The 144,179-nt window shown below is 37.1% G+C and overlaps 2 protein-coding genes and 1 non-coding gene across 7 annotated transcripts; 1 reads left to right on the plus strand and 2 right to left on the minus strand.

Moving 5' to 3' along the window:
- Window positions 1-16,740: 16,740 nt before the first annotated feature.
- On the minus strand, window positions 16,741-96,502 carry STAM (signal transducing adaptor molecule). Of its 4 annotated transcripts, none has more exons than XM_038529991.1 (14): window positions 96,245-96,502; window positions 73,243-73,327; window positions 53,326-53,401; window positions 53,149-53,244; window positions 51,363-51,509; window positions 43,742-43,832; window positions 41,353-41,545; window positions 39,579-39,673; window positions 35,459-35,547; window positions 33,620-33,707; window positions 33,349-33,403; window positions 32,637-32,790; window positions 30,241-30,416; window positions 16,741-18,629 (listed from the first exon to the last, which is right to left on the minus strand). In XM_038529991.1, exons 1-14 carry the CDS (start codon window positions 96,282-96,284, stop codon window positions 18,398-18,400), a joined length of 1,617 nt encoding a protein of 538 aa, XP_038385919.1. In that variant the 5' UTR covers window positions 96,285-96,502; the 3' UTR covers window positions 16,741-18,397. The 4 variants fall into 4 exon arrangements, with proteins under 4 accessions (XP_038385919.1, XP_038385918.1, XP_038385920.1 ...); XM_038529990.1 differs by having other exon boundaries at window positions 51,360-51,509; XM_038529992.1 differs by lacking the exon at window positions 96,245-96,502 and adding an exon at window positions 64,245-64,383 and having other exon boundaries at window positions 51,360-51,509; window positions 73,243-73,323.
- LOC119870538 lies at window positions 39,315-39,418 on the minus strand. The gene has a single exon (XR_005356214.1). It is a non-coding gene; the product is annotated as a U6 spliceosomal RNA (small nuclear RNA).
- An 18,293-nt stretch (window positions 96,503-114,795) lies between the features above and the next one.
- Window positions 114,796-135,398, plus strand: HACD1 (3-hydroxyacyl-CoA dehydratase 1). 2 transcript variants are annotated; one of them, NM_001025269.1, is given in 7 exon segments: window positions 114,796-114,976; window positions 124,234-124,351; window positions 124,535-124,553; window positions 124,630-124,718; window positions 127,864-127,985; window positions 131,951-132,129; window positions 135,223-135,398. In NM_001025269.1, coding segments are annotated over 7 exon segments (750 nt in total). In that variant the 5' UTR covers window positions 114,796-114,836; the 3' UTR covers window positions 135,306-135,398.
- Window positions 135,399-144,179: the final 8,781 nt, after the last annotated feature.

Below are 144,179 nucleotides of genomic sequence, written 5' to 3' on the forward strand. Positions count from 1 at the left end.
TTCAATGGGGATGAAGTTACAGTTCTATAAGGTTAAGTTCCAGAGATCTGCTATACAACATTATGCCAATAATTTGCAATAAAGTATTTTGCACTTACAAATTTCTTAAGAGGACAGATCTCACGTGAAGTGTTCTTGCTACAGAAACAACAAAACGATACCAGGACACTCTGGGCAGTGATGGATATGTTCATTACCTTGATTGTGGTGATGGTAATATAGATGTATATACTTGTATCCAAACTCACAAAATTGTATATATTTTGTGTAATTATTTATATGTCTGTTAGTAGCTCAATAAAACTGGGGAAAATGTTTTGTTCCAAAGCATTAAAATGTTTAGTGCCTATATCTGATTTCCCAGTTGCAATATTAGCACCATCTCTTCTTATAGTACTTAACACATTACTGAAGTTTACTTTGTGCTGTACTTTTAAATGTACATGCTTTATTTCTTTACACATTTATGACCTCCTTAAAGGCAGGTACAAGTACTTTGCTGCATTGCAAGGGCTCCCAGCACCACCCCCAGTTTTGATGGTTCACTAGGAGGACTCACAGGGTTTAGCATGTTGTACACAGGGCTATAATTTATTACACCAAAAGGACTCCAAACAGTATCAGCAAAAGGAAAAGGTGCTTGGGGTGGTGAAGTGTAGAGGAAACCAGGTACAAGCTTCCAAGAGCCTCCTCTCAGTAGAGTAACACAGTGAGTTTCATTCCCCTAGCAACAAGTTGTGGCATGTGTGAAATGTTGCCAACTAGGGAAACTCATCAGACTTAGTGCCTGGAGCTTTTACTGGGGGCTGATCATGCCATGCCCTCTGCCTGGCATATGCCCAAATTCCAGACTTCCAAAGGAAGGCAGGTATTCAGCATAAACCACATCATTTGTGCAAGTAGTTGGGTACAGTGAGACCCTCTTATCAATTCTGGGAATGGTGGGAACCCTGCCCAAATCCAAGTTCCCAAATGTAAGCCAAAGGCCAACCTTGGAAATGGAACTTTGAAAAGACAGCAGTCAGGCCTGCTATGCTATTTTTCTGTCCACTTGCCACTAACGAATTCCATTTCCAACCTTATGCAATTGATTAAATGAGGCAATGGGAATCAAAGAAATAAGAATTTCATACATATGAAGAACTATGTTTATATCTTAAAACTGTCTGCATGTGTTTTTGTTTTTAAAGATTTAATTTTTTCATTCATGAGAGACACAGAGAGAGAGAGGCAGAGACAGAGGCAGAGGGAGAAGCAGGCTCCCTATGGGAAGCTGGATGTGGGACTCGATCACGACCTGAGCCCAAGGCAGATGTCAACCACTGAGCCACCCAGGTGCCCCTGCATGTTTTTAAAAACTGTCTTGCCCCATAATGAGTTTTTTTCCAATACTCTGTAAACTTGGATAAACCAATTTCATATAAACATCTGGCTAATTGTAATAAATATAGAAGTAAACAATATGTAATGGTTAAATCACCACCACAGAGACAATGGCCCAGATAGAATTTCTGGTTTTTTTAAAGATTTTATTTATTTACTTGAGACAGAAAGTGAGCACATGCAAGTTAGGAAGAAGGGGAGAGGTAGAAGGAGAAGACTCCTATCAGGGAGCCCGATGTGGGGCTTGATCCACTTGCTTCACCACCGTGGTACCAGAATGACTTCTGCTGTGGTATGACCTGGCCAACTCCAAATTATGCTCTAAACAAGACGGCTATCTCTAGAATAGAATAAATTAATATATATACCTTGACAGATCAATATAGTCGGAAAAAGCCAACTGCAAACTGTAAAACCTACCTGGAGCATTTCCTTAATAGGTCATATTCTGTGTATTTAAAGAGATTTTATTTATTTACTTGAGAGAGAGAGAGAGAGAGAAGAGAAAGCAAGCAAGCACAGGCAGGGGGAGGACACAGCGAGGAGGGACAAGCAGACTCCATGCTCAGTGTGGAGCCTGATGCAGGGCTTGATTCCACGACCCTGAGATCACGACCTGAGCCAAAGCCAAGAGTTGGGTGCTTAACAGACTGTGCCACACAGGTGCCCAGATTATATTCTGTATTTTGATGAACTCAAATAGGCTTTAAGAAAAGCATACTGGTTCCTTTGATTTTAATTTTTCCATGTGTTCAGGAATATAACCTGAAAATTTTGCTCATCTTTACAGGTCCTGAGTATGATGGGTATAATAAGGCAAAAGGCTCAATCAGTTAGGGTAGACCTGGATTACAGAAAACCTTGAAATCTAGCCTTGGGAGTTTTAAAACGATTCTATAAGATGAGGGTTTGTTGGGTAAGTGATGTAAAATGGACTCTAAGCATCTCTGAAGCACCTGGAATTATATGTAAAGCTCCAGGTAGGAATATTTTTCTGGGAGAAAGTCCCAGGTAACTGTGACCCTAAAATGTTTGTGAAGCCTCAGGCCCAGTATGTAAGGACATTTAAGTCGAAAGGAAGCTACATATATTAGTGTTTCCAAAGTAGTGTGACCATAAGGATCACTCAGGATACTTGCTAAATTATAGATTTCCAGGATACCTCAAAATCAACTAAATCAGAATCTCCAGGCAAATGGCCTGAAAATGTGTATTTTACCAAGCACCTAGTTTGAGTGGTAGACTTCAATCTTTAAAATTCATGTCAGGTTAGACATTTTACAACTCTATGGGTTTTATGGGCCTACTCCTATTGGTTAAGGCCCGTACTACTGTTTTCTGAAGCATGACAGGAAAATGGTATCTTGGTAGGTCAACAAATCATTGCTCCTATTTGTCTCATGAGATGATGCTGCCAGAAATAAAGTGAAGTTCCTTGTGTCTAATTCTTCTCCAGAGAACTCAAATGGAACTGTTTAAAAAATCTTGGTACACATTATGATTCATTGCTTAGATCTCTAAAAGTAAATTAGAACAAGGCAATAGTTACCTTTCCCAACCCCCAGCACAGCAGGTCAGAACATTATCAGAGTTCTATAACATGCCCATCCTAGAGATTCTGTGGAGATACCTTGGTTGCTGTTCCTGATTGTTGGGCAAATCCAATATAGCCCATATGGTAACTAAATCAAAATTCTAAAAATCAATGCTTTGCAGAATGCCATGAAAAACAAGGAATCAGAAACTGACTGGATTGTAACATTATTTCCCAAATAACCTGAATTCTAGATAAAACTGCAGCTAAATGTCTAGTTTCGATTTTTCAGGATTCAATCTCAGCAGCACCACCTACTGATGATTTAAATTCAGTACTTCACATAAATTCCTAGCAATATGAATATTAAACAGTTAACTGGAAAATAACTGGAACACACTTTGGCTTTTCATAAAATAGGCATGATAACTGATAGAGGAAATATTTAGTAATTTTTGCAAATGGGAATCAAATTGCATTAAATGACAAGGCATGCTCTGATCCTGCTATAGAATGAACGTGAATCCCCCTAAAATTCATCTTAAAATCCTAACCCATAACTTGATGGCATTAGGCAGTGAGGCCTTTGAGATGTGATCAGGTTATATGAGCAGAGCCCTTCTGAATGGGATTGGTACCCTTATAAGAGAGACCCTGAAGAAGCGTAAATCCCCCTCCTCTTGCCATGTGAGCTTACAGGAAGAAGACTTAGCCCTCTATGAATCAGGAAGTGAGTCCTTACTGGACATTGGATCTTGCCAGAACCTTATTCTTGGACTTCCCAGTCTCCAAAACTGTAAGAAATAAACTTCTGCTGTTTATAATCACCCGGTCTATGGTGTTCTATTATAGCAGCCTGAATGGACGGAGACAAATCCAGATGTGTTTCTAACATGCTGGCTATTTCCCTTTTGTCCCTCTCCCTATCATTTAGTATTCCAGCTGGGTTCAGCCAACAGGAGGATTATTGGCCAGTGAGCAGAGGACATCTATCCCTCTTGTCTGCCTTTCCTGCCTGCTGTGCCAGCCACCGCTGTCAGTCTGTCCCTCCTCTGTAAGTCCTACAGCTCTGCTCTCACTGGGCTCTGCATTTACTGTATAATAGTCAGCCTTTTGATCCAAGAGTCACAACAGCAGAGTGTGCCTCAACAATACCCCTTGTCTGTTCCCTTGGTCATCAGTAAGCAGTTCTTTCATGCGAGTTGGCTCAGTTGGACCTCCTGAGTGTCACTTTGCTTCCTGCCAGGGCCCTGACAGATATGGAGAATCACCTTGTATACTTTAAAACTGAACTGATCATTCACATAACACTTAAGTGAATACCGTGAAAAAATATTGTCTTAGGTGCAACATGGATACAGATACAAAGATGAAAAACATTCCATTATTATCCTCAAGGAGCTCACATTAACATATATAAGTGAGATGTGAGTTGACTAAGAACTTTCAAAGAAAATAATGCAGGGTAACTTTTAATTTTTATAATTTTATTAATCTTATCTTCGGTATCAAATAGGAAAGCCTTTTGGCCAATTATATCTGCATAGTTCCCTAAAAGTCTCACCTCATTTATTACTACCAGATCAGAACCCTAAGGTTTGTTTCAACAACCTTAACCTAAAATGTACACTTTTACAGTCAAAGTAAACATGTTGTATTTACATACAAATGTTTGCATTGGAGTCCTTCTGTGGGTCACCTCCCCCCCCCCCCCACACACATATACACAGCACAAAATTCTCACTTTGTGTGAAGATTCTGGAGAGCAGAGACCTGCCTCATTCACTCCTGCAGCTTCCAGAATTCTCACAGGGCAGAGAGTGAATCACTTTTTCAATGAAGAGCTGGGAGCAGCACAGCATGGTGGAAAGGAGTACAAATTTCACCTAGGTTTGAAACCCAGCTATGTCACCTTCTAGTTGGATGACCTTGCGAAAATTATTAGACCGTCTGCCTCAGTTTCCTTACCTACAGTATCATTTAAGAGTGGTGCCTGTCCCACACTAAGAACAATGTAAATGCTCATCAAATAAAAATTAAAGTGATGCTATTTTTATATATTATGTATATATTTTTTATATTGCCTGGAAGTACGTAGTTGGAAAGAACCTTAAGAGATGTGATTCTCAGGCACCTGGGTGGCTCAGTGGTTGAGCGTCTGTCTTTTGCTCAGGTTGTGATCCCGGGGTCCTAGGATCAAGTCCCTCATCAGGATCCCCGCAGGGAACCTGCTTCTCTCTCTGCCTATGTCTCTGCCTCTGTGTCTCTCATGAATAAATAAATAAAATCTTAAAAAAAAAAGGAGATATGATTCTCTCATTTGTAGGTGATATAACTGAAGCCCAGGAAAAGTTAATACAATCAGCTAGTGTAGAAGATGTGACTGTCTAAGGTAACTTTACTCCTAGGAAGATCTACTCACTGATACACCATGCCGAAGACATGAATAGTGCCATTGTATCCAACAAAACAAATAAAAATCTTTTTTTCAGGGAATAGAAAGTCACATGGGTACCCAATCCATTTTGGAAAAGGTTTAGTCATAAGTAAATTAATTTCTGTTCCATAAGAAATAAAGTCTTGACTTTATTATTATTATCCAATACAAGTTTCAAGGTCTCTGAAGGCTCTGAGATTTTATCTTACTTGCAAGCTAACAAGTTAGTGCCGTCTTGTGAATGCTGAAATAAGAAGACACAAGACCCATGGGTCTAAGACAGAGGACTGTATCGTTTACAGCACCAGCAGCAGGCAGAGTGGCAGCATTTTCTTGTGCCAGTTCCCTGAACACAGGGAGAGAAGTGGGTCAGGTAATACCACATGCAGGGAGTTGCAGAACAAAAGGGGAACCCCAATCTTTGATCCTGGTAAGTCTGCCCACCCCTTGTTCCAAAGGGAGGAATCACTTCTACCTTTAGCAAGGATATTCACTACACAAACATCTTTTAAAAAGACAGTCTAGAAAAAGGACAGTTAGTGCCTCTGCTTGTAAGATGTACAAAAACACAGAACTATGGACAAGTATCTCTGAACAATTTCTACCCTTCCTGTGTACACCATCTTAGTCCTAGGGAAATTTTCATGAATGCACCATTCCATTGATCACTGATAATCTGACAGGCTGGGATCAACTGTTTGTCTCATGTAGTATTCAACTAAAACTACAGCCAACAGGACTCATAACAGCAGGCAGAGGAGGTTAATTTCAAACATACCCGAGTGGCCTGGACCAGCCAATTAAACAAATCTCACAAACCCTCAGAATTCATCTTCGCAAGTCAGACGGACCTGGATTTCCTCTCCATGAAGTGACCTACACAGGGAGCACATAATAATTAACACGCTTTTTTTTCTGTGAGCATAAAATCAAAACAAGAGAAGTTAAGCTCCCCTGAACCAAAGCATTATGTATTTCCACCTGGAGAACAGCTTACTTAAAAAGCTAGGATACTCAAAGTACACGGGCTAAGATTTACTCTCCCCAGTATATCCCCTTTTGCTAGACTTCCATAGTTCTACACTGCCCACCACCCTTTTCCTAGGCTATGTGTTCTGTTGCTGAACAACAAATTACTACAAAGTTAGTGGCTTAAGATACGTTTATGATCTCACGGTTTCTGTGGGTCAGGATCCTGGGCGTGGCTTATCTGGGTCTTCATCAAGGCTGCACACAAGATGTTGGCCAGAGGTGTGTTGTCATCTGGAGACTTGACAGGAAGGCTCTGCCTCCAAGCTTAGTCTGCTAGCATGACACAGTCTCATATACCATAACATAATCACAAGAGCAACATCCCCTCACCTTTCCAAAGTCTGCTGGTTATTAGAAAGTTCAAGGGAAAGGATTAAACAAAGGAAGGGATCATGGGGGCATCCACCCTAGAGTCTATTTGTCTCATCACATCAGACATATTCTTGAGAATTACATACTCAGGTCCTAGAAGCCTTGGATCAGCACTGTCCAATAGGAATAGAATGTGAGACACATTTTAATGTTAAGCTTTCTAGTGGGTACATTAAAAAAATTTAAAGTACACAAACACTATAGCAATATCATTATGTGTTCCAACGGTTACAGTGAAATACAGTTCTACTGAAATGATAAAGTTATATTTAAGAGGAAAAGTATTTTTACGTTGCTTCAGCTTTTAAATTAAAATTAAAATTAATCAAGATTTAAAATTTAGCTCCCCAGTTGCACTCGCCCATTATAAGTGCTCAAGAGTCCAACTGGACAGTACAGCCTTAGATCTACTATCTTTTAAAGGAAGAATCAAAGCCTCATTTCAAGGGGTCAGGTAAAAACAAATGAAGTGGTAACAAGACGTTCTTTGACCAAACTTTGGTCAGTCTCCTTTAAGGTTGTGGTCCCTGTCCTTGCCTAGCCTAAACAGCGCCATTTTAGCAAAAATTCTGCTAGGTCAGTTTAGAGAGAATCCATCTCTCCTCTCCTTGAGATCAGATTACCTTGGCCTGTCCTCAGCAAGGATCCTCCCTATCTTTGATGGCTCTTCAAAATTTTTCCATCTATGGATCTCCCACACCCCTACTACCTCTGCTTCCTAGCTATAAATCCATAGTGTTTTTACTTTATTCCGGTTTGAGTCCAGTTTTATATTGAGGTCATTTCCTCACCTGCAAGTTTCTGGATTAAAATCTATATAGTATTAACTAGTATCTGTCACTAGTTCTCATTGACAACTGGAAGGGTGAAATTTTAATAAATAGAGGGCTCAGGGGCAACCCAGAGATAGAACAGCCAGCTGCGGGAATAATACAGGCCTTGTGTTGTTAGATGATTTTTTTTTTTTTTTTTTGGTAAGGAGCCAAAAGCCTGTATTTTTCATGTGAAATCACCTAGTCTTAATAGAACATTCATTCTTTAAAAAAACTCTAATTCTATGCACGCCAAATAAAACATGTTGGCTCTATTTGGCTGAGCCACCAATTTTTAATGTCTGCTTTAAGTTGCCGATCTGTCTACTGTGGTTCATTTTGTGTTAATTTTTCTGTTTGAATCATAAGGGGTAATCTTATTTCCTTAGGGAGCTACATCACTGTAGTTCCTAAGAACTGACCACATCCAGGGAAAAACACGCTTCTCTTGGGTTCTAAGGATCTCTCTGCTCAGCCTTTCCTTTGTAATCCCACTCCATGCCTACCTTTGGTCTCACTTAAAGACAGTCTGAGAAGGAAGTGGAGAAGATTGCCTCTTTTTTACTCTTCCTGAAACTCTTAAATGTCAAGAAAAGGGGTATGTTCTTCTGATTAATTTTACTTCATTCTTTGGTACATTTGCCATTTTCCCAAAGTATAAATGAAAAGCAACAGGCAAAATGGGAACTATGTTTCCTTGGTGCTTCCCATTGCTGAATTAAGATATAACATTCCCTCAAATAGCTGGAGTCATCAAGGAAATGAAAATACCATATTTCCTTTGAAACCCCACAGGGAGGGTATTATAGGGAAAGATTGGTGCTTGGGAGTGAGGAGAAAGACCACCTCTTTTCCACTCCTCTCCTCTTGCACCAAGGGCCATGTGCCAGGAATTGAAGATAAACTCCAGTTCTAAAGATGGAGGCAGGGCTTTGGATTCCCTAGGTGAGTATACAAAGTTGTAGCCTTTTGTGAAATAAAGGTAAACAAACTTAAGGCTTATCATATAGAATAGATATCACATTAGCCTGCCTGGGGCCTCTGTTTTTACTTCAACCTAGGGCTTGCAACTGTAGTTAGAAAAACACAAGTCACCCCAGGGATAGAAAGGAATGGTGAGACTGTCTTCAGTCCTCCAATGGATTGGGTAGAGTGAAAACGTGATCTGAAGGGGCAAGTTGTGAAAATGGTGAAGATAAGTACATTTATCACTGGATCTCAAAAAGGAGAGTACACACTGGCCTATACTGGGTACTCAGAGGTACAAAATGAGTTAAGTGTCTCTGTTTATGGGTAGATGGAGGGTCTGAACCCACCAGTCACAGGTAGGAGATAGGCTTCTGGCAATCCGTATTTGGACTCTTGAGTGTGTCTCCCTACGGAAGCATCTGTGGCACATAACTTCAACACACCATTAACACATCACACTTTGGTTACCTCATGGCTTTAACAGAGTTGAGATCCTAATCACCAGGTTCAACACTGTTTCTTAAACGTGTCCCATAACCTGGTTAGAAATAAGCTTTTGGGGAACCAATTAAGGATGATGTAAACAAAAGACCTCATAACATACTGTATGACGATTAAATTTTGACAATAGAGTAAAACCACTAGTACGATTGTTTTTTTTGATAAGTTCATCTGTTGATATGAAAATGAATTTGTAAATAAACTGCATCCATATATTCAGATTTGCAAAGATATTATTTAAATATTTTAGGTAATGTCTTAAGGTAAAATGTTAAGGTAATGTTTAGGTATATATTTAAACATTTACTTTAAATATTTAAATGTTTAAATAAATACCCATCCGTATTGAATGCTGACACGTAAAAATTTAGAAAGCAGTTAGTAAACCTTGAAAACCCGGTATACACTCAAATGTCAACCAAATGAAAAATCAAGTTAATAAAAACCAATGAAAATAGACATAATGGCTATGCCTCTGTAAGTCAGAAAATGATGTTATCCTTTTCTTTCCCCTTTTTTGAGGTGGGGAGAGGGAGGGATTTTTTAAAAAAGATTTTATTTATTGGGATGCCTGGGTGGCTTAGTGGTAGAGCATCTGCCTTTGGCTCAGGTTATGATCCTAGGTTCTGGGATCGAGTCCCTCATTGGGCTCCCTGCATGGAGCTTGCTTCTCCCTCTGCCTATGTCTCTGCCTCTCTCTGTATTTCATGAATAAATAAGTAAAATCTTTAAAAAAAAAAAAAAGATTTTATTTGAGAGAGAAAATAACTATGAGGAAAGGGGAAGCAGCAGAGAGGGAGGGAGAAGCAGGCTCCCCGCTGAGCAGGGAGTCCTATGTGGGGCTTGATCCCAGACCCCAGCTGAGGACAGACACTTACCAATTGAGCCACGCAAGTGCCCCGATGGCAGGACTGTAGGGCATACAATTACTCACAGACTGTCTTTAAGCAAAATATATAATTCTTTGAATCCATATGTGCTCACAAGTTCAACTGGGATACTTTCTGATCTGCTAAGGAGGGAGAAAGCTGTCCTACATGTCCATAATTCTTATCAATCACTTCAAAGTTTAAAAGGAATTTTTTTCAAGTTAGAAACATATGGTGACTAGACAGTCTCTAAATCGCTTTCAGAGACAGTTCTGATATAAGGATTATTTGGAAACCACATATTTGTTGCAGGAGACTGATATACTAGGAAACAATGTGAGTATCTTCGAAAGTACAAGAAAGGGCAGCCCAGGTGGCTCAGTGGTTTAGCTCCTGTCTTCAGTCCAGGGCGTGATCCTGGAGACTTGGGATCGAGTCCCACATCGGGCTCCCTGGATGGAGCCTGCTTCTCCCTCTGCCTCTCCCTATGTCTTTCATGAATAAATGAAATCTTAAAAAAAAAAAAAAAAAGTACAAGAAAACTAAAATATATTTTATTCTTAGAATTGTTTTTATATAACTATATATATAAAATAAAGGATCCATGTAACTGACACATAAGAAAAAAGGTTGATTAGAAAAAAAAAAAAAACCCTTTAACAGTTAGCTAATGTTTGTTTTGAGTAAAATAACTTGTAACCAAACAATGTAAAATTGGCATTTTTCTAGGCCAATATTTGGGGGTTTTTTTTGGGGGGGGGCAAATATTTGTGATGTGAAAAAGTGCAACTGCTGATCCTACATCTTACTTGGAATATTAGAAATAGACTCTCAGCCAGCACTTTAATGTCTCAAGTAATCTGCTTACCAAGTAAACAAAACAGCTGAAGGATGGTCAGTGTAAGCACAACATGGCCTCCAGCATTATTTTCACTAAGACTAACTGTACTACTTTGTCTATGAGAACATTAACAACATACATAGTCTGATGCTACTTATCTCTTGCTTGAAGCAATATACAAAACAGTATATTATTACAAGAACAGTATATATTGGGCACCTGGGTGGCTCAAACAGTTGAGTGTCTGCCTACAGCTCAGGTCATGATCCCAGGGTCCTGATATTTAGCCCCGTGTCCAGCCTGCTTCTCCCCTCCTATGCCACTCCTCTTTGCGCTCTCTCAAATAAACAAACAAAAACAGCATATGCTTCAGAGCTGTAATTAATAATTCCTCCCCCCACAGCACCTCAAATCAGCACCAGTGAAAATGAAAGTACTGTTAAATCAAAGCCCATCTACTTGGAATGAAGATGTTCCTGGTGAGATTGCTCAAACATAAAAGGCTCAAGTGTTTGCAAATAAAGTATCCCAATTACTTTCAGGAAGCATATTATGAATGCCAGAAATCATATGCCAAAGTTTTAGTACCACAGTACTCCACCCCATTCCATCCTGCTTCCTCCTCTAACCTACGAGATGGTAACTACAGTGCCAGAAGTGAGTTATTCAGGCCACAAGGCAGGGATATTTCAGGTGGACAGAGGTAGAAGATCTAAAGCACAGACATTCTGCAAGCTTCAAAGAATTCTGTGGTTATACTAACATTACAATTGATAAATCAGAAGGGCAGCCCAGAGAGATTCATGGAACTGCCTAGATCACTATCCAGCCGATACTCTTGACAAAATATATACATCTGGCTTAAAATACAGTCCTCTGATTTCCTTAGGGCAATTAAGTGAAATTTCCACTTAACAGCAGAAAAAAACGGCAGCAAACGATCTAATTTAGTTCTTACTCTTCTTAACCAAAAACTACCACCACTTCCTTTACAAGAAACCCATGTGGTCACAAACTGATAGATTTTACAATGCAAATTTTACAATGAAACCATTTTATCATGTGCCATCCATCATTTATAGAAACTGACTTGCTACTGTGAAGCTTCTATGAGTTTTTTTTACTTTTTTTTTTTTTTTAAGAGAAAGAAGCAGAGAGAGTCCTAAGTAGACTCTGCACTGAGCAGAGGGCCTGATGTGGGGCTTGATCTCACATGCTTGATTACAATTTCTTTAGTCATTTTAAGCAACTCCTTTAGTGTGTTATCACTGAATTTTTAAATTACAGAATATCAAAAATACTCATATTGAAACCTTCCTTTCTCTGAGGGAGGAACAAATTCCAAAGTAGTGTAGGGATATTCTCGTGTGTTTTTGGTTCTGAGAAAAATAACCATATCACATGGATGTTTCATAATATTTGGCATCGAAACTGTCTAACATTATATCACACATATTTAAGTGAAAATATTCTCAACTGTTTATATGCCATATGTCGTTTTAAAGTAACAAGTTATTATATATTCTGGACTTAAAAAACTTCCTTAAAAAAAAAAACAAAAAAACAAACCAACCAAATAAACAAACCCACCAGAACAACAAAACTTCCTACATCCTCCCACAGAAACAATGGATTATAAACATTTATTCCATTTTTAAGGCCATTAACCAACCAAAATATTCTAAGGTCCTAACCCAGCTATTTAGTAACGTGATAGCATACATTATTGTAACTTGCACATTTCTAACTTGAAATGTGGTTATAAGTGTTACTTGATCTGATTCCAATTTGGTAACCAACTTGAGGAAAACTTTTAGGAAAGGGTTTCTTTCCGTATCAGTGATTACAGTATCTTAAGAAGATATGACTATACGGTAATGAGAAGTCTTTTAAAATAAACATGTCAAAAATGCACGCATCCATAAAACAAAGTCCTTTGGCACCTGGTGGCTCCGTTGGTTAAGTGTCCAACCCTTGATTTCAGCTCAGGTCTTGATCTCAGGATCATGAGTTGAAGCCCCGTGTTGGGCTCCATGACGTCATGGGGCCTACTTAAAACAAATAGAGAAAAAAAAAACCACAAAGTCCTGTAATTGTTGATCACATTTCTAAAATCTACTTTAAAAGCCATCCACAGTGAATTGGGTGGATGAACTTGAGAAAATCTGATTTGGGTTTGAATGGGGGAAAAAGGAGGTTTTGTTTGTTTATTTTTTATATATAATATATATTATATATATTTGATTTGTGAATGTTGACATTTTATAGACATTTTAAGAATATTTTTCCAAATATATATATATTCTATTATCTATCTCTATCTAGATTTTTTTATAAATTTATTTTTTATTGGCGTTCAATTTGCCAACATATAGAATAACACCCAGTGCTCATCCCGTCAAGTGCCCACCTCAGTGCCTGTCACCCAGTCACCCCCACCCCCCGCCCACTTCCCCTTCCACCACCCCTAGTTCGTTTCCCAGAGTTAGGAGTCTTTCATGTTTGTTTGTTTTTAAAGCACATATTTTCTTCAGATTCTAAATGCAATTTGAAATGAAGAACACAGGGGGTGCCTAGGTGGCTCAATTGGTTAGGTTAAGTGCCTGCCTTCAGCTCAGGTTGTGATCCTGGGGTCCTGGAATCAAATCCTGTGTTGGGCTCCCTGCTTAGCAGGGAGTTCAGTCTTGCTTCTCCTCCCTCTGCCCCTCCACCCAGCTCATGCTTTCTCTCAAATGAATTAAGACCTTTAAAAAAAAAATACAAAACTGTACTAAGCTATGGTTGTATCAATGATCTAAGTATACAGTCTGTTATACTTTAAGGTAATACACTTTAAGATTAATGATGTTCATTTCTTTTTTTTTTTCAAACAAACTACTAATGGTTTGTTTTCCTTAATATTTTATGTATTTATTCATGAGAGACACAGAGAGAGAGGCAGAGACACAGGCAGAAGGAGAAGCAGGCGCCATGCAAGGAGCCCGACGTGGGACTTAATCCTGGGTCTCCAGAATCACGCCCTGGGCTGAAGGCGGCGCCAAACCGCCGAGCCACCCGGGCTGCCCTGATGTTCATTTCTATGTATGGTTTTCTGATAGGAGCCTGAACATTTTAATCATTTTTAACCATAAATCATACAGTTCTAACTGTAATTCTTTTAGGATTAAGTAATAAGGTACTATAATGAAAATAGAGCATTAAGTTTAATATCATAAAAAGATAAATCCAGAATGTGGGATTCTATGAGACAACTGGTATAGATCTTTAAAAATTCAGTAGCAGGGAGTTAAAAAAGACAAGGAGATTAATCCAGATTAATAGAGAATAAAGGGACATGGGAAATATGTGGTATATGTTCCTGGATTTTTAAAAAATTTGTAAGTAACAGTTTGGGGGACATATGATAATAATATCATAGAATTATGATTAATGTTCTTAGATGTGATAAAAGTTTAAGTCATGTAGAGGAATGTACTTATCCTTACCAGATACATGACAAAATACTTAGGGGTATGGCTGACAATATTTGGAACTTCTCTATTCACACAAAAAAGTATGCGTGTACACATAAAGACATGTTTATACACATATACATATGACATATGTATATATAAACATATATAAAGAAACAAAGCAAATATGACAAAATGTTAAAGATTAGTGAATCAAGACACAGTATTTGGGTGTTCAATGTATTATTCTTTCAATCTTTCTGTAGGTCTGAAAATTCTCAACATAAAAATTGTTGGGAAAAGCACTGCTTGTAGTATCAGATACTTCAACATGCCAATTTACTAATCATCTCCCATTCCCTCTATCTAAAGCAGTGCTCTCCAAATCACAGACATATCCTAGGACACAGACAAAATGAACCAGAGATACAGAAGGAAAATATTAGAATTTCTATTAACATTTTTTCTCTCACCCTTCTAAGATGTCTATTTTTCAGTGTCGCGTAATGTACAATATGTAATTGCCACAGTAGAACCTGTAGAATTTGTAAGTACATATGCATATGTACTTTGAAGCTGTATACTTACAAATATTTGTTACTGTGAGGGTATCTGATAAAAAAAAATTAGGATACAATTCTTTAAAATAGACATAACTATTTTTAAGTTTCTGATCACCAAAAGATCATTAAAACCAGTTCTTTTTGCTTTTATCTGAGGGAGGGCTAACTCAATAATTTAATATATAATCCTTATCAGAAATTCTATGAAATTTTAAGAAGCAACAAATAATCAATGGTGGTAGTGGGAAGTATTAACATAAGCTAAAGAGTCAGAAAATCAGCAAAGTACAGAATGACCACAAGTTATCACAGATAAAATGCGAAATTTTGTTCAGCAAGGAAACCTATGATTTTAAATACTAAGATTTAAAATGCTCTAGAACATAAGAAAAAAAATGTTGTTAAATCTAGGAAAACTTCAGTTGTATAATTTCAAAGAAAGATTATACTAAAAAATAATATAGGAAACAGCTTTGATTAAAAACTGGGGAGAGGAATGTTATCAAAAATAGTATAGAAAATAATCTAGATACTTTACAAGAATACTTAATAAAAGATAACTGAACAGAAGGCCTTCAGAAAATATTTAGCTAAGTTTCTTCTATGTATTTTATTTTGAGGGGTAGAGGAAGTTAACTGATAAAAAATAAAAGAAAGGAAAATGATGTAAGAATGAAAGCTTGAAACTACAGTTTTGTTCTTAAATATTTAAAAAGTGATATAAGTGATATAACAGAAAGCTCTGTTAGTATTATTGCTAATAAAATAATAAACCAGGGAAACAGATGAGAAAAAGAAAACAGTGATTTTAAAGTATTAACCAGATGAGGGTCTGACTAGTAATACCAAAGGACTTCATTTTAGAAAATAACAGTTTTTATAGCTGCATAGTTTGTCATACAGGAAATTAATATGTCTTATATAAACCTGAAGCTCTGGACTAAAGGTATTTCTGAGTTGACTTATACATGTCATATATACATGAAAATTGTACCAAAAAAATGTTAGTGGTCTTAATTATTAAGCATTTTAAATTCAAAAATTAAAAGGTATAGAAACAAAGTTCCAGAAGTTTTTAACATAGACGGGAATCTCTAAGCCCCTAAAATGGATCCTCATTGAGTAGGAGAGGGAAGTAAAGAGAGGGATGATCTGAGAGCTGGAAAGAACTATAAAATCAAAGTACACACTACACATTAGTCCTAGCAGGTTTATGGCACTGACATATTGTCACATCCAAATGGCCGTGGTTTGTCAGTTACTTATGCTAGATAGGAATTGGGTGAATTTTATATACATGGAAAAATTCATGTTTATGTATACACATTCAAATTCTATAAAGGACATAAATTGAGAAGTCAAATTTGCTTCACAGAAATACACATTCTAGTTAATTCATTTATAAATAATTCTATTCCTTAAAAAAAGGGAGGGGGCAGCTATATTTTAAAAAGACTTCTTGAAAGTATGACACATACACTGGTTTCAGAATATTCATTTGTACACGAATCATTTGTGCTCCTAACTGATCCTTTCCCATTTCTATCCTTGCCATGTCATCTGAATGAAGGAAAATCCAGGGGTTCCTTTCAACTAGAGTTTTTCTAACTGGTATTTTTAAACCAAATAAATGCAAAGCATAAACTATTATCAATTTTAAGTGCTCATTATTTAAACCTTCATAAGGCTAATAAAAGATAACAAAAATATATACGTTGTAATAAGGGCAGCTTTTTTTCATTTCAGCATTTGTTGATTTTTACAGCTCAAAAGGATACTAGAGACTATGTAATTGATGATACAGCATGAAGGATATCAAGATAAATAATACATTTGCCATTGGTAAACAGAAATCTATCAAAAAACAAAGAGAAAAATACAATATGACTTAGGGAAACGTCTACCAGTTAAACTAGATAGTTAGTTTAACTGGTAGTTTCCATTTCAAATTGGAATGAAAAAGATTATAGTCTGATTCACAATATATTAAAATTTTTTTAATGTAAAGTATGAATTCCAGTTTTAAAATTATTTTTTGAGAGCAACATACTTTAAACTCAGGATAACACAACACTAGGTTGACAAACTGAAGTTGAAGATGACGCTCTAAGTTTGAACCTCTGACTTTAGTCACCATTAAGATTACTTGCCACAGATGGAATCATCTGTCAGAAAGGAAAGGAACAAGCTACCTGATTACAAGGGTCTTAGAAAATACACATTAAATTTTCATTTTTAGTGTGAAACACGTTAAGTCAATTCATTTAATATAATGCTGACCTCAATTTTTTCTGTTGTTTAGTATTAATTAACAGTATAGCACAAGTAGGGAAATTATAAATAAGATTAAAATGTCAGTGGAAAACATATTTCATGTAGGTCAAAAAGAAAGACTGCATTCAAAAATACTCCTGAATAGGAAGCCAAAATAATTCCACCAGAACTTTGAGAGGAGCCCCAAAAAGTCCAGTTTCAAAGATAAGAATAAATAAATATACAAACTATTAAGCAAAACCAGGAATATAGAATACTTTGAAACATCTGCTTACATCCATTTTAATGAACAATTAAAGGATACAATGTGTTAAAGACATATTGAAAAGACTAAGAGTGGGAAAAGACAGATGAATCAAATTTTGTTTATATCCTAAATAATTACAAGAGACTTTGAAAATGTAGTGTAATTCATCTTTTCTTTCCAGTTTAAAAATTTCTATCCATTGCCTCTATCTTTGGTGTCACTGCCACCAATAAACACAGTATACAGCTTAGAAATCTAATTACTATCTTCAACTAGGAAAAAGTAAATCAACATTACTCCTTTAAAAATGAGATATAAAGAATGTGATCCTACTTAATTTTGTCTCATGGTCCCACAATATTCTGAAATATCATGCCAAAATGTAAAAGTTTAAAAGGGAACGTCATCATTTGCTATAATTAAACCAAAAATTTAGCTACTGTACGCTGGTGTGATGACAGCTAGTAGTATGCAGAGGCTACAGAAAGACATAAAATACATATGTTTAGCTCACAATTAGTCAAAGGAAGGTTCACTTTAATGTGAAACTGAAGCATGGACAACATAATGCCTTCATGTAAATATGCTACAGCTTTGTTCTCTTGCAGTTTAAAGGGATGGTGTAATTATCTTAAATTTACACAAAACATTATGAAACATGGTAGTTGTTCATGATTAAAATAAAATAGCAATGTAAATTAATTTAACAGTGTTAAATATATTCACATGATCACCATTGTGATTCAAAATGGCCACTAATGGAGTTACACAGCAATATATGTACATAACATTTGCCACAACAGTTTTTGTTAAGTTTGACTTTTTGCAGACCAGGTAATTTCATGAGACAAATAATCTTGTATCATTCTTTCATATTATGAAAGGAATTAAATGTTGTAAGTAGTTTCATTCCTCTAGGGGAGGGGGAAGGAAGAACCTCTAAAAAGTCAGTGCAAATTGAAGAGAGTTCTACCTTCTTGAATATTTGAACTTGTAGACCAAGATAAGATTCCTATAAGCTGAGGATAAACAAACCTTAAGATATTAAAGAATCTCGTAACATTGTCAGCGGCATTTAGCGGGTATTTGCCACACAGAGGAATCCCAAGTCCTATAGCAGAGCCTTCTGAGAATATTGTTGCTGTGGCTGAGGTGGCTGTTGACTGCCTCCTGGCTGAGGCAGTGTTGATGATGTTAAATTATAGTTTGGCACCTGGGACATATTAGTTCCTGCATTCTGGTATATAGTGACATCCGCAGTAGCAGCAGCAGCAGCAGGAGGAGGACTATATACTGAAGCCTGGGTGGGATATGTATTTCCTTGAACGGAACTGACCATTGTGCTGTGGAGGGGGGGAAAAACACTCGATTAGATCAATACTGACTTATATAGCCATTTAGAGATAAATAGGAAAGCCATTCATTAAACATTCATTCATTCATTCATTCATTCAGTCCAGACCATAAATATTTATTAAATACCTATAAGAGCCAAACCCAAACATCACTAATTTAGGCACTGGGAGATCATAAAGAAAGAAGTGAAAAGAGTCCTTATTGTCAGGGAGCTTAAATTCCAGTAGGAGAAAAAAGATAAATTTATAATAGGTTAAGTTGTCATAAGTGATACGAAGAAAATGAAATCACAGTAGGAAGACCAGGAGCACATGGGACAAGAGATTCTAGTTCATGAGCAGTGGTAAGGGAAGGCCTCTCAGATAAGACAACATTTAAAAGACAGCTGAAAATCATGAAAGGAGTCATATTGATTATCAGGGGAAAGGGGTCAGTGTATCAGGCAAAGAGAACAGTAAATACAGAAGCCTTTGAGGGGAGAAAATGCCAGGCATGTTCAAGGAACAGAAGAGAGGCCATGATGGAAGCAAGAGCAAGCAAAGGGGAGGAGACCATAATATCAAGTGGCAGAAGGAGGAGGAGAGCCTTAGACTATGTAGTGCCTTGTAGACCATAACAAGGATTTGGGCTTATATCTGAGTGAGATGAAGATACTGAATAGCTGGTTTTGGACAGAAGACGGATATAATTTGACTTTGGTTTTAACAGACTCACTTTGGGCCAATGAGAGATACAAGGATACCTGAAAGGAGGCTACTGAAATTGTCCAGATAAGAGATGACAGGTAATTAGAGCCATGGTGGACATGGTAAAGAGGGGAGGAAAGGGTCAGATTCTGAAGGCAGTGCCATCAAAATTTGCTCATGGGAAGTAGTTAAGTGCCTGAAGTTTTAGAACTGAGTACCTTGGAGAGAAGCCATTCACTAAAAAGGAAGACTGCACATAAGGACTACAGTAGATCTGGGGAGGGAAAATCAAAGTGCAGTCATAGACGCATTAAGTGAGAGACCTAGGAGAGTCACAAAAGATAACAGGCCTAGAGTCCAACTGAGAGGTCAAGACTAGAAATACGCATTAAGGAGTCAGCACACACCCAGTATTCAGAGTCATGGACCTAAATGAGATCCTCTGGGAAGTGACTACAATCAGAGAAATAAGTAGTTCTTATTTAAACCCTAGACTAGAAATAAGATAAAGAGGCACCAGGCAAAAACTCACAATTTACCCAATACTCTCTTACATATCGCTGCTCTGCCCTAGTTCTCCAGCTTGTCACCCATATGCAGTCATTAGTTAATCTCCTTTAGGATTTAGGATTAACTTTTTCCCCATCTCTTATCATTTTGTCCTGCAATTAGACAATCATTTGTTGTCTAATATACACAATCTGCCAGCTGCTTCTTAAAAAAAAAAAAAGAAAAAAAAAAAAAGAAAAAAAAAGATTTATTTATTCATGAGAGACACACAGAAACAGAAAGAGAGAGAGGCAGAGACATAGGCAGAGGGAGAAGCAGGCTCTTCGAAGGAGCCCGGGATCACAACCTGAGCCGAAGGCAGACACCTAACCGCTGAACCACCCAGATGTCCCACTCTGCCAGCTTCTTACCTAGCCTCTAAAAATTCATCTATACTACTGCCATTTATAGCCCTTTAATAACAAGCTTTCCCAGACAAGACCCAACCTCTTTAGCATATCTATATATAGAATCATTCATTATCCTTGCCAGTAACTCCGAGGGTATCTCTCCTCTGTTCCACCACAAGACTTTAATCCTCTAGTAAGAGTGCACTGTTTGGTAATGTCCAAAAACATGCCATGTGTTTTCACAATTCCTCAGTTTATTCATTCCATGAGTACCAAGCCATTTCATACTACCAACTCTTTACTAATGATAGAAAAATCTTTCTTTATTCCTCCAGGCTAAGAATAACATAGCTTGAACATATTTTCTTGTAAATCTTCCCTGAACCACAAGGTTCACCTACAAGTATCATGCTGCAAGTACCTCTATTTGTAATTTGTTCTAATTACATATTTGTGTCTGCCTCTACCAACCATAACCAGTAAGCACACTTTGAGGCTAAGAAATTCAATGGTCAGCTAGTATTTGACCACGGGGCCAAGACTACCCAATGAAAAAAGGATAGCCTCTTCCATAAATGATGCTGAGAGAACTGGATAACCATGTGCAGAAAAATTAAATTGGACATCGGTCTTATACCATTCACAAAAATGACCTTGAAATGGATTAAAGACTTATATTGAAGACCTGAAACTCCTAGAAGAAAACAGAGAAAAAGCTGTTTGACATTGGTCTTGGCAGCAATTTCCTGGATATAACAGCAAAAGCACAAGAAACAAAAATGATGTTAGCTTGATGTAGTCAAACTAAAATGCAGTGCAAAAGACACAATCAACAAAATGAAAAGGCAACCTACAGAATGGGAGAAAATGGTTTTAAATCATATACCTAATAAGAAGTTAATACCCACTATATAAAGAACTCATATAACTCAACACCAAAAAAACTAACAACTTGATTAAAAAATGAGCAGAGGAAATGAATATATAGTTTCCCAAAGAAGACAGAAAATGAGCAGTAGGTACATGAACAGTGTTCAGTATTACTCATCATCAGGGAAATGGAAATGAAAACCATAATGAGATATCACTTCACACCTGTTAAAGTAGCTATGGGAAAAGAGAATCCTTGAGCAGTGTTGCTGGGAATGTAAACTGGTGTAGCCGCTATAGAGAACAGTATGAAGGTTCCCCCCAGAATTAAAAATAGAACTACCATATGATACAATAGTCCCATGTCTGGATATATATCCAAAGGAATGGAAATCAGGACCTCATAGAGATATCTGCCCTTCCATTTTCACTGCAGCAATGGCTCACAATAGCCAAGATATGAAAACAACCTAAATGTTTACCATTGCATGAATAAAGATGTGGGGTACGCGCGCGCGCGCACACACACACACACACACACACACACACACACACACAAAATGAAACATTATCAGCCAGGACAAAGAAAGTAATCCTGTCACTTGTTACAACTTGGATGAGACAGGAGAACATTATGCTAAGTGAAATAAGATACAGAAAGACAAATACCATATGATCTCACTTAAATGGTTACCAGGGCATGGGGGTTGCAGAAAATGGGGAAATACTGAACAAAGGGTACACATCTTCATTTATAAGATGACCAAGTTTGGGGACCTAATATAAAGCATGGTAGTTCTAGCTAATAATACTGTATCATATACATGAATGAATGCTGCTAAGGGTTAATCTTAAATGTTCTCATCACACACACACACAAACACACACACACACTACACACACACATAAATTGTAACTAATGGAGGGGATGAAGGTGGTAGCAAATACTATGGTGGAGTGGTAATCATTTTATAATATATAAATATACCAAATCAATAAACTGTATACCTCAAACTTACACAATTTTTTTTTAATGTCAGTTGTATCTTAATAAAACTGGAAAACACTCTTAAGTCATAATGGCACAGATGAAATGTTCAGTAAACATCTGTTTAACAGAAATAAATTGAAATAAGAAACCAGTACATAGCTCTGCTCATCTTAATACTATCACTGTCATCACTGCTACAGGCAGGTTTAGGAAACTGCATCTAGTACCACTTTACTAAATTATAAGATTGTCCCAGGGTGACAGAACTCTGGACAAATGATAACCCTAAAACCAAAATTATATGTAAATGATTAAGAAATGGCCATCTAGGTATGAACTGAGGGACACTTAAAAGCCTGCCTACCAAAAATAGAAATAAAAATTATTCCTCATTGACTGTCATCTGTAATTAAAAAGCTTAAGTCAAATATGTAGTACTTCTCTATCAAGCATACTTCCAAACTCAATTCTTGCTCCTCTCAATTTTGTTATCCTACATTTACTTTGTTATCAATTTTCTCATTTAAACACGTAACTCTAATTTTTATGTATTTATAAATATATGTTATATATGTATTTGTGTATGCATATATCTTTTTAAAACTATATAATATAAATAGTAAAATATAAATATGAATAATACATATGTATATTTAAAAACTTCCTTAAAGCCTTTGTGAAGCCTTTGCAAGGAATTTAAAAAATATATCTCGTTGGCTTAATAGAGCACTTGAAATTCCCATCAATATTTGAACATTTATTTATCAAATACCCACTGAGTTTCCAGCAGGTATAAAACTGTGCTATACAGCATGCACACAAAGGTTAAAGAGATCGAGCACTAGCTCTCAATATATAATAGATCAGGGGGGATATAAACAAGTAAAAAAGTGAAAGGCAGGAGGTATGCTGGGGTCCTGTGACAGCAACAAAAGAGGAACAGTGTTGGGAGAGACAGGAAAGGGGAAACAGGTGCTCTAGTAAAGATGAAGGTCAACTAAGAATAAGAATAGGAATCTGCCAGGTAAAGAGGGCTAAATATTTCAAGGAAATACTCTACAAAAGGCACCTATTGAAATATAGATGTGTTTCTTAAGAGATGATATTGATAGCTACAGTGTATCAGTGGAATCAGGGCCCGGAATACAGAGCAGGACCCTACACCAGGATTTCACATCTTCACTGCAGAAGCAGATAGAGCAACCCACATCAAAAAAGCAAGAAGAGGATGCTTCAGCGCTATAGCATAACACAGTTTAAGCACCTGCCGATAAATTATCTCTATGGGCCTGACCTCAGAATGGTTTCCAAGCAAGCTCTAGGAACAAGGATGCTACAGCAGTATATAACACAGTAACAACAGACTAGCTGGGAAAGAGGTAGCATTTCTAGCTAATAATAAAGTATCTATGCACATTCTCAACAATGCCTACCTGCTTTGTATCTAGTTTTTAAAAAGCATGTTATTTCCCACCAATCTGCTTATTTTCCATATAAGTGTATTCGTTTTCATCAAATTTCAACTTAAAATTTTAAAAAGTCCTAGAAGAGAAAAAGCTATTATACCTAACTTTTTATCCCTATGCTATACAACCCAGTAGAAAATGACCTGTTTTTTGGTGCCTATAATAGGCTTCATTACCCTTCTTCTTAATGTCACTTAGGAATATTAGATGTGACCACAAAATGATGTGTGAAAATCCCCAAGAATCCCCAGTGTGACTTTTCTGAAAATGAATAATACAACAATGATGGCAATATGTTGGCATTTCTGGACAACTTCAACACTGATGGATAGGTTTATACAAATTGTGCCTATGTACACAGGCATAGGCCTGTGAACATACAAAATACTTCTGTTGTGAGTCAGAATATCATGACGTCTAGAATGACACACTGCTGACTTCCTAATGTCTATCTTTTCTTCACTTCAAAAGAAAGACTTTGGTTTAGGGCCCTACTGAAGCAGAAGAAACACTTCTATAATTAGACATTTTATCATATATAATCATTTAACTATGTGCTAGGAGGCATTATAAGTAAAGAGCCAAAATATGGGTCTGTCATGTCATACTCAGCTACCTGATGCATGAACTATACAGGCATACGGCTTCTTGTACCTCCTTTCAAAGGTTTATCTTGTTATAATATACTAAATTCTGACACAGGGCAAAAAGAAGGAAATGTCTGTCTTACAAGCCATCCCAGAACTATAAATTCTAAAACAATAATGATAAAAACATTTAGATTTTATATGAAGTTTGTGGAGGATAAATTATAGTTATCAAATTTAAGTTTCATTTAAGTCCTTGAAGTAGCATCATATACTCAAACAAAAAAAGATTAAGGGCTGGGCTCAAGATGGCCCTAAAGTCACTCCATTTCATGAATGTAACAAATACACAACTACATATGAAACAATTTACTCTGAAAAAGATCAGAAAACTGGAAAAACAGAACCTGTGCAACAAAGGACAAAAACCATTGAGACAGGCAGGAGAGGCAGACCATGTGGACAAAAAAAAAAACCCATCCCAGGCACTTTGATCTACAATTGAGAGAGATCTCAAATATATATACATTTTCCCTGAGGAGAAATTAACCTTTAGATCCTGCATGAGGGGAGTCCCCAAAATGTTGGGCTTTGAAAACCTACGGCACTTCTATCCAGGAAAAACACAGACTATAGGGCACAAAGAACTTGTTCTTAAAGGGCTAGTCATGCAGACTCACTCAAAATCCAGCACTACAATACCAATTTGAAAAGTGCCTAGACCATATGTAAACAAGAACCACTTACTAATCTTGAAGTGCCTGCCAGAGAAGCAGGAAACTGCTGGGATTTTCTTCAGGAACACAGATACTGGTATGAGCCATATTAGTGACCTCACTGTACCTTGCCAATGTCTGTGTTAGCAAGTACCATGTTGGAACTATCCTTTTAACCTGCTAGAGCCAGTAGTCATGTCCAGTGGAGAACTCTGCCCACAACCACAGCACAACCATGAGGAACCATCATGCCAGGACAACAGCCCCACCTACCACCCTGACACAGCACATCTGTGATGCACAGCCCAATCAGGCACCAGCCCCACCCACCTCCACACCCCAGACTGGGCCCTGACACAGCAGAGAAGCATGTATAATCTACATAGGGGACATCCTATGAGCATCTAGCTCTGCTCAGACGGGATTATGCTTCTGTCTTCTATATGCTATTTACTACACAAGGTCACTCCTTCAAGATCAACACAGGTAGTTAATTTACCTAATACAAAGAAATGAACAGTTAGGCCAAAAGAAGAAACAGAGGAATATGTTCCAATGAAATAACATGGAAAAATACCAGAAAAAGACATTAATGAAAGAGCAATAAGCAATCTGACAGAATTAAAGTAATGGTCATAAAGAAGTTCATCACACCCAGAAGAATGGGTGAACAGTGATATATTCAACAGAGAGATAGAAAATATAAGAAAGTACCCAACAAAAGTTACAGAAATGAAAAATACAATAACTGAACTGAAAAATATACTGGAGAGGTACAACAGCAGGCTGGGTGAATCCAAAATTGGAATACAAAACAATGAGAATTCATCCAGAAGGAATAGAAAAAAAGAATGAAAAGAAAACCTTTAGTAAAATACCAAGAATAGCATTCTCATTATGGGGTCCCATAAAGAGGAGACAGAAAGAAAATACCAAAAAACTTATTTGAAAAAAGAATAGCTGAAAATTTCCCTAATCTGGAGAATGAAATGAACACACAGGTCCAAGAAGCTTAAGAGAGTTCCCAAGAATATGAACCCAAAAGATCTACACCAGGACACGTTATAATTAAAATGGTGAAAGTGAAAGATAAAGAGAAAATCCTAAAAGCAACAAGAGAAAAAAAAGTTATTTCATACAAGAGAACCCCCCATAAGGCTATCAGCAGATTTTTCAGCAGAAACAGCGGAACAGAAGACAGTATTCATAGTGCTAAGAGAAAAAACACTACAATCAAGAATTCTCTACCCAGCAAGATTATCATTCAGAATTGGAGAGATGAAAAGTTTTCTAGATAAGCAAAAGCTAAAGAAATTCATCACCACTAAACTTGGTTTCACAAGAAATGTTAAGGAGATGACTTTAACCTGAAAAGAAATGGCACTAATAAGAAGAAAACATACAAAAGTAAAAATCTCATTGGAAAAAGTAAATATAGAGTAAAGGTAGAAAAAATCACTTATACAAGTAGGAAGATTAAAATACAAAAATAGGGGATGCCGGAGTGGCTCAGCAGTTGAGCGCCTGCCTTTTTTGACTCAGGGAGTGATCCTGGAATCCTGGGATCAAGTCCCACATCGGGCTCTTTGCATGCAGCCTGCTCCTCCTCTGCCTCTGTCTCTGCCTCTCTCTGTTTCTCATGAATAAATAAAATCTTTAAAAAAAATACAAAAATAGTAAAATTAACTATAACCGCAATAATTAGATAAACTCAAACCTTAGCTAGATGAACCAAGAGAAAGAGAAGGATCTAATAAACAAAATCAGAAATGAAAAGAGTTTTGACTGACACCACAAAAATACAAAGGATAAGCAGCAACTACTACTTGAAATGTAGAAAAAAATGGAAGTTACTTGAAACAATCTTCTACAAGTGAATCACAGAAAAACAGAAAATCGGAGTAGACCGATTAATAGTAGTAAAGATGGAATCAGCAATAAAAAACCTCTCAACAAACAGAAGTCTAAGACCAAACAGCTTCACTGATGAATTCTAGCAAACATAAAGAAAATTTAATACCTATACTTCTTCTCCAACTCTTCCAAAAAACTGAAAAGGAGAGAATACTTCCAAAAATCAATTTATGATGCCAGCCTTACCCCCCCCCCCATACCAAAACCAGATAAGGAAACCAACCACACACACACACACACACACACACACACACACCCACACACACACTAATTACAAGCCTATCACTGATGAACACTGATGCAAAAATCCTCAGCAAAATATTAGCAAACCAAATTCATCAATATATTAAAAGGATCATATACTATGATACCAAGTGGTATTCATTCCAGAAATGCAAGTATGTCTCAATAACCACAAATCAAACAACATGATATACTACTTTAACAAAACTAAGGATAAAAATCACGATCATTTCAGGGGCACCCGGGTGGCTCTATGGGTTAAGGCCCAACTCCTGATTTCGGCTAAGGTCATGATCTCAGGGTCTTGGATCCAGCCCCAGCATGAAGCCTGCTTAAGATTCTATCACTCCCTTTATGCCTCCCATCAACACCCCCTCCCCCACTCAAAAAAAAATTTTTTTTTAATTGTATCATTTTCATAGATGCAGAAAAGCATTTGATGAAACACAGTATCCATACAGAGGGACCATTACTCGACATAAGAAAAGACATAATGACACAGCCACAGTAACACTATACCCAAAGGAAAAGGCTGGAGAAAGCTTTTCTTCTAAGGTCAGGAACAAGACAACGATGCCCACTCTAGCCACTTTTATTCAGCATACTATTGGAAGTCCTAGCCACAGCAATTAAGCCGAAAAATAAAAAGAAGGAAGGGAAAGAAAAGAAAAGAAAAAAGAAAGGGAAAGGGAAAAGGAAAAGGAAAGGAAATGCATCCAAATGGGAAAGTAAGAAGTAAAACTATCATTAGCAGATGATGATAGGATACTATATGTAGATAAACCAAAAGACACCACCAAAAAATTGTTAGAATACATGAATCCAGTGGTCAAAGATGCTTGAAGATTTTGTAAACACACAAAATCAATATACAGAATTGTGGCATTTCTTATATACACTAATGACTTATTAGAAAGAGAAACTAAGAAAATAATCCTACTTATAGCTACATCAAAAAGAATAAGATACCTAGAAAAAAATTTAACCAAGAAGGTGAAAGACCTGTACAGAAAACTATAAGGCATGATGAAAGAAATTAAAGATGACACAAATAAATGGAAAAATATTCTGTGCTCACATGTTAGGAGAATTAATATTGTTAAATCTCCATACTATCCAAAGCCATCTACAGATTCATTACAACCTCTATTGAAATTCCAAGGGCATTTTTCACAGATCTAGAACAAACAGTTCTAAAATTTGTATGGAACCAAAAAAGATCCTGTATAGCCAAAGCAATCTTGAGAAACAACAACAAAGCTGGAGATATCGTGCTGCCTGATTTCAAACTATACTACAAAACTACAAAAACCAAAACAGTGCAGTATCAGTATAAAAAGAGACACAGAAATCAGTGGGACAGAACTGAAAGCTCAGAATTACGCCTATACACATGGACAATTAACTTACAACAAAAAAGCCAAGAACGTACACTGTAAAAAAGGATGCATCTTCAGTAAATGGTGCCAGCGATACTAGACAGCCAAATGCAAAAGAATGAAACTAGGCTACCAGCTTATACCATACACAAAAATTAATTCAAAACTGGGACGCTGGTGGCTCAGTGGTTGAGCATCTGCCTTTGGCTTGGGGCATGATCCTGGAGTCCAGGGATCCAATCCCGCATCAGGCTTCCTGGGTGGAGCCTGCTTCTCCCTCTGCCTATATCTCTGCCTCTTTCTCTCTGTCTCTCATCAATCAATAAATAAAATCTTAAAAAAAATGGATTAAAGACTTGAATATAAAACTTGATCACCATAAATTTCCTAGAAGTAAACACAGGAGTAATAAGCTCTTTGACATCAGTCTTAGCAATATCTCTGGGGATCTGGCTCTAAAGGCAAGTGAAATAAAAGAAAAAAATAAATGAATGGGATTATAACAAAATAAACAGCTTCTGCACAGAGGTAACCATCATTAAAATGAAAAGGTAAAAAAAAAAAAAAGAAAAGGTAACCTACTGAATGGGAGAAAGTTTTTGCAAATCATATATCTGACGGGATTAATATCCAAGATATATAAAGAATTCACATAACTCAACAAAGGAAGAGAAAACCCAATTTAAAAAGTGGGCAGATGATCTGAATAAACATTTTTCCAAAGAAGACATAAAAATGGCCAACAGACACAGGAAAAATATTCATTCCACATCAGTAATTATGGAAATGCAAATATAAATCACAATGAGATATCCTCTCACACCAATTAAAATGGGTATTATCGAAAAGACAAGAAAGAAGTATTGATAAGGCAGTACAAAAAAGGGAACCATCATACACTGTGGTGGGGATGTAAAGTGGTGTAGCCAACAGTATGGAGATTCCCTAAAAAATTAAAAATAGAATGATTATATGATTCAGCTGTTCCCCTTCTGGGTATTATCTGAGGAATACAAAAATATTGATTCGGAAAAATATATCCAACCTTGTGTTCACTGTAAGTTTATTTACAAGAACCAAGAAATGGAAATAATCAAAATGTCCACTGACAAATTAATCGATAAAGATGTGTGGCATATGCCTTTGTGTGTGTATACAGTACTGTATGTAGTATACATATACTACTCAGGAGTAAAGAAGTCTTGCCATTTGAGACATTAAAAGTATTATGTTATGCTAAGTGAAATAAGTCATATAGAGAAAGACAAATAGTGTATGATTTCACTCAAATGTGGAATCTAAAAAACAAAACAAAACAAAACAAAAAAAAACCACAACAGCCAAGCCAAGCCAAGCCAAACCAAACCCACAAAGAAAACTGGATGTTACCAGAGAAAAAGAGGGCAAGGGAACAGGTGGAATGGGTGAAGGAGGTAAAATGAATGGTGATGGATGTAACTAGACTTTTAGAAGCAATCACTTTATAGCACATACAGATAGAGAATTAAAATGTACATCTGAAACTTATGTAAGTTTATATGCCAATTTCACCTAGATAAAAAGAAAAATTATAAGAAATTTTAAAAATACAGAACCAAGACCTGAATATAGCAGTTCAGTGAGTAGTAAGACAGAAGACTAGCTTGCTGGTCAGTAATGCAATACTGCAGAGGTTCATATAAAACCCACTCATCACCACAAACAGGGCTGACCATCTGGTATTAAGTGATGGCATCTATCCTAGGTTTTACTCATGCAGCTCTTATGGTTACAGGTGATTTGGGACATTTAAGAGTTATAATAGTAACTCCAAACAAAAGTAAGAAAATAGTAAAAAATCAAATTACTTAGGGTAAGAAGCCTGAGTCTGCTGACTGGAAAGAGCTGGGTTTACAGATGGTGGAACTGCTCCTTGGCTGAGAGAAGACAGTTGCTCTGGGGGAAGACTGTAGCTCTGGAGATGGCTCATCTGTGCACTCCCTGCAACCAGGTAAGTACCACTTTGAGGAGGTCCTGGATATACCTAGAACAGTTCATGAAAAAAAAAAAAATTTTTTTTTTACATTTTCTAAGATTTTAATAGGTATGCCAAAATTTCTTTGTATAGGCATTCAGTTACAAAGTGAACACAGTGAAATCTCTGAAATCTTTCTAAAAGTTACTTCTTTTGATAGGCATTTTAAAAAATACTTTTCAGTGATGTGGGCTTTTGATTTTTGTTCTTAGGTAAACATGAGCTAAGTTCATGTTTATCTCATATAGAAGCACTGAAGGAACTTACTTTGAAACTTTATACTAATATCATTTCTCTTTCCATATTGATATTTTAAGTACTTCCCTAAAAGAAATCCCCCAAAAATGCTTAAGAAGTGTCTTTGAATTCACTGTTTCAAGTCAACAGACTTCGGGATCCCTGGGTGGCGCAGTGGTTTAGCGCCTGCCTTTGGCCCAGGGCGCGATCCTGGAGACCCGGGATCGAATCCCACGTCAGGCTCCCGGTGCATGGAGCCTGCTTCTCCCTCTGCCTGTGTCTCTGCCTCTCTCTCTCTCTCTCTGTGACTATCATAAAATAAATAAAAATTAAAAAAAAAAAAAATAAATAAAAAATAAAAAAAAAAAATCAAGTCAACAGACTTCATTTGCTTATAGGTATATGTATTTCCATTACAGTTTAGTAAACACAAAGCACCTAACTTTCAAAAGGAGGGGTCAACAAACATTTTTGCAAAAGTCCAGATAGTAAATACGTTAGGCTTTGTGGGCCTCTCTGAACTCTGACCATATAGAAAGCAGTCAGAAACAATGTATAAATGAATGAGAATGGCTACGTTACAGTAAAGGTTTATAAAAAAAAAAAAAATGGCTGGGAGGCTGCATTTAGTCTTTGGGCTATTGTTTGACCATTCATGCATCTATAAACTATACTTACTTTAATCAAAAGAGACTGACCTCTTAAATGCCCAAAATCTTAAACTTAATATTCTAATTCTCTGTTGTATTAATTAGATCCCTCCATTTCACGTTTACAAGGAGAACTCCCATTGTTTATGTAGTGAGATTCTTACCAGCTGTTAAGATAGTAGTAACATAGTCACCAGGAGATAAAATGATCTTAGCAGTTCTTTTAAGCCATAAGAGACTCGCCTCACCATACATCAGAATACAGAAGGTCTTAATTATAAATGGAGCTATTCCAGCCTTCTCAAATGCATTATTTTTTTGTACTTTCCAATCGAAACATGCAAGAATTTTGTGTTGTTCTTTCCCTCAAACTGGAATCAAGAGCCATGAGTAGGTATCACCTATCCCCGTGTTGCTCAAGTCTGGCTGTTCAATTCCAGAATCTGACCCTTCATTTCAGGGGAAGTGGGCCATTTTAAGAAAAAATATGCATAAAGTTTATTTCCTCAGTTACTCATACTCTGTATGAGTAAATGGAGCACTTGGCTAATTATTCCCTATATAGTAAACTCTCTGAGTTTGTGGAAAAGGGGCTCTTGAAATAGTTGATTACAATGAATAAAGGGGAAAAGGGCTCTATTTTATATTCTATGCCTTCTCATGTAATGGAAGAGGAAAACTCAGATTAAAGCATTTTACTATAAAACCTAAAATGTAAATACTCAGAAAAATTTAGTAATAGATATTTTACTCAGACCAAAAAATGTGGTTCTTAACCAGATAATTACATATGAAGTTTTAAAAATATATAGATACTTGAACCTTATTCTTGAATATTCTGATTCAGTAGGTTTGGGGTAGGGCCAAGGAACCTGAAATTTTTTTTGGAAGTTTGATTAATGATTCTGATGTATCTCCTTGAAGAAAAGCAATTTTTTAAAAGGAATATTTGGAATAGTGTATTATACACATGTATTTGTCAAGTAAAAAATTCTTTTAAACTTTATTCTAAGATTAGTTTTAGAAAGTTTCACATCTTACAAAAACACAGCTATTCCAAATAATCTCAAATATATTGAGAACTTAAAATGATATCTTAATAAACACCTGGGAGGCTCAATCAAGAAGTGTCCAACTCTTGATTTTTGGTTCAGGTCATGATCTCAAGGTCTAAGATCAAACCCTGCATCCGGCTCCACACTCAGCAAGTATGATACTGCTTGAGATTCTCTCCTTCCCTCTCTCTCTGCCCTGTCCCCCTGGTTCACATGCTCTAAAACAAAATCTTAAAATAAGATTATAAAATAAAATAAAATGACATACTTAATTTTTAAAAGCTTACCTGAGAACCAGAAACACCAGATGACTGCATATAATACTGCTGATTCTGTAATTTTGCATACATCGAATACATTGGATCTTCATTCATTAACTTGGTATACAATGAAAGTGCTTCCATCACTTTAACATTAAGTTCTGAGAGTTCTGAATGTTTTCTGAAATATTACATAGCAATTTCAAACACACAGTAATTTCAAACACAATTGTATTATTTAAATAATACACTGTTCTAAATAAGAAGACATAAAAATAGCAAAAATATTAAGTAGACATTACTAAAAATTTAACCTTATGGCAGAAAATACCCTGTATTTTAGCTCCAAGGCAACCAAAATTGTTTATGGTATTGTGCTGGGAGAACTTTAGCTTATTATACTTGACTTTACCTTGAAATAACTAGGTGTCCCTAGTAAATAACAGATGGGTAGGTCATTTGTGGGCTCTGGTAATGCCATTTATAGCATTATAATGATTACAGTAAATTACCATTTTTTTTAAAAGACTAATATAATTAAGGTGAAATAAATGTTCACCTTAAAAAATAGATACGTCTAATTCTAATCCCCATATCTATAGTGGAAAACAACGGAAGGAGAACTGATTCTTTTGGCATATCTTTAAAATAATAATAAAAAAGTACACCTATCCCCATATGCACTTAAAAAGAACTTCAGGAAAGATAAAAAGTATAGATATAGCATGTGTTCTTTTACCTATCAATATCTTCCAGCTTTTCATCAATGAGCGGTCCCATCTGGTGACACATTGCTAAGATAACAAGATTTAAAGAAATATAAGAAAACATAGCAAAAAGAAGCATCTCTCTCATGGATATTCATATAAGTGAGACTAGGTTATAGAGGAGTGAAAAATGTTAACTTTTTCTTATAATTCTCAATTTTATTTAAATATAAAGCCATTCTATAACAGAACACTATATAGCCTCTAATTATTCTTTATGTGTAAGGCTAATGGCAAGTTTACCTTCAAGATGAAGTAACTCTGGAAGATCTGGTTGGTCATCACTGGGATCTGTACTTTGCAACATCTGTAGCAATTGGTCCATTTTGTCCTACAAGAGTATTTTTAAATAGTTAATAGGAGAAGCAATAAATCCTTAGGCAACACTAGGGTCTCACCTCATTAATTAATGATAGAGAATGTTTGTGATTCATATGGGATTCCAATTTTGCTTTTATGTATTTAGTATCTGTGCATTCTCTTTCATACCATGTGTGTCAGAGCCTTGAAAGTTCTTCCTACTTACTTTCAAAACTGCAGAGACTCTCTTAAATCAGAATAAAGAGCCATATTTAAACTTACAATGTGTGAGTTCTTCAATCTGTTATGTCATGCTTATGGATTTGTGTCATTTTGTTTTGGAGCAGCTGTAGTCTTGCCATGTTGACAGGTGTAACTTCTCTCTCAAAATGGCATTGCTTGTGACTAACAACTCGTTATTATTTTTCTACCATGGTGAATGCAGCAGCTGTTTTGGCGAGGCATAGCTCAGCTATGGAAGGAGGAAGATTTGTAGTTTCTCTGTTTTCCCATGTGAGAAGGCTGGAAAAGCATCTCAAAGCAAGTACTCAGATCTATTTCAGAATCTTTCCTTGTAAAAACCAAAGGAACTAATGAAGCCATCATTACATAAATATATCTATCTATTACACAAGTATATATATACTCATATGTAAGTTTTTAAAAATCAAAATAATGATCTCATGTACCAAAAAATAATACTGTAATAATTACTAAGTTTTATCCATGCATGGTTTTTACATGGCTATGTTACTAAACATAGGTATATTAGGTAAGTAATGTAAGACTACCAATTCTAAGCAGTCATTTAAATCAAAACAAAACCTATGTTTCTGCAAAGAACAGCTTGAGAGATAAATGGTCACTGGACAGTGAAAGCAACATAAGTATATAAAAAACTCTTCTAAAGTCAAAAGAATTTTGTATCTTGAAATGGATACTATTTTTCAATGTAAAAGATTCACAATTTTCATTTTAAATGGCCTTAAAGAGGATGGTGTCAGAAGTTTGCCTACAGAAAAAAAAAGGGGGGAAGTGGGAGTAACATGAGAATCAATTAACGTGGATAATTTTTGTTTTATTTGTTCACAGAATATTACACCCTATTTGAAATGATCTAATATCCGAGAAATGAGATTTCTATTCAGACAACTAGGCTGACTACTGTACACATATCCTCTTATGTAATACAACTGGCCAAACATAATACTCCCCATCAGTCAGATTCCCTGGCTCTCAGCACAGTCTTCTACAGCTTCTCTAAAACAACACAAATCAGACTTTCTGTTTATGGCTCCTCCCAAAGAAGCCTGAAAATCTATAAAATCCTTTCAAATATCTTAAAGAGGACATGTCATTTTTCATCATAAGTTTAAAATGTTAAAAAGGATGTACTTTCCAGAACATTAAATACTGATCTTCACAAATAAAAGCCACATATTCTATTAAATATATTCTATCCAAAAAAAATTTCACAACAGTTGTGTTAGCAATAAAAAAAATTTAAAAAACAAAAAACTGCAAACAACCTAAGTTCCAATAGTAAAAGAATTAATCATATAAACCCATTCTATGAATACTAAGCAGGAATTTTAAATATTGAGGTACAGAATGGGACTAGAGAAGACAGTTTCATGGATAATCTTTGCTTTGTCTATATTGCTTGAGTTTCAGAACATAAAATACAAGCATTAATCAAGTAATCAAATTTTTGAAGAAGACTAACAGGTACTTCAACTTCAATACCAAGTATGAACCACTCTCATGGAGGAAATCACTTACTTCATCAATAAAGGCTTGCTCCGGTTCTGGCTCTATTGTTTCTACTTGAACATCATCACTAAATTGTACCGTCTTCTTCTCTGTTTTGACTGCAAAACATGTAATATTTATCTTTTCCTTATAATAAACTTAAAATTCTATCCTAAGTACTTTAAATTGCATGAGAGAATTTGGATTTTTCTTATACTCCCTTCAATTTGGGAGACTCAATTTAAGGAATCATTAAACTACAGATTTAGGCAATAATAAGAGAACATTATTTTATGGAATTCTATGAAGATTTCTTAATTTTCTCTTCTAAAGATTTTACATTTTCCATAATAGATACTTCATTAAAAATAAGAGATGTGTTTCTGAAACAAAGATTAATCACCTACTACATATGAGAGTTTAGTAAATCGGTGGACCAAAAGTAAAGTTTTACAAGTCATAAATGAACTCTGCAAATTAAAATAAGTCCTCTTTTAAATTTCCAGTCCTTTCAAAGAAAAAAATCTCATTGGAAAGATCATGCTATTTCCATGTAGTGAACTAAAGTCAGCTATACATTCTATGGCAAGCCACTCAGACTTTTTAGTAAGAGAACGACATCCAGGTCAGTGAAGAACTTTATAAGTGACATTGGTAGTGATCTGAATTTTCCACTGAATTGGCCTGCATTTTTTAGTTACATTATTCTTTGAAATAAAAATGGGATTATGAAGGGATCTGCAAACCACTGGCCAGAAGCACATATTTCTCTTGCTTAACAAAGCAATCTTTTAAAACTATTTAATATATCATTAACTAGTAAATATAAAGCTATGATTAATAGAGCAATTAACTTTCTCCCCCAAAATATTGAGAGGCCCATACAGCTTTAAAGGAAAGAAATTCTTTTCTGCACTTTTCATCCTTGTACCAATGTGGTGAATCAGTATTAATAAAAATATTAAAAATCAAGATGAGAAGGGGTTTGGGAACAGAGCAGAATTAAGAAAGAAAAGGAAATATATTAAATTTTTACATGTGCATAATAGAATATTACATTTCCCCCCAAATGAATCTCTTATACCATTTTTTTTTAAAGATTTTATTTATTTATTCATGAGAGACACACAGAGAGAGGCAGAGACATAGGCAGAGGGAAAAGCAGGCTCTCTGGGGGGAACCTGATGTGGGACTCGATCCCATAAAACTACGGGATCATGCCCTTAGCTGAAGGGAGATGCTCTACCACTGAGCCACCTGGGCGTCCCAATCTCTGATGCCATCTTATGAGATATGCCCATTTTAAAAATGCGGTTAACAGCAGCACTAGTAATATTAAAAACACTTGCAAAGGGAAAGCTAATGTATGACACAGCCTGGATTTAAATGCCAATCTATCTGGTGCTACCATCCCACATACTGGAATCTGGCTAATGATTTTTTTACTCTAAGAACAAGAACCCATACCACTTATGTATTCTGTGTTGTATGCTTCTGTATAAAATGCAGATAATTTAATTTCCATTCAAGTCACCATACAGTAAAATTCTATATACACACAAAAACTTTCTGCTGATTTTATTTTCCCATGGGGGTAAAAGAGACATGTGCTAGAGATATTTCTGCATATGCATGTGTGTATGTATTATATAGGTACACAAAATAAACTCTTTTCACAGTATCTTCCTACACTTTCACAAGGAAAACAAGCTAAGCAGGGTAGGTACTTCTACTGAACATTAAGTAAAGTGGGCTTGTTTCCTCATAAAGAATAATGCTATGAAGATCATGCTAATACTCATTTCCCAAGCCTAAGAACTACAATTCCATTACATAAGCTCTGCTGCTCCTGCTCTTCTTTTCAGTAGTCTAAAGTAAAACACAAGAAGAGCCAGAACACTCATTTTAAAGCTGCACTGATATATGTTGGGGGGGAAAAGATGAGCTGGCTATGATCCATAGGAGATCTTGGATCTCATCTTGAACAGAAGTCCAAGACAATTCTATCTTTCCCAATAGCTTATTGAGGACAAAATAAAAACAAAAAACCCAAACCTCAAAAAACAAAAAAATCACTACCATGAGCCCAGGTTAAAAAGTTGGCACACAATACATTGCCATTTAAAATGGGTTCTACAACATATTTTCTGAGCTCTAACAAAAAAGAGCTCCATTACTAGAATGGGGATCAGGAATCTGTCACTCTCATAAATCTGTCATAAAATGACATGAGACAACTTGGCAATAATTATGAGACAACATCATTTCATCAAAGATGAAAGTAATGTCTGATTTATTGTTAAAGCCTTCTCTTCAAAGTGAAGTGTTCCTAAATTTTTTCAAGAAAAGTATCTCTTTTATATATACATATATACACACATACACATGTATGTAAATATACACACACACATCTATGTATCACTTTTGTACAAATATTTATATAGTCTGTATCCTGGGTAAGACTGAGTACTATGGGGACACCTGAGTGGCTCATCAGTTGAACATCTGCCTTTAGTTCAGGGTGTGATCCTGGAATCCCAGGATTGAGTGCCCTTGGGGAGCCCGCTTCTTCCTCTGCCTGTATCTCTGCCTCTCTGTGTTTCTCATAAATAAATGAATAAAATCTTTTTTTAAAAAAAGAGTACGACATGCTGTTGGATATGAAAATATGACTAAGACAAAGATCCTTTCTTAAAATTCTTGTAAACTAAAAAAGACCTAAACATCCTGCAGCTTGTAACTGTCTCTAATCCCTTCTCCTGGCACTAGAAAACTAGATGAGGTGAGATATTTTGCCAGGTAACTACAGCTTACCAACTTATACATAAAAACTCTTAAAATTCTAAATCTTTCAGTCACTAAAATCTTTCTACACTAGAACATATTTCTGTTTCCTTAAAATAGAGAGAGGTTATGACTTAATCTTGATGACCCTCACTCATCATTATGATGATCAGTGAAGTATAGTATTATGTAAAAATATAGTGAACTGTCTACCAACATTTTGGTAGATTATCATTAGTTACATCTCCTGCAACTATTGTGCCTGCCAATAACATCACTTTTCCTCCTATGCACCACTTCCAAGTTTATTTCCCCTAGTAGCCCAGGTTTGGAAACCAAACAAAAAAGTACTTACATGATTAGTTATGGCTCCTTCTGACTATCTGACATGGAGGCTTAGGAAAGCCATTATATTGCTTACAGGCTACTGCTTCTGTTTGGAGCTAGACACTAAAGAAACGGCCTTAATCTTAGAACAGCAAGAATTCTCTAGAAGATTACACTGTACTAGTCATACTTTATCAACTGAAAATGAAAATACATAATGCAAAAATTTCATAACACTTCTTAATCTGCAGTTTTATAATGGCACATATCTAGTTTTTCAAAAGAAAAGTCCACAGTCAAAAAAAAACAAAACAAAACAAAACAAAACACACACACACACAAAAAAAAGTCCACAGTCTGCCCAATTATCTGATTAAGGACAATCTTAGTAGACAATTTCAATTTGTAGATAATTAGATGATTTCTGGTAAATAACCTACTGACTAGTAAGCTGCAGTTTTTGTTTTTTTTTTTTAATTTTTATTTAGAGACGTCTGACTGGCCTAGAGGTTAAGCGCCTGCCTTTGGCTCCGGGCGTGATCCCAGGGTACTGGGATTAAGTCCCACACCGGGCTTCCTTCAGGGAGCCTGAGCTTCTCCCTCTCTCTATGTCTCTGCCTCTCTCATGAATAAATAAAATCTTTACCAAAAAAATTTTTTTAAATTCCTGTTAGTAAAAAAAATAAATAAAAATAAATAAATTCCTGTTAGTTAATATACAGTGCAATACTGGTTTCAGGAGTAGAATTTAATGATTTATCACTACATACAATACGAAAATATGGAATGCTTCATAAATCTGTGTGTCATCCTTGCACAAGGGCCATTGTAATTTCCGTATCGCTCCAATTTTAGTATATGTATTGCAGAAGCAAGCACACAAGATGCAATCTTTGTAAACACTTTGCAGGCACTATCACCTGAGAGTCCTAGCTCAGCTTGTAACTTTCCATAACTTTCCATAAAGTTGAATTTACTCAACTTTCATTTAGAAGACAACTGTGGATTATCATCCACTTACAGACTAGAAAATACTTACTCATTTCTGGTTCAGCAGTAAGATCAGCAGTCACAAAATTAGAAGGAAATAACCCCATACCTTGATGGGTTTCACCTTTCCACCAGTTGGGATCACTAATGAGGAACAAAAAAGAATACCTGATTATAATAAAGATTTTTATCTCTATAAATGTCTACCTTTTACAGTGTTTAACTTGCATTATTACTGGATTTGAATCCCCCAAAAATCTAATGAGGGAAGAAATGAATGTACCATTATTACAAATAGAAGATGAAGCCTCAAAGATGTTAAAGAAGTGTTTAAACACACAGCTCTTATCTTTTGGAAGGCTGGTAAATGCTTTGAGGATTTAATACAAGATTGTGAACTTTCTCCCCAAAAGAGAGATCTCTATATTTGTCTTCAGGTAGTTCATGAGTTCCACTGTAAGATTCTTTTGTAATAAGATAATGATAGGCTCTTAATTCAGATTCATTCCTAAATGAGCGCTCTCTGTTGTATATACTCGCACATTCCCATCCCCACAAGAAACAACATGACAGATGACATTGTTTATAATAAAACGTTCACAATGAACACTCTCAGATACATCCCATGGTTCACCATTGTACCCTTGGAGCCTAGTATAAGGAAAGCTAGCAAGCTCTCAATGAACATTTTTGAATGAATCAATCAAGGTTTTGTGCAATTTCCAGCTAAGCAGCTCAAACTTCATTTTCTTTTACTCAAGAAACAACAGAAGTGTGATACTATAGGAATAAACTAAATTTTTTACAATTTATTTTTTAAAACCACTTGCAAATGTTAGTACTTCATTATCAGTAAAAATCATCAGTAACAATTTTTGAGTGAACATAAATAAAACTAGAGTCAAAAGCCAGATGTTCTCATCAGAAACACAAAGTTGCTGAAGGGGAGAGGCATAGAGGGATAACTGGGTGATGGACATTAAAGAGGGCATGTGATGTAATGAGTACTGGGTATTATATAAGGCTGGTGAATCAATCCTAGACCTCTACCTCTGAAACAAATAATACGCTCTACATTAACTGAATTTAAATTAAAAAACAGGGATGCCTGGGTGACTCAGCAATTAAGCATCTGCCTTTGGCTCGGGGAGTAATCCTGGGGTCTCGGGATCGAGTCCTGCATCAGACTCCCTGCATGGAGCCTGCTTCTCCCTCTGCCTGTGTCTCTGCCTCTCTCTATGCAGAGAGAATAAATGTCTCTCATGAATAAATAAATAAAATCTTAAAACAAAATAAAATAAGAAAACCGATGTATTGAATCACCTCCCATAATAATGTAAACGTATATAATGCCATGTAAAATGAATTTGTCCCACACAGATATACTATTATGCTATTTTTTGTGAATAAATAAGTTCAATATATTATGTATTTATCACATATTACATAAATACAAATACATATGTGGTATATTATCTAAAATCTTAACCTTAAAAAAAAAATAAAATAAAATCTTAACCTTACTAATTTAAATAATCCATATTATTAGATGGAACAAAAAAAAAATGAATAAACTAGATCTCCAAAAAAATAAAAACTATTTAAAGAAAAGATGAGAAAAAAAATTAAACTACAAAGTAAGAATCTAGGCAATATGACACAAGCAGAGCAACCAACTATCACACACAGGAAATATTTACATCAATATTTTTTCTTATTACCTTTGATAATGGCAATCAACAGGAATAATATGAAACACAGAAGTAATGTTATATATTTTCATATGAACGTCAACTTAATATCAATTTGATATTATCCATCACCTGTCATCAAGAACTGTAATAATTTCTCCAGCTTTAAAAGTAAGTTCATTATCTTCAGCAGCTTCAAAGTCATATATAGCACGAACTTTTCGACCTTCGTGTTGGTGGTTAGTTAAAAGATTAGATGTGCTTGGGTACAAAGTAGAAAGGGTGGTTGACTGTTGCCTTTGCTCCTTCAAGGATAACTCAATAGCTGGAAAATAATGAGTTAAAAAGACCCAAAATGTTAATATATCCAACGATCCAAAGAAGTACAAAAAGGTATCTGAAGGTAAAATATATTCTTTTAAATGTGGAGCTGGGAAGTAGGACATATCTTGACACACTGAACGAAAATAATTTCATCAATTTTATTCATTCACAACTGAAAGTTTAAAGAATAAACTATAAAAAAGTTGAACAGCATAATGACTAGTTTTTTAAGAGTTTATTTTTTTATGTAATCTCTGCACCCAACATGGAGCTTGAACTCATAATTCCAAGATCAAGAGTTGCATGCTCTACCAACTGAGCCAGCCAGGTGCCCCACATAATGACTACTTTTACTGAATGGATAAAAATTTAAATTATTCTGGGTAATAAAAAGATATAATCTCTTAAATCCACTTTTTTTATTTAGTTACAGATATTTTTATTTTCTTTCATCTTTTCAATATATTTTTATAGCTTCTGTTTCCAAAATGCTAAAGTCAATTGAGAAGTCAAGAGTCCCAAATCTCAAGGAAGACTTACTAAATCAGGGTATCAAAGGTATTATCCAAGAACCTGCACTTGGCTCCAAAGTTAAATCTTATGTAATTAGTCTAATAAGTGGATTTGGAAATAACTCTAATGAAGTTTCACGTGACAAATTCCCCCAGAGAAATTTCAAATGTGTGTTTTTCTTATGGTGGGGGGAAGGGGACAGACGGAGAGGGGGAGAGAATCTTAAGCAGGGTCCACGCCTAGCGGGGAGCCCCAGGTGGGTCTAGATCTCACAAGTCTGAGATCATGACCTGAGTCAAAATCAAGAACCAGACACTTGACTGACTGGCTGAGGCACCCAGGCACCCCTCAAATGTGTCTATCCCTTCCACTCTTCCCCTAGTAAAGGCTATCATCATATGTCACTCAGGCTCTGCAATGTAATCTGCACTGATTACCCAACTTTCAACTCAAACCATGACCCCTTCATCCCTTCCATCTCTGTTCTACATTGATAAAAGACCTATAAGACAAAGAAAACTTTAAAACTATCATAAGGAAATACAGGAAAGTACCTTTTAAGATTTGGGGTTAAGGAAAAATAAGATACAAAAAAAAGCAAAAATCATAATAAGCAAATATTTGACTAGATTAAAATTTTAAAATTTCATTTGATAAAATATACCATTATCAAAGTCAAAATAAAAGCCAAAAATCAAGAGCAGGTATCTATAATAGAAATAACAGGCAAAAGTTTAACATCCAAAATTAAGACTTTCTACATATCATTATCTTAAAAAGCCACACACACACAAAAAACCTCAGTAAGAGACATCATCAGTATAGCTAATGAACATACAAAAGAGGACCAGCCTCACTAGTAAGCAAGGGGATAAAAGTCAAGATAAATGGACATTATTTCCAACCTATCAGAATCACAAATATTAAATTCTGACAATATCAAATGTTTTCAGGAGATAAAAAATACAATAACTACTTTCATATACTGCTAATGGCAAAAGAAAGAATAAAACTATTTTGCAAAGTTGAAGATGTACTTCCCCCATAAGCCAAAAATATCAGTTGCAGTCACACAAAACACACACACACAAAAGAAAATATGTACAAGAATACTCAATGCAGCCCACTTACTATAGTAATAAAAAAACAAACCAACCAAAAAACCCAAACATCACAAGAAAATATGTACAAGAATACTCAACGCAGCCCACTTACTATAGTAATAAAAAAAACAAACAAACCAAAAAACCCAAACATCCATCAGTAGCCGGACAGATAAACTATAATATATATTTATCAGTACAATGGAATATTATATAATGGCTGAAATAAATGAATTCGATTTATATGTTTTATTATGATCGTAGACATACTGTTGCATAAAAATAAACTACAGATGGTATAACTACTGACAGAAAAAATGTGGTGGATGCATAAAAGTATTTAGTATTGTTTATAGAGACAGAGTGTAATAAAAACAGTATTGCCCATAGACTTAAAGGACATATGAATACTAGTTGTCTTAGAAGAGTATCAACTGACACCAAAGAGGGGCACAAAGCAGATTTCAAGGTTAGCTTATAAAGTCCTATGTCTTTTATTTTTAAATATCTCAGTAAACAAATATTAAGTAAGGGACCCATTTCCTTCCCACCTTTCCAACATCGGGGACTTAAAAACATACCTTTTGCTAAGTCTTCTTCTTCTTTTTTGTTAGCCACAGTACCAGGATCTTTGGCAACCAATGCTGGGCTTGCTTTTGCTTGATCTGCAGCCTAACACAAAGAAAGGAACACAATATTTGAAGACTGTTCTCAAATTTTCCTACTTCCTTAATCTAAGAACTTTCAAGAGCTTTCTTAATCAATCTACTAGATTTTTAAAGCAGAAGATAATCCAAACGGAGCAGTCTCCACTCTGAAAGGAGAAGAGTTCGAACTGGAGAGAAAAGACCTGGACACTGAGGATGAAGAGCCTAATCGCACTCTCTTAAATTTGTGTAAAGATAGGAAGCTGAAAGAAGACAAACAAAAGAAGACAGACTAGGGGAGATTTAAAAATTGTTAGAAAAATCCTAAAACCAGAAAAAGGGAGAGAGACTCTTTCCCAGAGATCTTGGGAAAGGGAAGGCAATACTATTTTAAAAACAAAGTTTTTAAATTTAAACCATCTATTCAACAGTTATATTTTATTGCTTTCTTGCAGATTAAGAGGCAGGATGGTATCTTTAGGAGTAGAGACTTATATACAATGATATAATATTCATAAAATTACACTATTTTATAAACTAAAATACAAATAGTTAATTCTGACAATATAGTTCAGTTACCAGTAACTGCTAGCGAGCGCACACACACTCACTTTTCATATCTCTGACGCTTAATAATGTCCTCCCCTTTGGCTCCTGTAACTCTGTCCACATTTTTCCCTATTGAGTTTTAACTCAACAGCTAAATAGTTTTAGTCAACAGCTAAAATAATCACTTTCTCAATGAAGCATTCCTAAACCCCTAAATGAAGTACTCCCTCCTCTGTGTTCCTCTGATAGTATTTTTAACAAGGTAAAAGGTATGCTCTGGGTAGTTAAGAATGTAAATGGTGGAGTCAGGCAAACATGGGTTCAAAACCTAAATCTACCTGGTTCAAATATATATATAGGCTGTGAACAGTTACAAATGTTTATCAGAATACCCAAATCAACCAAGAACGACAACAAAATTGGAATTCCAAAGTATTCAAATTAACACATGCACAGCACATAGAACAATGCCTGGCACAAAGTAAGAGTCAATACATCTCAACTTCTATTAAAATTATCTGCTTATATCTATCTCCCTAACCGTGCTCTATGTTTCCTGAGAATATATGTGCCTAAATATGGATTGTGAGCAATCAAGAAATAATTATTGAGTAAATAAAAGATAAAATAGTCAAAATTATAGTAAAATACAGTATATCTACATTATAATATTGTAATACATTATAATGTATATCTACATTACTATATTTTATATTGTCAAATGAATACACAAAGCACTTATCACTGTCATTCAGAACTGAAGAAATGATAAAGAATTCCCAAATAAGCAAAAGCTACAGGAGTTCATCACTACTAAAAGGGTTTCACAAGAAATGTTAGGGGGGGGATTCCTGGGTGGCTCAGTGGTTTAGCGCCTGCCTTTGGTCCAGGGCGCGATCCTGGAGTCCCGGGATCAAGTCCCACATCAGGCTCCCAGCATGGAGCCTGCTTCTCTCTCTGCCTGTGTCTCTGCCTCTCTATGTCTATCATAAATAAATAAATAAATCTTAAAAAAAAAAAAAAGGAGTAAAAACCTTTAAAAAAATAAATAAAAGAAAAGAAATGTTAGAGGGACTACTTCATGGGGAGAAAAGCCCCTCAAGGGCATGCTGGGCTGCACTGAGGACCAGGTTGTTTCCTGCCATTTTAACAGTGACACCTATTCTTCCAATTCAACGTTGGGGCCAGCATTGCCACCAATGACCACTTTGTCAAGCTCATTTCCTGTTACGAAAACGAATTTGGCCAAAGCAACTGGGCGGTCCACCTTATGGTCCACATGACCTTCAAGGAATATCAGCTCCTGCTAGAGCACAAGAGGAGAGAGAAGCCCTCAACTGCTATGGAGTCCTTGCTCCAGCTCATCTCCCAACATGTGGAGAATCTCCCATCCTCAACAAAGTTTTCATCCTAGACACCATGAAGAAGAAAAGAGGCTTAGAGAGCCTACCTTGTACCATCAGTAAAGCACACTGTACTAAGCCAAAAAAGAAAGAAAAGGACAACCAAATCGTAATGGAAGTAAACTGTCACTATGTGCAGATGACATGGTACTATATATAGAAAATCCTAAAGACTCCTCTGAAAAACTATCAGAACTAATACATTAATCCAGGAAAACTGAAGAACACAAAATTAATACACAGAAATCTGCTGCACTTCTATACACTAATGACAATCAGAAAGAGAAATTAAGAAAACAATCCCATTTACAATCCCCATCAAAATGAATAAAATGCCTAGTAATAAATTTAGCCGGGAAAGTGAAAGACCTGTACCCTGAAAACTGTAAGACAATAATGAAAACAAATGAAGATGACCCAAATAAATGAAATATGTCAAACTTATGAATTGGAAGAATATTACTAAGATGTCCATACTACCCAAAACATCTACAGATTCAATGTAATCCACATCAAAATATTAATTATATTTTTCACAGAACTAAAACAAAGAATTCTAAAATTTGTATGGAACTACAAAAGATGCCAGAGAGTCAAAAAAATCTTGAGCAAGAAAAACAAAGCTGGGAATATCACACTCCTAGATTTCAAAATATACTATGAAGTTATAATATAACCAAAACAGTATGGTACCAGCACAAAAACAGAAACACAGGTCAATGGAACATAAAAGACAATCCAGAAATAAAATAATACTTGTGGTCAATTAATCTATGACAAAGAAAGTAGAGATATACAATAGGAAAATGAGTTTCTTCAACAAATAATGTTGACAAAACTGGACAGCTACATGCAAAAGAATGAAACTGGGCCACTTTATTGTACCACATACAAAAATAAACTCAAAATGGATTCAAGTCTTAAATGTAAGACTGAAACCATACTACTCCTAGAAGAAAACAGGTAGTTAAGCTCTCTGACATCGGTTTGTTTATTTATCTATCTATCTATCTATCTATCTATCTATCTATTTATTATAGTCACACAGAGAGAGAGAGAGAGGCAGAGACATAGGCAGAGGGAGAGCAGGCTCCATGCACCAGGAGCCCGACGTGGGATTTGATCCCGGGTCTCCAGGATCACGCCCTGGGCCAAAGGCAGGCTGCGCCACCCAGGGATCCCTGACATCGGTCTTATATTTTTTTGGATCTATCTCCTCAGGCAAGGACAACAAAAGGAAAAATAAACAAATGAAACTACAACAAACTAAGAAGCTTTTGCACAGCAAAGGGAAATATGAATAAAACAAAATGGCAACCTACTGAATAGGAGAAAATATTCATAAATGATATATCAGATAAGAGGTTAACATCCAAAAAATATTAAAGAACTCATATAACTCCGTATTTAAAAAAAAAAAATACAATCTAAAATAGAGAGAGGACCTAAATAGACATTTCTCAAAAGAGACATACTGATGACATACATGAAGAGATATTCACTAACAATTAGGGAAATACAAATCAGGACCACAATGAGACAATCACTTCACATCTGACAGAATAGCTAGTATAAAAAATAAATTATAAGTGTTGGCAAGGATGTGGAGAAAAAGGAACCCCTGCATTGTTGGTGGGAGTGTAAACCGGTAAAGCCACTATGGAAAAGAGTATGTAGGTTCTTCCTCAACAAATTAAAAATACAACAATCATAAAATTTAGCAATTCTCGTTTTTATCTGAAAAACTTCTAGGTTCCTAATCCAAAGACAAAAAAACACACCAATTCTAAAAAAAAAGACATATGCACGCCTGTGCTCACTGCAGTACAAAAACCAAGACTGGAAGCAACCTAAGTGTCCTCCCATAGAGGAATGGATAAAGAAGATGTGGTATACGTGTACATGCGCGCAGAAGCAAGCGCGCGCGCACAAACACACACACACACACACACACAATTACTGAGCCATAATAAAAAAATAAAATCTTGCCATTTGCAACATGTATAGACCCAGAGGGTATAATGCTAAGTGAAATAAGTAGAGAAAAACATATGGTATGATTTCATGTATTATATGGAATATAAAAAGCAAAACAGAAACAGACTCAGATACAGAAAAGAAACTGAAGGCTACCAAACAATAGGCAGGTGAAGGTGATGGACAAAACAGGTGAAGGGGATTAAAAAATACAATCTTCCAATGTGGTTTACGTATACAATGGAATATTACTCAGCCATTAGAAACAACAAATACCCACCATTTGCTTCAACGTGGATGGAACTGGAGGGTATTATGCTGAGTGAAGTAAGTCAATCGGAGAAGGACAAACATTATATGTTCTCATTCATTTGGGGAATATAAATAATAGTGAAAGGGAATATAAGGGAAAGGAGAAGAAATGTGTGGGAAATATCAGAAAGGGAGACAGAACATAAAGACTCCTAACTCTGGGAAACGAACTAGGGGTGGTGGAAGGGGAGGATGGCGGGGGGTGGGAGTGAATGGGTGACGGGCACTGAGGGGGGCACTTGACGGGATGAGCACTGGGTGTTATTCTGTATGTTGGTAAATTGAACACCAATAAAAAATTAATTTATTATTTAAAAAAAAAGGGAAAAAAAAGATACAATCTTCCAATTATAAAATAATTAAGATGGAGGGATATAATGTACAGCACAGAGAATCAATAATACTCTAACAACTCTCTATCGTAGCAGATAACTAGACTTATTAAAGTGACCATTTCATAATGTACATAAACACTGAATCATTATGTTGTACACCTAAAACTAATAAAATATTTTATGTCAAAATTCAATAAAAAAGAGAAGAAAGTGCAGAAATAAGTATATTATCCTATATTCCTGAACTGCACTCTTTAAAATTCCTTCCTATTACTGGGTTCTAAGTGCAGCAACAATACATACACTAGTAGTCAGTCAAATACAGTCACGGTGCTAGCATTTCTTTTATCTCTATGTCACAAGTTAGGGCTACAAGAACTGCAGCAGAATGAGTTAACTAAGTATGACTTTTCTTAATATTTTTGTATTATTTTCTTCTGTACTTAGATGAAAAAATGTACTTTAAAAATTCCCTTTACTTTTGGAGGCTTCTCTTAAGTATGCTGACAAAGATCTAGCCTGATCAAGATGAATAATGATTATGCAACTGAGTTTAAAATCTAGAGGTACTTGTGATGATCCTACAAGATACATTTTTTTTAAATTTTTTTAAAATTTTTATTTATTTATGATAGTCACACACAGAGAGAGAGAGAGAGAGAGAGAGAAGCAGAGACATAGGCAGAGGGTGAAGCAGGCTCCATGCACCGGGAGCCCAATGTGGGATTCGATCCCGGGTCTCCAGGATCGCGCCCTGGGCCAAAGGCAGGCGCCAAACTGCCACCGAGGGATCCCCAAGATACATTTTTCATTAAATATGAAGTTCTTCACAAACATGGTTTTCAATGATAAACTATCAGATATTATTTTTTTAAATCACCGTTCTACCTCATCATATTTTACTTTATATGCATTTTATGTATTTCTTGTGGCTGAAGATAATAACTACAACAAAATTAGCTTTCATATACTTTAGAACATACCAGATGAAAAAAAGTAACTCTTTACTATCGCTGATGTGTGTCCTGAACCTCTTGAACAGGAGAGTAACCTAACTTCTGTACCAGTCAATAAATAAATGCTCTTGCCAGTGTTCACTCCACTTCTTGTCCTTTGAAGCCTAGTCCGGACAGACACATATCCACTAACCTCTATATCAAACGGAAGGCAGGATCGTGTAGTGGAAAGAACACTGGACTGAGAGTCAGGAGGCCTGTGTTCTAGTTCCAGCTCTGTCAATTACGAGCTGTGGCCCTGGGGAAGTCACTTAACCATTCTGGGTCTGTTTCCTCATCTGTAAAATGAGGGCAGTAGATTAGAGAATCCCTAAAGCTGTTCACACAACTATCTGAGATTCTAGGTTAACCAAACAAAGCTACATATCACATGGGTCATTAGTTCTCCTTCCTTCTCTAACTAGAACAAATCCCTTTGTGGCCTGAAAAGCAGTTTTCACCTGCAGTGAGAGTTGTACTCAAAAGCAGCATGTCTCAAACTTAAATGTGCACACAGAATTATCCAGGGAGCTTGTTAAAATAGAGATAATGAATCCATAGTTCTAGAGTGGCACCCAAGATGCTGCATTTTTAACAAACTTTCATGTGATGATGATGAAGTAATAAGCTCTAGAAAAGCTTTTCAGGGCACAGAAACTACAATCTCATTAATCATCTTTATGATTAATATACTTCCTCATTTTCTGCGAGTCTACCCTTTGATAAATAAACAATGCCTCTTTTGTCAAGGAATTCATTAGAAGATTTTTCTGCATAAAATTATTCCTTAATTATACAGATTTTAGAAATTATTCTGAGAGTAGTAAAAAGCCAGCTACAAATTATAAATAAATACTTCTTAAAGATATATTTCATCATTGTAAAACCATTCATAAGCCAAATTTCTTCAAGTAAGAAGAAAAATATCCTTTCCTTCCTTCATCTCTCAAACATACTTTTGGATCTTCACACTTCAAGAATATTCAGATAAACTAAAAGAGTGCTCTGGGGAAGAAATCTAAAAAGAGTTTTCTGTGCGTGCTTTCACACCACTTGTGATATTCTGTCCCAATAATGGAGTAGGGAAAGGCAGTATAATAAATTACCACACATTTTAAGTCCCCTAGATTAGCAGGAGATCCCAAAGGATGGTTACCCAGAATAGAAAAAAAAATGAGACACCCTTCAATTTTTCCTTTAATACGTAAATTAGAAATTGATCCCATTACACATAAATTGGAGGAGGAAGGGGCAGAAAGGAAATTTAAGCCTTTCACTCAATCATCTTTACAAACCAGTCAGCTCTTATTAAGGGAAAAGAGGCTTTTTGTGCTTCTCTCCTCTTGACTCCCTTATCTCCTTCTCATTTCTAATACAAGTATTCTTAAATTGCATAATAAAAAGAACCTCTATACTCATCCTTAAATTTTAAGGATATCCTGATTTTTAAGCTGTCATTCTTTGTAGACAAAATTAAAGCATGAAGCCTATTTAACAAGATTGTCAGTACCACCTAATATCATATAAAGCAATTTTGTCTATGTTATTAAAAACTCTAAAAAATCTTAAATTGGGGCAGCCCCAGTGGCGCAGCGGTTTGGCGCTGCCTGCAGCCTGGGGTGTGATCCTGGAGACCTAGGATCGAGTCCCACATCAGGCTCCCTTCATGGAGCCTGCTTCTCCCTCTGTGTCTCTGCCCCTCTCTCTGTGTCAATAAATATATAAAATCTTTAAAAAAAAATCTTAAATTGTAAAATGCTAATCTAATTTATTTCCAAGAAAGGAGAAAGTGTGGGAAGGTAGAAGTTAGAACACATTAATATTCCCCCTGTATTTTTCCGGCACCACTGATTATTAACAAAAATTATTAAAAGATTATTTTAAAAAATCCTTTGCAGTAGTAAAAACTACCTGGGTTTGAGGGGGAAAGAAAAATTCATATAAATGTGGCTACATTAAAGACACATGCAACTTTACAAAATACCTGAGAACCAATAGCTGGAAATGTAACTCCTTGTTCCTTAAGGTTCTTAATCATTGCCGATATTAGACTAAGCTGTGGATCATTCTTAAATTCATCTGTCCATTCAACCATAAGAGCCTTTAATTTTTCACAGACTTTAGGATGACCCTGAAAAAAGAAAAAATTTAATAAAAACTACTAATTTCCTGGCTAATGTTTTAACACAAGATACATTAAATATAAAAATTATAAAGTGCGGAAGATATTTTTTAAATCACAAATTACCCCTAGCTATAGATGATACAATAAGAAAACAGAGTGGATTACCATAAATAAGTTTTGTCACACTATGAAACAATAGATGATATCAACATACATACCTTATGTCAAAGTAAACATTAAGTATGTATTAACTTATTTTGGACGTCAGAGTGATGGAACTTTTTAGAGTATTTTGCAACTAAGTGAGCTTTGTACATCAAGAAGACAAAAGTAGTCTGTTTTGTTTTGGTTATTTTGCAGACAAAAAAAAAAAAAAAAGAAACAGTTGGAAAAAGAAAAAAAAAAAAGACAGTTCCTTTATTCCTAATCCCTGACTTTTAAAACTATGCCTGTGTATTTTTTCCAAGTTATCTAATTATCTGAGACCTGGTTTGTGGTCCACTATATGTCAGTATTTCTAGAAACTTCATTTCTTCAAAATAACATCTCTCCCTCAAGTATAAATCAATATGTTCACTATAAAATATTGGAAAATAAAGAAATCCTTTCTCTTATATGTAGCTGTTTGCTTTTCAAAATAGTTGTTCATGCTACTAACTACAAGTTCGAATATCTCATCTTCAATTTAATTACAGAAAACACTATATACTAAAATCTCTTCATAAACAGTCATACATTTTGATGGACATTCAGGACATTAAAGGAATAGTTATTAATTAGTGGAAAATACCTAAATATAATTGAATAAAGCAAAAAAGGAAAAGAACACATAATCATACTCGAAAACAAAGTACAGAAATTCTGTAAAAAATTATTTAAATAAACTTTTATCTCATTTCTGGACTGTTTTCTATTAAAACCTAGAGAGAAACATTTTTTCCCCAAAAAACACGAGGTATTTTCCCTCTTAACATCTTAAAATTTTTCCTGATTATATAATATCCCATCCTCTCTCCTCCTCCCAAAAGAGTCAGAAATAATTACCTTCACAATGCATAAATTTTTACTGGAAAAACTCACGTTACTTAGAAACTTAAATTCTTTTAATTCCTTGAATTGCATAAATGGAATTCTTTTTTTTTCATAAATGGAACTCTTTATTGCACATCCAGTTAAATGAAAAGCATAACATTAAAATCCTGTCATGGTGAGATAGTGGCCTTTCTTGTATCACAATGAAAATAGTGTCATACTTTGGCAGTATTTCTGAACAGCTCACATTGGGAAAATACCTCCGTGGCTACACAAAAGGTTACAAAAACTGTGACTAAAATAGACTGGTATTATTTAATCAGATAGAGAAATACATGTATTTTCTTATTAGATGAAAAGAATGATAAAACAGATTAAATATACTCTAATCTGGTTAAAACAGCAAAAATAATTCTCTAACTATATAAACTTGTAGTCTCTTCAGCAAAATAGCATTTACCTTACTTACATATTGGATAGACACAGCCTAGGAAGGATTTTTAAAAAAAATAAAGTACAGACCAGTCATTTGTGATTTAAAATGTGAAAAACTGAACAATGAAATACAGGAAGACAATTGTGTTCATTCATATCTAAAAATAATGTTCCTTACCTTGTTTAATACGTTGCTTACTTCACTAGCAAAATCTCTTGAACATACTTCTAAATGAAAAATTTTGCCACAGTTTGATACACATGCTCCTAGAAGCTAAAAGTAGAATATCACAAGTTAAAATGTCTCAATTTTAGCAGTTTACTTTGTGGTAAAACTTAAAATGAAATCACTTACAGTCAGAGCTTGCATAGCAACATGAGGATCTTTATGGTTCACTCTCCTCATAATAGATCGAAGACAATCTTTAGGTCTGAAAAATAAATATAACAATCAATCAGTAGTATACCCAGGCTTTTCCCCTCTTAACTGTAATAGGCAACAGACTCCTATACAAAAGGTAGACTATAGTAGAGAGGCCTAATTTCTATTAATGACACAACTGAACTGTACACTAAGAAGTTCCTTTAAATTTTTCAAACAAAATTAACAGGCTCTCTTCCTTAGCAATCATAGATTAGTCATTTCACACTACTTATAGGTGAAAAAGTTCTGAAAATGAAATGATAGACCCAAACTTCCACTTCTAGTTATGATGGAATAAACTGAATTAGACCTATACTCCTGCTACAAATGAGAAAACTGGAAAAATATATTTAAAATATACACTCAGGTCCCTGTGACATTAGGTCACAGGCAGTGCTGAATGATCTCTAAGAAGAAATTATTAACTACTAAGCCCCAACTTTTCATTCAGAAGCACTTTCCAGCTATCAGTACAGGCTTTCTGCCTAAAGGCAGTTTCTGGATATCTGTGTAGAGGTGATCCCAAGAAGAGAATGATGATGATTTCACTGAGTTGAAAGGATAGAAATCAGAATTCAGGGAGGCTGAGGAAGCTAAAATTCATAAGACAGAGTAAAAGGAGCTACATGAAGAAATAGTTCTGGATACCTACATAGAGTCCACTTAGGTCTACCTATGCCACACATGCATAGATTAAAACCTTCATAAGGCTGGACAAAAAATGACTGCAAACTATATACTCAAAGAGTTCCCAAAGCTCACACAGTTGTCAGAGTTCATATCAAAATGGAGAGTCCTTGCTAAATAATCTAGAGCATTCACTGGATACACGGAGTTTAGGCCTTAGTACTGGGACTAACCTATCCCAAAAGACTACTCTAAATCCATCCTAAAACAAGCTAAAAACAAGCCATAAGGAGTTAATTCAATGTAACTTCAGTTGTTGAGCGTCTGCCTTTGCTCAGATTGTGATCCCGACGTCCTGGAATCAAGTCCTGCATCTGGCTCCTGTGGGAAGACTGCTTCTCCCTCTGCCTATGTCTCTGCCTCTCTCTGTGTGTCATTCATGAATGAATGAATAAAATCTTAAAAGAAATATTTTTTGAGAACCTAAACACATAAGTGTTCCACAGATTTAGTTACTTGTTATTACTATTACTGCTACTTGTGTAAGCCTAAAGGGAAGAAGCAATTACCACTAATTCATAAAGAAAATGTTTTTAGCATTCCCAGACCCCAAACATAACTTCTCTTAGGCTTTTCTGATACCTTAGGACACGTCTTACTAATGGATGCACAAAGTAAGTCAAAATAAAGCAGATGCTCACAGACATAGTTCAAAACTATGGTGGCTTGATGCTGAGATGCTGAGTGTAGCTCCTCAGAATAGAGCTGGGAGGCACTACTTTTGCTGCTACAGGGGTGTGCTATCTCTAAAACAGCGCAAAGAAAAACTGAACGCCATTTTCACTTCTGGCCTTTTTTTATACAGTGAAAATACCCTTCAAATCTCTTTTAGTTAAGGTAAACAGGTACTAATGTAGGTCCTTCCATGAGAGCGAAGTGGCATAATACAAAACTTCCAGAAGCAGGGGATACTTATACTTTCACGTGACTGTGGCTTCTAATGACTTTTTCTCAAATAGACCAGCCACAAGACAGACTTTTTAGGAATGTACACAGCTGCCTTGGCATATGTCAGTTCTGGTGAAATAAAGCATCAAATTCAGTTTCATTATCCATAGGTATTATTTCAATCCACCTCAACAAACTACTATGGGTTTCAAAGAAAGTAGAGCTTTAAGAGGGGCCTCTTTTCTATCAAATCCTCTCTACTCTACTTGTCTCCCACCATACCACTCAGTCATTCGGTTACCATGTGAAGTTACAACTACTAAACTTAAGCTACTTCATGCTCAAAGGTAAATAAAAATTAAGGCGTGAACCCTTCTTAACCTTCAGACACAAATACCACAGAGCCATGCTACTGTGCTTTCTTTTGCAATTCACACTTTTCCAGTTTCCCACAGAAAACAGAGCTGCACGATCCTGGAGACCCGGGATCGGATCCCACATCGGGCTCCCGGTGCATGGAGCCTGCTTCTCCCTCTGCCTGTGTCTCTGCCTCTCTCTCTCTCTCTCTCTGTGACTATCACAAATAAATAAATTTTAAAAAAAATTTATAAATAAAAAAAAAAGAAAACAGAGCTGCAGAACTTGAAGCTCTTAAGGCAATTCTGAAAAGCATATATTCTTTAAACAAATTTTATCAACAGTCACTCCTTTGATCTAACAGTGATTAATAAAACTTTTTATTCTTGCTCATTCATCTTATTGGAAAAAAGTACCCAGAAAGCAAGAGCCCTCTACATATAGTACCTTACATTTCTATCAGTGCTAAAGGATACTGACCCTATGATTAAACCAGTTTGGTCACCAAAACCGTCACACTGAATCACCATCTCCATGTAAATTACAAATTACACTGTGAAAAAAATATTCAACAGGTAGCAAATAACTGCTGATAATGCTTTCATTAACTAACATTATACTGTCATCTTCACTTTTGCTTTTATGAATTTTCATAAGTTTTACCAAGTCATGTATATAAAACAAAACCATGAAAGGTCACCATGAAACTAAATCTTTATGACTACCTAAATCTTTATGACATGTTAACTGTTCTGTTCTTATTTACAAATATTTACAAATGGGTAGAACTCTTTCAACACATAATAACAATTTTCTATGTAAAAGTCATAAACAAATGTTAGATGATAGTAGTAAAGGACCCTCACACCACATTTTGCCATTCAAGTTCCTAATGACTGTGTATCTCAAGTATCAAAACTGGAACTATTTTGTTTACTAAGGATCCACTGTTTTGTTCTAATGATATATTCATTGTTTTATTATCTAGGTCAAAGCTGTCATTCAATATTTACAGACCAGACCTCTGTGGCAAGTTATGTATTCCAAAGATAACCACAATAACTCCTTTTCCACATGCTTTTCTACAAAGTGACCTTACCACTTCCCATAAAGAGGTACAGTTTAATAATCTTCCTCTTAAATGTGGGCTGACCCCAGTGACACGCTTGATCCACAGAATGTAGTGAAAGTGATAATCTGAAATGTATAGTTCACAAAAAGCTATGTAGGGGCTCAGTCGGTTAAGCTTCTGCCTTCAGCTTGGGTAGTGATCCCCGGGTCCTGTGACTGAGCCCCACATTGGGCTCCCTGCTCAGCAGGGAGTCTGCTTCTCACTCTCCCTCTGCCCCCTACCCTCGCCCCTCATGCTTGCTCTCTTTCTCTCCCTCAAATACATAAATAAATAAAATCTTAAAAAAAAAAAAAAGCTATGTATAATACAACCTACAACTCTTAGAACACTTATTCTTAGGCTGCTCCCTCTGGGATCCCAGGTACTACTACTCTGTAAGAAACTCATACCACACATAAGCCTTGGCAACTATTTCAACTGAGAGCTCCAGTTGAGATCCCAGTTGACTGCCAGCCATATAAGAACATCCAACCCAATCAGGGCTTCAGAGGACTCCAGTCCCAGCTGTTAGGTAACTGCAAGTTCATGAGAGACCTCAAACAAAAAGTACCCAGCTGTTAACCCACAGAACCATGAAGATGATAATAAATGCTCATTTAAGCCACTAAGTCTTACATTGGTTTGTTATGTAGCAATAGATAATTAGAATCACCTATAACAAAGTGTGCTGACAGCTGTTAGCTTTAAACACTACTGTATTATTTACAATTGTTTGGGTTTGCTTTTCATCTTTTTTTTTTTTAAATAAAATTTTAATAAAATTGCCTTAACTGTTTATCTCCTCATCTTAAGAGTTCCCGAATGGGCAGCCCCAGTGGCACAGCGGTTTAGTGCCACCTGCAGCCCAGGGCGTCATCCTGGAGACCCGGGATCGGGTCCCACATCAGGCTCCCTGCATGGAGCCTGCTTCTCTCTGCCTTGCTCTCTCAGTGTGTCTCTCATGAATAAATAAATAAAATCTTAAAAAAAAAAAAAAAAAAAAAGAGTTCCTGAAGATGGGATCCAGGGCTACACTGCTCACCCTTGGCTCCCTACTCCTTACCACCCATGGTACATAATTATGTTCTCAAGTGAAATTTGAGGAAACAAAAACAGGAATTATTTAGCTGATGCTGCTCACCAGTGACTAAAGGTAAACATTTTCATTCTGAATGCTGCCTAAAATAATGCCTTGAACAAGGTCAATGCTGAATAAAAAGTCAACAAGCTAAGTATGGAAAAACACTACTTTTCACTGTTGTACAATACTTAGTATTTAGAATAATCAAATAATCTTCCTTTCAAGCTCTATTTATTACCAACTCCCGTATGTCTTCCACTGAATTAGTTTTCTATGAGAAAAATGTACATTCTTTCATAAAATCTTGCCTTAGAATTACAATAAGATAAAAAAAGAATTACAGTAAGATCAAAATAAGGGGAAAAATGCAGATTAAGTAGTGCTGGGAGGAGCACAGGATGTAAGGTAATTGATGGTAATAAACATAAATGAAGTATTTTGTAAAAATACATGCTAAAGATAAAATGAGCATGTGCTTTAGAGTCTACCAATGATTCCCATTACCCAACCTCTGCAGTCTCTTGCAAAAAACCTTCTCAAAATTCCATTTTGGTATTTTAAAACTTTTGTAAGACATATCCTCTTTTCCTTATCTTGAGATGGGAAAACAAAAAGATTGGGGTCAGGGATAGGGATAAGAACAGGGAAAGGGAAAATTTTCACCTTTCCCAGTTTTCCAACCCCAAAATAACTTTGCTGCTCTTAACCTACCAAGTGAGAAATGGGCACAGCACAAATCTCACCACTGTAAAATATAGGGGAATAGTACCATTTCCTGGGGTGTGTTTCCAAAGTCAGGGCACAGGTGAAAATTATAATTAGCCAATTTCTCTTGATCAAGGAGTTACCTGTTGGAAAACATACTCTGCCATCTCTCAAATATGCTCAAATAGGCAACTTTTCCTCAATTATTAAAGCAAAACTGTTATTTTGAGCCTCCATTAAAGAAGGTGGCTTTCATATAGGGCCACGTTGTTTAAAACATGCATACACTGAGCAAGAATCACACTCAGTACAGTGAGCTATTCACACTCTATAAGAAAATGAAAACTGTAATGGGGAGATAGCACATAATAAGCTCACTAAATGGAGAGCAGGGACAAGCTTTCTGGAAAAATTCAATTTGAGGGGGCTACAAACAATACAGTTAAACACAGTAAGATAAACATGCATATGATGCAGCTCATATCAGTTGTCAGAAGATCAAGGAAAAGTAAAGCTAATTTCACATTTCTACAACTCTCTTTTCAAAGATAATGAAATTTCAAATCTCTTTAAACAGCCTCAAGTAAATTTCCAAAACTGTTCATTACTTATAAATGTCTACCTACTTACAAGCATGTTGCTGTACAGTTATGACAGATAAATAGCTCAACACTAGTCTCCTAGTCACCAGTTAGTGGGATTACCTAAAAGGTCTTTCCATTAATATATATGGAAAAAGTAAGAAACATTTTGCTGGATAAAGCAGTCAAGTTTTGTGACATCTTGTGCTTTATAAAATTTTTTTAAAAATACCCTTATTTCAATTATGTCCCACTCTTCTACTTTTCATTTGAGAAGTATTTTGTATCATAAAAATAGTAACTTAAACTGTGATAAGGTTTATATCCTTAAGGAAATTATTACCATTGAAAAAACAGTAAATTTAAATTCTAACTCCTCCATCTATTTCTAAGTCAATCAATGACCTTAGACCAATACACTTTTCAAAATGAGGATACTACTTCTTCATTATCCCCCTCATGGAACCTGACAAAAGAATAGGTTATTTTCCTTAAAATATTGCAAATATTAAAAAAAAAAAGCAGTAATAATAATGTGTAACACAGTTAATGAAAGTGCTTGCATAGTTAACTTCTCATCACCTATGAAGCAGGAATGAAAAAGTACAAAGACACTAGCAGTAGATTTCTAAATAGAAGCACTATTATGTGCTCAGGGCATAAAATTCTTTATAGTATAAGACTATCTGGAGTATCACATCCCTATGCCCCACCTAACCCTCATATGTTGACAATGAAAACCATCCCTAATATAAACATATTACCCAGGCTGAGAACCAATGCTAGACATAAGCAGAGCTACAATACAGTAGAAAAAGTAGAAAAGATCTGAAGCTTGACAGACGTCATCCTGAAAGGGAATTTTAACGCTTCCTGATCAGTTATGTTATTCCAATACTTTGAGAATTGTCCCAGGGACATAGAGAACTTCAACAACATTAATTCTAGTTTGTTCTTCTATCAAATTACTTTTACAACTTTAGCTTTCAAATTATTTTAGACTAGAATGATCTGACCTCTAAACTGTCACTTTACATACTCTAAAAAATGCTTTACAACTTAACCTTTCAAGGATTTACATTTATCTATATTGTGTAGTGGTGAAAGGCTAAACGTGTACAAACAGCTTTTATAGGTCTTAGTATAGGGTAGTACCTAGCAGGCACACACTAAAAGATACAGGAATTTAAATCTTAATTTTTTTTTCAATTAACAGATAATAAATACCTTCCTTGAATACAGAGAAGAGTCTAATGTAGAGGATGCCTTTCAAAAGCGTAAAAGCAAGAGACTAACTTGAAGAGAACTCTAATATAAAATAGGAAAGCAATCAGAACTGAAGCAAGTAATTGTATATTCTATGACATATTGAAAAGATAGATTTGATCTATAATACAGTTTACATAAAACACAGTCTACACAAGGGCAAAAAGGGTGAAACACTGAGCACAAACATCAAATTCTTGACTTTGAGCTTGTAAAGTAGGTGTGTTTTCGTGAGATGACTGATGGAACATGAATTCAGTATACAAATGATATTATCTGGCTATATAAGGAACAAGTTCAACAAAGGGTTCCAGAAGGGGAGGTGGGTGGGATGATGGGGTAACTGGGTGACGAACATTAAGGAGGGCACGTGATGTGATGAGGACTGGATGTTATATGTTGGCAAACTGAATTTAGATTAAAACAAAACAAGTTCATGATTCCAAAAGACTTCAGCAGAAAAGTAGGTAAATTAAACTTCTACATACTACATATTGAGGATTAATAAAAAGATAAGTTACTACATACTTAAATTCAGTATGAGGATATTTTGAGTTTCCTAGACCATATAAGACTAAAGCATATTTCTGTCAAGCAAAATACCAATATAATACATGGGAGAGAAAGGAAGCACTCAAAACTTCAATATCAAATTGGCATGTCTTGATTCATGATTTTAACTTTCAAATAACTGCTCATTATAGGCACCTAAGAATGTGACACAGATAAGTGAGAAATAAACATAAGATTGGGAGTAAAAGGGATCCCTGGGTGGCACAGCGGTTTGGCGCCTGCCGTTGGCCCAGGGCGCGATCCTGAAGACCTGGGATCGAATCCCACGTCTGGCTCCCAGTGCATATGGAGCCTGCTTCTCCCTCTGCCTGTGTCTCTGCCTCTCTCTCTCTGTGTGACTATCATAAAAAAAAAAAAAAAAAAAAAAAGATTGGGAGTAAAAACCTGACTTTGATTTTTGCTTATGCTACTACTTTTGGAAGTCACATTAAAATCTCAGGGCTTTAGTTTCCCTATCTGTGAAACCATCTCTATGGTCACGAGGATTCTATAGGTCCTAGCCATAAAATACATCGTGTTTTAAAAATTGTAGTAAAATACAAAAGTAAAATCACTGTCTAGGGCAAGTAAAGATGAAAAAATGAAATTGAATCAGAACCCTACCCTAGTCAAGGACTTGGTTCCTGCTACTATCCCCCCTTTTCCCTGAATCATCATCTAAATTTCCTGCCTTAAAATGGATCATTCTCTTCGGGATACACAGAATTTATAATACAGTCCACCGATGAAAAAAGAAAATTCCTTTCAAACAACCAGTAAAAGAAAGACTCCACTTAAACAGTGGCAAAAGGACAAAATATCTCATAAGAAACTTTACCAAAAATATTCAAGACTTGTAAGAGGAAAATTTCACAACACTACTAAAAGATACAAAGATATGTTCTATTCTTGGATAAGAAGATTTAATATCATAAAGACAATTAATTTAAAACTAAGCCAATTTAAAAGAAACAATTTTGTTTTTAGACTAGTCAAGCCAATCCCAAAGTTTATCTGGGGAAGTAGAAAGGGGAAGGAGTATTTAGAAAAACTCTTAGGAGGACAAAAAAGAGGAAATTTAGCCCTGTCAAATACTGAAATGTATTCTAAGGCTTTAATAATTGAAACCATGTGGTAGCAGCACATGTATACACATGTACAAATAGGACAAAAGATAAAGTTTAAAAAATACACTGGTCATACATAGTGGGAGTGTCATACATAAAGGCAGTATTTCAAATCAGAAAGGAAAAAGATGTACTATTCAGTAAACGTCACTGGAATTTTGGGTAGCCAAACAGAAAAGAATAAAGTTAGAACCATACCTCATATTTCATAAGAGGATATTCCAAAAAGAGCAAAGATTTAAATGTAAAAAAATGTAACCACAGATACAGAGATTTTGGAAGACAGTTTGGCAGTTTCTCACAAAGCTAATCAGTCTTCCAAACCATGATCCTAGGTATTTACTCAACTGAGTTGAAAGCCTATGTCCCCACAGAAAAAACCTATACATGAATGTATTTCATAGCAGCTTTATTCAGTTACCAAAAACTGGAAGGAATCTAGATGTCCTTCAATAGGTGAATGTAAAAATGATATATAGTACATCCATATAATGGAGTATTATTCAGAAATAAAAAGAAATGAGCTATCAAGCCACGGAAGGACACAGATGAAGCTTAGATGCATTTTGCTAAGTAAAACAAGCTAGTCTGAAAAGCCTACATATTATATGATCTTGATTATACAACATTTTGATAAAGGCAACATTAAAGAAGCAGTTAAAAAATATACTGTCAGAAGTGAAGAGAAAGAGAGGAGAGGAATGAATAGGTGGAGCATAAAACATTTTTAAGATGGTGAAGCTATTCTGTGTGATATTTTAATGATATAGATCATTAAAGATTTGTCAAAATCCATAAAACTGTACTAAAATGAGCTTTAATGGAAACAATGGACTTCAGTTAATAATAACATATCAATATTGGTTCATTACTTGTAACACATGTACTATACAATGAAGGTGTTAATAATAGGGGCAGCTGTATGTGAAGAATAGGGGGGATATATAGATTTCTTTATACTGTCTGCTCCATTTTCCTGTAAATCTAAAACTGTATTCAAAAACCAGTCAACTAATTATGAAATTAAAAAATGAAACCATAAAGAAAAATGAGTTAATTCCACCAGAATGAGTTAATTCCACTAAAATTCTGCAAACCATAAGACTGATAAATTTACCTACATAAAAAATTAAAACTTCTAAATGGAAAAAAAACAAAGTAAAAAGAATAATACAATATATATATATATGTGTGTGTGTTTGCATGTGTGTGTATACATACAGACACACACAACTCAAACTATAGACAAGATATGCCCCTACTGTATCAAAGACTTCAAGAAATGAAAGGATATATACAGTTCACAGAAAAGGAAACGTCAAAATCTCTTGAACATAAAAAATTATGTTTAATTTTGCAAAGGATAAAGTGAGCCTTTTAATTAATGTAAAACTAACACATGATGAGCCCAGGGTGATGTAGGAAAAGTGCTGAATTACAATACATCTGAAATTAATATAACATATACATCTGAAATAACACTGTATGCTAACTAACTGGAATTAAAGTAAACAAACAGAAAGACTGGGGCACCTGGGTGGTGTAGTCAGTTAAGCGGCCGACTCTTGGTTTTGGCTCGGGTTGTGATCTCATGGCTATGGGATTAAGCCCCAAGTCTAGCTCCATGCTCTACATAGAGTCTGCTTAAGATTCTCTCTCCCTTTGCCCCTCTCTCTCCCCGGACATGTGCATGCTCACACGCTCGCTCTCTCGCACGTGCTCGCTCTCTCCTTCTCTCAAATAAATAAATAAATCTTTAAAGCACAAAAAAACAGAAATAAAGACTATCCCACCTCAAGCCTCTTCCCTTTATGGACTGGGGTCAAAAACAAGCCCCAACCACTTCTTCCTAGGCCTCCAAGGATCCATCCATAAAGGTCAGAAGGAAGTCTTGGACACCCTACTTTCTCTACTATCCAATAATTGAGAATTTGAGAATACATGCCTATAATTCCTGTTTACACCAGTCCCTACAAGAAGCTCCCAGACTAGCCTTTCCATCATTAAACAGTTCTACGTGTGTATTACTTTCCCCCTTTTGAAACTTCTCCACTGTGTCCTCTAGAATTTACAGTCCAATGTCAACAAAAGCCCCAATCCTCAGTCCTTTTGCTTTACAGAAATCTGGCTCTCCAGGGAGGATACTATTCCCACTATAATAGGTCGGTACAAGATAAGGGTCTTCTTTGCTTCCATTACTACTTCCTATTCATTCTCCCTCCCTCTTTCCTAACAGTCCAGCTCTCATCAGGTGGGACTATCTTCTAACTGCACTTATTTAAAAAAAAAAAACAGGGATCCCTGGGTGGCGCAGCGGTTTGGTGCCTGCCTTTGGCCCAGGGCGTGATCCTGGAGACCCGGGATCGAATCCCACGTCGGGCTCCCGGTACATGGAGCCTGCTTCTCCCTCTGCCTGTGTCTCTGCCTCTCTCTCTCTCTCTCTCTGTGACTATCGTAAAACAAAACAAAACAAAACAAAACAAAACAAAACTCACGTGAGGTGCCTGCATTGCTCAGTCAAGTACCCAACTCTTGTTTTTGGCTCAAATCAGGATTTCCAAGTTGTGGAATCCAGTATCCCTTTAGGCTCTGTGCTGGGCATGGAATTTGCCTGACATTCTCCCTCCTCTCTCTCTAAAAAACAAAAAAAAGTCCTCAATTACCCCTTCATCCCTCAAGGATTTTAACTCCTAGCTCATTGCCACTCTCTCCAACACTACCTCTGTTTCAATTCCCTCAGAGATGTTAATTAATTACTACATGAGTGATGTTCCCAACATCTTGGCTTTTTAACTTCTATCACACTTTATTAACTGCCATGGTCACATCCTAGACCACGCCATTACCAGGAAGTGAAAACTCTCTATAATCTCAATTTCAACCATTCCAACTATGACTTCGATTTTCCTAACTCACTCACTCTTATATTCAACTCTCATTTAGGGCAACTCACCTCTGTTCTTGCTACTCTGTATCTTTGAAGTTCTTAGCACCAACCATTTTCTCTCTTGTAGGATTTACTTAGGTATTATTTCCTCTGCCTGGAACCTCTGCTTTCAGCTCTTGGATTCTTCTCAACTTTAAAATCATAAATGTTATCCTTTCACACTGGGCCTTCCTCAAAAAAATCTAAATAGGTCTCCCCTTTTATTCTCCACTAAAGCACTATCTTGGCTTGTTATCTGTCTACCTATTTATTTCTACCTTCCACTAGCAGACTGTCACCACAGCTGATGACAAAGGCTTTGTTGTTTTATTTACCACTGCATACACAAAGCATGATACCCAGCTAGTACTCACTTTTTTGTCATATAAAAGAAAAAATGACTGATGCAGAGAGAATGAAACCAACTAAAAATAAGTCCACAATGTAAAGTAAAAAAGACATGAAAAACCAAGATCACACTTTACAAAAAATCCTTTAATTTTATTCCTCTTGGGATTTCTAATTTAAATTATATTTAATCCTAAATATGAATTATATTCCATTTGTAAACTGGAAAAACCTATAGTACCTAGGGCTGTGATAATTATATAAAATGTTTCTAAAGAACTTAAACAAGACTTGACAAATAATAAGCCATCAGTAAATGATGGCTATTATTCTTAAAAGAGCACTTGGAAGACTCTGAAAATTAAGGCTTATAACTTGAAGATATGATTATCATACTATATATTGGAAGAAATGTGTTCCTCTATGTAATTGAAGATGTCTGGGTCAGAGACTACTTTTCCCTTTAAAAAAATCTGAAAATACTACATCAACCTTCAGGTGAAAAACAGAAATAGTCACAGCCCAGGTCTAAGACAAGGCAATACAGACAAAATGAAAAGTATTTTTAGCAAACTCTTTTCCAAAGGCTTATATTTGTATTCTTCACAAAATGTCAGTCATAACTATATATCCTTCTAATTCTATAGGAATAAATCAAAGATTTATCATCTAAATAATCCCTTAACCAAGTTATATATCATGTTTTCCACATTCAGTCAACTCTATCTCTGCCCAAAGCTAAGCAAAGACAGTTCAGATACAAAGTAACAATACAAATTAATCTGGATGTCAATCACAGAATTTTAATTTTAACTTGTATTGTGGATAATCAACACCTACCCTCACATTTATTCTTCATGTGAGAATATAAACAAATGATTTAGAACAAATAAAAGCTATTCATTATGTGAAGACATGCTAAAGAAAACTGCTACCATCATTCTCAAACTTCTCTTGATTCTAAACAGACTTTTCAGTCTATCATATGACCTCATTGGTTAGGCATTTTTCAGTACTTACTCATACACTGGAACTGTACCCTAAAAATCATGTGAATGTCCTAGGAAGTCAGAAAAATTTTTCAAAATGTTCTTTAAAGTTTTAAGTCCAGCATATTCAAACATTTCAGGCTTAAAAAATAACCTCTATAACCTATATGAAACAAACAATAATTACAACTACTAGGTTTCCTGAGACTGATATAATTATTTGCGATTATTAAATAATTTGTTAATTTTTTTTTTAGGATTTTATTTATTATTCATGAGAGAGAGAGAGAGAGGCAGAGACACAGACAGAAGAGAAGCAGGCTCCATGCAGGAAGCCGGATGTGGGACTCGATTCTGCTCGATTCTGGGACTCTAGGATCACGCCCTGGGCCGAAGGCAGGCGCCAAACCGCTGAGCCACACAGGGATCCCCAATAATGATTTTAAAGTGTGGTAATATTCTACATGCCACTAATTAAAACCTGATGTTAAACTACAAAATGATTTCTGTATGTTGTCAATTTAACAACCAATGCATTGCTAACAGACATTAAAAGAAATGTATTTCTAAGGCTATCAGGATATATTAATGAATTAACTAATTACAAATGTGGAATCATGTATACAATATGCTTATTATATATCAATGGAAAATAAATTCATACTCCTGTAAAGAAACAATGAAAAGATATAAAAGCAAGAAAAGCAGCTACCTATATAGGATGGAGGAGAAAAAGAGATCGGAGTTAGTCTTATCCATGTTCATCTTTTCAAGTTGCTTTAATTTTTGAGCCATGTAAATATAAATCTATTGTTAAATCAAAAAAGTACATATTTTACATAAACATAAGTATTTCCTGAAATCAACAAACATAAATACATTCACACTTATGTATGGTTTAAAGAAGAGAACAGTAAAATTTTTAAAAGAGAAAGAATATAAGGAACATTTTTCAAAACAATGGAAGCCATGTTTCTGGGTCACAGTTCTAACTAAATAAAATTTCACAATAATGGCTTTTTCTTCCCTTAAAAACTTGAGAATATTTTCCAAACTACAACAACTCTAAACTAGATGATGCTTGAAGAAGAAGAAGAAGAAGAAGAAAGAAAGAAAGAAAGAAAGAAAGAAAGAAAGAAAAGGACAAGAAGAGGGCGGAATTAATGGAAGAACGGAACAGTCAGAACCCGACCGAATAACCTACCGCCAAGCCTTCCTCCCTCCCCTCCCTCCCTACCTAAATAACGCCCTAAACGAATCACAAACCACCCAAAAGGATCGGGGGGGGGGGGGGGAGAAAGACTTGACAAAAGTTATTTTATTTCTGCACTAAATAATTCCACAATATACTGATGGTTATAAGTAATTTTGATAAAAATATCAAAGCTTATAGATAAAGAAAAGCCTTTCCTAAAGTTCCCTCTATAATCCCCAAATCCATCCTCTTAAATAAATCTGTATATTTTATAAAATTAAATTAAAACCAAGGGATCCCTGGGTGGCTCAGCAGTTTAGTGCCTGCCTTCGGCCCGGGGTGTGATCCTGGAGTCCCAGGATCAAGTCCCGCATCGGGCTCCCTGTGTGGAGGCTGCTTCTTCCACTGCCTGAGTCTCTGCCTCTTTCTCGGTGTCTCTCATGAATGAATAAATAAAATCTTTAAAAAAACAAAAAAAAAAAACCCCAAATGGTAATGCTTTTTTAAAAAATCTAGACTGCTGCATAGTACACAACTAACCTTATGAAATGCATTCCAATCCATAATTTCCCATACTTTAGCCCACCCTATCTAAATTTGTTTCAGGAAAATACACAACACATGTGTATGGTTTCAGGAACACCTCTCTCAAACCAGTGACATTTCTCAGTCTTAACTAAAGCACACCGGGTCCCTCGAATATCTTGCTGACAACCTACAGTGATATTCAATAGTTTTATGCTACCTTCAGGAACCCATAACTAAATATATGTATGGAGGTTCCTAGGTAACATAAACCAGATCTCCACAAGTTCTCCATATACACTAATTACAAAATGATTTCAAAGATTAAAAACAAACTCTAAGTGGTTCTAAGTGGTTACCAGGTGCTGGCAGGGAAGTGATGAGGAGTTGTCTAATAAGAGTTTTAGCTGGGGTTGATTAAAAGTACTAGAAATGGGTAGTGGTGATAATCCCACAACAATGTGACGGTACTGAATGTCACAAACATGCCACAAAATGGATAAATCCTAAGTTTTATGTTATATATATTTTACCACAATAAAAAGAAATAAGCAAACAAAAGAAATACTACAAACACCATCATAAGTATCCCATATGGGCAGCCTGGGTGGCTCACAGGTTTAGCGCCACCTTCGGCCCAGGATATGTATGATCCTGGAGACCTGGGACCAGGTCCCACGTTGGGTTCCCTGCACAGAGTCTGCTTCTCCCTCTGCCTGTGTCTCTGCCTCTCTCTGTGTGTCTCTCATTGAATAAATAAATAAAATAAGATTAAAAAAAAAAGTATCCCATAGTTTACTGCTCACTTGAAAAGCACCTTAATAATTTTACTACTACTAAGTTGATTTGAAAATATCTGTTTTTTTAAAGATTTATTTATTTATTCATAAGAGTCACAAAAAGAGAGAGAGAGCACGCGTAAGAGAGACAGGCAGAGACATGGGCAGAGGGAGAAGCAGGCTCCTCGCAGGGAGCCCAATGCTGGACTGGATCCCGGATCCTGGGATCATGGCCTGAGCCAAAGGCAGGTGCCCAACCGCTGAGCCACCCAGGCATCCCGATTTGAGAATATCTTACACAATTGTGTAACACCACTTATCCTTAGGCATGTAGATGCAACACTTAGGGCTCACAATAATTTTAGGGGCCCATAAAAATAAAAATTTATTTTAAGAGAAAAAGAAAAAAATGAACTTTTGGGGCAAAGAATGTCTGGGTGTATAATAATATAGTTGTTTTTGTAATAATGCAGTTATAAAACAGTTTTATTAATTTTCATGGAAAAAGGGACCCATGAGGGCAAAAGTGTTGAGGGCTAGTGAAAATGAACATGGCCTTAATGGTTTTCATTTCCTATTATGAAATTATCAAGGTACAAGAAAGTGAAAACACAACTAGATATGTATATAAAACATTATTCTCAAGAGAAATCATAAAATTTAAGGGTGACATTTTTTAAAAGCTCAGCAATATTAGAATAGCGTCTCAATTATTATTTAATCCTTTTCAAATAATTCTTTATTAACGGGAGCTATGAAAAGAGATTGTATTTATATAAATAAATGTTTGCAAATTAATGAAGATTTAAAGGAACTAGAGCACAATAAATGTTAAGGGAAGAAAAAAATAAGTAGAAAGAAAAAAGGAAGAGAAGGAAAGAGGAAAGGAAAAAACATTATTTAAAAGGAGAAACAGAACTACATCTCGTTATTTAAATCAGCAAAGTTGAAAATACTTCCTAATTCACAGACTTAGCATTATGTCAATTAAAACGCCCAAAAGATAACTGAAATATTAAGGAACATACTGACAGGAAGTATACTGTCTAAAATAAATTTGAAAAAAATGATCATGTATCTAAACCTACTGATACTAGATGAAAAAGAGACAAGTTAGGGGGGAGGGGCAGTGCCTAGATGGAACAGTCAGTTAAGCGTCTGACTCTTGGTTTCAGCTCAGGTCTGATCTCAGGGTAGTGAGATCAGCCCCATGTCAGGCTCCACATCCAGTAAAGAGTTGCTTGGGTTTCTCTTTCCCTCTTTCTCTGCCCCTCCTCTGACAATGATCCTCCCCCCAGCCAATTAATAAATAAATCTTAAAAAATGGGAGAACTTTTTTTTAAAGCTACAAATTAAGACATTTTAAATATATGAGGTCAATATGGATGGACCTTGAGGGCATTATACTAAGTGAAATAAGTCAGAGAAAGACAAATACTGTAAGATCTCTCACTAATACGTGGCATCTAATAAAACTGAACTCAGAAATAGAGAGTGGGTTGATGGTTGGCAGAGGTGGGTGTGAGGTGAAGTGGTAAAAAGAGGCAAAAGGTAGAAACTTCCAGTTTTAAGTAAGTTCTGGAATATAACATACAGCAAGGAGAGTATAGTTATAATGCTTTATTGGAACTTTAAAGCTGCTAAGAGAGTAGGCCTTAAAAGTTCTCTCATAAGAAAAAATAAGGAAAAGAATAATAAATAGTAGCAAAAAAACTGTTAACGTGAAGAAAAACAAACTGAAGGGAAAAAAAACTGAAGGAGCCTGAGATGTCCTTAAACAGATGAATGTATAAAGATGTGATTGATATATACACACACACACACACACACAATGGAATATTACTCAGCCATCAGAAAGGATGAATACCTACCATTTACATCGACGAATGGAACTGGAGGGTATTATGCTGATTGAAACAAGTCAATCAGAGAAAGATGATTATCACATGGTTTCACTCATATGTGGAATATAAAATAGTGAAAGGGACAATAATGGAAAGGAGGGAAACTGAGTGGGGAAAAATCAGAGAAGACGACAAACCAGGAGAGACTCCTAACGCTGAGAAACAACCAAAGGGTTGTAGATGTGGAGCTGGGGGGGGAGGGGGGGTTGAGGTATTAAGGAGCGCACATGATGTGATGAGCACTGGGCATTATAGTATATGCTGGCAAAATGAATTTAAAAAAAAAAGAAAGAAAAAAAAGAACTACTCATCTCTTTATCTTCATTGTACATTATGCAGAATTTCAGATAAATTATAAATTTTTTAAATGGAAAAATATGGACTATTTCTAGTAATGAAAAGCAGTTTATCTTTGTATTTCAAGCAACAAACCAAATTATTTAAAAAGTATCTACCAATGTAAAAATGAAAAGAAAGCCGACAGAGTGAAGAGGGGAGGCACTTAGTAACTGGAATGCTAGATAAAAGTTTTATCTCCAAATTATACTGGGATGGAATTAGGTTGATACCTAATCCTTAACAGACAAATTGTCACAAAATTGAACTTAATCAAAAAGAGGTTAAGTTGCACCCATTTAACCATGTGCCAGATACTACTATAAACATTTTACATTTGTTAACTAATCTCACACTGACAATAAGCACCTTGTGAAGAAGCCACTATTTTTACTCTTACATAGCAAACCAGGAAGATAAGATACTTACCCAGTATGACACGGCAGAGCGGTCAGAGCCAGAATATGAACCCAGACGGTCTCACTTCAAAGTCCATGCTCTTAACCACTAAACTATCTGCTTCTTTCCTCTACACAACAAAAATTCATGGACCTTTTCATTCTATAAATCTAAGTCTATCAGACAGACATAAACTATGATAACACAAAACAAGACACAAAAAAGAATGATTTTGATAGACTGCTTTGAGGATTCACAGGACCATAATATGATTTGCAATAAAGGGGATAAAGAAAGGTTTGTGGAAGAAATGAAGTGTATATTGGGCCTCGAAGGATATGAGACAGAGAGACAGAAAATGAGAGAATCAAATACTTCACACTAAAGGAATACAATGACCAAAAGCCTTAAACTAAGGTAGAAAAGCACTAGCAGCTGAAAAGCTTGACTTGAAAAAAAACAGTACTTAGAGGAAAAACAAACGGAAAATAAATGAGTCAGAGTCCTAGAGAGAGGTCAGACAACTCACTGCAGAAGGTAGGGGAATGACATGGTCAGAGCTGTTATGGGGCAATTAGATATAAGAAGTAGACAGAAATGAAATGGAAATGGAAAGAAATGTCAGAAGGTTAATTCACTAGTTTAGGCATGAAAAGGAATGTCTCAAGTGGGACCAACAGCAATAGAGAAAAAGGAATAGATATACAGCACACAGTAGCTACTCAAATTCCAATTAAATAAAGGAACTAACAGGGTCAGAAACAAAGACTAGGTACACTAAAATGTAAAGACAAGAAAGCAGATGGATAAGGCCACATTTGGAGGCCACAGTCTGGGGAACCTAATGAAGGCTGTACGTTACAGGCCAGAAAGGAGCTTGATTGAAGGGTCAGAAAGACTATGAAGACAAACTGCCCCTGCCTGTGTTCAAGAAGTTAATTGAGGAGACTTTATAATAATATCAACATTCTGTGAGATATTTTGGAGGCAGATTGATAGAATTCAACAATATTAATGTGGAAGTGACTCTGAGGTATTAAGTGCAAATGAATTAATCTTGTCATTAACAGAGATCTACATGGTGAGATGAAAGCTTATATAGTATGATGTCCAGAAATAATGATGTGTCCACAAGACTAGTGCTAGGATGAGAAAAATCAGGGCCAAAAATATAGATGCCACCCATATAAAAATACAAACAAATTGCAAGATTTAAAAAAATGTACTGGCAAAGAAAAAAGTATTTGAAAAAAAAATGGATCTAAGAAAGTTTAAGAAACTGCATATATTTAGAAGGGAAGGAAGGAGAGCCAAAAAAGCATCATCAGATGGTTAAGATTAGCAACACAAGAGTCAAGTAAAGGGGCACCCAGCTGACTCAGTTGGTGAAGCATTCAACTCTTGATCTCAGGGTTATGAGTTCAAGCCCGTGTTGGATGTAGATATTGCTTAAAAATAAAATCTTAAAAAAAAAAAAAAAAAGGAATCAAGTATAAGACAGCAGTGCTCTCTAACATTTTTCACAGCAAAGTACATAAATAAGACAAGATTTTTGTGGCACAAAGGGGTAAATGAGGCTGCTAATAACCAGGTGTTTATTAGCCCAGGAATTAAGATATATTAGTCTGTATACCAGTTAATCCACTCACTGTATTAAAAGCTCTGTATTAACAAAAAAGGCTTTATGCCAAAAAGTTTAAGATTATACTGTCCTAAAACTGTCTATACACTGATTAAGTAGGTGGGATATTCCAGATATGACAGTGAAGAAAAGAACTGAAAAATAACTGCGAAAACTTAAGAAATCACTTACCTGAAAAAACACTATTGTTTTAAAAGTCAGTGGAAAAAGCTAGGCTTCAAGAAGCAACTATGGACAAGGGTGTTTAATTAAAAAACCAACATTGTTACCAGTCATGTTACCCTAATTGGTTGTAAAGGATAACTTAAATGGGATAATTCCTCAAATCTTGCTAGCAAAAACATTGCCTTCTTAAACTAAATTATAATTGTAATATGCTTTGCCTTCTAATTCTCATTTTATTCCTGTTAATAAAGAGAATATATATTTCTGAAACTTGGCAACACTTACCCAGTGCGAGATTGACCGACTTTATCACAAATATCCAAAATGAGGCCCCAATCCTCAGCAGTATTCATCTCACTGGTTGCTTTCTCTGTGTTTATGAAAAGAAATTGCAGGAACATTATTTTTAAAAATCTTTAAGAGGTAAATGACCACATTCAAATGACCAAATTGTGATATCGTCAAGTATCAACTAGAAATCAGAACAGCTGCCAGCAATCTGTTTAATGAGATGGTCAAGTACATCCTCAAAAGAGGGTAGGGTCACATTTACTCTCTATTACAATAATTTTCCCCATTCACACTTCAGTTGCTTGTTATTTAATATAAGAAATAGGCCAGGAATTTAAGAAACAAAACAAATGAACATAGGGGAAGGGAAGGAAAAGTTTAAAAAGATGAAAACAAAGAGAAAAAAAGTGTAAGAGACTTAACTATAGGAAAGAAACTAAGGATTGCTGGTGGAGAAGATGGTAGTGAGGGGCATTCAGGAGGGCATTTGATGTTAATGAGCACTGGGTGTTATATAAAACTGATGAATTACTAAATTTTACCCCTGAAATTAATAATACACTCTGTTAAATAAATTGATTTTAATTAAAATTTGAAAAAGTAAAAAAATCTTTAAAAAGAGAAGAAACAGGCCATTGATGGGAGAGCTGGGTGGCTCAGTTGGTTAAGCACCTGGCTCTTGATTTCAGCTCAGGTGTTGATCTCAGGGTCTAAGACTGAGCCCCCACATCTGACTCCACGCTCAGTATGGAATCTACCTGTCTCTCTCCGTTTCTCCCCTGTCCCCCTGGGCTCTGCTCACACGTTCTCTCTCTCTCTCTAACAAACACATAAATAAAATCTTAAAAAAGAAAAACAAATAGACCATTGATACTTATTTATAAAACAACAAAAAAACTACATACAGATCTATCCCTTTCCCCATGAAGAAAGACTAAAATAAGAAATAGTTTCATCATCAAAAACTTCTTACCTTTACTTGCCAGTGAAGAAACATAACTAAGTACAAATCTTTAGCAAAAAGTTTCAGGTAATAAAATTATTATGTAATTTTGTCGATTTTTGTATCTGACATGGGGAAGGAAGAAAATGAACAAAAGAAACCAAGCTTTAACTGAGGATTTCCCATTAAATGAAAATGACAAATTTAGAGATATCACAGATTGAGCTCAATCATCTCATTAGGCTCCCTCTCTTAATTAAAATAAAAAGTTCTGGGGGATCCCTGGATAGCTCAGCAGTTTGGCACCTGCCTTTGGCCCAGGGCACGATCCTGGAACTCCAGGATCGAGTCCCACCTTGAGTTCCCAGCATGGAGCCTGCTTCTCCCTCTGCCTGTGTCTCTGCCTCTCTCTCTCTCTCTGTCATAAATAAATATTTTTTTAAAAAATGTTTTTAAGGCAAACACACAAGGACAAGGAAAACATTAGAAGCAATAACAGCAACAGTATCTCAAAAACTATGTAACAATATAGATATGGTTACCTACTCAAAAGACCTAAAAAACATGCATCATATACCAACCAGCAATAACAAAAAAAGCTTAAGAACCAGCTTGTTTTATACCACTGAATTCTCAGAAAAGTCAAGTACTGGTAGCAGAAGGAAATGCCTGCAGTTGACAGTGGAGAAGAAAGAGGATTTAGAATGGAATAATGCTACAAAGTGTAGGTAGGTATCTATTTTGCCTTCCTTAATCAGGAGCTCTGGTAACCACCTCTCCCCAGCCTCCTGAGCAAATGAGTGAAGATTTGCTTTCTGGAGATAAAGCATAGCTGAGACATAAGCACCAAAAATAAGTAATTATTTCCAGTTTCCAATACAGCATTTAAGGAACTTGGAAATTATCACTCTATCCAACCAAGTAAAGAGCTGAAAAATAAACTCTTCTGAGATCCCTCAGAAGTGAAGTCACAGGCCAAATGCTGTGCCCAAAATCAGAGATACAGACAGATGGATACACAGAATAACAATTTAATAGATCAGAAACCCATAAGCAGAAATATCACCAGGAACCAGTACCACAGATCTAAGCTGTAACAGACAAATTTCCTGGAGCTAAGTGTGCACAATTCTGAAGGCTAAAATCCAAAAGGGTACACAGAGGATTTCCCACATTTTTATAAATTTTATTCTCAGGAGCTCTCCCAGGATCTCAAGATAAATTCAGAGAAAATTTTCCATTTTTTAGCAGGATGAGGGGGACAATAACCATTGTGAGATACACCAGAGCCTTCTTTTCTGAACAAGGACTACTTGTTAATTATTTTAACCAGTACCTAACCAACCAGGGTTTTTACCAGAGATTAACCCACCTACAGTTAGGGAAAAGTCCCAACACCAGCCTCCCATGTGGAAGAAAGGGAATATCCAACTTCAGCCCATCTAGCCATCCTTCCTCACCCAAAAGAGGAAAAAACTGAGAAGCAGTGAGAAATTCACATCCCAGGGGCAGAAGGTCACTTTAAAAAACTGAGACCTAATCACGAGACTACAGAACATGTCTTACCTCATCATTCCTTACTATTACACTATTAAAGGATGGTGTTCTTTCTTTTTTGGGAGATTGGGGGTATGTTGTTTCCTTTATCTAGGACATCATGTCTAGCTTTCAGCAAACCACACTATAAGGCAAAAAACACAGTCTGAAGAGTAAGTATCAGAACCAGATTCACACATGACAGGAATGGAGTTATCAGACCAGGAATTTTTAAAGCTATGATTAATATGCTAAGAGCTCTAATGGAAAGAAGAGTCAACATACAAAAACAGATAAAGAATGTACGCACAAAAATGGAAATTCTAAAAAAGAATAAAAAATACTAGAGATCAAAACTGGTATAACAAAAATGAATGCCTGTGATGGACTCATCAGCAGACGGAACACAGCTAAAGAATCTCTGGACTTGAGTATATATCAATCGTAACTTCCAAAACTGAAGAGCAAAGGGGAAAAAAATGACTAGAAGAAAAAAAAAAACTACAATAGATTATCCAAGAACTGTGGGAAACCATAAAAAGTAAAACAGGCATAACTGAAATAGCACAGGAGAAACAGAATACTTGAAGCAAAAACAACTCAACATTTCCCCAAACTGATGTAAGACATCAAACCACAGGTCCAGGAAACACCAAGCATAACAATTATCAAAAAAGCTACACCTAGGTAAATCATTTTTAAATTGCAAGAAAATGAATGATGGAAGAAAAAAATGGAAAAAGAAGTCAGCAGAAAAAAAAAACAACACCTTACTTATATAGGAATAAACGTAAGAATTACATCTGACTGAATGGATAAAGAAGATGTGGTATATGTAGACAATGGAATATTACTCAGCCATTAGAAACAACAAATACCTACCATATGCTTCAAGGTGGATGGAACTGGAGGGTATTATGCTGAGTGAAGTAAGTCAATCGGAGAAGGACAAACATTATACGGTTTCATTCATACGGGGAATATAAAAAATAGTGAAAGGGAATAAAGGGGAAAGGAGAGAAAATGGGTGGGAAATATCAGAGAGGGAGACAGAACACATGAGAGACTCCTAACTCTGGGAAGTGAACAAGGGGTGGTGGAAGGGGAGGTGGGCAGGGGGTTGGGGTGACTGGGTGACGGGCACTGGGGGGTGGGGGGGACTTGACGGGATGAGCACTGGATGTTATGCTATATGTTGGCAAATTGAACTCCAATTAAATAAATAAATAAATAAATAAATAAATAAATAAATAAATAAATATCTTTTATTAAAAAAAAAAAGAATTACATCTGACATCTCAGAAACCATGCAATCAAGGAGGAAATGGAGTGAAATAGTGTTGAGAAAAAATAACCATCAACCTATTATATATCCTGTGAAATTAGTTTTCAAAAGGAAAGGAGAAATAAAGACTTTCTCAAACAAAAAACTATTAAGGAAATTTGTTGCCAATAAACTGACTTTACAAGTTTAAAAAAAGTCTCTATCTGTGAAGATAGAGGAAAAAATCGAGATATACGGTATATACATGTGTTTCCATTTATGTAAAATAAATGACAGCAAGGATATCAGGAACGAGAGAGAGGAACTGGCAATATTTTGTTATTTATTTCACTTGCCTGCACTACACAGTGCACTTCACACTACCACAGTCAAGTGGTATAATGCTATTTCAAAGTGGATTTGGACTACTTTTAAATGTACACTGTAAATTCTAGGGCAACCACTGAAAATAACAAAAACGTAAGTATAATTGATGTGCTACAAAAGAAAAAAAACTAAATCATATGAAATGCTCCATTAAAATCATGAAAGGCAGAAAAAAAAAGAATGGAAAAAAAAAAGGAACAAAGAACAAAGGCTACAACTAGAAAACTGTAACAGATATGGTAGGTATTAATCTAACAATATCAATAATTACTTTAAATGTTAATGGTCTAAATACAATTATTATCAGAGTGATCAAACTCCAATTATACATTGCCTACAAGAAGCCCACTTTAAATACAAAATGATCAAACATAAATTCCAATTATACACTGCCTACAAGAAGCCCACTTTAAATACAAAATGATCAAACATAAATTCCAATTATACATTGCCTACAAGAAGCCCACTTGAAATACAAAGACACATGCACATTAAAAGTTAAGAGATGGAGAATGATAAAGCATGCCAACACCAATTAAAATAAAGTGGGAGTAGCTATATTAATTTCAGACAGAGCAGATTTTGGAGCAAGGAAAGTTATCAGGGATAGAGCATTACATAAAATAAAGGGATTAGTTCTACAAAAAGACATAATAATCCTTAAAATGTTAATGCCTAACTACAGAATGTCAAAATAACAGTGTCAAAAACCAATAGAACTATAAAGATAGATGAAGCCACTGTTCTAGTTGGAGAGTTCAACATCCCTCTATCAGAAATGGATAGATGCAGAAGGCAGAAAATCATTAAGGACATAGTTGAACTCAACACCATCAACTGTATATAATTGGCATCTATAAACTACTTTATCCAACAAATGCAGAAGACACATTCTTCTCAAGCTCACATGAAATACCAAATATGTTGCATGGCCATAAAACACACCATAACAAATGCAGAAGACTAGAAATCTTACAATATCTGTTCACAGACCACAATGGAATTAAACAAAAATCATTAACAAAAAATAGCTGGAAAAATCACAAAACGTGAAGTAACACACTTCTAAATAATACATGAGTCAAGGAAGGAAGCTCAAGAGAATTTTTAAATATTTTGAACTAAACAAAAATGAGAGTACAACATACAAAAATTTGTAGGACAGGGACCCCTGGGTGGTTCATTTGGCTAATTGTCTCAGCACAGATCTCAATCTCAGTGTTATGTGTTTAAACCCCATGTTGGGCTCCACACTGGGCCTACTTAAAAAAAAAAAAAAGTAGAATATAATTGAAATCAGTGCTTGAGAAGTTTATAGCTTTGAATGCCTACATTAGAAAAGAAAATCTAAAGTCACTAATATAAACTTCTACTTTAGAAAACCAGAAGAACAAAAAAAAAAAGAAAAAAAGAAAACCAGAAGAACAAATTAAATCCAAAGTAAGCAGATGAAAAGAATTACAGCAGAAATCAATGAAATTGAAAAAAGAAAATAAAGAAAAATCAATACAATCAAAAGTTGGTTCTCTGAAAATATCAATAAAATTGACAGTTGAAAAATAAAAAAGAGGGACTCCTGGTTGAGTGGTTGAACATTGCTCAAGGCATGGTCCCAGAGTCCCAGGATCAAGTCCCACATCGGGCTCCCCTGGAGGAGCGTGCTTCTCCCTCTGCCTGTGTTTCTGCCTCTCTCCTTGTGTCACTGATGAATAAATATCTTTTTAAAAAAGATAAATTACTAATATCTGAAAGAGGGGATGTCACTATAGATTCCATGGATATTAAAAGGATATTATATGAACATTACTATGGCTCAATAAAGTTGGGGGATCATGGGAACCACCAAATTATGGCCAATCAATAAGCACAGGACAGGGATGCCTGGGTGGCTCAGTGGTTCAGCGTCTGCCTTCGCCTTAGGGTGTGATCCCGGGTTCCTGAGATCAAGTCCCGTATGGGGCTTCTTGTGGGGAGCCTGCATCTCCTTTTGCCTGTCTCTGCCTCTCTCTCTCTCTCATGAATAAATAAAATAAAATCTTTAAAAAAAAAAAGGGCAGCACAAGGACATATCCTGGACTTTGGCATCTGAAGTGAAGAGTGAGGACAGTCTTGTGGGACTGAGTCCTCAACCTGTGGGGGCTCTGACACTATTTCTAGGTAGATAGTGTCAGAACTGAGTTACATTTGTGGGACACTGGTCAATGTCCACTGAGAATTAGAGAACTGCTCAGTAGTGCTGGAAAAACACCCATAAGAATTATGAACTCTATGCCCACAAATTTGATTAGATAAAATGATCAATTCCTTGAAAGACACATCTGCCAAAATACACACACAAAAATAGACAATCTGAAGAAGGCTGTATCTATTAAAGAAATTGAAGCAAAAATTAATAACCTTCCAAAACAGACAGCATAAGGCACAGAGAGGTTAATAGTAATTTCTACCAAACATTTAAGGAAGAAATTATACCAATTATCTGCAATATCATCTAGAAGACAAAAGCAGAAAATACTTCATTCTATGAGAGCAATATTACCCTAGTACCCAAACCATACAAAGACATTAGGAAAGAACACTACAGACCACTATCTCTCATGAACACAGATGCAAAAATCTTTAAGAAAGTATTAGTAAATCAAATTCAACAATACGTAAAGAGAATTCTACATCACAACCAAATGGAATTTATCCCAGGTATGCAATGCTGGCTCAGTATTCAAGTCAATAAATTTAATCCAGCTCATCAACAGCTAAAGAAGAAAAATCACATGATCTCATCAATAAAAGCATCTGACAAAGTCCAATGACTCATGATAAAAATTCTCAGCAAAACAGGGATAACAGGGAACCTCAATTTGATAAAGAACATCTACAAAATAGCTATAGCTAATATATTTAATGGTGAGAAACTAGTAGAAGCTTTACCTAAGATGAGAAACAAGGCATGGATGTCTTCTCTCACCATACCTTTTCGTCAGCATACTGGAAATCCTAGCTAATACAAAAGGACAAGAAAAAGATATAAAAGGTATACATTTGAAAGGAAGAAATAAACTTATTTTTCCTTACAGACATGTTCATCTACGTAGAAAATCCAAAAATATCCACAAATGGAACTAAAAAATGAGAGGCGCCCGGATGGCTCCGTCGGTTAAGCCTTCGATTCTTGTTTTTGACTCAGGCCACAGTCCCAGGGGCTGGAGATCAGCATCCCCTCCCCTCTAAGCTGTTGGGCTCCCTGCTCAGCAGGGAGTCTGCTTGCCCCCCTCCTGCTCCTTCCCCCTTGCCCCCTCTCTGAAATAAATAAATCTTTAAAAAAAATTATTTTGGCAAAATTGTAGGATACAAAAGTCAGAGGCTTTCCTAATATAAGCAACAAACAGCTGTAATTTTAAATTAAAAACACAATACCATTTATATTAGCACTCAAAATACTTAAGCATAAATCTACAAAATACATACAAGATTCCATATGAGGAAAACTATGAAACTCCAATGAAAGAAATCAAAGAAATAAATGGAAAGATGTTCCATGTTCATGGATGTCTACAGCAGCTTTCTTCATAATTGCCAAAACTTGGAAGCAAACATGATGTCCTTCAGTAGGTGAAGGGATAAACTAAGGTACATCAAAACAACAAAATATTATTCAGTGCTAACAAAACCCTAATAAGTCCTGAAAAGACACGGACAAAGTTTAGAGGCATATTACTAAGGGCAAGAAGCCAATCTGAAAAAGTAGATAATACATATTTCCAACCATATATCATTCTAGAAAAGGGAAAATTATAGAGACAGTTTAAAAAAAAAAATCAGTGGTTGCCAGGGGCTGGAGCAAGGGCAAGACGAACAGGGAGCACAGAGGTTCGCCACGCAGAGAAACTACTCCGATGAGACACCAAGAGTGATGCTAATGTAAGCTATGGACTTTGGGTGCTGATGATGATGGGGATATGTGGGTTCATAAGATTTTAACAAACATACCTCTCTAGTACAGGATGCTGATATTTGGGGAGGCTGAGCATATGTGGGAGCAGGAGGGATATAGGAAATCTCTATATTTTCTGCTTAATTTTGCTGTGACTCTAAAACTACTCTAAAAGTCTATTATTTAAAAATTAATAAAGGAAGCAGCAACTGCATGAATGCTCATACCTGCTGCACTGAAGAGTTAACATAGAGGCCTGTTATACTTTAAGAAGCCTGTTTATGCATTTCCTGGTGTATAGAAACTTGAATATAGGGAGAGTTCTCACCATCCTCAGAAACGAGAAGACTGGCTCCCTAGGTCTAAACTGACTGTACAGACAGTATGGTTTATTCTGAATATCCGCTTTCCTTCCGGGAGTCTGGAGTTTGGGTACGTGCCAAGCAGAGTATGCCTACAAGATCAGCTCCAAATAAAAACCCCAAGCACTGACTCTAATGAATGGTACTTCCAGACTTCACCCATGTGCCCTTTCACTTTGCTGATGGCACTCTGGATCCTTTCACTATAATAAATCATAACTGTAACTATATGCTGAGTATTGTGAGTCCTGGTGAATCCTGGAAGTGGAAAGGTAGGAGGGTAGTCTTGAGGTCTCCCACACCCCCATCAAATATCTGCCCTCTCAGAAATTATTCTGTTCTACCCCCTCACATTCATCCATACCCTCAGAGAAATTACAGAACTCTTCTCTGGGGATTCCAGGTCAGTCCAAGAGGAAACAGCTAAAAATACTCAAGATAGGGACACAGAGGGTAGAGAGAGATTCCACAGTAAATGGCATACCATATCACTTATAATGAAGTTCAGTCAGTAAGGCCTAACCACATGATCACAGCTTCCAAAGCGCTTTCTATTTTTCTAATATTAAGCTTGGGAAGACAACCACGGATTAGCAGCTGAGAAAGTCTTCTAATATGCAAGATAAAGGAAAAAAAACAAAACAGGCAAATATGGCAAAAAAGAAAACAGAATAAGGCAAATTAGAAAAAACAAGAGTCTATGTGGAGAGGAAAAAAACTTCAAAAGAAATCGTTATTATCTTCTGAAACAAAAGCTACACAGAAGCAGAAGGTAACCTGTCTTGCCTGGAACACCGTGACTCAAAGAACAGATATGCTGAAAGACAGCATCACCGTGATTCCCACTAACATTTTCCTTTTTTTTTTTTAAACCTGAGATGGGTTGGGAGTAGGAGGCCTGATCTATACCAATATTCCTACCTGTAAGGGGCTGGTCTTGGTGAGGACACTGAAATTCTTGCTCCTTACTTTCCTTCAAAGTCCTGTTCCCTGGTTCAACAGACAATAATACTCATTTCCCCATTCTAGAATCTACTATGGAGAGCTGGAGATTTAAAGCACAAAATAGCAAGCAGCCAATTCTGTCCAACCTCTTTGTAGGCTTACAATTCCTGATCCATAGAACAGCCCCAAGGGATAGAGAAACACCTACCAGTTAGTCATTGCCACTAGGGAATTAGATTAAGTATCTAATAAGGTGGTAGTAGGTGATAACCAATGAGTAGTAGGTACCTGTGCTTAGTCATCCTACCATCTTCCAATAGAGATTTTAACAAAAGCAGGTAATTCACACAAATTCCTTGTGTAAGAATACAAATATCCAAGACATCTGAGATCCTGGAAAGGTGACTTATTTGCAGAAAGTAATAAAATCTGGATATTCAACAAAATGGAATAAATTTCTAATCTATGCCAGGCCCCATCTGAAGTACTTAGACTCTAAATAAAGAAATGAAACCAGCAGATAGAGATCTAAATAGACAACAGAAAAAGTGTCACAGAAAAAAATGGAAAGCCTGAAGTAAGCTGGAAAAAACAAAACAAAACAAAACAAAAGGTAAAGACCTGGGGGGAGAGAAAGGAACACTCAGGAAAGGCTTCTTGATATACTTAAAAACTAAGAGAACAGGATTAATAATACACTCGTGTCTCTACTTAAGTACAAATATACAGTATATATAGTATAATAAAGAATAAAGTTATGAAAACAGAAGAGAAGTATAACAAAGAATCTAGGCTGGCTACAATAAAGACTACTTTGTGAAAAGTTGGAACCACTCAAAAACCTAAAATACAAGATGAGGTATTTGTATTAGCTCAAGAAACAGCAAAGTTTCCAACAAGAAATTATCTGATCAGAACTGGACTTTCGGGGGGGGGGGGGGGGGGGGGAAGAATCAACTGCCCATATGTGAAAACAGTTTGCATGAGGGAAAAGCAACAAACATAATGAGAAACTAACACTACTCTAGAAACTAAACAGGTTACTTATAAAGCAAATGCTGAGATGCTGTTGATTTTGTTCAGGCTGTAGTGTATGCCAAAAGGATAACTGAATCAAACTTCCCTGTCACTTTTCAAGCTCCCATAAAAGACTAAATCCCTTAAAAATAATAACAATTTGAACTTTGGGCAATTCTTTCAATATTCATGTTCTCAGCCTAAGAACTCAATAAATATTAAATCCACTCAGGTAATTTACAGTATGAACCCATAAAACTCACAGGAACACATATACCTTTAATGGTATCTACTTCAATGATTTTCAAACTTTACTTTTCAGTGCACAAAAGTCTCTACAATGCAACTGTGATGCTACCTATCTGGAGCTTGTTGGATTGCACTGTGCACTGGCTAAGGGCAGAGAACTCCACAAGTTTCCCCACTTCAGGCATAGGCAACAAGCTCTGGAGTTCCCAGGTCATATGCACGTCTGACCAACTGGCTACAAAATCAGGGATTCCCAATATCCCTTTCAGGTTCATTAATTCACTGTAACAACTCACAATACTCAGAAAAGCATTATGATTACAGTTTTATTACAAAAGATACACATCTGAACCAATCAATGAAGTGTGGGACTAAGGCCTGGGACAATCCCAAAGCCAAAGCTGCTATGCCCTCAGGATGCATGATCCTCCTGGCACACCAATGTGTATCACCAAGAAGGCTCAACCAAGTTTTGGTGTCCAGAGTTTTTATTGGCATTTCAGTAAATGAAGTATTATCGGCCACCTCCTGGAACTCAATCTCCAGGCCTCCTACCCTTCTCTGGAGGTCTGGCTAATATCATATGACTCAAAGTCCCAACCATCTAATCACAAGGCTAAGTCTTTCTGGAATGACCAGCTTCCATGCTGAGTCATCTCATTAGCATAAACTAAAATACTGTCCTAGGAGCTCTTCCTGAATAGGATGCTCCTATCATCACTCAAGAAATTCTAAAGATTTAGAGGGTCCCTCTCAGGAAACAGGGACAAAGACCAGTGACACACTTTATTACTCATTACTCTCTTTTATAAGAAAATTTTACCTTCAAAGAAACTCAATATGTAAACCAATCCAAGTGGAACTGCTCTGGGGAGTCCCAACCTCATAGATCCCAACCTTTAGGAAGCCAAAGAATATTGAGTGAATCACCTGATCAATATCCTCTGGTCTAACATTTACTTCATCTTAGAAAAGGAAAGTAAGTCATCACTTTGAGCTGATAGTGTATTTAAATAATTAATCATCATCCTTACTGACTGGTAGCCAAGCAGGCTTCTTAAAAACAATGCATTTTTGTAAAAGAAAACACTTAAATTTTAAAACTCATCGCCTTATTTAAAAATACAATAGCTAAGCTATTTAAGTCTTAACTTACTAAGTCAATTGTTGACCAGATATGATATGCTTATGTCTGATCAAATATAAATGGCTTATTACCGTAGCAAAGTATGATCTCACAGTTCTTGAGTGAAGATGTACCTACTGAACAGGTGAACAAGGTAAACAGTCATGAACTACCTACCTTCTTTGCTCTCTGATACATAAACAAGATCAGAATCTGACTCAAACTTACATAAATCAGAAATGCAACCCATTTCCAAACTCTGAAACTATTCAGATTATTTATTGATGCTGGCTCAAGATCAACAAGAGCAGTAGCACAGTTCTTCTCAGTTACAAAACAACAAATACATTTTAAATTGGAAGAATAAAAACTATTAGTAACAATTCAACATGGTTTTGTGAGCAGCAAAGTCAAAACTATTTTCTAAGACAGAAAGAGGGTTTGTAGGGAAGGTAAAAGTGCCAAGCAAAAAAAAAAAAAAAAAAGGGACTTGCTTCTTAAAGAATTGAAAGCTTCATAATGATCTCATTTTATCCTCAGATCATCCTTACTCTGATGCAAAGTTCATTTTATTGCACTTCACTTCACTCTATTGCACATTGCAGATACTGCGTTTTTTTTGTTTTTTGTTTTTTTACAAATTGAAGTTTTGTGGCAACCTTGCTTTGTGCAAGTCTTTGGCACCATTTTTCCATGTGTCACATTTTGATAATTTTTGCAATATTTCAAACTTTTTCATTATTATATTTGGTATAGTGATCTGTGATCAGTGATTATGATTTGCTAAAACTCGGATGATGGCGAGCATTTTTTAGCAATAAAGTATTTTTTAATTAAGGTGTGTGCATTGTTAAACAGGATGCTACTGCATACTCAATAAACTACAGTATGGTACAAATGTAACTTTTATATACACGGGAAATAACAAAACTCACCTGACTCACTTTATTGAGATGTTCACTTTATTATAGTGTTCTGTAACCCAGCCCACAATACCTTCAAGGTATGCCTGTATACAAAGACCAGTAATCTTTTTTTTAAGATTGTATTTATTCATTCATGACAGAGAGAGAGAGGGAGACACAGGCAGAGGGAGAAGCAGGCTCCATACAGGGAGCCCGACACAGGACTCAATCCCAGGTCTCCAGGATCACACCCCGGGCCGAAGGCAGCTCTAAACTGCTGAACCACCAGGGCTGCCCAAAGACCAGTAATCTTTAATGTTGCAACTCTAACTGTTTTGAAGCATCACAAATTGCATCCATATTAAGATGATGAACTTAATAAAGTGTGTATATTAACTGTCCACTGGCCATTCTCCCATTTCTCTCCTTCTCTTTGGGCCTCCCTATATTCCCTGGGATACAACAATATCGAAATTAGGCCAATTAGTAACTCATGATGGCCTCTAAGTGTTCAAGTGAAAAGAAGAGTCACATGTGTCTTTAAAGCTAGAAATGAAAAAAAAAAAAAAAAAAAAAATAAATAAATAAATAAATAAATAAATAAAGCTAGAAATGATTAAGCCTAGTGAGGAAGACATGTCAAAAAGCTGAGATAGGCCAAAAGCGAAGTCTGTTGAACCAAACAGTTAACCAAGTTGTGAATGCAAAGGAAAAGTTCTTGAAGGAAATGAAAATACTCCAGTGAACACACAAATGATAAGAAAGTGAGGCAGCTTTATTGTCAATACGGAGAAAAGTTTGAGTAGTTTGGAGAGAAGATCAAATGAGGCATAAAATTCCCTTATACCAAAGCCCCATCCAGAGCAAGGTCAATTCTATGAAGACTGAAAAATGAAAGGAAGCTACAAAAGAGAAGTCTGAAGCTAGCAGAGGTTGATTCATGAGGCTTAAGAAAAGAAGCCATCTCTGTAAGATAAAAGAGCAAGGTGAAGCAGCAAGCGCTGAGGTAGAAGCTGCAAGTTATCCAGAAGATCCAGCTAAGATCATTAACGAGGTAGCTACACTAAACAGATTTTCAACATAGACAAAACAGCCTTATAGAGGCAAAAGATGCTGACTAGGACCTCCATAGCTAGGGAAAAGTCAATACTTGACTTCAAAGCTTTGAAAGACAGGAATGACTCTCTTGTTAGAGGCTAGTGCAGGTGGTGACTTTAAGTTGAAGCCAATACTCATTTACCATTCTGAAAATCCTAGCGCCTTTTAAGAATTATGCTAAATCAACACTGCCTGTGCTCTGTGAATGGAATAATGCCTGGAAGATGGCACATCTGTTTACAACCTGGTTCAGTAAAAGTTTAGTCCACTGTTGAGATCTGCTCAGAAAAAAAAAGATAATTCCTTTCAAAATACAAGCTCTCATTGACAATGCACCTGGCCACCCAAAAGCTCTGAAGGACATATACACCAAGATTAATGTTGTTTTCATGTCTGTTAATACAGCATCCATTCTGCAGCACTTGGATCAGGGAAGTCATTTTGACTTCCAAGTCTTAGTACTTAAGAAATACATTTCCTGGGGCACCTGGGTGGCTCAGTCAGTTGAGTATCTGACTTTGATTCAGCTCATGATCTAAGAGTCCTGGGACTGAGTCCTGAGTTGCTCAGCAGGGAGTCTGCCTTGTCCCCTTCCCTCTGCTCTGCCATCCTCCCTCTCCATGATATCTCTCAAATATAATCATTAAAAATATTTATGTATTTATTTCCTAAGGCTACAGCTGCCATAGATACAAATTCCTTTCATGGATCTGGGCAAAGAAAATTGAAAACCTGGAAAGGATCACCATTCTAGATTCCAGTAAGAACATTCACAATTCATGGGAAGTTTGTCAAAAGATCAACACGAACAGGAGTTTGGAAGAAGCGGATTCCAGCCATCATGGATGACTCTGAGGGGATCAAGACTTCAGTGGAAGAAGTAACTGCAGATGAGGCAGAAATAGCAAAAGAACTAGAATTAGAAGTGGAGCCTGAAGATGGGACTGAATTATTGTAATCTCATGATAAAATTTGAACAGATGAGGAGTTGCTTCTTATGGATAAGCAAAGAAAGTGGTTTCCTGAGATGGAATCTACTAGAAAATGCTGTGAAAACTGTTGAAATGTGACAGTATTTAAACGATTACATAAACTTAGTTGATAAAGCAGCAGCAGGGTTTGAGAGGACTGATTCCAATTTTGAAATAAGTTCTACTATGGGTAAAATGGTGTCAAACAGCATTGCATGCTACAGAGAAATAAATATTTCAATGAAAGGAAGAGCCTATGGATGTGGAAAACTTCACTGCTGTTTGAAGAAATTGCCACTGCCACCCCAGTCTCCAGCAACAACCATCCTGATCAGTCAGGAGCCATCAACACCAAGGTAAGACCCTCCACCAGCAAAAACATTATGACTTAATGAAAACTCAGATAATGGTTAGCATTTTTGTTTAGCAATAAAGTATTTTTAAATTGAGGAATATACATTTTTTGACATGACGCTATTGCACTTAATAAACTATGGTATAATGTAAATTAACCTATATGCACTGAGAAACAAAACTCATTTAATTCTCTTTATTGCAATATTTGCTTTACTGTGGAAATCTGAAACAGAACCAGCAAGATCTCCCAGGTATACTTATACCCAAAAGGAGAAGACTGAGAAATTTGCTTAGGTACCCAGAAAAACACATGCAGAGCCTCATTTGAATTTCAACAGTCTTCTCAATGCATTGGATATCTTTTTCTGATAAGCAGCTATTTCTGATTTTCTCAGGATTTATGACTATCAAAGATTTGGGAAGGTGAGAAATGCTGACAGGATGATTGCCGATTATGTTCTGGCTATGGGGGGGGGGAATCAATCAGCTTAGAGATGTAACAGTTCGTCAAAAATGGCTAATGAAGAAAGCAAGTCTTTAAGAAATTATTGTCTTTTGGAGATGATGGTTATCAATTTTTCCAAAATGTTTCATCTAAAGTTCCTATCCCCCCTGACCGCCAGAAACTGTGTTTACAAAGAAAAGCAATCTGAAGCTCTACTAACCAGAAAAGAAGTAGGCATCAAAGGAACAGCATGGAAGCATCTAAGAGAAAAGTGCAAAATAGAAATGCAAACCTGAAAAGCTACAAGAAATATACCTAAGAGGAGAAGTAAAATCAAAACAGAAGAAACACTGAGTACAATTTCTTACCCAATGGTTATCAGACTTTGAAGGGACCTATATTCTAAATTTTCACATTTCTCCCCTGAACATATTTTCACAGTAACTGATTCCACCCCTTAGAATGTGAGCAGTCTCTCCAGGCTCCACAACTACTACTAATTATATTATAAGAGAAGATAAAATGTATCCACTGCTGCTTATATGGCAAGTACTGTATTAAGTGCTTTACCATGCATCACATCCTTAAATGAAGACTAATGAAGAGAAGGCTATGCCAGGCCAGAGGTTCATATCTGAAAAAGTAGCAGTATAAAAGCAACAAGGAAACATGCCTTGAGAAACGCAGTGGAAAGTAAGGATGAGGAGGTAAAAAGGAAGCTAAATGCTAAAAGGTCTTACATTCTATGCTAAGAAGTTCAAATTCCTGTGAAAGGTGTAGATTCACTGAAATGCTTCAATCAGAGGAGATATATGATTATATTACATTTTAGAAATATTATCAGCCATCCAGAAAATGGCAACAGACTGCAGACAGGGATAACAGTCTACTGTACTAATCTAAGAGTTGAGGGATCTAAGCCTGCCCTAGCAGAGGAAAGGATGGGAGGCATGAATGGAGGGAAAATAAGTGTGGATTCAAGAGCTTTATACGGAAGATAAAGCATACAGACTATAGCAATACCAAATCCTTGAGGGCACGTTCCATGTGCCTGGCACCTAGTAGACAGTATGTGCTTGTTGTCTGGAATGTAGAAAATTACAACTACAGAAGTCAATATTCTTGACATGTGTGACTAAACTGAAGTACCATTAATCAGAACAGAGGAAAAGCGTATTTGAGAAGTCTGGATATGATTTTGAGCATACTGGATTTGAAACATATTATCTCCAGAAAAGAATTAGAATGTCATGTGTTTCTATAACTATTTCTCATAGCAACTCCTTGGGGTATTTTTATCCATATTTACAAAGGTGGAAACTGAACTTACAGGGCTTCTGTACTTGCCCACACTGTGCCCATTTACTAACAGCAAATGCTGCACCTGCAATTTAAACCCAAAGCCCAAAGTCCTTCCATCACGCCATACATACTGAAGAATAATGTAGCATTAACATTTATGAAAATTAGGGCAGCCCCGGTGGCTCAGCGGTTTAGCGTCGCGTTCAGCCCAAGGAGTGATATTGGAGACTCAGGATCGAGTCCCGCATCGGGCTCCCTGCATGGAGCCTGCTTCTCTCTCTGCTTGTGTCTCTGCCTCTGTCTCTCATGAATAAGTAAATAAAATCCTTAAAAAAAAATTTATGAAAATTAAAATGGCTGTGTTTTATGACTGAATGGACTAAAAAGATAAGACTAAAAATATGGCCAAGTCTACAGGATACGAACTGGTCCAAAGTACTTTGATTAGAAATACAAAAGAGTACTATTACAAAAACAAAGATATGATGATTTAGCAGAGGCAGGGTAATGATTCGAAGATGTCTCTAGGGTTTCAAATCAGGATAACTAGAACACCGTAAAATTACTATATAATGAGGGGGGTCCCTGGGTGGCTCAGCAGTTTAGCACCTGCTTCGGCCCAAGGTGTGATCCTGGAGGCCTGGGATCGAGTCCCGCATCGGGCTCCCTGCATGGAGCTTGCTTCTCCCTCTGCCTGTGTCTCTGCCTTTCTTTCTCTCTGTGTGTCTCTCATGAATAAATAAAATCTTAAAGAAAAAATCTACTATATAATGAAAGTATAATCAGACTGGAAAATAAATTTGGTTTTCTGATAGATTGATGTCTAGGTAATAATAGAACACCAAACAGAAATACAAGACTGGAGATAAAAAAAAAATGAGTAATTCATTATTTGATAAATACTTATTATGTATTGAGTATGTACCAGATACTGTCCCTAGGTATTAAGAGATAAAAATGAAAGTCTCCTTATGTGGAGTTTATACTCCACACAGGAGACAATCACTCAATCAATGTCAGATAGTTGAGTACCATAAAGAAAAATGAAATGGAACAAGGAAACAAAGTGAGGGAGTAAAAATGGATTTTTTTTTTTTTTACAGAAAGTAATTAGGGAAAGACTCTCTTAGAAACTCATTTGAACAGTCTTGAATGATGTAATGGACATCTGGATCTTCAAATACCAAGGGGAAAAACATTCAAGCAAAGACGACAGCACAATATAAAGGCAGGAATGACCGTGGAGTGTTCAGACCCAAAAAACTTAGAATGAGAAAGTTTGGAGATCAAATCATATCAGACATACAGGAAGGGGCCTAATTGTAAGCCACAACAAGGAATGTGCATTTCCCTGTAAGGGGATGGAAAGCTATTGGAGGGTTCTGAGTAGGTGACATTATCTAAGATTTTTAAAAGATCAGGGGATCCCTGGGTGGCGCAGCGGTTTAGCGCCTGCCTTTGGCCCAGGGCGCGATCCTGGAGACCCGGGATCGAATCCCATATCGGGCTCCCGGTGCATAGAGCCTGCTTCTCCCTCTGCCTATGTCTCTGTCTCTCTCTCTCTGTGTGTGTGACTGTCGTAAATAAATTTTAAAAAAATATTAAAAAAAAAAAATCATCAATGACCTTTGTAGAGGAGAACTGACTATAGAGGGCAAGCATGTAGTGCAACTATAAACCTCTTGCCGTAGTCTAAGAAAGAGGTACCAATGACCAGAATAAGACAATAATGGGAAGGTAAGGAGAAGTGACAAAATTCTGGATATATTTTTAAAGTAAAGCCAAAAGATCTTACTGATAAAATGGATGTGGAAAGTGAAAAAAGAAGAAACAATGATGACTTGAAGACATCAGAGATGAGTGACAGGATATAGCAATGCTGCCATCTAAATGAAATAGGCAAGGGTGAAGAAATGAGGATGTTCAGGTAAGAAAACTAAGAACCATTTATCACTATCTCCCATATTAAAGACAAGGAAACTGAGGCACAGTGTCACTTTCACTGATAAGCAGCAAAGTTGGGGAATAAATTCAAACAGTACAGCTCCAGAGTCTGAATTTGTAACACTAAGCTAAATTGCCTGGTAATACTGCACGGGGAAAAAGGTCAAAGAATTTCTAGGACTGAGCCTGAGGCTTGGTTTGAATTTGGAAGTCACAAAAACAAGAAGCCAAGAAGACTAAACAGAAGCTAAGCAGAAAATGAGCAAAAGTTTGATATCTTGGAAACCAAGTAAATAAAGTATATCAAAGAGGAAAGCTAAGAGATCAACACAGAAATAGACCAGGAAATAACCGTTAGACTCGGCAAGATTGAAGTCACTAGGGGACTTTGAAATAAAAATTTGATGGAATAAGTTATTATTATAATTCAATAATTGAACTGATCAAGAAATACAACATCCAAAAAGAGACTCATGTATTCAATAAATGTTTGCTGAATGTTTTATTAGTAGTCTACATGTTTGGGATATAGTATAGAGCAATCCCTGTCCTTATGGAGCTTACATTCTAACACATCTCGGCATTTCTCACAGGGAAAAAGCTATAACCAGCATTTTGTCTCTGTATAAAATGTTACATTCTATAAATCAGTGCATTTCTGATTCACCATCTCAGTTTATGAATAAAGCTAAAGGCAGTTAATTCTGAAGAAGTACAAATGTATATTCTGTTAAGTGATAATTAAATCAAGTGACTTAGTATGACTAATGTCACATACTCATTGATAGACTAAGAAGGAATGTTGTTAAATTTATTCTACATACCATATTCTATATATTAGTAAAAAAAAAAAAAAAAAAATTAACATGGGAGTCCATTGGACTCTTTCCAAGGATTATTTACTGTAAGTCTCTGACAGGTCTCCTTAGGGTAACATCTCATATTTTCATGAAGAGCAAATGGATCCAAATACCAGAACCTGACTAACTTTAAAAGATAAGCTTTCCTGGAGCAAAATAATGTCCTTACATTCAAGCAGCTTACTGTTTAACAGCCTCAGTTGAGACAGTCTCAATCAAACATTTATTAGGCAACTACTATGAAGCAACTAATAAAATAATTACGGAGCATAATACAGGATATAACTATCTTTAATACTAAATAATTTGGTAAAGACAGAAAGCGTTGCAGGAGTTTGGAAAAGGGAGAAGATTACAGTGAGCGAGAAGAGTGGTGGGGGGGGTGAAAAAAAAGAGTGGTTCTCAGCTGAAAGCTATTTTATGACCCCAAGGGATATTTAGTAACGTCTGAAAATTTTAAAAATCATGGGGGGTGGGGTTGGCACTAGTATCTACTGGGTAGAGGTCAGACCTGCTGCTAAACCCCCTACATTGCACAAGATAGACCTCCACAACAAAGGTAATTATCTCGTCTAAACTGTCAATACGATTACTACTGAGAAATTCTAGGCTAGACTAATCAGGAAATGATTCAATAATGAGTTGGATTCTGAGTTATCCTTTAATCATGAGCACAGGTAAAAATGTAGAAAAAATAAATTAGAATGAACTGACACGTAAGACATTAACTAACCAAACCCTGGTGTAGGTACTTGGGAAATTAAGTTTGTCATTAAGAAATTGATTTAAATGTGTGCTTAAAAGTTAGTAGGATAAGTGCACCTGGGTGACTCGGTTAAGCATCTGATCCTAGGGTCCTGGGATCCAATCCTTAACCCTGAGCCCGGGGTCCCGCATCCGGCTAGGAGCAGGGAGCCTGCTCTCCTCCCCGCTAGTGCTCTCTCTTGCTATCTCTGTCCCTATCTCTGTATCTCTCAAATAAATAAAATCTTTAAAAAAAAAAAAAGGGCAGTAGAATATAAAAGTGAATGTAGTTAGAAACTAGATTATATGCAGCTATGAAAAACAGATAAAAGTTCTGAAAACAGAGGTATTAAGAAATTGTTTTATTTTAAGCATTTGCCCTAGAAATTACTGTAATGTGATAAAATTGCTTGAAAGCAGCAGCCATGTCTTACTCACCTGTGATGTCACTAAGACAATTTCCTATAAATACAGATCTTTCTAGACTTATGATAGGGTCAGGTCTCAAACCCACGTAAGTTGAAAATATCCTAAGTCAAAATTGCAGTAAATTCACCTAACCTACATTACAGCTTAGGCTAACCTACTAAGGCTACTTAAGAGTGTGCTCAGAAAACTTACTTTAGCCTGTTTGGGCAAAATCTAACATAAAGCCTATTTTATTTAAAAAAATGTTGAATATCTCATATAATTTATTGCACAGTGTACTGAAAGTGGGGAAAAAACAGAATGCCTGTATTAATGCAGAATGGCCCAAGTATACTGGTAGTTTACCCTTGTGGTTGCATGGGTGACTGGGAACTGCAGGTGGGTGCTACTGCCTAGCATCATGAGAGAGGATCATACCGACTGCATATGGCTTTCCCGGGAAAAGATCCAAATTCAAAATGCAAAGTACAGTTTCTACTGAATGCATATCCCTTTCGCACCATACTAAAGTCAAAAAATCGTTAAGTTGAACTATTGTGAGTCGGGGACCATCTGTACTGTGTGCTAAGTGCTTACTGAATTAAACGCAATTTTCCAATTATTTATTAAGTATTATTGGCCATCTCTAAAGTTCCATCCACTGCTGATTCAGGCCATGCATTTAAACTGCCACCAAAAATAGCTATCACTTAGATGACTACTCTACAAAGGCACTATACAGGTTATTTCGTTGAGCCCTCTACATGTATCATTTCACGGAATCACAAACAATGTGTTTTTTCCCACGTTTTAAAGATGAGCAGCACTCTGGGACTCAAAGAGCTTCAGGGATTTGCCCATGATCTCACCATGAGCTAGGCAGTGGCCAAGATGGGACTGAACCCATTTTCTAGTCTTAACCCAAACCTCCAAGCCTCAGTGACATGTTCTAAGGAAGAGTTAAAAAGCAAAAATCAACACCTACCATTTGTAATTAAACAAAATAATAAAAAGCAACTCCAGAACGCCTGGATGGCTCAGTGGTTGAGAGTCTACCTTTGGCTCAGGGCGTGGTCCTGGGATCCTGGAATCCAGTCCCACATCTGGCTCCCTAATGGGAGCCTGCTTCTCCCTCTGCCCGTGTCTCTGCCTCTCTCTCTCTGTGTATGTCTCATGAATAAATAAATAAAATCTTACAAAAAAAAACAAAAAAACAAAAAAACGCAACTCCCTAAGGGTGTCCTTACATTTCTTTACTATAGTAATTAGTCACGGTACCTGGCTTGCTTTCATTCCATACTTGTGTGCCACAGTAGTTCCTAAGTGCATCCAAATCACCCCAAAATTCTACTCCAGGAAACTCAAAGTCTGTAATTATCACCCTCAAACCCAGGAGAGTGGGGAGGTGGGGGAATCCCTAACCTGTTGAATTGGTATGGTCAGGACCCCAAACCAGTGATTCAGAAAACAGAAAAACAAAACAGAAGGGACATTTGAAAAATTAAAACAAGGCAGCACTTCCAGATTTAAGGTCCTCTTGCACACTTCGTGAAATACTGAGACACTGCCTAAAGAAGGCAGCACAGTGGCTCAGGTCCCCGGTTCGGTTTCAGCTGTTGCCAACTATTCCATTTTCACCTCTCCCGACATTTTTGTGATTCTACCCTTAGCCAGCAGCTCCCTCCACCCGTTACAATTGCAAAAAATAAAAATAAATAAATAAATAAATAAATCAATCCTAAAATCCCCTACGGAAGCTAACCTACAACATCCCCCTAGTTCCAAACGTTTGACATTTGTCCAGGGAAACACTTTATTGGAGGGCTTATAGTCCTCCCCTGGGTGACCTCCTGCTGCTCCGCCCTCCACTCCCCGTCCTGCAGAGGCGCCGTCCCAGCCCCAGATGCCACACCAGCTGTTCCTCCGAGGCCCCCCACACCAGCCCTCTCCACAGCGGGGCTCCCGAAGCCCACAGCCCTAGTCTAAGGCCCACTTCGCAGGCTCTCCGAGTCCCATTTCTTCCCCAAAAGGGCGAGCCAAGCCCCCAGCCTCCTCCAGAGTCTTCAGGACGGAGCCTCGGGGAAGGCGAAGCGGCGGGCCGCGGCGGGGGTCGGGCACGCGCGCCCAGGGCCGGCGGGCAGGGCGGGCAGGGCGGGCAGGCGCTCCCGCGCGGGGTGGCCAGGGAGCGGCAGGAGCGCTTACCAACATCCTGATCGAAGGGATTGGTGGCAAAGAGAGGCATCTCCGCTGCGTGCCCGGGTGTCCGCGGGGACTCCCCCTCGACACCACGGGAGTCCGGGGGCGACGCGCGCGGGAAGACTGCCTCGGGCAAACACGGCAACGCGGACGGACTCCACAGGGGTGGCGACAGCCCCACCTCTCACAGACCCCCAGCAACCGCGGCGGCGGCGGCGGCGGCGGCGGCGGCGGCTGCGGCGGCAACAGCGGAGGCGCAGACAAGCCCCTCCCGCGCGCGGAGCCTGTCGGGAACCGGGGCGACCTCGGCGCTGCCTGCTCAGAAGCTGCCCGGAACGGGCCCCCCGAAGCCGGCCCCGCCAACGCGCCCCCGTCTGCCTGACTCCCCTTGCGATCGGTCGTCCCGGAGAGTGGGAGCGACGCCTGCGTCTTCTGCCTTCGCTTCGGCCGGGAGTCTCCGGAGGACGGGGTCCTTCAGGCGCGCCGGGGCCGCCCCCCGAGCCCCGGAGTGAATCAGAGGCTGAGAAAGAAAGAGGATCGCGTGAGCGTTGAGCGAGACCCCGTGCTCGCCCCGCACGCCGTGGGCTGTGAGCGTTTCATGGTCCCCAGGGAGGGAGGAGGGACACGCCTTCGCGGGGGCGGGGGGGTATTGAAGTTAAAAAGCCGTGAGTTCGGTGTCTGCCTGAGGTGACCAGAAACTTGCTTGGATGAAGTCATGTGAGCCGAACCCGTTGGCCCGACTCCTTGGGGAGGGAGGGGAGTGTCAGGGCGCGCGACTCCGGAGAGGCTGAGGTAACGCGGCAGCGTCCCGACGGCCCGCGAACGCCTGCTTGCGGGGCCCGGTCGGGAGCGCCTCTGGCTGAGGCCGAGGCTCCTGACTAACCGCGCAGTCCCTGAGCGGCGGCGATGTTCGGAAAATACGGCTCACGCCCTGGGACTTACTCTACGGTAAACCCCGCTTCCCCGCGAAGACCGAGCAAAATCCCAAAACAAAGCTGCGGATGGAGCTGGAACTCGATGAGGGCTTCCCAAGGACTTAAAACGTTTATTTAGTGTTTTGTTGTTGTTTTGTTGTCGTTGTTGTTGTTTTAAGGAGTGTTTTAACCAGCGGTGCCTACGTCGTGTCGGATTTCTTAAGGAAAGCACCCAGACGCTTTGCGTCCCGCTTGGACAGAGGAGGAGCGTTTGCGCTCAAAGTGGAATTACGTGGATCATACCTAAATCAGAGCACCTCGAAGCGTAGCGTGGAAAACAAGGGTCTAGGACTTGTCATCGACGGGATCGGTGTACGAAGAATGCTTACAAGCACCGTTCACAATGAACACTCTTCGTTCCCAAAAGTGAAGATGACGTTTTTTGTCCGACAGGGATTAAAATGGGATGTGGGGAATCGTGGACTCACGTTGTTGCCTGAAGTCTAAGTTAACGGGGTCTTCCCAAAGGACACCCCTGAACGTCTGTTAGAAGAGCTTTCAGAAATGAGAACTCTTCTGGACCCAGCAGTTCTTCATGGAATTCATCATAAAGATTTTTTTTTTTTTAAGATTTTATTTATTGATGAGAGACACAGGCAGAGGGAGAAGCTGGTTCCACGCAGGGAAAGATATTTTTTAAGAATATGAACAACGATATAAACGCTGTTTTTATAATACCAAAGTATTGTGAACCACTAACATTGTCCAATATTAAGAAGTGGTATGAATTACTTCACCTCTTGGCGCCTCAGTTTCTTATCCGTGAGGAACAGGAATAATAATAGGGTTGTGAAGGATCAAACGGATGAATACAAACCAAGCCCTTGAGTGCCTGCCTGGCATATAGTAAGCACCAAATAAGTGCAAGAGATCATTATTAATATCCAAGTAGATTATAGTAAAAACTCCCCACAGCTAAAGGTGGTTATATAGGTCTTTATTTTCATACAAAGACATCTAAATACGTAAGTTTTTAAAAGGTTGCAAAAACATGTAAAATTACAGAATACTCCCAATTTTCTTAAAGTCTGAAAGGAAATAAATGAGAACCACATATGGTTAAGATTTGGGATGATTTTTTTTGTTTTTTGTGCATTTTATATATTCCAGATATTTTAATGAGCCTATATTTCTTTCAGAAACAAAACACAACAATGTAAAAAAATGTGGTATGTTAGTAACACCAGTCCTTAACATTTTAAGGAACCAATGCCAAAAGCTTGTTTGTGTTCCCGTATGGCAAGTATTAAATTCTTCTAAAACATCACTATTGATAGAAGCAGAACATTCTCTCTCTCAAAAACTGGTTCCTGATGACTGGGCTGACAGAATCAAGTGACAGCTTGTCCATCTTAAGCTCCTGAGCAGTGCCTGGGGCACCTTAATCATAGGCACTCTGCATCAAAGTCAAATATTTATGAAAATGCATTTGGATGTGCTTTTACTTCACTAAGGAGACTGAATTACTGTTGCCAGCAATAAGCCAGTGACCAAATTGTTCAAGCCTTGATCATCAATATGTAAAAGCATTGGGAATAGTGAAGGAATTAGTATTGGTGGCATTATCCATGTCTTCTGACCTAAAAGAATTACTTTACCTACTCGGGGACTTTATGATGACTATACTATAAATAACTTTTAAATGTAGAACTTTTAATACTATTGTTATATTTAACATAAAAGCCAAATATGAAAACTGAGATGGGTTTGTATTTTGAGGTTAGCTTTCCGTTATAATCCCTTAAAACATTGAAACTGCAGGAGTTGCACTTTTAATATCAAAAGTTTTTTAAATTGACTGTCAATTTCACAGTAAAACATTTCTATAGTATGTGTTTACTAAATTCAGTGGTTAATTTTAAAATGTTAAATCCTTTTTTTTTTTTCTGGTTCGATTTTGAAAAATCTACATTAAAAAACAATAGCAATGTGCAAATGGAGTTATTCCAAGAAAAATCTATAATTTTAAAGTTTAGGAAAAGAAATACCCCAGAAAGATTATTCACACTAGTACACACCCTCATCATCTCTTATATGAATTATTACATCCACTTTCTACTATGCTTTTCTCATTTCTTACTGCTATGGACTGATTTGCATCCCACCCAAATTGACACTAAAGCCCTGCTCTGGTATCTGATGGTATTTGGAGATGGAGCCTTTGATAGATCATTCAGTAATTAGGTTTAGATAAGGTCATGACGGTGGGGCCCTCATGGTGGGATTAGTGCCCTTTTAAGAATAGACACCAGGGAACTTGCTCTCTTTGCCTTGTGAGGACACAGAAGAAAAGCAGGAATAGAGTTTTCACCAGAACCTGATCATGCTGGCACCATGGTCTAAGACTTAAAAGCTTCCAAAAATATATTTCTGTTGTTTAAGCTTTCCAATCAATGAACATTTCTTAGGACAGCAGAACTGACTAATGCTCCTACCTGTCTCCAAACCATTCTCCAAACCCCTGATGGAATGATTTTTCTAACACGCAGATCTGACCGTGTCATTCCTATAAAATTCTCACATGGTTCTTCAGTCACTCGGTATACATATTTATTCATTCCTTATGTGAGCCAGGTACCATTCTGTATACATAAGGACAAATGCTCTATATGAGATAACCTTTTTTGAAGTATATCCTATGGGGAATACAGTCTTTAAATAAATTGCATGATTACAATTCTGCAGAGTAGTCTCCTGCCTTCAGGGTTAAATTCTGATGCTTTAGTAAGTATATCCTTACTGAGCTGGTCTCTAGTACCTCAACTCTTCAGTCTTTTTTCGTAGTCTAACATTTCTGATGCTCCATGGTTTCATATCTTCGAACAAGCAATTTTTTCTACCTTTCCTTCTCTGATTCGATACCTTTTCTAAACCTCTACTCAGATTTCACTTCCCAAAAGCCTTCCCTGACTCAGTACCTGACCAGTAACAGGCATATAATAAATATATGTGAATTAATTATTGGCCACCTCTGTCACAGCACTTAATGGTATTATATTTGCTCCAGGTGTCTTTTACTATATAGAAACCCCTCCAAACTTGTCTTAAGGCAACAATAATCATTCCTTTTGATTACCAATCAGAAATATAGTCAGAGCTCTGCAGGCACAGATTGCTTCCCTTCTACACAGTGTCAGCAGGGGTGCCTCAAAGGCACCTTGGAATTGGCATTTGTTTGAAACCTTTTTCACTTACATGTCTAGCAACTGATGCTGGCAGTTGGCTAGGTCACTGGAGCTGTCAGCTAGAATAGCTATATGGGACCTCCTATGTGTCTGCTTGGTTGCTCCTAGCATATTGGGCTGAGCATTCCAAGAGACGAAAAGGAAACTGCTAGTTTCCTAAGATTGCTAGTTTTCCTAAGACAGGAAAAATAAACTGCTAGTTTCCTAAGAGATAGGAAATGGGCACAGTATCGTTTCAGTTACATTCTACTAGACAAGCAGTCATAGTGTCTACAGTCAAGGGGAAAGGAAATAAACCCAATTCTTGATGAAAGGAGTGTTAAAGAATTTTGGGACTATATTTGAAAGCAACCACAATACTGTAACTTCTTACTTGTTTAGTAGTATTAGTCTGTGACTCACTTATCTCTAGATTTCCTCAGCAGGTGTCCCATAAATATTTACTAAATGTAGTAAAGAAATAAAATATGTCAGGATTAAAGTAGTATATCTCCAATAACATACTTATCAGCCATGAGGCAGTAACAGGATCTGGACTTCTCTTTTTACCATAACCAAATAGAACACTGAACAAAATGTATGAAACAATTGATTTCAAACATCGGACAACAGACTGTAATCCCAAGGATAAAGGAATCCTGCATGAACCCTCCGATTGCCACAGCTTTCTGCCTAGAGTCAGTTTCTGGACTATACTATGGAGAAAGGAAACTCAAAAGGAACCAAATGGTCTTATTATATTAAAGAGAAAAATCAGAGTTGGATAGGCTGAAGGGCTGGAATTTAGAAGACAGGACGGTGCTATGTAGAGAAAGAGCTCCAGGGATCCCTGGGTGGCGCAGCGGTTTGGCGCCTGCCTTTGGCCCAGGGCGCGATCCTGGAGACCCGGGATCGAATCCCACGTCGGGCTCCCGGTGCATGGAGCCTGCTTCTCCCTCTGCCTGTGTCTCTGCCTCTCTCTCTCTCTCTGTGTGACTATCATAAATAAAGAAAAAAAAAGTAAAAAAAGTAAAAAAAAAAAAAAAAGAGCTCCAGAAATTTGTGTAGGAGTTCCCTTGAGACTATGGCTGACTGCTAATCTAGTCATGGGTCAGTAGAGCTCTACAAGTCTAGGTAAAGAACTTTCAAGGAAAGAGCTATTTCCAGGGAACCAAAATCTGAAAAATCCCACGAGCTCAGACAAGTCCGGAAATCACTTGAGTTCTCAAAGCCAGAGGGAAGAAACCTAATTGACGATATTAGATGTTTAATAACCCTCAAAAGGTAATGTCTTAATAGTGAGGAGTGGCCTGAAAGAGAAGGCTACTCTAGAGCTGCTCCAAGAAAGCTTTAAAAAGTACCTCTTGAAAAAATCAAGACATAAATGAAGGGCAAAGTATGAAATTAAAAAGTATACCCCCCCAATACAATACTCAAAAAAATAAAATGGCTAGACTTTTTTGTTGTTGTTTCAATGTTAAGGTTTATTTTTTTTTCCAGAGTGAGGTTAAGTAACAATTTAAATAATTATCAGGATGTATAAATGAACATCCATTTAGATAAAACATTGCTGCTTAAAAGTGGCTAAGAAATATTTTGTATGTAATAAATATATTCTACGTTTAGGTTAACAGGCACCATCTTGAGAGCAGAAGAGGTATTTTAAACCAATAAATAAATTACATTCAAGAAAACAAGATGTTTATATCTGAAATATGATATATCTTTAAATGTTTTTCTTCATATAGCACCCAAACTTCCCAAATGTCTAGAAAGTATCTCCCAAAATATAACTTATACTTTAAGTCATAAAAATAAAGGCCAAGAAAAAATCAATTTAAGACAAAGTTTAGTTTATATTCTTAATTCCCCATTTAATAAAATATCAATTGCCAATTTATTAAAAGTAAATGAACTGTATATATGCAATCTGTTAGTGCTGAAAATCTGAAATATAATATTCTTAAAAGTCACTCTTTCTCAAAGTATTTAAAATATTGTATCTCTGGTGGCAAACCTGAAAACTATCAAGCATTTTATTTCCCTAGTTTTCATTCTTCCACTCCCGTCTCTACACCTTTATTTTTTAACAGCCATCCATTGTTTTTGATTTATTTGTTGTTTTTGGTAAATACATAAAATGGGTAGACTTGAATAAAAAGTTACTGGACACATGAAGGCCCAGGAAAATATGACCAGTAACCAGTAGGGCAAGCAGTCCATAGAAATATCCAGAAATTAAACAGATGATTGGATTAATACAGAAATATTTAAAGAACTATTATAACTATGGTCAATAAAGTTAAGGCTTTACAGATGAACATAATGAGGAAGGAAAATAAAAGATATCAAAAAGAACCAAATGGAAATTCTACAGATAACCTAATACCTATGATGAAACTCACTAAATAGAATTAACAGATTAGACACTGAAGATATAACAACTTAAAGACACAGCAACAGGAAGTATACAAATTGAAATACGTAGAAAGAAGACAAAAAATTGTCCTCAATGACCCATAAGCAAACATGAAAAAATATAATGTGTAGTTTCACAGCAAGTAAGAAAAAGGGAAAAGACAAAATTTTTAATACCAAATTTTCCCTAAATTGGATGAACACTATTGCCACAGATCTGAGAATGTAAGTGAATCCCAATCATAACTAATGAAAACAATAATAAAACATGACACCAAGGCACAGCATGACCAAATTACTGAAAATCAGTGATAAAGACAATTTGGAAAACAAAAAGACAAAAACAGGAAAAAAGAATTAAAATAGATTTAAACCGTGCAAGATAAGAAAAACAAAAAACACTGTAGCAGGACCTTTAAAGTCCTTAATTTTAAAAATGTCAACCTAGAATTCTCTCTATAAAAATATTTTTAAAAAATGAAGGTGAAATGAATATTTCCATTAAAAAGCCTCAGCAGCAGATCTACACAATGAAAAATGTTAAAATATACAAATGAAAATAATTTTAGGCAAAGGAGTATGGTATCTATGATACAAATCTTCACATGAGGCATGAAGAACATTAGAATGATCATGTGAGAATAAGTGTAAAAGACATTTCTACTTATTTTTAAATTTATTTAAAAATGAAAATATCAACTGTATATTTTGAAACTGATAATAGGCAGAAATAAAATAGCACAAAGGATGGCAGTAGGAAAATAGAAATATAGGGCTGGAGGAGTCCTTATATTATGTATAAAGTGGTATAATATAAATACAATTTGAAAAGAGATTGTGATAAGTTCAAATGCATATCATAAGTCCTAGAGCCATAGCCCTCCCAAAGAAAATCAAGCAAAGGGGTATAGATAAAACAGTAGTGAAAATAAATGCAATTTTTTGAAAAATTCAAAAAAAAACTTAAAAGGCAGTAAAGAAAGACCAAAAATAACAAATGGGACAGAGATTTAAATCCAACCATATCAGTAACTACATTAAATACAAGAAATCTACTTCTTCCAATTAAAAGATAGTCAGACTAGATTTTTAAAAAAGCAACATCCAACTAGATGATGCATTATATAAGAAACTAGTTTTAAAAATAAAGACAAGGTAGGTTAAAAGTGAATGGTGGAAAAAGATACTTTTTGAAAATACTAAAGAAAGCTCTGGTTATATTAATATCAGACCAAATAAAAAAGGAAACTTTCCAGGGATAATTAATGACATTTCATAGTGGTGAAGGGATCAACTAACCAAGAAGACATATTAAACATGTATCAACCTAATGATAAACTTAAAAAAAAAAAGGAAACAAAACTTCAAAAATTTAAAGGAGAAATAGATACATCCATAGTTGCCGTGGCTATTTTTTTAAAGTTTTATTTATTTTAGAGTGTGAGCATAGGGGAGAGGCAGAGAAATTTAGCAGACTCTTTGCTGGAGCTCAGAGCTAACACAGGGTTTGATTTCATGACCTTGAGATTATGACCTGGGCTGAAATCAAGTTGGATGCTTAACCCACTGCACCACCTAGGGGCCCCTGTGTTGGCTATTTCAAAATTCTTTTCTCAGGTAAAGATAGAATAGAAAATCAATAATTACTTAGAAGAGTCAACTCTATCAATTAATTTGATTTAACTGACATAATGACCCCACAAGTCATGCATTTTTGTCAAATAGGCACAGAACATTAACAAAAATAAGAATATGCTGACCTTAAAATGACTCCATATAATTTAAAGGATAAAATCCTATAGATTTTGTTCCTTGACTAAAACAGAATTAACTTAGGAATATAAGAGAACATTTTCTGGAAAATTGCAATTTATGTAAAGATTGACCCATGCAGTTATTAAGTAACTTAGGTGTCAAAGAAAAATCAAAATATTTTGACCTGGATGAAAGTGAAAATACATGTCAAAATTTGTGGGATGCTGGTGTGTTGCTTAGAGGAATACTTCCAGCCTTAGATAATAGAAAAGAAAAAATCTAACATGAGTCCTTTAAGATAAAAATATGAATTCAAAATAAAGAAGAAATAATAAAGACAACAGAAATCAGTAAAATAAAACACAAAGGCGAAATCAACAAAACGAAATTTAATCCTCTAAAAAGATTAATAAGATGGGTAAAACTCTACCTACATCAAAAGAAAAAAAGAGGGCACCAGGGTGGCTCAGTGACTGAGCATCTGCCTTTGGCTCAGGTCGTGATCTCAGGGTCGTGGGATTGAGTCCTGCATCTGGCTCCCCACGGGAAGCCTGCTTCTCCCTCTGCCTGGGTCTCTGCCACTCTCTGTGTCTCTCATGAGTAAATAAATAAAATATTTTAAAAAGAAAAAAAGAGTAAAAGAAAACACAAATTACCAGCTTAGGGCAGCCCCGGTGGCGCAGCGGTTTAGCGCTGCCTGCAGCCTGGGGTGTGATCCTGGAGACCCGGGATCGAGTCCCACATCGGGCTTCCTGCATGGAGCCTGCTTCTCCCTCTGCCTGTGTCTCTGCCTCTCTCTTCGCTCTCTCTGAATGAATAAATAAATAAATCTTTAAAAAAAAAAAACCAAACAAACAAATTACCAGCTTAAGGAATGAAAGAAGCACTATGACTACATATCCTGTAATTAAAACATTATAGGAATTAAATGATATTAAAACATTCATAAAGGAATATTCTTAAATTCTATGCCAATAAATTTGAGAACATAAGGGAAGTGGAAAAAACCTTTGAAAGATACAAATGGCCACAACTGGTAACAGAAAACCTGAAAAGATATATATCAATAGCAGAAATTAAGTTCTTAGTTAAAAACACTCCACAAAAATCTCCAGGCCCACAAATTCAGTAGTTAATTCTAATTCATCAATCTTATAAGGAAGAAATAATATCAAACCTATACAAAATCTTTTAGAAAATACACCACGAAGGAAAAATTTCCTACTTATTTTATGAGATCAACATTACCCCGATAGCAAAATCAAACAACATATCATGGGAAAACTTCAAAAACTATCCTTCATTTACATAAATATAATAATCCTTTAAAAATAGAGATTTACAGCAATATACAAAAACAAAAATGCATCATGACCAAGTAGAGTGTATCCCAGGAATACAGGGTTACTTTAGCATTCGAAAATCAACACAATTCACCATTTTAACAGAATGTAAGAGAAAAACATGATAATAGATGCAGAAAAATATTTGAGAAAATTCAAAAGCCTTTGTGATAAAAACTATTAGCAAACTAAGAATAGAAGAAACCTTTCTCAAAAATAATTTTTTTAAAGAAAGAAACCTTTCTCAACCTGACAAAGGGAATCTTCAAAAAAATTTAAAGCTAACATCTTACCCAATGGTGAAGGAAAACAGTGTTTCTCTCTATGATAAACAGAAATACAAGAATGCCCATTTCACACTATAGTTAAATATCATTATGGTGGTGACACTAAAGACAAGGAAAAAAAAAGAATATAGGTTTCAGTTTGACCTTTGATCTAGAAGGAGTAACATAGGCTAGATTTGTCCTCCTGCATGAAGCAACTGAACAACTGGACAAAATATATGAACAACAGTTCTCCTGACACTGGAACATCAGACAACAAAGGATAATGATCACTGAGGGGTGGGACACAAATGACGTTAGCCTTATGATTGTCCTAGCTTACTGCTTGGGTAGTTTTTTCAGGCTATCACATATAGTGCCAGTCTCCTTGACATATAGACTCAGATAGGAGTCCAGAGGGGCCAAGCCTGAAAAAGTTTGCAAAAAAGAGTACTGGAGACATGCTGGAACACAAAAATATCCATCACTTGAGAAGATAAAATATACAGTGTCTGACATCCAATAAAAAATTAGCAAGCTATCTATAAGAAACCTACTTTAAACATAACACTGTGTTAATAATCCTACAAAGTAGTTCAGGGAATATTACCAGAGATACGGAATGTAACTTTATAATGAAAAAGGAGTTAAATGAGAGAATCTGACCTATAATAACAGAACATCAGAGAACATAAAAACTGATGGAATTTCAGGGAAGAACAGACAATTCCACAATTAAAGTTAAAAATTTCAAATCCCTTATTTCAACAGTGATAGAACAAGCAGAAAATCAGTAAGGCTGTACATGACTTAAACAATACTATCAACCAACTTAATTGTAATTGATAAAGCACTACAACCGATGTGAACTGAATATTCTTTTCAAGTGCTCACGACATATAAAAACAAATCTCAATTTAAAAGGATTCGAGGGAACCCTGGGTGGCGCAGCGGTTTGGCGCCTGCCTTTGGCCCAGGGCGCGATCCTGGAGACCCGGGATCGAATCCCACGTCGGGCTCCCGGTGCATGGAGCCTGCTTCTCCCTCTGCCTGTGTCTCTGCCTCTCTCTTTCTCTCTGTGAGACTATCATAAATAAATAAAAATTAAAAAAAAGAAATTAAAAGGATTCAAGTCTCACAAAAATATGTTCTCTGACTATAGTGGAATTAAATTAAAAATAAATAATAGAAGAATACATAAAAGTCATCAAATAATTTGAAAACTAAATAACACAGTTCTAAATAATCATCGGTTGGGGCGCCTGGGTGGCTCAGTCAGTTAAGCGTCTGCTTTGGGCTCTGGTCGTGATCCTGGGATCCAGTCTCACATCAGGGCTCCCTGTTTGGTGGGGGGGCGTGGTTGTCCGTCTTCCTCTGCCACTCCCCCTGCTTGTGCTGTCCCTCTCTCTGTCAAATAAATAAATAAATAAAATGTTTAAAAATAAATGACTGTTGGGGGATCCCTGGGTGGCGCAGCGGTTTAGCGCCTGCCTTTGGCCCAGGGCACGATCCTGGAGACCTGGGATCGAATCCCACGTCGGGCTCCCGGTGCATGGAGCCTGCTTCTCCCTCTGCCTATGTCTCTGCCTCTCTCTTTCTCTCTCTCTCTCTCTCTCTCTCTCTCTGTGACTATCATAAAAAAAAAAAATGACTGTTAGTCAAAGGAGAAATAAAAATGGAAAATAGAAAGTATTTTGAAGTAATAAAAATGAAAACATCAAAATTTGTGGAAAGCAGTATTTACAGAGATATTTATAATACAGCCTATATACTAGAAAGGAAGAAAGGTCTCATCAAAAATCTCAGCTTTCATTTAAGAATCTAGAAAAAAATAGTAAATGAAATCTAAAGTAAGCAGAAGAAAATAATAAATGTCAAAGAGAAAAACAATGAAAACAGGAAACAATAGGGAAAATAAAACTAAAAGCTAGGTTTTTGAGGAGATAAAATCGATAAAACTATGGTCAGACTGATGAGGAAAATAGAAAAGATACAAATTACCAATTTCAGGAATGAGGGAAGTGACCGTTATAGATGCTACAGATATTAAAAGCACAGTAAGGGAATATTATGACAAACTTTATAAATTGAGTAACTTAGAATAAATGGCAAATTACTTCAAAGGCACAAATTACTAAAGCTCAAAAAGAAATAGTTAACTTGAATAGAACTGTTACTACCTAGAAATGCAATTGCTTGTTAAGAACCTTCAACAAAATTAATTGCAGGCCTAGATGAATTCTCTGGGGATTACAAAAGGTGCATGAGGAAATTGGGGGGTGAGGGTTGATAAGTTATCTTCATTATTTTGAGAGTGTTGATAATTTCATTGATGTACATATATGTCAATGCTTATCAATTTGTACATTTTAAATATGCACATATTATTGTATGTTAATTAGACCTCAATAAAGCAATTAAAATTACTAGAAATTTATCCTTCACAACAAGTTTATAGTTCTGATGAAAAATTTTAAATCACTTAAAATATGAGTAAAGGTAAAAATGTTTGAAAATCAAGGCCTCAGCCTGTTCCCCAACCAGATTACCCAGCCTCTCCTAATAGATAATTTTGGAACAGCTGCTTCTTAGTGTAACATCTTTTTTTGAGCAGACTGGACAAATCTGTCTAATGCCATGGTTTATAAATAGCCTTTTCACAACAAACTATAGTTTTTATAAACATAGAAACTCCCTTAATGTAGTATACATAAATTGGTCAGTTTCACTTTTTTCCCCCTTTACCCCTATAAAGATCATGTATTTTCTTTAATAAGTGCCAAACACTGGGTAACTAGATCAGCCACACTCACCAGCTGGTCTGGGTTTATGATGATTCCGCTGACTCAATTTGCAACTGGTATATACTTGGAAAAGATCCGCACCAAAGAATCTGCTCTGCCCCAGTTTTACCATTCAGACGTTTCAGAGGCTTTCAGGCATATTAAAATAAGCCACAATTTTTAAAACAGGTGATGCCAGTTTTTAAGGTAGTTCATTTCTAGCAACAATGAAAAACATATACGCTTGCTGTAGGGACACTGATAGGAAGAAAAAAACGCATTTTCATTCTAAGTTCCCTGTACTATATCTGCGTCCATGTAGAAAATATTTCCGAAAGAAGCAATTAAAATACTATTTTTTATATTATGTTTAGTCTAACATAATTAGTGTTTATGATAGCATATATATTTAATTTCATTTTCATAATCAGTTTTGTAAAGAATGAACTAGCTCTTTAGGAATGAAGTTCTCATTTAAAATAATACATGAATAAATAAATAAATAAATAAATAAATAAATAAATAAATAAATAAATAAATAAATAAATAAATAAATAAAATAAAATAATACATGTGGGGCAGCCCTGGTGGCGTAGCGGTTTAGCGCCGCCTGCAGTCCAGGGCGTGATCCTGGAGACCCTGGATCGAGTCCCATGTCAGGCTCTCTGTATGATGCCTGCTTCTCCCTCTGCCTGTGTCTCTGTCTCTCTGTCTCTATGAATAAACAAATAAAATCTTTACAAAAAATAAAATAATACATGTATAGAACTAAAGGATTTTACTTAAGAAGATTTGACTTTCAGCTGACGACCTAAAACCAAATTTGTATGATTGATTCTGTTTTAGAGGAGATTCTAGATAAGCTCTAAAGACATCACTGTGGCTCAGTTTTCACATCAATAAAAAATCAAATTAACCCCAATCCTTCCAAACTACAGTGCTCAATTTATCATCTTCTACATTAATACCTCCGTGTTTAAGATTCTGATCATTCTTCACATTTCAGATTTTTTCTCACATTTCACATTTCAGCTTTTAACTATACTTCCATTACTCACTTAGGCTGCACTTTACAAATACTCTCCTCCTGAATCTACCCACTTTCTGTCCTCTCATAGTCATTCCTGTTGTGATACTTACAAGTAGAAAAACTGCTTAAAAATTGTTTTGGGGATGCCTGGCTGCCTCAGCAGTTGAGCTGAGTTCTGCCTTCGAGTCAGGGCGTGAGCCCGGAGTTCAGGGATCAAGTCCCACATCAGGCTCCTGTGGAGAGCCGGCTTCTCCCTCCCTCTGCCTGTGTCTCTGTCTCTTGTGTGTGTGTCTCTCGTGAATAAATAAATAAATAAATCTTTAAAAAAAATCGAAATTTTTTTTCTTAAATTAGTGACATCACTTTCCATTCTTCCCATTAATGATATTATTTCTCTTATCCTGTTGAAATAACCACACCAAGGCCAGACAGATTTTATCATATGCCAAAAACATGCATGACAGATCACTTACATCACTAACACTCTCATTAACCCTGATTTCAAGATTTGTTATTAAACATATGATACTCAAGATAGTATAGTATTGGTATAAAGATAGATAAAAAGATCATTGGAACAGAATAGACATTTCAGAAATCTATACATACACAGATAAATAATTTTTGACAAAAGTACAAAGGCATCTCAGTGGATAAAGGATACATTCTCAACAAATGGTGCTGAACACTTGGATATCTATAAGCAAAAAATATGAACTTCAATCTGGATCTCATATTATATACAAAAATTAACTCAAAGTGGATTATAAGCGTAACTGTAGAACTACAAACTATTCATCTTCCACAAGAAAATTGCACAAAATCTTTTGTGAGCTTGGGTTAGGCAAAGATTCTTAGAGATGACACTAAAAACACAGTCTATCAAAGACAAAATTGGTAGATAGAACTTTACCGAAATTAAGATTTGCTGTTGGAAAGACATTGTTAAGAGAATGAAAAGCAACCCACAAACTGGGAAGAAATATTTGCCAATCATATATTTGATAAAGGACTTAGATCCAGAATCTAGAGTACTCTCAAAATTTATTTACAACACAGATGCACCACTAAGAAATGGGGAATAGATTTGAAAAGTCCCTAAAGCAAAGAAAATATACAAGTGACAAACACATGAAAAGAAGTTCGGCATCATTAGCCATTAAGGAAATTAAAACCATAATAAGATAACACAACATATCTATTAAAATATGCAAAATCTAAGACTGACCATACCAAGTATTGGCCAGGATAAGGAGCAACTAAAACTCATATATAGCTGTTTCCCTACCTCAACTTTCTGTTCCCTACCTCGAAATAGTTCTACCCCCATTTCCTTCATTCCTACTGAGAAAGAAATGTCTTTTCTCTTTTTGAAAACTAATTCCTCCATCTATCCTCTTACTCTCTTATCTTCCCACAGTCAGAGGGATTTTGCTCCATAAATAGCCTATTTCACATAGACAGTCTCTCCCTATTCAATGGCACCTTCACTTCAGCAAATAAACAAAACCCTTTCTTTGATTCTGTTCTGTCTCAAGATATCTCATTCATTCATTCCCTTGTTCATTCTGATCACCAACCCAATTCTGGCCTTTCTTATTCTCTTCTGGAGGACGACTGATCTCATTTCCTGCCGCCTAATTTTCTTCAAAAAGAGGTTTCTTTAACATGATTCTCCTCCACACAAGTCTTTAGTAGAAGTTCAATTCTACCTTTTAAAATAGAGTGGTTCTTGACACTTCTATTCAGTCCTTCTCCTGATCATTTTAAATTTTAGTCAAACCACACAATTCACTTTTCCTCAAGCTTGTTGGCGTGGCATGTCTTCATTGTTCCTGGTGAGCACTCAGCCTGCCTCTTGCAATCTGTCTGTTGGAATAAAATATTCAATGGCAATTTCTCGCACAAAGCCTTTTCTAATCTCCCAAATTACATTTCCTGACAGCTCTTTAAATCCCATAGCACTTTGTGATCCAGTTTTCAAATTTATTTTACTCCACATGTTGATGGACCTGTGAATTATTTTCACAGTAAGAGGTTACTATGAATAAAGCTGCTATGGACATTTGTGTCCTAATCTGTGTGAACCTGTTTTTGTTCTCTTGGCTAAATAACTAGCAATGCAATTGTTGGGTCATATGGTAAGCCAGCGTTATGACCATCTTTTAAAGAAATGACCAAATTGTTTTCCAAAGTGTTATTCTCTTTAGCCATATATGAGAATTCCAATTGCTCGACATCCTTGACAACATTTAAAATATTAGGTATAGTGATATCTCATTGTGGGTTTGATTTACATTTCTCTAAAAACGTAAGGTTGGGTGTCTTTGCGTGTGCTGTTGTTATTTACATATCTTCTTTGCAAAGAATCTATTCAAATTTTTGCTCATTTTTAAAAAGTTGTGTTATTGCATTGTGAAGATTCTATATACCCTGGATACAAGTTCCTTGTCAGACACATGTATTGAGAAAATCTTCAACTTTTAAGTGTTGTCCTTGGAATTACAAAAGTTTATGTTTTGACAGTTTTGTCTTCTCCTTTATGATTAATGCTTTTTCTGTTATCGGATCTAAGAAATCTTTGCCTTCTCCAAGACCATAATGAATCTCTTTTCTTCTATAAGCTTTATAGTTTTAGCTTTTATGTTTAGGTCAATGATCTATATCAATTTAATACTTGGTGTATGGTATGAGGTAAGGGTCAAGTTTTTTTTTTTTTCATGTGGATATCCAGTTATTTCAGCACAGTTTGTCGAAAAGACATACCTTGGCATCTTTGCGAAAAATCAGTTGACCATATATATGACCATATATATGGGCCTGACTCTATTCTGTTTCACTGATTTGTCTACCCTTATGCTTACCACAGTCTTATATAAAACTGTGGTTAATACTGTTCTGAAAACCAGTGGGTATGTGCCTCAACTTTGTTTTTCTTATGTATAAATTTTAGAGATAACTTGTCAAATTAAAACAATATATATTCTGTTGGCATTTGGGGGAGAACTGACATTTTAACCATAACATCTTCCAATTCATCTTCCAATTCCAATGGTTTCCAATGTATAGCCATTTAGTTAAGTCTTTAATTTCTCTCGGCAGTGATTTATAGCTTTCAGTATACAGATCTTACGGGTTTTGTTAAACTTACCCTTAAATATTTCATCTTTTTGTTTGCTGAGCATTAAATGGTTTTATTTTTAATTTCAATTTCCAGTTTTCTTTTCTAGTATGTAGAAAACAATTTTTGTTACATTGACCTTGTAACCTGCAACTAGTTCCCGTGGCTTTTCTGTGGATTCCTTAGGGCTTTTCTAATTATACAGTGTTGTCATTTGTAAATAGTTTTATTTTTTCCTTTCCAATTTAAATGTCTTTAAAAAACAGTCACTCATTGTTTTCATCAAATGTGAACATTTTCAGCCATTATTTCTTCCCCAGGAACATCTCAGCCTCCTCCTCCCTTATTGGAATGTCTTCCTCAAAATTATCATTTCCCAAGCAGGCCGGTAGTGCCCCCCTGGACAGGCGCCCAGAGCCCAGATCTCAACAAAGGAATGAGTCCTTCTTTTTCCCTTACGGTGACCTCTCCCAAGTTCTCTTCTGCGTAGAAATTACTCCATACCAGGAGGAGCTACTGGACTCGTAGCTATGTGGTCCCCTGCCCAGGGCCAAGCTCAGGTTCCAGCAGCACAGCTAACAACAAGCAGATCGCTTCCACAGGCCTGAGCAGAAATTTCTCTTGCTGGATCAAGGGAGATCCGAGTCACCAGAATGGTGCTAACATGCTAATTTGGGGGAAGGGGGGGGGTGGGCAAAACTGCTTCAGACCTGTAAGTGATTTATGTGGGTGATTTAAGTGTGGGTGATTCCTAAGTGTGAGACTTGCATCTCACAATAACCCACGACACAGGTTTATAAATCATTCCCACTAAGGAAACTGAGGCACAGAGAAGTTTAGGTGCCCCCGTTCACAAGCTTGTAAGACTGGGGGAGCCAGGAATCTGGGGTTTGAATTTCAGTAACCCGACTCCAGAGCCGGCTTTCCCAACTGTGCGCTTTAAGGGGAAAGAGCAGAGAGCTACTGGGAGAACGCACGGGCGTTTGAGGGAAGATACGGAAAGGAAAGGGATGGAGTGGAGAGCAGCGGTGGTGGCGGCGCAGCTGCAGCTTGCCCGCAGGGGCCCCAGCGCGTCCCCTTGGGTCTCTCGCCAGGCCCTCCAGCTCCAGCTCCCCTCTCGCCTCCGCCACGGCGCCGCGACGGCTTTAGGGCCCCGGCCCCGGGGAACCCACCCGAGGGAGGCGATTCTGCGTGTTCCCCCCTGTACACGCCCCACCGGCCGGCAAAAGTGAAACAGACGCAAGTGGGCGACTCCTCCCCCGAAGGTGTTGAGGCGTGCTTGGCGGGAAGGTCGCCCTGCCCGTCCCCCTGCCCACACGGTGCCTTCCCACGGGCTGGGCGGGGCAGGGCCTCCCGGCTCCAGGTGCGCGCCGTCCGCCCCGAACACACGCCCCAGCCGGGCACAGGGCGCCAGCGCGCGGGACGCCCCGGCCGGAGACGCGGACGGCTTTCTGCGGGGGCCCGCGGCAGCCCCGAGCCCCCGCGCCCCCGCCGGGCGGCCAGATCCCCGCGCCGCGCGCGCTCCCGAGGGCCGGGGGCGGGGCGGGGCGGCCGGGGGCTCCCGCTCCTCCCCCTGGGGCGGCCGGGCTGGCGGCGCCGAGCCCCCTGCGCGCGGCACATGGGGCGCCTGACCGAGGCGGCGGCGGCGGCGGGCGGCGGCGGCGGCGCTTCGGCTGCGCGCTCGGCGGGGCCCCCTCCCGCTCCCCTTCCCCCGGCTTCCACCTCCCCCGGGTGCACGGCCACCATGGCGTCCAGCGAGGAGGACGGCACCAACGGCGGCGCCTCGGAGGCCGGCGAGGAGAAGGAGGCCCCCGGCAGGCGGAGGCGCCTCGGCTTGTTGGCCACCGTCTGGCTCACCTTCTACAACATCGCCATGACCGCGGGGTACGTGCGCCGCCGGGGGCCCTGGCCTGCCTCCGTCCGCGGCCCCGCGCGGCTGCCCCCCGACACTCAGCGCTCGGGGCGCCGGCTGGGCTGCGGGCGCTCGCGGCGGCGCGGAGGGGGCCGGGGGGGGCGCGGAGAGGGCGCGGGGCGCGGAGGGGGACGCGGAGTGCGGAGCGGGGAGGGGGCCTGGGGGCGCGGGGGGCCCGGGGTGGAGCGCGGAGCGGGGAGGGGGCGCGGCCGGCGGCGCGGGGGAGGGGCTTGGGCGCCGCGGCGGCCGGCGGCGTTGAATGGAGCGGGGCGGGGGGGGGCGGGGGCCGGGCCCTGCTCGCCCGGCATTGCCTAATACGGTGCACGGCGTGGCGCGGCGGCCCGGGGCGCGGGCCGGAGGTTAAGTATAGACCCGGGCAGGAATGCGGGGCCGACCGGCGGGGGAGGCGGCTTCGGCCCGGCCGCCCCGGGCGCCGCCGCCTGCTGCTGCTGTTGAAGAAACGCCTGTGTGCGGCGGCCCCGCGCCCGGAGCTGTCCCGGTGCCCGCTGCCTTGCGCCGCACCGCGCAGCGCAGAGCGCTCTGAACCGCCAGTGCCGGCACGAGTGGCTTTGGGTTGGGTGTTTGTTTGCTTTTTCCCCTGAGCCCCAGAACTTCTTCCTGGGGACAGTATTCTCGAAACCCTGCCGCATCGGAGCGTGGCCCTCGAGCCCAGCATCTCTGTGGGCCGGTGCTTCCCGAGTCCCCGAACTCTTATTTCTGACTTTGAGGAGGCCTTACAAGTTGAGGTTACGCCACGACTAGCGCTCTTCAGAGAGCTGTCAAAGTGACACTTTTGTGTCGATCGCTTTGCGGGACCTGTTGGGAAAATGCTCTGTTTCTAAAACGCATGGTCTTTTTAAGAACTTACTGTCTCATGGTCACATGGAGTATTAATCCATAGAAGTGTGGGGGGAATGTCTGGTATCTTACACTCTCCCCGGGGCTTGTAGAGAAAGAATAAATAGTTTGACCCAGTACCGAGTCCCTATTAGGCGTTCGGTGTAACCCAGAATACCAAATACGGTTCACGAACAATACGAGGATTTACCATGTGCCAGGTACTGGGTTGATTACTTTAATTGTGCTATCTCAATTTTAGTTCTCTACCATCCCGTGACGGGGTGCATGATACTACATTTGACAGGTCAGGAAACTGAGGCACAAAGAGGTTAAGTATGTTGCTCAAGATCATGCAGCCAGCAGGTGTCAGACTTGGATTTCAGCCTAGACAGTCTGACTCCAGAGACCTGCTACTTCTTTGCCTTTATGCTTTACTGAATTTTATAATCTTGAAACAGAAAAATAATATACTGAGAAAAACTGGGGAATAGTTGAGTACCCACCGTGCGCTACTGTCTTTAGGGACAGTGGGAACTGATAGAATTTTCTCTCCCGTGATAGTCTTACGCGGTTAATATTTCTGGGAGACCTGCCTTTAACTGGTCTGCTGTCCCTTTCTACCCAGTGCACTCTCCCTTCTGAAAACCAGGTTAACCTTTTAAAAGTGAAAATCAGTGCATAACTCTAGTTAAAAGCCTTCAGTGACTCCCCATTACCTCTGCTGTAATCCAAGGGATTAGGCTATATGTCATTCAGGGCCCTTTGCAATTTGCTCCCCTATTTCCCATTCCAGTTTTACCGCGTTTGAAATCAGCTGTAACTCATAATGTGGGCAAAGCACCACACATTTTTATTTTCACCACTCTCTCTGTTCTTGCTCAAGCTGTTCACTCTTCATATAATATCCTCCTTGTTCCTCGTATGATATCTAAATCAAGCCATCCTCTGAAGGTTTCTAGGTCTCCCACCCTATCTGGAACAGAATTAAATGCTCCCTCCTTTGTGTTCTCACACTTCCTATCTTTCCTACCTGCCCAGCAAATTACTGCGTGTCTGAAACTTATCTGTCTCCCTGCCTATTTTGGGAAGGTCACTTTTCATTTTCATCTCTGTTTAAAAGCAAGGTAACCAAAATGGAATAATCCATGTAACCTTTTGGAGGCTTTCTAGAGTCCTTGAGATTTGAAGAAGGAATAGGATTGGCATATGTGGAGGGTAGATATTTCAAGTGAGATAAATTCTAGAAATAGGCATGAGATGCAAGAAAGCTTGGTATATTCTCTTGACCTATCTGGAGGGTGATGTTGGAGAACAGTGGTAAATAAGGTTGTGGTGTGTAAAGTGGGACACCGAGGTATACATTGAATAGTATGGATAGCAGAAGGTTAGCTGAGGTGCTTTTTGTTCATTTACCTTGCTTATTTTGTTTTTCTCTTTTAGCAGAACTCTGAAGTATGTTAACTTTTTATAATAGTTTTGAAAACAATAATAGGTGAGAAGTCTTTACATAAATGTAGAAAAAGAACTTGCCTAATTCTATAAGCTTAGCATGACCTTTTGTTTTTTGTTATCTTTAATGTGAGTATCTAACTTCCTTCAGGCTTTCACTCAAATCTCCATTTTTAGGGCGGCCTTCCTAGCTCTCTTCATGCAGAAAGCATATACCCCATTATGCTATCATTCCTCCTGCCTGCTTTGTTTTTCTCATTGCGCTTATTGTCATAAACGTAGTAATTTGTCTTGTTGCTTATTGTCCTCATGTCCCCCATTAGAGTGTCACCTCCTAAATGTACTTATAAAGCATTGTAGTTAGGGTGTCTGCCCTATTACATATTCTACTTTCACCTAATATTCTACCAAATATTTCTGCATAGTTTTCATAAATGTATTATTTCATGGCTATAGAAGAGTGTATAGAGTTAATGCACAATAACAGATTAGATCATTCCCTCAATGACATTTGCTTTTACTTGTTTCTTTTAAATTAGTTGCTTAGGATAAATTCCCAGGAGTGGAATTACACCTTTAAAGGATGTGAGGATTTTTATGGTACTTGTTCATAACAGGTACTTGACCAGAGAAGTATTTCTCTCTCTCTCTCTTTCTCCGTCTCTTATTTTTTTTTTTTTTAAGACTTTTGAGCCTGTATGTGTCAAGTGCATCATCCTTGGTCAAATGAGAGACATAAGATAAATATTTTAGGCTCTGTCCTTGAAGAAGTGTAACCCAGGGGCATTTGTATATTGCAGTGAAAGAATGAGATAAGTGCTCGACAGAGGTGACAGAGGTGACAGGTCAGACAGGTAGAGGGAATCAGAGAGAGCTTTGTGGTGAAGATCATAGCGTTTCAACTGAGCTTTGAAGGATGAGTAGGATTTGATAGGCATGAATGAGGAAACAGCGTGACTTAAGGTACAGAGATGTGACATTCCTAGACATGTTGCTGAGGTGATCGCAATTGGGCCTGAAGTGTGTGTGTGGGGGTGAAGCTGAATGGGAAGCCTGGACCATTGCACAGGGCCTTAAATGCCTGGCCAACATGTTTGGGTTTTAGTCTGTAAATACCACAATGAGGTGTTGGTTAAAGGCAGTATTTTACTCCTTTTTAGCTCAGAGGACTAGTAACCTCAGAGAAGTTACTTAACCTCTCTGACCTTGAGTTTTCTTATCTGTAAATTAAAACACTACTTTGCTAGATTATTACAAAGAATAAAAAAGATCATGGATATGAAGTGATCAGTAAGGTGGTTGATAGACAAAGAGAAACTATTTAAGATGTTTTCAGAGTATACATAGTGCGGGTTATTAGAGCACCAAACCTGGGGTTCAGACATATACTTTTCCCAAAATGTTAAATAGACATGTTTAATCCCTGAGGAGGGTAGTTCTGTTTTATGGACCTTGTTTATCCAACTTGTTTATCCATTCATCTGTTGATAGACGGTTCGGTTCTTCCCAATTTTTGGCTGTGACAAAGCTGTGAGCGTTCACGTCCAAGTCTTTGGACGTATGCTTTGGACGTATGCTTTCATTTTTCTTGGGTGAATATCTTTGAGTGGAATGGCTGGGTCAACAGTAGTCACATTCTTGATTTCTTAAGAAACTGCCCAGCTTTGCCAGAATGATTATACCATTTTACAGCCCTGTGGGCAACGAATGAGAGCTGCTATACATCCTACCCACACTTGATATTGATCAGTCATTGTAATTTTAGACATCTAAGAGGTGTATTGTGTTATCTCTATTGTGATTTTATTTTGCATTTCCCTGATGACTGATGACGCTGAACATCTGTTTATGCATTTACTTACCAATTGTGTGTCTTTTCTGGCATAGTGTCTTTTCAAATCTTCTTTGCCCTTTCTTTTTTTTTTTTTTTTAAAGAATGAAGCTGTTTGATTTTCTATTACTGAGTTCTGAGAGTTTTTTACATGGTATGGATATAGGTCTTTAATCAGATATGTAATTTGTAAATATTTTCTCTTAGTTGTGGCTTGCTTTTTATTCTCTTCAAAGAGCAGGAGGTTTTATTCTAAATGGAATTCAGTTTATCTTTTTTTTTTTTGGTGAACCTTTCAGTTTAACTCCATTGTCTCGAATGTCTATGTGCATTACCTTGAAACACATATTGGCTGCTAAATAAAAATTTTAATTTAGGAAAGGAGGTTTACAGGTGTCAGTGAACAATACATGAAAGTATGGATGTGGGGCGCAGTGGTTTGGTGCCGCCTGCAGCCCAGGGTGTGATTCTGGAGACCCGGGATCGAGTCCCACGTCGGGCTCGGTGTATGGAGCCTGCTTCTCTCTCTGCCTGTGTCTCTGCCTCTCTCTCTCTCAGTCTCTCTCTGTGTGTCTCTATGAATAAATAAATAAATAAAATCTTAAAAAAAAAAACAAAGTATGGATGCTATGAATGTCAAAGACCATCTCCGGTAGGAGCTTCCAAATGGTAGTTTTATTGAAGGTATCAGGAAGAAATGACACTAGAATATCACCATTTTTCAGCAACTGCTGAAATAATGGATCTGAACAATGATCGGCAGTGAGTGCTAGCATCACAGACAAACGAGAGGGACAGCCAGAAGGTATGTGCTCTTTAGGGTAGTACACAACACAACTTAGGAATTAGCCTCAAATGTGACTCTATCTGACAAGCCAGGAACTGTCAACATGAAATAGAGGGAACAGAAGAACATAATAAATGACCCTGGATATCTAATTAGCAAAACCCAGACTGAGGGTAACTTTGCAGGACAAACCACTCAGTGTCCTGGACAGACAAATTTCACAAGAAAGAGAGGAGGAGAGATGAGATGAATGGATAGAGGGAGGGAGGGGAAACCTATAGATTAAAAGAGTCGTTGAAAGGCATAGCAACTACTTACAACATGTGAACTTTATTTCAATCATGATTTTTAAAAATTATGAAACAATTGAGAAAATTCATAACCTGACTCTGTTTTGTGATCTGTTACTGACTTTTTACATGGGATGGTGGTATTATGGTAATGTTTATCAAAAGCTTTTTATTATGAATTAAACTACAAAATGTATGAGATTTCCTTCAAAACAATGAGGGGAAGGGATGGTGAGGAGAGAAGTGAATAGAGGCTTGGATGACACAGGATTGTCCATTAAGATGATAATGCTTGAATCGGGGGAGTGGGTATTTGGGGGTTCCTCGTACCATTCTCTGTATTGTTGTGTATGTGCGAAGTTGTTCATAATTAAAATCTAAAAAGAAGTGCTGGAATAAAAAAGATACAGGTGTAGAACTTGGTGTAACCAAGTTCCTTATGGAGCAGTTTGTCTCCAAGAAACTTCAGGAGTGAAAGAAGCACCAGAGACAGCTAGAAGAAAGCACTTCTCTGATAAGATTTTTCAGGGTCATCATAGCGTAGTGACATGGTAAGGAAGGCCTGGTGTTTAGTGAATTGTGGCACATACCTCCTGTTGTAGCACTATTTAGTTTTATCCACTTACTAATTTAATAGTTCTTTGAGGCAAGGACTAGGTTTTACTTATTTCTCATTTCTCAACATGTAGCACACTTTCTGGCTTAGCAATAAATGTTGAACGTGAAGATGAATGAGTTAAGCAAGCAAGCAGTCTTTTAAGTATAAAGCACACGTTTATATATTTTCCAAAGACAGTACTTTCTCAAGGACTGAGCATAGCTATCTCGGTTCATATTTGGATTATCAGTCGCTCTGGCCTATTTTTTAAAAACAGTATTTCTAAAAAAAGAATTCCCAATTGCAGAAGCTCTCATCGCTTTTGCATTTTTTTAAAATTACAATTGCTAAACTGATGAATGTAGGAAGTCTGAAGTTAGTTAAATGGAGGGTCCTTGTGGGAGACTTGACTGTCATCCTGTTGTGATGGTGGGCTTAGTGACCACTGATTAGTTCAGATTAGCTCCTGGCCATATTGACTGAAAATAGATGAGAAGTTAGGATAGATGTCTCCGTGGTCCTTTCTAACCTCACCCAGAGTGTTAATTTCTTTTATTTTGAACAAGTTTGTTATTGGTGTTAAAATAGTATACTAGGTGGTACAATACTGCCACCTATGGAACAGCAGTAAAATTTGTGACCATGTTATAACACATGGATTTTTATATCTTGCTATTTCAAAAGAAAACTTGCTGTCTAAATGAATCCTTTAATGAACTCTTTGGTAGGTTAATAATTACCTCTCAAAATGATCTTTTTGGCGTTTTCCTTTTTTTAAAAAAAGAGACAAATGTATGAAAAATGTGAATTTAAACAGCTTAATACACTTTTTCTTATTGTTAGTATAGGGACTTAGAATTGAAGATGGTGAAATCATAACACTTTAAACCTGGGAGGCATCTAAATCAGATTGGCCCAGCACAGAATTCACCCGTGGCCCTCATATGGGATGAAGCCATCAGTTGAATCCAGTAAAGCCAGGGTATCATGGAGAGAGAATAGCATGGGGGTTAAGAGACCTCAGAGGGTCTTTTTTTCCCCAGCCCCATTGACTTTAAGACTTAGGGTAAGTCACTTGACATCTCTGCATGGTGACTGTCTCATCTACAACAGTGGCCCTCAAACCTTTTTGATAGCATACTACTATCAGTTAAAATATTTGAGCACAATTTTTATAACTTTTACTTATTTACTTATTTATTTTAAAGATTTTATTTATTTATTTATTTGAGAGAGCATGCATGGGCATGAGCTGGGGGGAGAAGGAGAAGTAGATTCCCTGCTGAGCACAGAGCCCTACTAGGGGCTTGATCCCAGGAGCCTGAGATCACAACCTGAGCCAAAGGCAAATGCTTAACTGACTGAGCCATGCATGCCCCCCTCTTTATAACTTTTTAAATTTACTTGTAATTCAAATATACCAAATACTATGATTAACTAATATCCCAAGGCATGTATATACCTAGAGCCAGACCAGTACAGCATCATGGTACAAGAGTATAGATTCTAAGCAAGAGCTCACTGGTAGGTTTATACCCCAGCCATGTGACCTTTTCTGCCTGTTTCCTCTACAGTAAAATAGGATAATAGCAATCTCTACCTCACAGGGCTTTCTTGAGCGTGAAATATTAATATGTTAAATGTGCATTTAGAACCTTGTGTAGAATATTGGAAGCATTCTGAAAATATGTTATTATCAGCATTGTTGTTATCACTAACTTTTCCATCTTTCAGAGGTCTTGATAATTTCAGATTTTACCTGACTTCTTGTCACACCTCATAGGAACACCCCTGCTTTCCTCTCAGTGTGTGCTGAGGAGGAGTGGAAGTGCCCAGAGCAGAAGTGCCCGCTGCCATCTTCTTCTGTTGACCTTGTTGATCACATTTATCATATTCAATCACTAGTTCCTTTGTGGGGAATCTTAAGCCGTTTGTCCATTTTATGAGTGATCTTTAATTAAAAAGTTAAAACCGTGGCAGCCCAGGTGGCTCAGCAGTTTAGCGCCGCCTTCAGCCCAGGGCCTGATCCTGGAGACCCGGGATCGAGTCCCACATCGGGCTCCCCGCACGGAGCCCGCTTCTCCCTCTGCCTGTGTCTCCGCCTCTCTCTCTCTCTCTCTCTGTGTCTCTCATTAATTAAATAAATAAAATCTTTAAAAAAAAGTTAAAACCGTATAATAATGTATTTCATAAACCCATGTAAGTAGACACTTTGGAGACCACCAAATTAAAAGCCTGGGTTAGGTACTCATTTCCATGGTTGTGTTACTAAAGATTTTAAAAAGTTACAGATGGCGCAACTTTTTAAAACTTGAAAGTGCTCTTAAAATTGTGACAAATTCAATTTGTCTTTAGCGGATTGAATATAAGGTGAGAAACTCGATCTCCACAGGTGTAGCTTGTGTATGAAGTGCCGGTAATTCACAGCATAGAACCTCTGTCATGTAGAAATAGAAGTTGAAAAGGGAAGGCATATGTATTTTGTCCTTTTGTTTTTTTTTTTTTTTTTAAATTTTTTTTTTAATTTTTTATTTATGATAGGCACACAGTGAGAGAGAGAGAGAGGCAGAGACATAGGCAGAGGGAGAAGCAGGCTCCATGCACCGGAAGCCCGACGTGGGATTCGATCCCGGGTCTCCAGGATCGCGCCCTGGGCCAAAGGCAGGCGCCAAACCGCTGCGCCACCCAGGGATCCCTATTTTGTCCTTTTGTAAAACAAACTCTTTGAAAGCAGGCCCAGATCAGACCTTCTATATGTACACCTTCTGTGGTGATACAATTGTGGTAATAACAATTGTTATTATTTTGTGCAAATTGTAAAAAAATTAAAAAAATAAAAAATATGAAAGATCTTTATTTATACTTACATGTAAATATATACTATATATTTAGATTTTTAAAAATATTTTCTTTCTTTATTCATGAAAGACCCAGAGAGAGAGGCAAGACATAGGCAGAGGGAGAAGCAGGCTCCCTGTGGGGAGCCCAATGCGGGACTTGATCCCAGGACCCTGGGATCACAACCTGAGCCGAAGGCAGATGCTCAACCACCCAGGTGCCCTATACTATATATTTCTGTATGTACACACACACAGCTTTTTACCATAAGAAATATATAATTATGGAACGCTTTATAATGACCTCAATTGGGTATATAATTTCTTCAGTCTGTCAGTTCACCTGCTGAAACCAAACATGAAATGGACATTGACATTTGAATCCAGTTGATCTCCAATATGTTCTATTCATCCCCTCGAAGAAGGGTCAGTGTAAAAACCATGTCATTTTTTCCAGTGGGTTTTGTTAAAAAGAATAATGAACTGAGAATGTAATAAAACATACATATTATTACTATGAATTATGCCATTTCCTTTCAGGAAGATCACTGGTATTCATTTTTATAGAACTTTACAAAACACTTTTATTTTTTCTAGGTGGTTGGTTCTAGCTATTGCCATGGTACGTTTTTATATGGAAAAAGGAACACACAAAGGTTTATATAAAAGTATTCAGAAGACACTTAAATTTTTCCAGACATTTGCCTTGCTTGAGGTAAGTTTTCAGTGATGCTGTTTTTCCATTGTACTATTTTTTTGAAAAATTATTTGTTGAGCAAAATCAATCTTATTTTTCTGATGACATATATCACCTTCAAATTTGTAGAAAACCAGCATTCACGGGTTTATTTTATGTTGCATGCTATTGACTTGTGATTTTTTTTTTATTTGCTTACAGATAGTCCACTGTTTAATTGGTGAGTTTCTGATTTAATTTTTATAGTCGGTATAAATTGCCTTTAGGGCAATGGTTGACTTGTTTTTCTCTTTAAGGGATTGTACCTACTTCTGTGATTGTGGCTGGGGTCCAAGTGAGCTCAAGAATCTTTATGGTGTGGCTCATTACTCACAGTATAAAACCAGTAAGTGACACTAACACTTTCTCTTTGTGAGCCTGCAGGAAAGCTTTTTTATTAATAGGAATCTAAAATACCAATGTTGCTATAATTCAGGAAGCAGAACCACTAGACAAAAAAGGGCTGAGTTTGGATTTAGGTGTGACTGTACATTGACTTAGCACATTAGTAGAATGACTTTGAAACACAAGCAAAACTAAATATTCATATCTATATTCTATTCTCCTCTGATGTTTCCCAGTTTTAAAAATTAATATTCATATTCTGTCAAACGGTGGAAAATTTTATATGGATGTATATTCTCTTTGATTATGTATTGAAGTCGCCGGCATAAACAGTATATTTTTCCTCATTCACCATGGAGTATTGTAGCAACAGGCATAAAAAGCAAATGTAGTTTCATAGATCTGAGCAAACGGGAAAGACTAAATGAAAAGTTGGAAGGGCTGAGGAACTTAGGGGAAATTAGCATATTATTTATATTATAACAGGCATGACAGGAGACAGACCTGAATCTAATTAATGGCTTAAACCCTTCTAGACAAACAAACACCATGCTCGCTATGTGAAGACACTGGGCCTTTTAAACCCATGACAGAAACATTTCCCAGATGGGCCCTTCTGACCTTCTGACAGCCTCCAGCGTCTCCTGTCTACTTGAGGACAGATCTCTGGCCTCCTTTCCATTCCTGAGATGCCTTTCTTGTCCTTAGTCTGCTTGACATGATACCTCACTCCCTTCCCCTGCCTGCTGGACGTCCTGGCCCCTGTCTGTGTGGGGACAGATCCCTGCCCTTGTGCCCTCTTTCCACTCTGCACGTTAGCCGTCCTGACTAGCGTCTCTCACTGGGCTTCCTCGGCCCACCTGGCCCCTCACGAGTGACTGCCATGCACTTAGCAGTGAGCGCATGCCACGTGCAGAACCAGACTCATTCAGATCGCCGCGTGCTTTACAAGCAGGAGTCGGACATAAACAGAATCAAAGAAAGACTGTTCCAGACAGTGAGTGACTGTAATAGCTGGGCCAGGACTACAAAGAGTCTGAAGACTGAGGAAGAAGAAAGACCAGACAGGATGGCCAGCGTCAGCTGCAGAAAAGAAGTCAAAGAGATTCTAATGGGTTGCCAGTGCCCAGGAGAAAAAAAGACCCACCTGCTCTTTTTTATCCTCCAAAGGATCTCTGTCTTAGTATTACTACTCAGTTTTCTCAAACAACAGTTTGTTTCTGGCACCATTCCGCTCCTCGTTATTAATTCAGCCAACATTTATTCAGTGCCTTCTATACACCTGACACTGTGCTTATGTCTGGATTTATTTGAAATGGATAGGGCACTTCCAGCTATGGTGGGTACTGGTTGGGGGGGGCAGTCAGATGTTGAATCATTCAGCAAACACTAACTGCACAACTGTTCTATGCCTGAGACTATGCTAAGGATCTGACAGTTAATAATAGAAATACAGTTCCTGCCTCGTGGATCCTGTAATTGGGAGAGACAGTAAGCGAGTAGTTGCACAAATACAGTTGACCGTGAACACCATGTGTTTGAACTGCATGTGTTCGCTCATAGATTTTTCTTTTTATAGATTTTTTCTGATACGGTACAATACGATAAGTGTATTTTCTCTTGATTTTTAGATAAAATTTTCTTTTCTCTAGCTTGCTTTATTATAAGAATATAACATGTAATACATATAACATGTAAATATGTGTTCACATGTAAACATGTGTCAACTGTTTCTATGTTATTGATAAGGCCTCTGGTCAACAGTAGGTTATCTTCTGTTAAGTTTTTGGGGAGTCAAAACTTATGTACAGGTTTTTTGACTACGCAGCAGGGGTTGGTGCTCCTAACCCTCATGTTGTTCAGGGGTCAACTATAATAATTTCATTATATTAGTTTTAGAGCTTTGAAATAAGAAATGAATATGTTTCAGGCAGCCCCGGTGGCGCAGCGGTTTAGCGCCGCCTGCAGCCCAGGGTGTGATTCTGGAAACCTGGGATCGAGGCCCACATCGGGCTCCTTGCATGGAGCCTGCTTCTCCCTCTGCCTGTGTCTCTGCCTCTCTCTCTCTCTCTGTGTCTCTCATGAATAAATAAATAAAATCTTTAAAAAAAAAAAAAGAAATGAATATGTTTCAAAGTGTATCTGGGGACTTAGCCTGGCCTAGGAGGGAAGGAAGGCTTCCCTGTGGAAGAGATGTGTAAGGAGAGTTGAGAGCACCAGTGGATACACAAGTCAGGCAGGTAGACTTTAATACAAATTGGCAAGTGTTAGAATATGGACATGAAAAAGGAAAGTGAGCAAGTAAATGGTCAGGGCAAAAGGTGGGATATGGGAAAAGGTTTCCAGAGGGCGTGATGCTTTAACTGGATCTTACAGGGTGAGAAATAGGGTGGTAACTAATAAGGGAGTAAGTAGCGTTCTAACTGGGGGGAAGAGCGTATTCTGGAAATAATACAAAGTTGGTGTCACTAGAGAGAGAGGCGGTAGTGGGAAGTTGAACAGATGAAGTTGGAGAGATTTCTGAGCTCAGATTGATCGTCGAGAACCTTGAATACAATCCTTTTCTCCTGTTAGGCAGCAGGACTGCCAAAGAAGCTTTTAAATCACAGGACCACTGCTTCCAAATGCATTTTTGTTTGTTTTGCTTTTAAGAGAAGACTTTCATCCATGAAGAGAATAACGAGTGGAGAGACTATTTATTTAGAAGGCTGTTAGAGTAGTCTGGGTGAGAGACCATGAGGCCCTGAATTCAGATGGTGGTAATAGGACAAAAGGCGAATGGGCAGGTGCAGTAGCTGGTGCTCCAGTAGGATGGGTACAGCCAGACAAGCCATAGAAAGTTGGGGCATCGGATTGTTCCCACTCTGGTTTTGAGGGGCTGATGTCCTAGGATGGTTACGTCAGCGGCTGGAGAGAAGGCTGAGAAGGAGAAACCATTAGAAATTTGACCATTTCTGTGTCTAGGACATATTTGTGCGTGTCATGAATTACGTAACGGTGACTGTGTTGAGGTTTCTGTCTTGCCTCTGTCCACCCCTGACATTCCAGTGTAATCAAAGACACATAGTAAATAATTAAAGTATATTCTTCGTGGAGAAAAATGTTCAAGGTTGAACGACACTGTGGATTTCTCTGTGATTCTGCAGATCCAGAATGAGGAGAGCGTGGTGCTTTTTCTGGTCGCGTGGACTGTGACAGAGATCACTCGCTATTCCTTCTACACATTCAGTCTTCTCGACCACTTGCCATACTTCATTAAATGGGCCAGGTGGCGATGTCTTGCAGTTTAGTTTCTGACTAGTGCATGCGTGTTTTCTGTGCTGAGCTAACACCAGAGAAGGAAAATTTGTGTCTTAGCTCCATGATGCCAGGATGCTGGGTGTTTCGGTTTTTGTTTTTTTGGGTTTTTTTTTGCTCTTAATAGTATTAAAACTTGAATTCTAAAGTCTTAATTTAATGACCAGAGAGAAATCATATTAATGTATTTTGATTTTGAGTAAAATCAGTGCCAGACAAGTTAGATCAGTATCCTTACCCAACCTGAATTGGTCATTCATTTTTCTCTGAAAGCAAAATATACAATATTTTTTAATCATATTAGGTAAATTCTGTGCCAAAATATGGCATTTTGTCTGAATGACTTAAATTATTTTAATAATTAGTATCCACAGTTTTTAGTATCTTATGTATACAGTGTCAGCTTCTTTGGTGTCTTAAGTAGCAGAGACAGACATTTTTAAAAGTCACACTTAAGCTGTATTTTTTGGAATGTGGACAAAATATGTATTTCAAGGGTTCTAAATGTATATATCCTAAAGAAACAATTTTTAAGGCAAAAAGATTTTTTTTTAAAGTTTGAAGTCCTTGAGCAGCTGATATTTTACAGTTATAAAAGCAAGACTGTTCTTTGAAGAACAGATCATAAGCCAGCATAGATTTGTTCCTTTTGTTCTCGGTGTTATACTCACATTCACAACAATACGTGTTGTGTAACGACGGCATACCTGAGATGCAAGTTTGAACACAAGAAAAGCTCTGTCCTCTCAAGACGTAAGAGACCAAAAAATAAAACCACTAACAGACATGTGAGATGCCAGATAGTGGGAAGTTGCAAGGAGACAATTTGGGTAAGAGGGCTGTATCCCGTCTGTGTCTGTCTCCTACATGTCTGTTCCACATGGGTAAGGTAAAAGGGTTTGAGGATATTTTCATTCTTTAAATTGTTTTGTTAAACTACATAAGTAATATGTTTTCACTGTAAGAAGCTCAAAAAAGTACAGAAATATATAGAATCAATATGGAAATTTCCTATTTATACTCCTCCCTCACCTACTCCCTTTCTTGGAGGGAAAAAGTTTAGAGTTTAACCATCCAGACTTTTTCGTATTGACAAAACTGAACACACAAACATGAGTTTCTAAAAACATAAGCAGAATGACATTATATTTGCTTTTTGTTTATATCTTGGAGCTTTAATTTTTTTAATCAAAGCAGGAATATTTAGATCTATCTATAACCTAATGCTGCCCAATGTTCTATAGTATGACATACCACTTCTCTGTTGCCAGAATTTAGATCATTTCCAGTTTGCTAATATTATAAATCCTGTTTTGAGATATTATAAACAATACTATATCCATATTTCTAGTTTTTAAAACTCTGATATTTAGATTAACACATTCCTAATTTGTTTGAAGGTAACATACAACCAGTGTCAGATTTGTTTTTACTGCGCTACTGTTTATATATTTTAGGTTGATTTTATTCTTACTGTAACTGAACACTTTTTCACTTTGAGTAGTTGGGCCTTTCACACAGTTGGCAGTTTGGAGTATCGCCGGACTAATCCTAGAATGCATCTCAGTGCATCTCGTGTCTTGCATGACCTCAGTCTTCTGGATCTCTAGCACCTTTGAAAATACTAATTCATGATATAATCTCATTTGCCATATAAAAAAAATTTATTTGCAGAAGATAATGATCTTCAATGTCTTGTCTGTCTGCCTTTTGGAATGCATTTTGCATGTCTTGAATTTCTGAAAAAGTTCAAAACATGTTTAAATTTGCTGTTTAGAAATCCTTTGTCAATTGCATTAGTGTTAAACCAAGTACTGTAAGATCTTTCAACTTTGAAATGCACATGTTAGCGTAATACATGTCAGTTCATCATAATCATGAGTAATTGTATTTCATGTCAAAAATCTTAAAAGATCCCGACCATTTATATATATTTGCCAACCTTATTAAAAAACCCAAAATAATATTTGTATTTATATTCAAATGTTGAAGCTGTCATTCTCAAATAGAACTTTACAATAAGAATGACTTCTTATTTATAAATAGCTGGCTTACTATGACTAGTTTGAATATACTTCAATTCCATTTATGTGTTAGAAATGTTCCTAGAAAAGTCCACTGAATAGGCACTTATATGTTGTTATGTTTTATGTTAATTTATGTTTTAATTTCAAAAATGCATTCCCTTAAAAAATTTTTAGACAGCAATTAGGAATCTTTAAGGAGGAATTCTTTTTCTGAATAGGTAGTTAAATTGCTCATGCTGCCATCAAAACTTGCAGTTTTTTTTTTCTCTTCGCAGTATTAAAACAATCTTTTTAAAGTGAAAAGAAAGTGAATTATATACTTTGTTCTTAGTGCATTAAGAATAATCAGTGGCTGAAGGCTTTAAACTAGTTTATTCTAGGAGAGATATATTTTTTTCTGTTGAAGAATAGTGCTTCCAGAAAAAATCATCGGAGAGTCACACAAAGTTGAAAAACTGTGTAACTAAGTTTAAAAGTTTTACTTGAGAAGGGATTAGAAAATGTTCAGTTATATGATCTTTATATTGAGTTAGGAAATTAAGATTAGAAACGAGTGATTTAAATAATATACAAAAAACTACACAAAACTAGTAATGATATACCCACGGCAAGGAGGGGATAGACAGGGACAGTAAAAGGATCATTCATCTTTTCTTTTACCCCTGAATTTATTTTGGCAACTACTTTTGTTTCCCTACCGTCTCTTACTGGTGTGTATCCTTGACATAAAATAAATAATAAAATGACTTTTAAGTTGCCTCCACATTTCTGCTATACTGATGATAAACTTAATATTTCTTTACCGATATCTTAATGCCAACAACATGATGAAATCAAATACAGATTAATTTGATTTCTGTCTTTTTCTACCAAGATTTTCACGTTTATTTTCTGTGGTAACTGCCTTGGAGAAAAATGATTTTCTTTAATGGAGAAGTGTTGTTGCCTTGGGTCCTTGAAGCTGTTCCTGCTAGAGGCCTATAGAGGCCTGCAGAGTGTTCCCCTCACTGTAGTCATGAATGATGGCTGGTCCACTCTATGTGGGAGACCTTGCCACAGCCCAGATGAACAGGCTCTGATTCTGGATTTTGAATAGAACTTTCTCCACTCTGTTTTAAGCAAACTGACTGTTCCTTTATTGTGGGAATTTTCGAAACAACTTGTTTTACCTATTTTGTTATGAGAGCAGTTTTAGACAGTATATTCATCAAGTACTGATAATTTAGTATTATTTATATATTAAATACGCTAAATATATTTAGTATATTTATATGTTAATATATAAATATATATTTAGTAGTATTTCAGTTTTCTGAAATAGTAATTAATTTTCTTTTAATTGGTAACTGCAAAGAGGCTTCCAAATGCCTCAAGAACCACTTTGGTAATTTTAAGATTTAGATATAAAATTAGGATTATAACTGGTCTTTTAAAGGACAGCACTTGATCAATAAATGCTGAAAGGAAAAAAAGAACAAACCACTCAGTTTTGATTCCAGGTGTTAAAGAAGTTACCTTTACAATACTTTATAATACTTATAGGTACTTTACAATATAGTATTTACAGCATTTACATCCTTTACAATACACACTACATATACATTGCTAACACATATACCACTGTTTCAGTACTGTAAAGTTGTCTTATTTTATTAATATCTTACCATCTAAAATAGAAACTGCTATGATAAAAAAGGATAATTAAATTTATAAGCAAATGATAATGTAGAAAAAAATTAACCTTCTGTGAGAGACACTGTAAATATGTGTGTTTTTAAGTTTAAAGACAGTAGTAGCCAAAGAATGATATCAACTCCAGTCATTATTCTTTTTTTTTTTAAATTTTTAATTTATTTTTTCCATTTGTTATTCTAAAAGAGTAATTTTCTGGGGGTCTTTCTTTTTTCAGATACAATTTTTTTATCATCTTATATCCTGTCGGGGTTGTTGGTGAACTCCTTACAATATATGCTGCCTTACCATATGTGAAGAAGACAGGAATGTTTTCGATAAGACTTCCTAATAAATACAATGTCTCCTTTGACTACTACTATTTTCTTCTTATAACCATGGCCTCATATATACCATGTAAGTATGTGGACATTAGTACTCTGATTTAGCGTGTGCTGCAAACGTGTCTGTAAAAATATCATGGTACACTAGTTTAATAAGCAAGGAGACCTGATGGCTTACAAATACATCAAAACCTCTGTTCAGGGGCAGCCTGGGTGTCCCAGTGGTTTAGTGCTGCCTTCAGCCCAGGGCGTGGTCCTGGAGTCCTGGGATAGAGTCCCATGTCAGGCTCCCTGCATGGAGCCTGCTTCTCCCTCTGCCTGTGTCTCTGCCTCTCCCTCTGTGTCTCTCATGAATAAATAAATAAAATCTTAAAAAAAAAACACCTCTGTTCAACCCCACATGTATTCATAATTTTAAATAATGGAAGAAAGGACTCTTTCCTAATTATAAGGAAATAAGTAAGTAAATAAATACACAAATGATTGCCTTCTCAGAATCATTTAAAGAGAAGCTGAATATGACTTTTTTTTAAAAAATGAGCACACATCAGTGAACCGTTTGCCAGCATTATTTATCTAAAGATAAACATTTTGTCCAAGAAAATATCAGGTCATTTCTGTCTAACCCTTGAGCATATACTTGGAAAAGTTATTTAGGAATACCTTTTAGTCTCGTGTGTGTTGCTCTACATATTAGAAAATAATGAAACTGCTTTCCTTAAAATATTTTGAATAACTCAACCCATTGATTAATTTCTCATCACCTCTTAAGAGTTGCTGTGAATTGATGAAGCTTTACTCACCTCACATAAATGCCAATAGTGGTATTTTTTTAGGTCAAATTTTGATAGTCACTAGCAGGGAATATGGGTAAAGCAGGGCTGTTATTTACCCTTCTCAATGAAATTGGAGACTGGTACCAGTGAGGGGAGAAAGAAAATAAGAAAAGTTTATAGTATCTAAGATCTGCATCGACATGATATTTAAGTAAAATGTAAAAAAAAAAAATGTACATAAAATATTTTATGTAAAGAGAGTGAGCATTAAACTTGGCTAGTCCCTTGAAGCCTCCAACTTTTAAACTTTTTCAAAATCAAAGTTGCCCTGATGGTCACACTGTTTTCACTTCCCTCATCTTCAGTCATTTCAGCCTGACTCTCATCAGATTATCCACCAGGGGCAGTTCAGGAGGGCCCAGGGTGGTCACCCATAGGGCTTGTTTGCACCCTTTGCTTCCCCAGGATCTGGCGAGGGGCCCCAGGTGTGGAGCAGAGCAGGGCTGGCTTCTGTTCATATTGTAGCTCTAGGTTTGGATATTGGATTCCCCTCTTCCTTACGACTACTGAGGCATCTCCACGGAAACCCAGGGCCCAACAGGTCATGGTTTGAAAATATCAAACCAATAACTTGGCTGTGTGTTTTCAGGTATCCTGGGAGACGTAGACTCTGGCCTGTGTCAATAGCAGCTTCTCAGTTCATCGTAGCTTTAAGTATGTTTTACCTGAGTATGTTTAGGCTTCTGAGTATGGTATGATGATTACATTTATCAAAATGGGTATACCTAAATTTACTAATTTCCTTAAAGATTTTTTTTAAACATTATTCATGAGAGAGGCAGAGACACAGGCAGAAGGAGAAGCAGATTCCCTGCAGGGAGCCCAATGTGGGACTCGATCCCGGGACTCCAGGATCACGTCCTGGGCTGAAGGCAGACCCTCAACCACTGAGCCACCCAGGCGTCCCTGCTAGTACCTAAATTTAAAGAAATAAACTCTGTTGTGAATTTTTATTCCATTTGGACTAAGTTCCAAAAATAGTTCACCAAAGTTGCCTAAGCAAGATTCAGAGGCTTTTTTGGTTATTAAGTTAATTGGTTTTAATCCTGTCCATCATTCTCAGAAACATTTTTACGTTTGTATTGTTTATAGCTGCTAATTTGTTCATCCACTAACATTTACACAGTAAAGCACTATAATAGAAGCAAATTTGAAGTAATTCTTCAAATTTAAAAGGGCAGATGACCATTTATCTAACTGATTTAACACACACATGTAAGTGTGTTTTTAACAGAATAGCCGTATACCCAGCCGAGAGGGGCTCCTGTTCTGTACCCTGATTTAGAGGACCCTATTCTGGCCCTCCTCTAATCACTCCTCCACCAGGCCTCCCCTTCTCCTTCTAGACCACATTCTAGAAACCTGGGACCATGGACTTTACTACCCCGAGGGCACTGACCATGTGTCTAGGGACTTCACAGAAGCCTTTCCCCTTCTGTTCTCCTGAGGAGTAAACCATGTCCTCAGTGTATGCTTCCCTGAGATCAAGGGGTAGCTGAGGGGCAGCTGTCTGTGAAGGGTATGGACAAAGCTGGGTTGTGTGGGCTTAGATACCTACATGTGTTCATGAGACCCCTCACAGTGCAGGACAGCCAACGGGCTGGAGAGAGGGGGGCAGTTTTCCTTGTGCTGAACATTCTGGCAGTGTTCCAGGTCATTATGAAAGTATATTTATCAAGATACTTAACTTTGCTAAAGAATCCCCAGCAGTTAATGGCATTACAGACATAGTGCAGGTTCAGTTCCAGACCACTACAATAAAACTAATATTGCAATAAAGTGAGTCAAGTGAATTTTTTGACTTTCCACTGCAAGTAAAAGTTAGGTTTACATTATACTGTAGTGTGTTAAGTGTGCAATAGCATCAGTGTGCACGCCTTGATTAGAACATATTTTATTTATTGCTAACTGCTCACCATCATCAGAGCTTTCAGTGATTCATTACCACTGATCACAGATGACCGTGACAAGTACAATAATAATGAAAAAGGTTGAAATATCGGGGGATTCCCCAAAATGTGACACAAGAGACGAAATGAGCAAATGGCTGTTGGAAGAATGGTGCTAGTAGACTTGCTTGAGGCAGGATTACCACAAACCTTCAATTTGTAAAAAACGCAATAAAAGGAGGCAAGCCTGTGAAACGTGTAGGCATATGGTGTGCAGGCCTCCTCTTGTACTCTTGGCCTGAGCTCTATAAATATCCGGGGAAGGGGGGTGCTGTGGTGGGAGATGGTGTGCTTACCCTCAACAGCTGCTAACATAACATGTAAGAGGTTCCAAGTATAAATAATTTTCAACAGTATCCTTTGTCTTCTCTCTTCAAATAGTGTTCCCACAACTCTACTTTCATATGTTACGCCAAAGAAGAAAGGTGCTTCATGGAGAAGTGATTGTAGAAAAGGATGATTAAATGATCCCCCTGAACAAGGTGCTTTTTCCAGAATAACCAGGATTACTTGAATCCAAGTTTTAATAACAAGAATAAACAACTTTATGAAATATTACAGATTGTATGATTTCTTAGACTGTATAATCTGAGACGTGATATTTGCCAATATTTGTCTTCACATTGTGTTAGGTCCATTTTCTATAAAGAACTATGCAAGTATTTACTAGTATTTATTACCAACTCCTGGGAAGGTGATCGTTAAAATAATTGGGTGCATGACCTAGGGGGGGGGAAAAACCTTTTTAAAAATTTTTACTTTTTTTTTTTTTTTTGCAGCACATGCTCCAAGGTTTTTAAATCAATATTTACAAATTAGTTTAATGATTTAACATTGTTAACTTGCCAGTGGTATTTATGTGATATTTATAAATGAAAGTAAATGCAGAATTATAATGACTTGTTAATAATATATTGATATTTCCTGAACCCAGATCTGTTTCCTACAAGTTATAAGGCAATATTTTTGATTAATAACCATTTTTGGGAGCATGGACATAATTTGCTTTGATAGAACTTTTGATATAGGTAAAGTAGCTGTATAATAAAAATATTCAAGTAGATGTCACAATTGGAAAATATTCTTTGAGTATGTGTCTAGGCTGTTAAAATTACATGTACTGCTAGGCAAATTTATTTTTATTTGGATTAACCTTCAAGGACAACCTTTTCAACTCTAAGGATTTTAAGGGATTAGAAAGAATGCAAGTGTATACTTTGCCTCACTTGTAAAAAACAAATAACATTGGGTCTGATCATAATGTTAGAACTCTGGCAGAGAAAGGCTTCTCTGCACCTGGAATCATCTAATAAAAATCATGTTATGATAATCCCCTTGTGATACTAAGGTAATGAAAAGTTTTGGAGTATGACCTGACAGACTCACTTTATTCTGAATTCCACTGAATTTCAAGCAAGAAGTCTTATAATAAAGTTCCTATCCTTGTGCTTAGTAGAAAGACATTACAAAAAAAAAAAAAAAAAAAGAAAGACATACAAAGATACTTTAATACTGCTTTAATTCTTAAGTAGGCCTTTTAAATATTTTTTCCCTTTACTTAGGTAAGGTATGCTGCTTTACGGACCCAGTTTAGAGACAGTATTAAATGTGTGACTTTAAGAGAAAAGGATTTTTTTTTTCCCTATTACGGTATGGAGGAGAATTTTGGCTTTAAATGTTCTGTATTGTGTTTACAATCAACATGTACATTACACATTTCAAAACTGTACCTCCTCAGTTTTCTTCATGTGAAAATTTGCAGTTCAGAATAGTTTTTGCAAACTATCATTTTAGGTAACATGATTTTTAAAAGGTGCTATTTCCTTTATTACATTTTAATATTTCTCTGCAGCTGAATGTTTTAACCAGCCCTGTGTATTCTCTGTATGAGGTTACTAATTCTTAAAATGCCAGTGTTCATTCTGCTCTCACAGTATTTGATCCGTTTTTATCTTGAATTTTTATATGGAAGAAATTTGGGGGGAGAGTTGTTCCCTTTGGTACCATAGTATGTATAAGAAGTTCATTTACATCTTGATCCTGTTAGATGCCTGTCTTATGAAAAATATTTTAAATGCTGTTCCCAAAACTTGTGTTAATTCAACCTGTACTCCCTTCAAGCATCTGTAATAACTCTTTATTTCCTTCAGTTGTAGAATATCCTGAAGTAGGAATTGTGATTAATAAAAACGAAAATGCATCAAACTATTTAGTGACCTTTGTTGGCATAGTACCCCTAAACTTTAAATTTAGTTTATCTTCAGTATCTTTGATACTCAACTAATTCTAAACTATCCTGTGTGTAGAAAACAAAGTGATTAAATGAGAGTTTGATTTGAGAGACAAAGTATTTGAAATTCTTTTGCACTTGTTTCCTGCGCCTGCACCTTTTAGAATTCTCCCCAAGTCTTCCCCACTTTCCTTTTTCAATAAGCAAACCAGGACATGAATCAAACCGAACTTCCATTCAATCCTGTAGCCCGCAGCATTGGAAAAACATTTATCAAGAAACTGTGATACTAGCAACTTTCATTTATATTTGGTGACATTCCACAAGATTCTGGCTGCTTTTCATTTTTCGTAGTCTTAAAGATTGATATATAATATGTACAGTGTGTGCAAGTCTTTTTTTCCTTTTCCTTTTATAGTCTTATTTTGATATTAATACAACGTCCCTGTTATAACTTAATTTTTAGAAGTATGCCAAAATAAACATAAAGTCATTTTCACCGAAAGCTTTTATTAATTGACCTTTGTAGATTCTCAGGAGCTTTATTTTCTCATCTTTGGATTTGTAAGCATCTATTTCATATGCCACTGTCTCATGGTTTCTGATGACACGTGGCAGGTAATACAGAATCATACAGTAACCTGCCCCACACAAACAGTTATTTTGTGCCATCTGTGTGCCAATTACTGTTGTAGAGAATTGGTTTATTTTTCCTGTCATACCTCTCTCCACCCTGCACACAGTAAGATCTCTCACACAATTGTTAGGTTAGATTAGTTAGGAGATGCCATTGCAAAACATTATAAAATGCCATGCATTGGTAATCTGATGTGGCAGGATTTTTTGTTTACTTACGTGTATACAAGTGTATTGGTGCCACTAAATAAATAACATTCTGGTTTAAAACTACTTTCAAATAGACTCAAAATCAATTATAGATATGAAACGGATAAAATAAATCATTAAGGCACAAAGAAGGAAGGAAATAACTATAAGAAAAAATAACTATAAAAACCAGCATTTGAATTATTTTTCAGATGAATGTGTAGAACATAGAAGTATTTTCCATTAACCTATATAGTGATCTGGAATATATACACATCCAATAGAAGAAAAAATAAGAACAACACAATTTTATAGTTTCTAGTATGAAGTCATTGAATGGATTTGAAAATTCAATTTGTTCATATTTTTAGTCTAGATTTACAAAACAAACTTAGACATAAGTACTTCCTCTAGATATGAAGCTTAAAAATGTATTCTAAAAATATTAGATTTTTTTTAGTGTTCTGATTGACAACTCTAAAAAATATTTTTATCAGTTTTTGGTTTGGACATAATTTTAAACTTAACTGGAAAATTGCAAGGATGCTAGAAAGTGTTCCCTTGAATTCCCCACACCTAACACTGTGCTCCATTTGGTGTAGTGTTCCCTCTCTCCCTCTCCCACCCCACCTCTCTCCCTCTCCCCCTCTCTCTCCCTTCATTAATATTTTGTGAGCCATTTGAGAGTAGGTTGAAAACATTAACTTGTGATTACTTCACAAAATATTTCCTAAGAACAAGAACATCCTCTTGCGCAGCCACAGTACCGTGACCCAAAACAGGAAATTCACGTTGACACAGTACCTTGCGCTAGATGACAGCCGACCTCACACAAACCTCCTTAGCAGTGTTCCGAACAAACACATCCACGTTCACGGGCAGGGTGCAGTCCCAGTTCAGGCGTTACAGTTACTTGTCACCTCTTCCCGTCTAGAGTGGCTCCTTGATTTTTCTTCATGCTTCACAACTTTGGCATTATATTTATTTAGGAGCTCCTGGGTGGCTCAGTCGGGTAAGTGTCTGCTTTCAGCTCAGGTCATGATCTCCCCGCAGGGAGCCTGCTTCTCCCTCTGCCTATGTCTCACTTTCTGTGTCTCTCATGAATAACATAAAAAATGCTATTTATTTATTTGAGAATAGTCGAATGTTATTGAAATTAAAAAGTGTTATTTATTTGAGAGAGAGAGATCACAAGCAAGGGGAAGGGGGCGGAGGGAGAGGGAGAAGCAGACTCCTTCCTGAGCAGGGAGCCCAAACTGGGGCTTGATCCCAGGACCCCAGGATCATGACCTGAGCCGAAGGCAGACACTTAGTGGACTGAGCTACCCAGGCATCCTGACTTTGACATTTCCAATAGCACAAGGGAGTTACTTTGTAGAAAATCTCTCAATTTGGATTTCTTTGATGTTTCCCCATGATTATAGACTTAATTTATACACTCTTCAACAGGAGTATAGATTTGCTCCATTTATCAGTGATAACTTGGATGTGTTAGGGTTTCTGTTAATATTTTGGTGACAGGGTAGCAGGTATTTTAGTAATAGAAGACCTTTTGGTCTAATTCTTTAGAGTTTGTCTTTGAAATCAGGCACTGGGATTTTTTTTACCTGATTAATATGTTTGTCCTCTGATACATGAAGATTGATATCTTTTTAAGGACTTAAAAAGTACTAATTTTTTTTACACATGCAATTTCCGGGGACATTATTAACTCACCTTTATATTGACTTTTATGCCCCTAGACTATAAATTTCTGTGATTAATGTACTTTGGTTTTGCTTAAAATTTCTTAACCACAGCATTCTGTTCTGTGCTATTATATACTCTTCTCATGCTATTATTCTGCTCAACTAAAATGCTAAGTAACACAAGATTGAGACTGTTGTAGAAATTAATTTTATTTCTTGATTTATGGTAGTGCCATATCCCTATATTTTAAAATGCAGTTTGTACAGTTTGAAAATTAAAAATTATCCTTAAATCCACTTAACGCTTTGTGGTTTTTACTTTGAGGATAATGACAACAGAAAAATGGTTTTCAGATGGCAGCTTTTATAAGAGTCAACTGAGATCACAGACTCCCTCCCTTAGGTCACACCAATGGCTGTGGAGTGGAGAAGTCTGCATTTTTAGCAAGGTGCGAGGCAGTTCTGGTGCAGGCATTTGAATTGTTTCACCACCTCTGAGGGACACTACGGGAGGGAAGTATATATTCTTTGTTGAGTAAACATTAAGAGAAGGAAAGAAATCATGACCACATTTATTTTAAAGTTCTGTGGAATGGAAACTGAATTGAGCACCAATTCCACTCTCATAGTGAATGAAGTGGATTAACTTAAAGCTGTAAATATGTCCGTAGAGCTAAAAAAGAGTACATGGATTTATTTCTTGACAAATAAAAAATGACTATACCTCAGGATATTATTATTAGGTTTTGATGACAAGTATTTTAAAAGTCTCTCTCATTGGCCCCGTCCGGCAGTGGAATAGTGATGAGTGGAATGGTGAAGAATGGGGCATGGGAATAAGACTGTGCTAGATTTGGGGGAAAGTACCTAATTTTCCAAAGTGTCAGAGTCCTCCTTTGTAGTTAAGATGTTGTCTGAATTGCCAATGAGAGAATATCTATAACTGTAGCACAGAATCTGGCAAATATAAATATTCAATAAATGTTGGTGCTAATGACAATTTGCTTTTTATGGTTCTATAACAAGGGTTTTGTGCCAGGTGAATTTCTGCAGTCATACCAAACCCACATTTCTTTTGTAGAATTTCATATCACTTACAGAGAATTGTTTTGGTAAAATTTTCTTTTTTCTATATATTTTCCTTTTTTTACCGATTTGAAAGATGACTTATATTTTTAAAAAGGTTTTATTTATTATTTATTCATGAGAGACACAGAGAGAGAGGCAGAGACATAGGCAGAAGAGAAGCAGGCTCTGTGCAGGGAGCCCGATGTGTGACTCAATCCTAGGACCCCAGGATCATGACCTGAGCCAAAGGCAGGCCCCCAACCACTGAGCCACTCAGTCTCCTGAAAGATGACTTCTGTCTATCAAATTTTCTCATCTTGGGTTAGAAAAAGAAGAGCATAGTTTCATTTAATAGAACGGTGGAAGAGAGCTACCAATAAATTGATCCCTTTTAGGGTATATGAGGTTTCCTGATGGGCATGTCTTTCAATAGTGAGTATTTAAAATTAGGCAGAAGCTGTGGTGAGCTATTTTCCAGCCAGCCTGGGCCCCTGGCAGCACTTCCAGGGATGGAGGAGGGAGATTTTGATTCCCTGACAGGAGTCCCAGGGCTGAGGGCATGTGACCACCTTCCTTAAAACAGGAGATTCTTTTAGAGAATTCCATTATGTCAGCATATCATTCATAATTTGTATGTATGGTATTAACTTAAGAATATAAAAGATTCATAGGTTTCTCAAAAGAATTCCTTAATCAGAATACGATAGAATAATTTTATTCAGAAATACCTCATTAACCTGCCATTGTTAGCAATAGGATGATTTTCCAAAAGACTTAAGCTCATCTTAGGAACCCATTTAGAAAGATTAGATGTAAATCTTTGCCATCCCAGATGGTGTGCAAAATCTAGATTATGAATTATCTTGTCATTTCTAATCTGAAAAACTAGATGACCATATTGAAGTCATATGGTCCAGTTGTTACAGTTTTAGATGAGTCAAGTTCATTGGTTTTGGAGAGGCCATGCCAGCGTAGATTGCTGTTTAGAAATGTTTAGAATGCCTAATTTTAATGATGCAGGGTAAAATGTAGGTTTGTCTTTTTCCCTTTGTTCCAATACTTCAGGCATTACTAACAGTTTGGTATCTTTATAGACCTTTATGAAACACATTCACTCTTCCCCTTTATACACACACACACAGTTAAATGGAAATATGTACAGATTTTATATAATTTTGATCGTACATTTTAGAGTATTGTATTTATATATTCATGCATGCTATTTCATAATCTGTATTTCTCCATTGATGTACATTTCATTTATAATTTATAAGTACACAAACATAACTATCATAATTAAATGGTAATGATGGCAATAATACTATATAACATTTGTTGAAATTTATTTTGTACCGGGCCATGGGCTAATTAATAAACCTCATTTAAAAATAACCAAATGGGACACACACTATTAGAATAAACATTTTACCAATAAAGGATTGGTCTTAGGTTAAGCAACAAGCCCAAAAACATTGTATCTTTATGCACATACATACATGCCAGAGATTTCTAGGTGTAAAATTGTTAGGTTAAGGGGAACACCCATTTTAAATTCTGGTAGATACTGCTAAATTGTGTTCCAAAAAGGTGTTATCAGTTCAGTCCCAACAGCAAGGTATGAGGGCACCTCTACCCTCATATTTTTCCATGAAATAGAATATTCACCTGAGTTTAGAATAGAATATTCACCACCTGAGTTTTAAAATTGCACGTATTTTCATATGCTTAGTGGCTACTTGTATTTTTACTGTGAATTGTACTTTCAAGTTGTTTGCCCCCGTTATGTTGAATTGTTAGTGATTTTTACTGACATGTGAGGGCTCATGTACACCATTGATATGCATTCTTTAACATACACATTTCTTTCCTTTGAGTGCCTATGTTTAGCTTTGTTTATGATGGCTTTCATTTTACAGAAGATTTAACTTTTTATGCACAAAACCTGCCAGCCTTTCGTCTGATTTTATGTTTGTTCAAAAAGACCTAGACACCTTAAAATCTTAAGTACATTTTTTCTTATTCTTTAATGGCTTGCGTAACTTTATTTTCATCTGAAATGTTGAGTGTTGTGGTGTAGGGTAGGAATCTAATTTTATTCTTCCCTGCCTGAACCTCACATTATTCTAACAGCATTCACTGAGTAAGACCTGTCTTCCTCTCACCAGAGTGGAATGCTGCCTGTGGCGTATGTCAGGGGAACTTCTCATTTCAAGGTTACTTGAATATACAATACTCTTAGGGGACGAGGGAAGAGTCTTAGACTTGTCACACACACACACGGGATTTGCACATTTAAGTTCCCTTCTTTATTCTGTTTTTGTCTCCATGTCTCTTCAAATACAAGCATGAATCTACTTTCATTCTGACATTGAAATATTTGTTTGGTGGGGGGTGTATTCTGTGTCTCAGCCTATGGATAGCAATGCCTTTGGCTGCAAATACCTGGAGCACTCACCTGGGCCCAGGCTGCTAATGCGAGCCCCCACATATATTTACCCAAGCAGAGCTCTTGTGACTGACCCAGACCTTGTGGCTATTAGGATTGCAGGATGCACCCCAGCAACAGCCATCAGGGAACTTTGAAAAAACAAGGTTCATTACTCATAGGTCTTGGAGGGTGCACAGCACATCCAAGTCCAAGGGCCATACAGCAAGGTCATGGAGAGAGAGCGAGCATGGGGTTCTGACTTCATTGGGTCCAAGGGTAGGGGGCCTAAGGTTTTGAGGACTCACTCTTTATTGGTGAATTGAAAATGTGTGGGATTTAAAGGGCAGGAAGGGAGAAGCACGGTTACTCAAGTGGTCAGTTATCTAGGGCACCCAGGGCTTTCTAAAAGGGGAACTCCAGGGCTGGGGCAGCCCTGTCCCTTGTCTAATGGTGTGGCTGGCCGTGTGCTTATTCGAGATGGAGGTCTTTGAAATGGAGCCCTCTGCCTTCAAAAGCTTAACATCAAGCCCTTACATCACAATAAAAAAATAATTGCCAGGCACTTAAACTACAAAGTGAAATAGGAAAAATCCATTTATGACCTACTTGTTAATTATATTTTTCTTCTCTGAGGGGCAGGCCTCGATTAGAAGTGGCATGTTTGGCCATTTATGAATCTAGAGGGAAGGAGAACCGCTAATGTAAAACTCATACCTTTCTGTGGGTTGTGTAGAAATCCTTTAGTGGAACGAACAGCATTTTAATATAGAGCCAGCAATATGGTAGAATGTTTTTAAGGAATATGATTTTAAAATTGAATTCTCAGAGCACCTGAGTGGCTCAGTGGTTGATCCCTGCTTTCGGCTCAGGGGGTGATCCCGGGGTTTGGGGATCGGGTCCTGCATCTGGCTCCCTGCAGGAAGCCTGCTTTTCCCTCTACCTATGTCTCTGCCTCTCTCTGTGTGTCTCTCATGGATAAATACATAAAATCTCTAAAAAATTACAGAGTAGAATTCTCTACATATAAAAATCTCCAAGATAAATTGTTAATGGGGGAAAAAAACAAGGACGTGGAATGGCATGTATAAGTGCATGTTTA

Source organism: Canis lupus, chromosome 2, assembly GCF_011100685.1.
Source record: "Canis lupus familiaris isolate Mischka breed German Shepherd chromosome 2, alternate assembly UU_Cfam_GSD_1.0, whole genome shotgun sequence".
In the NCBI taxonomy this organism is placed as follows: Eukaryota; Metazoa; Chordata; class Mammalia; order Carnivora; family Canidae; genus Canis; species Canis lupus.

Excerpts from the sequence above, each read along its gene's own strand:
- STAM (XM_038529990.1), bottom strand. The coding sequence starts at position 96,284 with ATGCCTCTCTTTGCCACCAATCCCTTCGATCAGGATGTTG. Across the intron at positions 43,833-51,359 it reads CAGCTATTGGTTCTCAGGTA|GCTGCAGATCAAGCAAAAGC; the intron begins TTTTGTAAAGTT and ends TCTTTGTGTTAG. Across the intron at positions 18,630-30,240 it reads ACTCAGGCTTCTTACCCTAA|CACAATGGTCAGTTCCGTTC; the intron begins GTAATTTGATTT and ends CCCCCTCCACAG.